The sequence below is a fragment of the Oncorhynchus clarkii genome, chromosome 22, assembly GCF_045791955.1.
Source record: "Oncorhynchus clarkii lewisi isolate Uvic-CL-2024 chromosome 22, UVic_Ocla_1.0, whole genome shotgun sequence".
Lineage (NCBI taxonomy): Eukaryota > Metazoa > Chordata > Actinopteri > Salmoniformes > Salmonidae > Oncorhynchus > Oncorhynchus clarkii.
In genome coordinates this window covers 46,733,952-46,878,130 of record NC_092168.1, presented here as the reverse complement: position 1 = coordinate 46,878,130, position 144,179 = coordinate 46,733,952, and the positions used below count along the sequence as shown (strand labels likewise).

At 45.0% G+C, this 144,179-nt stretch overlaps 3 protein-coding genes across 7 annotated transcripts; 1 reads left to right on the top strand and 2 right to left on the bottom strand.

Moving 5' to 3' along the window:
* Positions 1–70,422: 70,422 nt before the first annotated feature.
* LOC139380979 (nucleoporin NUP35-like) lies at positions 70,423–83,157 on the bottom strand. Of its 4 annotated transcripts, none has more exons than XM_071124190.1 (9): positions 83,046–83,157; positions 79,096–79,251; positions 78,685–78,812; positions 77,896–77,953; positions 77,653–77,794; positions 77,304–77,373; positions 77,021–77,149; positions 76,707–76,862; positions 70,423–71,360 (listed from the first exon to the last, which is right to left on the bottom strand). In XM_071124190.1, exons 2-9 carry the CDS (start codon positions 79,238–79,240, stop codon positions 71,283–71,285), a joined length of 906 nt encoding a protein of 301 aa, XP_070980291.1. In that variant the 5' UTR covers positions 79,241–79,251; positions 83,046–83,157; the 3' UTR covers positions 70,423–71,282. The 4 variants fall into 4 exon arrangements, with proteins under 4 accessions (XP_070980291.1, XP_070980290.1, XP_070980289.1 ...); XM_071124189.1 differs by having other exon boundaries at positions 83,055–83,140; XM_071124188.1 differs by lacking the exon at positions 83,046–83,157 and adding an exon at positions 81,967–82,166.
* Positions 82,138–130,003, top strand: LOC139380978 (integrator complex subunit 6). Of its 2 annotated transcripts, XM_071124185.1 has the most exons (18): positions 82,138–83,770; positions 83,915–83,992; positions 84,784–84,933; positions 90,060–90,149; positions 100,387–100,570; positions 104,549–104,674; positions 108,115–108,257; positions 108,354–108,506; positions 109,444–109,576; positions 112,867–112,961; positions 119,118–119,228; positions 119,347–119,562; positions 123,018–123,141; positions 123,276–123,418; positions 123,668–123,869; positions 124,026–124,391; positions 125,925–126,018; positions 128,201–130,003. In XM_071124185.1, exons 1-18 carry the CDS (start codon positions 83,660–83,662, stop codon positions 128,292–128,294), a joined length of 2,613 nt encoding a protein of 870 aa, XP_070980286.1. In that variant the 5' UTR covers positions 82,138–83,659; the 3' UTR covers positions 128,295–130,003. The 2 variants fall into 2 exon arrangements, with proteins under 2 accessions (XP_070980286.1, XP_070980287.1); XM_071124186.1 differs by lacking the exons at positions 82,138–83,770; positions 83,915–83,992; positions 84,784–84,933 and adding an exon at positions 88,680–88,820.
* A 3,184-nt stretch (positions 130,004–133,187) lies between these two features.
* LOC139380693 (serpin peptidase inhibitor, clade E (nexin, plasminogen activator inhibitor type 1), member 3) lies at positions 133,188–140,403 on the bottom strand. Its single transcript, XM_071123628.1, has 6 exons — positions 140,136–140,403; positions 136,458–136,925; positions 135,923–136,121; positions 134,265–134,365; positions 133,842–134,012; positions 133,188–133,306 (listed from the first exon to the last, which is right to left on the bottom strand). Exons 1-6 carry the CDS (start codon positions 140,401–140,403, stop codon positions 133,254–133,256), a joined length of 1,260 nt encoding a protein of 419 aa, XP_070979729.1. The 3' UTR covers positions 133,188–133,253.
* Positions 140,404–144,179: the final 3,776 nt, after the last annotated feature.

Genomic DNA, 144,179 nt, shown 5'->3' with positions numbered 1-144,179 from the left:
AGACTTATGTGGAATTTGCTAGAGACAAGGGAAATCTGTTTGATAAATGGCATGCTGCTAGTAAGGTAACTGATTTCAACTCTCTCCGGGAGTTAATCTTGTTGGAAGAGTTTAAAAATTGCTTACCCGAACGCATTGTAGTTTACCTAAACGAACAGAAAGTATCCTCCCTGGCAGAAGCGTCTGTGTTGGCAGACGAGTTTGTGTTGACGCACAAGAGTCTGTTTTCGGCTCAAACTGAGAGTAGAGCCACTGAGTTTCCTACCTTTAGCCCTAGTCGACCAGCAGTAGTATATCAAGCACGCCAGAATGAGCGTCCCTGTTTCTATTGTCATAAAGTAGGACATATGATTAATGATTGCTTCCTGCTTAAACGCAAACAAGGGATGCCTCTTCGTGCCAAGCCACCAACAGGTGTTGGTCTAATTCGTATGGTTGTGAGGTCTGCAACAAAACAGGTGCCTCAGGGTAACTGCCGTCTGAAAGTCTCAGTCCCCGACCGCAGTTATGAACCATTCATTTTCGAGGGGTTTGTGTCCCTAACGAATGACGAAGCGTCTCAGCGTCCGGTTAAAATCCTTAGAGATACTGGTGCGGCGCAGTCATTTATATTGTCTGATGTGTTGCCCTTATCTGACGATACATACTGTGGTTCCAGTGTGTTAGTGCAGGGTATTGAAATGTTTTTTGTGCCGTTGCACTTTGTGAAAGTACACTCTAAGTTAATCAGTGGAATATTCAGAGTGGGGGTACGTCCTATGTTGCCAGTGAAAGGTGTGACCTTTATAATGGGTAACGATATTGCCGGAGGAAAGGTAGTACCCGTATTGGAAGTATTGGATAAAAGTGACCACTCTCTCTCGAATGAGTTGGCACAGAGTTATCCACATGTGTTCCCCGCTTGTGCTGTCACTCGTGCTCAGGCACTACAAGAGGGTGACGTGATAGATTTGTCGAACACTGTTCTGTTCAAAGAGGATGATCAAGAGGATGGATTGTGTGATACCTCTGAGAAGCTGATCACCTCTGACAAACAGCCCAGGAAAGAATTAAAGAACGTTGAACTTATTGCTGATCCAATACAGTTACCAGTCACTCGTGAGCAGCTGATTGCTAACCAAAAGGTTGACAACAAACTTGCTAAATGTTTTACTAGTGTTGTCTCATTGGAAGATGTGAAGATGAAGAACGTAGCTTACTTCATTGATGGTAATCTCCTCATGCGTAAATGGAAATCCCATGTTGACGCGGGTGGAGATCGGAATGCTGTTTACCAAATAGTGATTCCTACAGCCTTTCGACAAAATGTGTTATCCCTTGCTCATGATCACCAGTGGTCTGGTCATTTAGGAATTACAAAGACGTATGATCGGATCCTTCAACATTTCTTTTGGCCGGGTTTAAAACAAGATGTGGCTCAGTTCTGTCGGACATGCCACACATGTCAGATAACAGGAAAACCAAATCAGGTTATTCCTCCCGCTCCTCTTTGTCCCATACCTGTCATAGGTGAACCATTTGAGCATGTGGTGGTTGTGTCGGACCGTTACCGAAGACAAAATCGGGTAACCAGTTTTTGTTAACGATAATGTGTATGGCTACAAGATACCCCGAGGCTATTCCTCTGAGAAGGATTACAGCTCCGATAGTGAGTAAAGCCTTAATAAAATTCTTCACGACATTCGGATTACCTAAGGTGGTACAAAGCGATCAAGGTACCAATTTCCTATCCAAGCTCTTCAAGCAGGTGTTGAAATCCTTATCAATTACGCACCGCGTATCAAGCGCCTATCACCCAGAGTCTCAGGGTGCGCTTGAAAGATGGCATCAGACACTGAAGTCTATGCTACGTAAATATTGTTTGGAATCTGAGAAAGATTGGGATGAGGGAGTTCCTCTAGTTTTGTTTGCTGCTCGTGAAACTGTGCAGGAGTCCCTAGGTTTCAGCCCGGCTGAACTAGTGTTTGGTCACACAGTGAGAGGACCAATGAAAGTCCTTAAAGAACAGTTCTTGTCCCAAGAGTTGTGTACCAGAGATGAGAATGTGTTGGACTATGTTAGTCGCTTTCGTGAGCGCCTACACCAAGCTTGTGCTCTTGCAAAGGAAGCTCTGTCTTCCTCACAGAGGAGCATGAAAAGACACTATGATAAAGAGGCTGTTTCTCGTCCACTACAGCCAGGTGACCAGTACTGGTGTTATTACCTGTTCCAGGATCTTCACTGTCAGCTCGTTTCTCTGGTCCTTATTTGATTGAAAAGAAAATAAGTGAAACTGACTATGTGCTTCAAACTCCTGATAGACAACGCCAATCTAGTGTGTGTCACATTAACATGTTGAAAGCATACCACACCCGACCCATCACAGTTAGATAGTTCAAAAACTGAGGAAGGTACTGCAGTCTCCTCTGCTACTACTGCTATCATAGTGGACTGTCATATTGATGATGATGATGATGATGGATTGGAGTTGCGCAATACTCAACAGCAGTGTGTTAGATTGCCCAACTCAGAAATGCTGCTGTCTATCCAATCCGGTCTGGTTCATTTAACGGATGGACAGGCTAATGATATTGTGAGGCTACTACACAGTTTTCCATGTCTCTTTAATGACGTTCCTTTCTCGCACAAATGTGTTGGAACATGACATTAATGTTGGAAATGCTACACCTATCAAGCAACCCCCATATCGTATCAACGCTTCCAAGAGGAAGATAATGAGGGATGAGGTGAAATATTTGTTGGAGAATGACCTGGCTTAGCCAAGTTCAAGCCCTTGGAGTTCTCCTTGCATTCTGGTTCCTAAACCTGATGGTACGTCCAGGTTATGTACGGATTATCGAAAGGTAAATTCTGTCACAATGCCAGATTCGTTCCCGTTACCCAGACTGGACGATTGTATCGACACTATTGGTGCTGCTAAGTATGTAACCAAGTTGGACCTCTTAAAAGGTTACTGGCAGGTTCCGTTAACTTCACGTGCTTCTGAGATTTCTGCCTTTGTGACCCCAGACAACTTCCTTCAGTACTCAGTCATGGCTTTTGGGATGCGAAATACACCAGCCACTTTCCAACGACTGGTTAACTCCGTATTAGCTGGCGTTCCTAATTGTAGTGCATACCTTGATGACCTAGTGATTTATTCGTCTGAGTGGTCAGATCATGTTGACTCACTAAGGGTAGTATGTGAACGGTTGGCAGCTGCTTCTCTAACCCTGAACTTGGCAAAGTGCGAGTTTGGGAAGGCTACTGTTACCTATCTCGGTAAAGAGGTTGGCCATGGACAGGTGCGCCCTGTTGATGCCAAGGTCTTGGCTATAACTGCATTCCCTGCACCTACCGCTAGACGAGAGCTACGCCGCTTTTTAGGGATGGTTGGCTACTACCGTAGCTTCTGTAAAAATTTCTCTGCGGTAGTTGCTCCATTGACTGATTTGCTCAGTCCGGCAAGACCATTTGTGTGGTCCCCTGATTGTAAGAGAGCTTTTGAATCAGCGAAAGCACTCTTATGTAGTACCCCTGTACTTGCTGCTCCGGATTTTGAACAACCGTTCAAGCTTGAGGTAGATGCTAGTGCCAGAGGTGCTGGTGCTGTTCTACTGCAGCAGGACAAGAGTGGAGTAGATCATCCTGTTTGTTATTTTTCCCGTAAATTTAATAAATGTCAAACAAATTATGCGACAATAGAACAAGAAGCTCTTGCTTTGTTGTTGGCTCTGCAATACTTTGAAGTATACATTGGTTCCAGTGCCTTACCAGTGATTGTGTATACTGACCATAACCCCTTAGTTTTTCTCCACCGAATGTACAACCAGAACCAGCGCCTTATGCGTTGGGCGCTGATTGTTCAAAATTATAATTTGGAGATCCGCCACAAAAAGGGTTCAGATAACGTGTTGGCAGATGCTTTGTCTCGTGTGTAATAATTTTTGTATGTTTTGGCAAGGTTGACTTAGTTATTATTGTGAGTATTAATTGTAATACTGTGATCGCAATCCCCCCTGGGGTTGCTCTTTTAAGGGTGGGAGTGTTACGGATACAGTTATCCTGTGTGTATCCTGTGTGTGTGTGTGTGTGTTTCTTTTCTCTCCTTCTCCCCTCACAGGTGAAAATCATCACTCCCCAATCAGTCAACAATCAACCCATCAATCAGAAGACACACCTCCTCCTGTTTCCTACCCTATCACAGTTCCTTCCCCATGGTTTAAAAACCCCATCATTTGTTTGCTCTAGAGCTCAATCTCTTTGTAAATCCCATGTTGGTAGGTATCTGTTCTTTGTAGATTTCAGGAGCTCAATCTCTTTGTAAATGCCATGTTGGTAGATTGCTGTTCTTCATAGATTTCAGGAGCTCAATCTCTTTGTAAATGCCATGTTTGTAGATCTCTGTTCTTCGCTCGCTCTCTGTGTATTAATTAACCTCTCTTTTGTTTGAGCATCTCCATAGCACTTTGTCATCACCTGTGAGTATTGTTTTGGTTATGGTGTTTGTTTGTTGCTGGTGGGAAAAGGGGAAAACAAGACAAGTCGCCCATGGGCATACACTACCCGTAGGTAAACTTTGTTAAACACACTAGTTAGAACTGGGCGGACCACGCACTGTATTTTTGGTTAGTTAGCTGTTGTTAAAGTAGGCTAGTCTAGCTTAGGGGTGTTTTTGCATATTTGTTTCTTTCCTTGGGTCCAGCTCAGCCCCTTTTCCTGCTCCCCCCATTACCGTGTGTTTATAAATAAACCCTGAGTTTGACGGTATTATTTCAGTTGTCGTGGTTATTTCATTCACTTTTACTTTGTCACTATTATAATTTACATGAGTTATGTTACGGGTCTCATTACCATCCCCCCTAGACTGTCGGGCCAAAAGGGATTCGTAACATGGTCTGTCATAATATAATAGAGACAGTAAATCTAGCTGATCTGTCATAATAGAGACAGTAAATCTAGCTGGTCTGTCATAATCTAGCTGGTCTGTATGCCAGCAGCATACCACCCTGCATACATATGCTGGCTTGCTTCTGAAGCTAAGCAGGGTTGGTCCTGGTCAGTTCCTGGATGGGAGACGAGATGCTGCTGGAAGTGGTGTTGGAGGGCCAGTAGGAGGCACTCTTTCCTCTGTTCTAAAACAATATCCCAATGCCCCAGGGCAGTGATTGGGGACACTGCCCTGAGTAGGGTGCAGTCTTTCGGATGGGACCTTAAACAGGTGTCCTGACTCTCTGAGGTCATTAAAGATACCATGGCACTTATCGTAAGAGTAGGGGTTTCAACCCCTGTGTCCTGGCTAAATTCCCAATCTGGCTCTCAAAACATCACGGTCACCTAATAATCCCCAGTTTACAATTGGCTCATTCATCCCCCTCCTCTCCCCTGTAACTATTCCCCAGGTCGTTGCTGTAAATGAGAACGTGCTCTCAGTCAACTTACCTGGTGAAATAACAGATAAATAAATAAAATAATATAATATAGACAGTAGATCTAACTGGTCTGTCATAATATAATAGAGACAGTAGATCTAGCTGGTCTGTCGTAATATAATAGAGACAGTAGATCTAGCTGGTCTGTCGTAATATAATAGAGACAGTAGATCTAGCTGGTCTGTCATAATACAATAGAGACATTAGATCTAGCTGGTCTGTCGTAATATAATAGAGACAGTAGATCTAGCTGGTCTGTCGTAATATAATGGAGACAGTAGATCTAGCTGGTCTGTCGTAATATAATACAGTAGATCTAGCTGGTCTGTCATAATATAATAGAGACAGTAGATCTAGCTGGTCTGTCGTAATATAATGGAGACAGTAGATCTAGCTGGTCTGTCGTAATATAATGGAGACAGTAGATCTAGCTGGTCTGTCGTAATATAATGGAGACAGTAGATCTAGCTGGTCTGTCGTAATATAATGGAGACAGTAGATCTAGCTGGTCTGTCATAATATAATAGAGACAGTAGATCTAGCTGGTCTGTCATAATATAATAGAGACAGTAGATCTAGCTGGTCTGTCATAATATAATAGAGACAGTAGATCTAGCTGGTCTGTCGTAATATAATAGAGACAGTAGATCTAGCTGGTCTGTCATAATATAATTGAGACAGTAGATCTAGCTGGTCTGTCATAATATAATAGAGACAGTAGATCTAGCTGGTCTGTCGTAATATAATAGAGACATTAGATCTAGCTGGTCTGTCATAATATAATTGAGACATTAGATCTAGCTGGTCTGTCGTAATATAATAGAGACAGTAGATCTAGCTGGTCTGTCATAATATAATAGAGACATTAGATCTAGCTGGTCTGTCATAATATAATGGAGACAGTAGATCTAGCTGGTCTGTCGTAATATAATAGAGACATTAGATCTAGCTGGTCTGTCGTAATATAATAGAGACAGATCTAGCTGGTCTGTCGTAATATAATACAGTAGATCTAGCTGGTCTGTCATAATATAATAGAGACAGTAGATCTAGCTGGTCTGTCGTAATATAATGGAGACAGTAGATCTAGCTGGTCTGTCGTAATATAATAGAGACATTAGATCTAGCTGGTCTGTCGTAATATAATGGAGACAGTAGATCTAGCTGGTCTGTCGTAATATAATAGAGACATTAGATCTAGCTGGTCTGTCATAATATAATAGAGACATTAGATCTAGCTGGTCTGTCGTAATATAATAGAGACATTAGATCTAGCTGGTCTGTCATAATATAATGGAGACAGTAGATCTAGCTGGTCTGTCGTAATATAATAGAGACATTAGATCTAGCTGGTCTGTCGTAATATAATAGAGACATTAGATCTAGCTGGTCTGTCATAATATAATGGAGACAGTAGATCTAGCTGGTCTGTCATAATATAATAGAGACATTAGATCTAGCTGGTCTGTCATAATATAATAGAGACATTAGATCTAGCTGGTCTGTCATAATATAATAGAGACATTAGATCTAGCTGGTCTGTCATAATATAATGGAGACAGTAGATCTAGCTGGTCTGTCATAATATAATAGAGACATTAGATCTAGCTGGTCTGTCATAATATAATAGAGACATTAGATCTAGCTGGTCTGTCATAATATAATAGAGACATTAGATCTAGCTGGTCTGTCATAATATAATGGAGACAGTAGATCTAGCTGGTCTGTCATAACATAACAGAGACATTAGATCTAGCTGGTCTGTCATAACATAACAGAGACAGTAGATCTAGCTGGTCTGTCGTAATATAATAGAGACAATAGATCTAGCTGGTCTGTCATAATATAATAGAGATAGTAGATCTAGCTGGTCTGTCGTAATATAATATAGACAGTAGATCTAGCTGGTCTGTCATAATATAATAGAGACATTAGATCTAGCTGGTCTGTCATAATATAATAGAGACATTAGATCTAGCTGGTCTATCATAATGTCATAGTGACAGTAGATCTAGCTGGTCTGTCATAATATAATAGAGACAGTAGATCTAGCTGGTCTGTCATAATATAATAGAGACAGTAGATCTAGCTGGTCTGTCGTAATATAATAGAGACAGTAGATCTAGCTGGTCTGTCATAATATAATGGAGACAGTAGATCTAGCTGGTCTGTCGTAATATAATAGAGACAGTAGATCTAGCTGGTCTGTCGTAATATAATAGAGACAGTAGATCTAGCTGGTCTGTCATAATATAATGGAGACAGTAGATCTAGCTGGTCTGTCATAATATAATACAGTAGATCTAGCTGGTCTATCGTAATATAATGGAGACAGTAGATCTAGCTGGTCTGTCGTAATATAATAGAGACAGTAGATCTAGCTGGTCTGTCGTAATATAATAGAGACAGTAGATCTAGCTGGTCTGTCATAATATAATGGAGACAGTAGATCTAGCTGGTCTGTCATAACATAACAGAGACATTAGATCTAGCTGGTCTGTCATAACATAACAGAGACAGTAGATCTAGCTGGTCTGTCGTAATATAATAGAGACAATAGATCTAGCTGGTCTGTCATAATATAATAGAGATAGTAGATCTAGCTGGTCTGTCGTAATATAATATAGACAGTAGATCTAGCTGGTCTGTCATAATATAATAGAGACATTAGATCTAGCTGGTCTGTCATAATATAATAGAGACATTAGATCTAGCTGGTCTATCATAATGTCATAGTGACAGTAGATCTAGCTGGTCTGTCATAATATAATAGAGACAGTAGATCTAGCTGGTCTGTCATAATATAATAGAGACAGTAGATCTAGCTGGTCTGTCGTAATATAATAGAGACAGTAGATCTAGCTGGTCTGTCATAATATAATGGAGACAGTAGATCTAGCTGGTCTGTCGTAATATAATAGAGACAGTAGATCTAGCTGGTCTGTCGTAATATAATAGAGACAGTAGATCTAGCTGGTCTGTCATAATATAATGGAGACAGTAGATCTAGCTGGTCTGTCATAATATAATACAGTAGATCTAGCTGGTCTATCGTAATATAATGGAGACAGTAGATCTAGCTGGTCTGTCGTAATATAATAGAGACAGTAGATCTAGCTGGTCTGTCGTAATATAATAGAGACAGTAGATCTAGCTGGTCTGTCGTAATATAATGGAGACAGTAGATCTAGCTGGTCTGTCATAACATAACAGAGACATTAGATCTAGCTGGTCTGTCATAACATAACAGAGACAGTAGATCTAGCTGGTCTGTCGTAATATAATAGAGACAATAGATCTAGCTGGTCTGTCATAATATAATAGAGATAGTAGATCTAGCTGGTCTGTCGTAATATAATATAGACAGTAGATCTAGCTGGTCTGTCATAATATAATAGAGACATTAGATCTAGCTGGTCTGTCATAATATAATAGAGACATTAGATCTAGCTGGTCTATCATAATGTCATAGTGACAGTAGATCTAGCTGGTCTGTCATAATATAATAGAGACAGTAGATCTAGCTGGTCTGTCATAATATAATAGAGACAGTAGATCTAGCTGGTCTGTCGTAATATAATAGAGACAGTAGATCTAGCTGGTCTGTCATAATATAATGGAGACAGTAGATCTAGCTGGTCTGTCGTAATATAATAGAGACAGTAGATCTAGCTGGTCTGTCGTAATATAATAGAGACAGTAGATCTAGCTGGTCTGTCATAATATAATGGAGACAGTAGATCTAGCTGGTCTGTCATAATATAATACAGTAGATCTAGCTGGTCTATCGTAATATAATGGAGACAGTAGATCTAGCTGGTCTGTCGTAATATAATAGAGACAGTAGATCTAGCTGGTCTGTCGTAATATAATAGAGACAGTAGATCTAGCTGGTCTGTCGTAATATAATGGAGACAGTAGATCTAGCTGGTCTGTCATAACATAACAGAGACAGTAGATCTAGCTGGTCTGTCGTAATATAATATAATACAGTAGATCTAGCTGGTCTGTCGTAATATAATATAATACAGTAGATCTAGCTGGTCTGTCATAATATAATAGAGACAGTAGATCTAGCTGGTCTGTCGTAATATAATAGAGACAGTAGATCTAGCTGGTCTGTCATAATATAATAGAGACAGTAGATCTAGCTGGTCTGTCGTAATATAATAGAGACATTAGATCTAGCTGGTCTGTCATAATATAATAGAGACAGTAGATCTAGCTGGTCTGTCATAACATAACAGAGACAGTAGATCTAGCTGGTCTGTCGTAATATAATAGAGACAATAGATCTAGCTGGTCTGTCATAATATAATAGAGATAGTAGATCTAGCTGGTCTGTCGTAATATAATATAGACAGTAGATCTAGCTGGTCTGTCATAATATAATAGAGACATTAGATCTAGCTGGTCTGTCATAATATAATAGAGACATTAGATCTAGCTGGTCTATCATAATGTCATAGTGACAGTAGATCTAGCTGGTCTGTCATAATATAATAGAGACAGTAGATCTAGCTGGTCTGTCATAATATAATAGAGACAGTAGATCTAGCTGGTCTGTCGTAATATAATAGAGACAGTAGATCTAGCTGGTCTGTCATAATATAATGGAGACAGTAGATCTAGCTGGTCTGTCGTAATATAATAGAGACAGTAGATCTAGCTGGTCTGTCGTAATATAATAGAGACAGTAGATCTAGCTGGTCTGTCATAATATAATGGAGACAGTAGATCTAGCTGGTCTGTCATAATATAATACAGTAGATCTAGCTGGTCTATCGTAATATAATGGAGACAGTAGATCTAGCTGGTCTGTCGTAATATAATAGAGACAGTAGATCTAGCTGGTCTGTCGTAATATAATAGAGACAGTAGATCTAGCTGGTCTGTCGTAATATAATGGAGACAGTAGATCTAGCTGGTCTGTCATAACATAACAGAGACAGTAGATCTAGCTGGTCTGTCGTAATATAATATAATACAGTAGATCTAGCTGGTCTGTCGTAATATAATATAATACAGTAGATCTAGCTGGTCTGTCATAATATAATAGAGACAGTAGATCTAGCTGGTCTGTCGTAATATAATAGAGACAGTAGATCTAGCTGGTCTGTCATAATATAATAGAGACAGTAGATCTAGCTGGTCTGTCGTAATATAATAGAGACATTAGATCTAGCTGGTCTGTCATAATATAATAGAGACAGTAGATCTAGCTGGTCTGTCATAATATAATAGAGACAGTAGATCTAGCTGGTCTGTCATAATATAATAGAGACAGTAGATCTAGCTGGTCTGTCGTAATATAATAGAGACATTAGATCTAGCTGGTCTGTCATAATATAATAGAGACATTAGATCTAGCTGGTCTGTCATAATATAATAGAGACAGTAGATCTAGCTGGTCTGTCATAATATAATAGAGACAGTAGATCTAGCTGGTCATTCACATGGGCCCTTTTCATTTCTCAATTGCTGCGGTTTGTTTTCTTTTTATGTGTACCATTGATTTTGTTGATATACACTGAGAGTACAAAACATTAACAACAACTTGTAATATTGATTTGTCCTCAGAACAGCCTCAATTCGCCGGGTCATGGATTCTACAAGGTGTTGAAAGCGTTCCACGGGGGATGCTGGTCCATGATAACTTCTATGCTTTCCACAGTTGTGTCAAGTTGGCTGGGATGTCCTTTGGGTGGTGGACCATTTTCGATACACACAGGGAAACGGTTGAACGTTCAAAACCCAGCAGCGTTGCTTTTCTTGACACACTCAAGCTGGTGCGGCCTGGCAGCTACTACCATTCACCTTTCAAATGCACTTACATTTTTCTATCTTGGCTTTTCACCCTGTGAATGGCACACACACATACACAATCCATGTCTCAACTGTCTCAAGACTTAAAAATCCTTCTTTAATGAACCCCGTCTCCTCCCCTTCATCTACACTGATTGAAGTGGATTTAACAGGTTACATCAATAAGCGATCTGTCATGTCAAGAACAGGTGTTCATAATGTTTTGTACACTCAATGTATGTATTATTGTTGCTCAAACTTATTGTTCATTTATGTCATACTTCATTAGCATTGCCTTGGCAACAGTGAAACCACCCATTCATTCCTAAAAAGCATTTACTGAGAATGAGAGAGATAGAGAGGGGGGGGGGGGAGACTGGAGGAAAGCTGATGAGACCAATACACAACAACAAATCCTCTAGGGTTTCAGGTCTGATGTGTTCCTGTTCCACCATTCTGATTCCATCTGTTGAAATATGAAGAGTAACTCTCTGGGTATTTGTCCCGAATGGCAACGTATTACAGTGCATTACTTGTGAACAGGGAACATTGGGATCTGATCAAATGTATGGGTCCTGGTCTAAAGAAGTGCACTATGTAGGGGATAGGGTTCCATAGGGCTCTGGTCAAAAGTAGTGCACTATGTAGGGAATAGGGTTCCATAGGGCTCTGGTCAAAAGTAGTGCACTATGTAGGGAATAGGGTGCCATTTGGGACATGGTAGGGATGTGTTTATTTATCTTTATGCAGCTATCCTATCCTACTCTATCCTACGCTCTGACCACACTATCCTATCCCATACTATCCTATTCTATTCCATTATATCCTATTATATCCTATCCTACTCTATCGTATCCTATCCTATTACATCCTATCCTACGCTATCATATCCTATCCTATTACATCCTATCCTACTCTATCATATCCTATCCTATTACATCCTATCCTATTCGATCATATTCTATTATATCATGTCCTATCGTATCCAATTACATCCTATCCTATCCTACTATATACTATCCTATTCCATCCCATCCTATTCTATTATATCCAATCCTATCTTATTCTATCCCATCCTATACTATCCTATTACATCCTATCCTATTATATCCTATCCTATTCTATTATATCCTATCTTATTCTATCCTGTCCTATCCTACCCTACTATATCATATCCTATCCTATCCTATACAATACTATCCTATCCTATCCTAGTATGTCCTAACCTATTCAATACCATTCTATCCTATACTGTCCTATCCTATCCCATACTACACTATCCTATCCTATTACATACGATCCTACTATATCAAATCCTATTATATTCGATCCTATCCTAAACTATCCTCTTCCATCCTCTACTATCCTATCCTACTCTATCACTATCCTATCCTATTGCATCCTATCCTATTATATCCTATCCTATTATATCCTATCCTGTCCTATTACATGCTATTCTATCCTATCTATTCTATCCCATCCTATACTATCCTATCCTATTATATCCTGTCCTATTATATCCTTTCCTAGCATATCCTATAATATATTATCCCATCCTATACTATCCTATCCTATTATAACATATCCTATCATACTCTATCCTATTCTATCCTATTATACCCTATTCTATTCAACCCCATTCTATCCTATCCTACTACATCCTATTCAAGCCTATCCTATTCAATCTTATCCTAATATATCCTATCCTATTCTATCCTATACTATCATATCCTACTGTATCCTATTCAATCCTATCCTATTATATCCTATCCTATTATATCATATAATATCCCACTATATCCTATCCTATTCTTTACTATACTATAGTATCCTATGCTATTCTATCTTATCCTATACTATAGTATCCTATCCTACTCTATCCTATCCTATTATATCCTATTCTATTCAATCCCATTCAAATCAGATCAATTTATATAGCCCTTCTTACATCAGCTGATATCTCAAAGTGCTGTACAGAAACCCAGCCTAAAACCCCAAACAGCAAGCAATGCAGGTGTAGAAGCACGGTGGCTAGGATAAACTCCCTAGAAAGGTGAAAACCTAGGAAGAAACCTAGAGAGGAACCAGGCTATGAGGGGTGGCCAGTCCTCTTCTGGCTGTGCCGGGTGGAGATTATAACAGAACATGGCCAAGATGTTTACATTTTCATAAATGACCAGCATGGTCAAATAATAATAATCACAGTAGTTGTCGAGGGTGCAACAGGTCAGCACATCCGGAGTAAATGTCAGTTGGCTTTTCATAGCCGATCATTAAGAGTATCTCTACCGCTCCTGCTGTCTCTAGAGAGTTGAAAATAAGCAGGTCTGGGACAGGTAGCAAGTCCGGTGAACAGGTCAGGATTCCATAGCCGCAGGCAGAACAGTTGAAACTGAAGCAGCAGCACGGCCAGGTGGACTGGGGACAGCAAGGAGTCATCATGTCAGGTAGTCCTGGGGCATGGTCCTAGGGCTCAGGTCCTCCGAGAGAGAGAAAGAAAGAGAGAAAGAGAGAATTAGAGAAAGCACACTTAAATTCACACAGGACACCGAATAGGACAGGAGAAGTACTCCAGATATAACAAACTGACCCTAGCCCCCGACACAAACTACTGCAGCATAAATACTGGAGGCTGAGACAGGAGGGGTCAGGAGACACTGTGGCCCCATCCGAGGACACCCCCGGACAGGGCCAAACAGGAAGGATATAACCCCACCCACTTTGCCAAAGCACAGCCCCCACACCACTAGAGGGATATCTTCAACCACCAACTTACCATCCTGAGACAAGGCTGAGTATAGCCCACAAAGATCTCCGCCATGGCACAACCCAAGGGGGTTCCCATTCCATTCTATCCTATCCTATACTGTCCTATCCTATTCTACTATATACTATCCTATTCTACTCTATCCTATCCTACTCTATCCTATTCTATCCTATCCTATCCTATCCTATTCTACTCTATCCTATCCTACCCTACTCTATCCTATCCCATTCTGTCATATCCTATCCTATCCTATTCTATTCTATTCTACTCTACTCTATCCTATCCTATCCTATCATATCCTATTCTATTCTATGCAGCCTATCCTTCTGATGACAGACTGCTTGACGCTGAGCAAACAATCAATCAATCAATCAAATGTATTTACAAAGCCCTTCTTACATCAGCTGATGTCTCAAAGTGCTGTACAGAAACCCAGCCTAAAACCACAAACAGCAAGCAGTGCAGGTGTAGAAGCACGGTGGCTAGGAAAAACTCCCTAGAAAGGCCACAACCTAGGAAGAAACCTAGAGAGGATCCAGGCTATGAGGGGTGGCCAGTCCTCAATGCTGGCTCAATGCTGTTATATTTATAATCAGGGGGCTTAACACTGACTCAATGCTGTTAGATTTATAACCGGGGGGGGGGGGGGGCTTATCAATGGCTCAATGCTGTTCAATTTATAACCGGAGGCTTATCAATGGCTCAATGCTGCACTGACTCAATGCTGTTCGATTTATAACAGGAGCCTCAACGCTGGCTCAAGGCCATGGGGTGCTGAGCAGCCAAGGAAGGGTACAGAAGATGGAAGAGATGAGTCCACCAGCCAAGGTGCAATGTTCAATCAAACAGGACAGCTGCTGCCCCTGTAGCTGGTAATTATTCAGTAATAGACTTAGAATATATTACTAAATGGTATACAGATTAACAGGCTTGAAAAGTTTTTAACTATGTGGTTCTATTGAAATATTGTCTTTGATTCTTATGTTTTTATTTTTTGCATTCGGTGGTGTATTTAAGTACCAGAGCATAAAATAAATATATAATGTCCTCAAAGTTTACACCGTAGCCCATTGAATAATATCATTTGATACGGATGATGGTATGTGTACCTATGCTTACACATATGGACTATGAAATCTCCCGTGTTCAACCTTCTACTGCAGAGGACTATGAAATCTCCCGTGTTCAACCTTCTACTGCAGAGGACTATGAAATCTCTCGTGTTCAACCTTCTACTGCAGAGGACTATGAAATCTCCCGTGTTCAACCTTCTACTGCAGAGGACTATGAAATCTCCCGTGTTCAACCTTCTACTGCAGAGGACTATGAAATCTCCCGTGTTCAACCTTCTACTGCAGAGGACTATGAAATCTCTCGTGTTCAACCTTCTACTGCAGAGGACTATGAAATCTCCCGTGTTCAACCTTCTACTGCAGAGGACTATGAAATCTCCCGTGTTCAACCTTCTACTGCAGAGGACTATGAAATCTCCCGTGTTCAACCTTCTACTGCAGAGGACTATGAAATCTCCCGTGTTCAACCTTCTACTGCAGAGGACTATGAAATCTCCCGTGTTCAACCTTCTACTGCAGAGGACTATGAAATCTCCCGTGTTCAACCTTCTACTGCAGAGGACTATGAAATCTCCCGTGTTCAACCTTCTACTGCAGAGGACTATGAAATCTCCCGTGTTCAACCTTCTACTGCAGAGGACTATGAAATCTCCAGTGTTCAACCAGAGTGTTTCTTGGTCGTCTTAAAACAAATCTACTTTGAAACAAAAGTATACACCTCACACACAAGGTTATGGGCTTAGATAACAGAAGACACTTGTACTATGTTAGATATGGAGTTGAAATGTATTACATTTTGAGTTTGCGTCCCAATTTTACTCTTTATATTAATCACAGAAGACTGAAATGTAGCAAAACTGTTTGACATAGAAAAAAAACAACATATTAATTATTAAATTATTAGTAACATACCAACCATGAGTTCAACGATGGCGCTTTTGGTCACTGGCTAGAGGAAAAGGGCTACTGACAACACCTTTAATAACAGCTTCTACCCCCAAGCCATAAGACTGCTGAACAGCTAATCAAATAGCCACCCAGACCATTTGCATTGTTCCCCTCCTCTTTTCCACATTGACTCTGTACCGGTAATCCCTGTATATAGCCTCCATATTGAATCTGTACCGGTACCCCCTGTATATAGTCTCCACATTGACTCTGTACCGGTACCCCCTGTATATAGCCTCCACATTGACTCAATACCGGTACCCCCTGTATATAGCCTCCACATTGAATCTGTACTGGTACCCCCTGTATATAGTCTCCACATTGACTCTGTACCGGTACCCCCTGTATATAGCCTCCACATTGACTCAATACCGGTACCCCCTGTATATAGCCTCCACATTGAATCTGTACTGGTACCCCCTGTATATAGCCTCCACATTGACTCTGTACCCCCTGTATATAGCCTCCACATTGACTCTGTACCGGTACTCCCTGTATATAGCCTCCACATTGACTCTGTACCCCCTGTATATAGCCTCCACATTGACTCTGTACTGGTACCCCCTGTATATAGCCTCCACATTGACTCAGTACCGGTACCCCCTGTATATAGCCTCCACATTGAATCTGTACTGATACCCCCTGTATATAGTCTCCACATTGACTCTGTACCGGTACTCCCTGTATATAGCCTCCACATTGACTCAATACCGGTATCCCCTGTATATAGCCTCCACATTGAATCTGTACTGGTACCCCCTGTATATAGTCTCCACATTGACTCTGTACCGGTACCCCCTGTATATAGCCTCCACATTGACTCAATACCGGTACCCCCTGTATATAGCCTCCACATTGAATCTGTACTGGTACCCCCTGTATATAGCCTCCACATTGACTCTGTACCGGTAATCCCTGTATATAGCCTCCACATTGACTCAGTACCGGTACCCCCTGTATATAGCCTCCACATTGACTCAGTACCGGTACCCCCTGTATATAGCCTCCACATTGACTCAGTACTGGTACTCCCTGTATATAGCCTCCACATTGACTCAGTACCGGTACCCCCTGTATATAGCCTCCACATTGACTCAATACTGGTACCCCCTGTATATAGCCTCCACATTGACTCTGTACCGGTACACCCTGTATATAGCCTCCACATTGACTCTGTACCCCCTGTATATAGCCTCCACATTGACTCTGTACTGGTACCCCCTGTATATAGCCTCCACATTGACTCAGTACCGGTACACCCTGTATATAGCCTCCACATTGACTCTGTACCCCCTGTATATAGCCTCCACATTGACTCTGTACCAGTACTCCCTGTATATAGCCTCCACATTGACTCAGTACTGGTACTCCCTGTATATAGCCTCCACATTGACTCAGTACCGGTACCCCCTGTATATAAGCTCAACATTGACTCTGTACCGTAATACCCTGTATATAGCCTCCACATTGACTCAGTACCGGTACTCCCTGTATATAGCCTCCACATTGACTCAGTACCGGTACCCCCTGTATATAGCCTCCACATTGACTCAGTACCGGTACCCCCTGTATATAGCCTCCACATTGACTCTGTATCGGTACCCCCTGTATATAGTCTCCACATAGACTCTGTACCGGTACCCCCTGTATATAGCCTCCACATTGACTCAGTACCGGTACCCCCTGTATATAGCCTCCACATTGACTCTGTACCGGTACCCCCTGTATATAGCCTCCACATTGACTCAGTACCGGTACCCCCTGTATATAGCCTCCACATTGACTCAGTACCGGTACCCCCTGTATATAGCCTCCACACTGACTCAGTACCGGTACCCCTGTATATAGCCTCCACATTGACTCTGTATCGGTACTCCCTGTATATAGCCTCCACACTGACTCTGTACCGGTACCCCCTGTATATAGCCTCCACATTGACTCTGTACCGGTACCCCCTGTATATAGCCTCCACATTGACTCTGTACCGGTACCCCCTGTATATAGCCTCCACACTGACTCTGTACCAGTACCCCCTGTATATAGCCTCCACACTGACTCTGTACCGGTACCCCCTGTATATAGCCTCCACATTGACTCTGTACCGGTACCCCCTGTATATAGCCTCCACATTGACTCAGTACCAGTACCCCCTGTATATAGCCTCCACATTGACTCTGTACCGGTACCCCCTGTATATAGCCTCCACATTGACTCTGTACCGGTACCCCCTGTATATAGCCTCCACATTGACTCTGTACCGGTACCCCCTGTATATAGCCTCCACATTGACTCAGTACCGGTACCCCCTGTATGTAGCCTCCACATTGACTTAGTACCTGTACCCCCTGTATATAGCCTCCACATTGACTCTGTACCATAATACCCTGTATATAGCCTCCACATTGACTCTGTACCAGTACCCCCTGTATATAGCCTCCACATTGACTCTGTACCGGTACCCCCTGTATATAGCCTCCACATTGACTCTGTACCGGTACCCCCTGTATATAGCCTCCACATTGACTCTGTACCGGTACCCCCTGTATATAGCCTCAACATTGACTCTGTACCGTAATACCCTGTATATAGCCTCCACATTGACTCTGTACCGTAATACCCTGTATATAGCCTCCACATTGACTCTGTACCGTAATACCCTGTATATAGCCTCCACATTGACTCTGTACCGGTACCACCTGTATATAGCCTCCACATTGACTCTGTACCGGTACTCCCTGTATAGAGCCTCCACATTGACTCAGTACCGGTACTCCCTGTATATAGCCTCCACATTGACTCAGTACCGGTACTCCCTGTATAGAGCCTCCACATTGACTCAGTACCGGTACCCCCTGTATATAGCCTCCACATTGACTCTGTACCGTAATACCCTGTATATAGCCTCCACATTGAATCTGTACTGGTACCCCCTGTATATAGCCTCCACATTGACTCTGTACCGGTACCCCCTGTACATAGTCTCCACATTGACTCTGTACCGGTACCCCCTGTATATAGCCTCCACATTGACTCTGTACCGGTACCCCCTGTATATAGCCTCCACATTGACTCTGTACCGGTACCCCCTGTATATAGCCTCCACATTGACTCTGTACCGTAATACCCTGTATATAGCCTCCACATTGACTCTGTACCGTAATACCCTATGTATAGCCTCCACATTGACTCTGTACCGTAATACCCTGTATATAGCCTCCACATTGACTCTGTACCGGTACCCCCTGTATATAGCCTCCACATTGACTCTGTACCGGTACTCCCTGTATAGAGCCTCCACATTGACTCAGTACCGGTACTCCCTGTATATAGCCTCCACATTGACTCAGTACCGGTACCCCCTGTATATAGCCTCCACATTGACTCTGTACCGTAATACCCTGTATATAGCCTCCACATTGAATCTGTACTGGTACCCCCTGTATATAGCCTCCACATTGACTCTGTACCGGTACCCCCTGTACATAGTCTCCACATTGACTCTGTACCGGTACCCCCTGTATATAGCCTCCACATTGACTCTGTACCGGTACCCCCTGTATATAGCCTCCACATTGACTCTGTACCGGTACCCCCTGTATATAGCCTCCACATTGACTCTGTACCGTAATACCCTGTATATAGCCTCCACATTGACTCTGTACCGTAATACCCTATGTATAGCCTCCACATTGACTCTGTACCGTAATACCCTGTATATAGCCTCCACATTGACTCTGTACCGGTACCCCCTGTATATAGCCTCCACATTGACTCTGTACCGGTACTCCCTGTATAGAGCCTCCACATTGACTCAGTACCGGTACTCCCTGTATATAGCCTCCACATTGACTCAGTACCGGTACCCCCTGTATATAGCCTCCACATTGACTCTGTACCGTAATACCCTGTATATAGCCTCCACATTGAATCTGTACTGGTACCCCCTGTATATAGCCTCCACATTGACTCTGTACCGGTACCCCCTGTACATAGTCTCCACATTGACTCTGTACCGGTACCCCCTGTATATAGCCTCCACATTGACTCTGTACCGTAATACCCTGTATATAGCCTCCACATTGACTCTGTACTGGTACCCCCTGTATATAGCCTCCACATTGACTCAGTACCGGTACCCCCTGTATATAGCCTCCACATTGAATCTGTACTGATACCCCCTGTATATAGTCTCCACATTGACTCAGTACCGGTACTCCCTGTATATAGCCTCCACATTGACTCAATACCGGTATCCCCTGTATATAGCCTCCACATTGAATCTGTACTGGTACCCCCTGTATATAGTCTCCACATTGACTCTGTACCGGTACCCCCTGTATATAGCCTCCACATTGACTCAATACCGGTACCCCCTGTATATAGCCTCCACATTGAATCTGTACTGGTACCCCCTGTATATAGCCTCCACATTGACTCTGTACCGGTAATCCCTGTATATAGCCTCCACATTGACTCTGTACCGGTAATCCCTGTATATAGCCTCCACATTGACTCAGTACTGGTACCCCCTGTATATAGTCTCCACATTGACTCTGTACCGGTACCCCCTGTATATAGCCTCCACATTGACTCAATACCGGTACCCCCTGTATATAGCCTCCACATTGAATCTGTACTGGTACCCCCTGTATATAGCCTCCACATTGACTCTGTACCGGTAATCCCTGTATATAGCCTCCACATTGACTCTGTACCGGTAATCCCTGTATATAGCCTCCACATTGACTCAGTACCGGTACCCCCTGTATATAGCCTCCACATTGACTCAGTACCGGTACCCCCTGTATATAGCCTCCACATTGACTCAGTACTGGTACTCCCTGTATATAGCCTCCACATTGACTCTGTACTGGTACCCCCTGTATATAGCCTCCACATTGACTCAGTACCGGTACCCCCTGTATATAGCCTCCACATTGACTCTGTACCCCCTGTATATAGCCTCCACATTGACTCTGTACCAGTACTCCCTGTATATAGCCTCCACATTGACTCAGTACTGGTACTCCCTGTGTATAGCCTCCACATTGACTCAGTACCGGTACCCCCTGTATATAGCCTCCACATTGACTCAGTACCGGTACCCCCTGTATATAAGCTCAACATTGACTCTGTACCGTAATACCCTGTATATAGCCTCCACATTGACTCAGTACCGGTACTCCCTGTATATAGCCTCCACATTGACTCAGTACCGGTACCCCCTGTATATAGCCTCCACATTGACTCAGTACCGGTACCCCCTGTATATAGCCTCCACATTGACTCTGTATCGGTACCCCCTGTATATAGTCTCCACATAGACTCTGTACCGGTACCCCCTGTATATAGCCTCCACATTGACTCACTACCGGTACCCCCTGTATATAGCCTCCACATTGACTCTGTACCGGTACCCCCTGTATATAGCCTCCACATTGACTCTGTACCGTAATACCCTGTATATAGCCTCCACATTGAATCTGTACTGGTACCCCCTGTATATAGCCTCCACATTGACTCTGTACCGGTACCCCCTGTACATAGCCTCCACATTGACTCAGTACCGGTACCCCCTGTATATTGCCTCCACATTGACTCAGTACCGGTACCTCCTGTATATAGCCTCCACATTGACTCAGTACCGGTACCCTCTGTATATAGCCTCCACATTGACTCAGTACCGGTACCCCCTGTATATAGCCTCCACATTGACTCTGTATCGGTACTGTATATAGCCTCCACACTGACTCTGTACCGGTACCCCCTGTATATAGCCTCCACATTGACTCAGTACCGGTACCCCCTGTATATAGCCTCCACACTGACTCAGTACCGGTACCCCCTGTATATAGCCTCCACATTGACTCAGTACCGGTACCCCCTGTATATAGCCTCCACATTGACTCAGTACCGGTACCCCCTGTATATAGCCTCCACATTGACTCAGTACCAGTACTCCCTGTATATAGCCTCCACATTGACTCAGTACCGGTACCCCCTGTATATAGCCTCCACATTGACTCTGTATCGGTACTCCCTGTATATAGCCTCCACACTGACTCTGTACCGGTACTCCCTGTATATAGCCTCCACACTGACTCTGTACCGGTACCCCCTGTATATAGCCTCCACATTGACTCTGTACCGGTACCCCCTGTATATAGCCTCCACATTGACTCAGTACCGGTACCCCCTGTATATAGCCTCCACATTGACTCAGTACCGGTACCCCCTGTATATAGCCTCCACACTGACTCAGTACCGGTACCCCTGTATATAGCCTCCACATTGACTCTGTATCGGTACTCCCTGTATATAGCCTCCACACTGACTCTGTACCGGTACCCCCTGTATATAGCCTCCACATTGACTCTGTACCGGTACCCCCTGTATATAGCCTCCACATTGACTCTGTACCGGTACCCCCTGTATATAGCCTCCACACTGACTCTGTACCAGTACCCCCTGTATATAGCCTCCACACTGACTCTGTACCGGTACCCCCTGTATATAGCCTCCACATTGACTCTGTACCGGTACCCCCTGTATGTAGCCTCCACATTGACTTAGTACCTGTACCCCCTGTATATAGCCTCCACATTGACTCTGTACCATAATACCCTGTATATAGCCTCCACATTGACTCTGTACCAATACCCCCTGTATATAGCCTCCACATTGACTCTGTACCGGTACCCCCTGTATATAGCCTCCACATTGACTCTGTACCGGTACCCCCTGTATATAGCCTCCACATTGACTCTGTACCGGTACCCCCTGTATATAGCCTCAACATTGACTCTGTACCGTAATACCCTGTATATAGCCTCCACATTGACTCTGTACCGTAATACCCTGTATATAGCCTCCACATTGACTCTGTACCGTAATACCCTGTATATAGCCTCCACATTGACTCTGTACCGGTACCCCCTGTATATAGCCTCCACATTGACTCTGTACCGGTACTCCCTGTATAGAGCCTCCACATTGACTCAGTACCGGTACTCCCTGTATATAGCCTCCACATTGACTCAGTACCGGTACCCCCTGTATATAGCCTCCACATTGACTCTGTACCGTAATACCCTGTATATAGCCTCCACATTGAATCTGTACTGGTACCCCCTGTATATAGCCTCCACATTGACTCTGTACCGGTACCCCCTGTACATAGTCTCCACATTGACTCTGTACCGGTACCCCCTGTATATAGCCTCCACATTGACTCTGTACCGTAATACCCTGTATATAGCCTCCACATTGAATCTGTACCAGTACCCCCTGTATATAGCCTCCACATTGACTCTGTACCGGTACCCCTGTATATAGCCTCCACATTGACTCTGTACCGGTACTCCCTGTATATAGCCTCCACATTGACTCAGTACCGGTACCCCCTGTATATAGCCTCCACATTGACTCTGTACCGTAATACCCTGTATATAGCCTCCACATTGAATCTGTACTGGTACCCCCTGTATATAGCCTCCACATTGACTCTGTACCGGTACCCCCTGTACATAGTCTCCACATTGACTCTGTACCGGTACCCCCTGTACATAGTCTCCACATTGACTCTGTACCGGTACCCCCTGTATATAGCCTCCACTTTGACTCTGTACCGGTACCCCCTGTATATAGCCTCCACATTGACTCTGTACCGGTACCCCCTGTATATAGCCTCCACATTGACTCTGTACCGTAATACCCTGTATATAGCCTCCACATTGAATCTGTACCAGTACCCCCTGTATATAGCCTCCACATTGACTCTGTACCGGTACCCCTGTATATAGCCTCCACATTGACTCTGTACCGGTACTCCCTGTATATAGCCTCCACATTGACTCAGTACCGGTACCCCCTGTATATAGCCTCCACATTGACTCTGTACCGTAATACCCTGTATATAGCCTCCACATTGAATCTGTACTGGTACCCCCTGTATATAGCCTCCACATTGACTCTGTACCGGTACCCCCTGTACATAGTCTCCACATTGACTCTGTACCGGTACCCCCTGTACATAGTCTCCACATTGACTCTGTACCGGTACCCCCTGTATATAGCCTCCACTTTGACTCTGTACCGGTACCCCCTGTATATAGCCTCCACATTGACTCTGTACCGGTACCCCCTGTATATAGCCTCCACATTGACTCTGTACCGTAATACCCTGTATATAGCCTCCACATTGACTCTGTACCGTAATACCCTATGTATAGCCTCCACATTGACTCTGTACCGTAATACCCTGTATATAGCCTCCACATTGACTCTGTACCGGTACCCCCTGTATATAGCCTCCACATGGACTCTGTACCGGTACTCCCTGTATAGAGCCTCCACATTGACTCAGTACCGGTACTCCCTGTATATAGCCTCCACATTGACTCAATACCGGTACCCCCTGTATATAGCCTCCACATTGACTCTGTACCGTAATACCCTGTATATAGCCTCCACATTGAATCTGTACTGGTACCCCCTGTATATAGCCTCCACATTGACTCAGTACCGGTACCCCCTGTACATAGTCTCCACATTGACTCTGTACCGTAATACCCTGTATATAGCCTCCACATTGACTCTGTACTGGTACCCCCTGTATATAGCCTCCACATTGACTCAGTACCGGTACCCCCTGTATATAGCCTCCACATTGAATCTGTACTGATACCCCCTGTATATAGTCTCCACATTGACTCTGTACCGGTACTCCCTGTATATAGCCTCCACATTGACTCAATACCGGTATCCCCTGTATATAGCCTCCACATTGAATCTGTACTGGTACCCCCTGTATATAGTCTCCACATTGACTCTGTACCGGTACCCCCTGTATATAGCCTCCACATTGACTCAATACCGGTACCCCCTGTATATAGCCTCCACATTGAATCTGTACTGGTACCCCCTGTATATAGCCTCCACATTGACTCTGTACCGGTAATCCCTGTATATAGCCTCCACATTGACTCTGTACCGGTAATCCCTGTATATAGCCTCCACATTGACTCAGTACCGGTACCCCCTGTATATAGCCTCCACATTGACTCAGTACTGGTACCCCCTGTATATAGTCTCCACATTGACTCTGTACCGGTACCCCCTGTATATAGCCTCCACATTGACTCAATACCGGTACCCCCTGTATATAGCCTCCACATTGAATCTGTACTGGTACCCCCTGTATATAGCCTCCACATTGACTCTGTACCGGTAATCCCTGTATATAGCCTCCACATTGACTCTGTACCGGTAATCCCTGTATATAGCCTCCACATTGACTCAGTACCGGTACCCCCTGTATATAGCCTCCACATTGACTCAGTACCGGTACCCCCTGTATATAGCCTCCACATTGACTCAGTACTGGTACTCCCTGTATATAGCCTCCACATTGACTCTGTACTGGTACCCCCTGTATATAGCCTCCACATTGACTCAGTACCGGTACCCCCTGTATATAGCCTCCACATTGACTCTGTACCCCCTGTATATAGCCTCCACATTGACTCTGTACCAGTACTCCCTGTATATAGCCTCCACATTGACTCAGTACTGGTACTCCCTGTATATAGCCTCCACATTGACTCAGTACCGGTACCCCCTGTATATAGCCTCCACATTGACTCAGTACCGGTACCCCCTGTATATAAGCTCAACATTGACTCTGTACCGTAATACCCTGTATATAGCCTCCACATTGACTCAGTACCGGTACTCCCTGTATATAGCCTCCACATTGACTCAGTACCGGTACCCCCTGTATATAGCCTCCACATTGACTCAGTACCGGTACCCCCTGTATATAGCCTCCACATTGACTCTGTATCGGTACCCCCTGTATATAGTCTCCACATAGACTCTGTACCGGTACCCCCTGTATATAGCCTCCACATTGACTCACTACCGGTACCCCCTGTATATAGCCTCCACATTGACTCTGTACCGGTACCCCCTGTATATAGCCTCCACATTGACTCTGTACCGTAATACCCTGTATATAGCCTCCACATTGAATCTGTACTGGTACCCCCTGTATATAGCCTCCACATTGACTCTGTACCGGTACCCCCTGTACATAGCCTCCACATTGACTCAGTACCGGTACCCCCTGTATATTGCCTCCACATTGACTCAGTACCGGTACCTCCTGTATATAGCCTCCACATTGACTCAGTACCGGTACCCTCTGTATATAGCCTCCACATTGACTCAGTACCGGTACCCCCTGTATATAGCCTCCACATTGACTCTGTATCGGTACTGTATATAGCCTCCACACTGACTCTGTACCGGTACCCCCTGTATATAGCCTCCACATTGACTCAGTACCGGTACCCCCTGTATATAGCCTCCACACTGACTCAGTACCGGTACCCCCTGTATATAGCCTCCACATTGACTCAGTACCGGTACCCCCTGTATATAGCCTCCACATTGACTCAGTACCGGTACCCCCTGTATATAGCCTCCACATTGACTCAGTACCGGTACTCCCTGTATATAGCCTCCACATTGACTCAGTACCGGTACCCCCTGTATATAGCCTCCACATTGACTCTGTATCGGTACTCCCTGTATATAGCCTCCACACTGACTCTGTACCGGTACTCCCTGTATATAGCCTCCACACTGACTCTGTACCGGTACCCCCTGTATATAGCCTCCACATTGACTCTGTACCGGTACCCCCTGTATATAGCCTCCACATTGACTCAGTACCGGTACACCCTGTATATAGCCTCCACATTGACTCTGTACCGGTACCCCCTGTATATAGCCTCCACATTGACTCTGTACCGGTACCCCCTGTATATAGCCTCCACATTGACTCTGTACCGGTACCCCCTGTATATAGCCTCCACATTGACTCTGTACCGTAATACCCTGTATATAGCCTCCACATTGAATCTGTACTGGTACCCCCTGTATATAGCCTCCACATTGACTCTGTACCGGTACCCCCTGTACATAGTCTCCACATTGACTCTGTACCGGTACCCCCTGTATATAGCCTCCACATTGACTCTGTACCGTAATACCCTGTATATAGCCTCCACATTGAATCTGTACTGGTACCCCCTGTATATAGCCTCCACATTGACTCTGTACCGGTACCCCTGTATATAGCCTCCACATTGACTCAGTACCGGTACCCCCTGTATATAGCCTCCACATTGACTCAGTACCGGTACCTCCTGTATATAGCCTCCACATTGACTCAGTACCGGTACTCCCTGTATATAGCCTCCACATTGACTCAGTACCGGTACCCCCTGTATATAGCCTCCACACTGACTCAGTACCGGTACCTCCTGTATATAGCCTCCACATTGACTCAGTACCGGAACCTCCTGTATATAGCCTCCACATTGACTCAGTACCGGTACCTCCTGTATCTTGCCTCCACATTGACTCAGTACCGGTACTCCCTGTATATAGCCTCCACATTGACTCTGTACCGGTACCCCCTGTATATAGCCTCCACATTGACTCTGTACCGGTACCCCCTGTATATAGCCTCCACATTGACTCTGTACCGGTACCCCCTGTATATAGCCTCCACATTGACTCAGTACCGGTACCCCCTGTATATAGCCTCCACATTGACTCAGTACCGGTACCCCCTGTATATAGCCTCCACACTGACTCAGTACCGGTACCCCTGTATATAGCCTCCACATTGACTCTGTATCGGTACTCCCTGTATATAGCCTCCACACTGACTCTGTACCGGTACCCCCTGTATATAGCCTCCACATTGACTCTGTACCGGTACCCCCTGTATATAGCCTCCACATTGACTCTGTACCGGTACCCCCTGTATATAGCCTCCACACTGACTCTGTACCAGTACCCCCTGTATATAGCCTCCACACTGACTCTGTACCGGTACCCCCTGTATATAGCCTCCACATTGACTCTGTACCGGTACCCCCTGTATGTAGCCTCCACATTGACTTAGTACCTGTACCCCCTGTATATAGCCTCCACATTGACTCTGTACCATAATACCCTGTATATAGCCTCCACATTGACTCTGTACCAATACCCCCTGTATATAGCCTCCACATTGACTCTGTACCGGTACCCCCTGTATATAGCCTCCACATTGACTCTGTACCGGTACCCCCTGTATATAGCCTCCACATTGACTCTGTACCGGTACCCCCTGTATATAGCCTCAACATTGACTCTGTACCGTAATACCCTGTATATAGCCTCCACATTGACTCTGTACCGTAATACCCTGTATATAGCCTCCACATTGACTCTGTACCGTAATACCCTGTATATAGCCTCCACATTGACTCTGTACCGGTACCCCCTGTATATAGCCTCCACATTGACTCTGTACCGGTACTCCCTGTATAGAGCCTCCACATTGACTCAGTACCGGTACTCCCTGTATATAGCCTCCACATTGACTCAGTACCGGTACCCCCTGTATATAGCCTCCACATTGACTCTGTACCGTAATACCCTGTATATAGCCTCCACATTGAATCTGTACTGGTACCCCCTGTATATAGCCTCCACATTGACTCTGTACCGGTACCCCCTGTACATAGTCTCCACATTGACTCTGTACCGGTACCCCCTGTATATAGCCTCCACATTGACTCTGTACCGTAATACCCTGTATATAGCCTCCACATTGAATCTGTACCAGTACCCCCTGTATATAGCCTCCACATTGACTCTGTACCGGTACCCCCTGTATATAGCCTCCACATTGACTCTGTACCGGTACTCCCTGTATATAGCCTCCACATTGACTCAGTACCGGTACCCCCTGTATATAGCCTCCACATTGACTCTGTACCGTAATACCCTGTATATAGCCTCCACATTGAATCTGTACTGGTACCCCCTGTATATAGCCTCCACATTGACTCTGTACCGGTACCCCCTGTACATAGTCTCCACATTGACTCTGTACCGGTACCCCCTGTATATAGCCTCCACTTTGACTCTGTACCGGTACCCCCTGTATATAGCCTCCACATTGACTCTGTACCGGTACCCCCTGTATATAGCCTCCACATTGACTCTGTACCGTAATACCCTGTATATAGCCTCCACATTGACTCTGTACCGTAATACCCTATGTATAGCCTCCACATTGACTCTGTACCGTAATACCCTGTATATAGCCTCCACATTGACTCTGTACCGGTACCCCCTGTATATAGCCTCCACATTGACTCTGTACCGGTACTCCCTGTATAGAGCCTCCACATTGACTCAGTACCGGTACTCCCTGTATATAGCCTCCACATTGACTCAGTACCGGTACCCCCTGTATATAGCCTCCACATTGACTCTGTACCGTAATACCCTGTATATAGCCTCCACATTGAATCTGTACTGGTACCCCCTGTATATAGCCTCCACATTGACTCAGTACCGGTACCCCCTGTACATAGTCTCCACATTGACTCTGTACCGTAATACCCTGTATATAGCCTCCACATTGACTCTGTACTGGTACCCCCTGTATATAGCCTCCACATTGACTCAGTACCGGTACCCCCTGTATATAGCCTCCACATTGAATCTGTACTGATACCCCCTGTATATAGTCTCCACATTGACTCTGTACCGCTACTCCCTGTATATAGCCTCCACATTGACTCAATACCGGTATCCCCTGTATATAGCCTCCACATTGAATCTGTACTGGTACCCCCTGTATATAGTCTCCACATTGACTCTGTACCGGTACCCCTGTATATAGCCTCCACATTGACTCAATACCGGTACCCCCTGTATATAGCCTCCACATTGAATCTGTACTGGTACCCCCTGTATATAGCCTCCACATTGACTCTGTACCGGTAATCCCTGTATATAGCCTCCACATTGACTCTGTACCGGTAATCCCTGTATATAGCCTCCACATTGACTCAGTACCGGTACCCCCTGTATATAGCCTCCACATTGACTCAGTACTGGTACCCCCTTTATATAGTCTCCACATTGACTCTGTACCGGTACCCCCTGTATATAGCCTCCACATTGACTCAATACCGGTACCCCCTGTATATAGCCTCCACATTGAATCTGTACTGGTACCCCCTGTATATAGCCTCCACATTGACTCTGTACCGGTAATCCCTGTATATAGCCTCCACATTGACTCTGTACCGGTAATCCCTGTATATAGCCTCCACATTGACTCAGTACCGGTACCCCCTGTATATAGCCTCCACATTGACTCAGTACCGGTACCCCCTGTATATAGCCTCCACATTGACTCAGTACTGGTACTCCCTGTATATAGCCTCCACATTGACTCTGTACTGGTACCCCCTGTATATAGCCTCCACATTGACTCAGTACCGGTACCCCCTGTATATAGCCTCCACATTGACTCTGTACCCCCTGTATATAGCCTCCACATTGACTCTGTACCAGTACTCCCTGTATATAGCCTCCACATTGACTCAGTACTGGTACTCCCTGTATATAGCCTCCACATTGACTCAGTACCGGTACCCCCTGTATATAGCCTCCACATTGACTCAGTACCGGTACCCCCTGTATATAAGCTCAACATTGACTCTGTACCGTAATACCCTGTATATAGCCTCCACATTGACTCAGTACCGGTACTCCCTGTATATAGCCTCCACATTGACTCAGTACCGGTACCCCCTGTATATAGCCTCCACATTGACTCAGTACCGGTACCCCCTGTATATAGCCTCCACATTGACTCTGTATCGGTACCCCCTGTATATAGTCTCCACATAGACTCTGTACCGGTACCCCCTGTATATAGCCTCCACATTGACTTACTACCGGTACCCCCTGTATATAGCCTCCACATTGACTCTGTACCGGTACCCCCTGTATATAGCCTCCACATTGACTCTGTACCGTAATACCCTGTATATAGCCTCCACATTGAATCTGTACTGGTACCCCCTGTATATAGCCTCCACATTGACTCTGTACCGGTACCCCCTGTACATAGCCTCCACATTGACTCAGTACCGGTACCCCCTGTATATTGCCTCCACATTGACTCAGTACCGGTACCTCCTGTATATAGCCTCCACATTGACTCAGTACCGGTACCCTCTGTATATAGCCTCCACATTGACTCAGTACCGGTACCCCCTGTATATAGCCTCCACATTGACTCTGTATCGGTACTGTATATAGCCTCCACACTGACTCTGTACCGGTACCCCCTGTATATAGCCTCCACATTGACTCAGTACCGGTACCCCCTGTATATAGCCTCCACACTGACTCAGTACCGGTACCCCCTGTATATAGCCTCCACATTGACTCAGTACCGGTACCCCCTGTATATAGCCTCCACATTGACTCAGTACCGGTACCCCCTGTATATAGCCTCCACATTGACTCAGTACCGGTACTCCCTGTATATAGCCTCCACATTGACTCAGTACCGGTACCCCCTGTATATAGCCTCCACATTGACTCTGTATCGGTACTCCCTGTATATAGCCTCCACACTGACTCTGTACCGGTACTCCCTGTATATAGCCTCCACACTGACTCTGTACCGGTACCCCCTGTATATAGCCTCCACATTGACTCTGTACCGGTACCCCCTGTATATAGCCTCCACATTGACTCAGTACCGGTACCCCCTGTATATAGCCTCCACATTGACTCTGTACCGGTACCCCCTGTATATAGCCTCCACATTGACTCTGTACCGGTACCCCCTGTATATAGCCTCCACATTGACTCTGTACCGGTACCCCCTGTATATAGCCTCCACATTGACTCTGTACCGTAATACCCTGTATATAGCCTCCACATTGAATCTGTACTGGTACCCCCTGTATATAGCCTCCACATTGACTCTGTACCGGTACCCCCTGTACATAGTCTCCACATTGACTCTGTACCGGTACCCCCTGTATATAGCCTCCACATTGACTCTGCACCGTAATACCCTGTATATAGCCTCCACATTGACTCTGTACCGGTACCCCCTGTATATAGCCTCCACATTGACTCTGTACCGGTACCCCCTGTATATAGCCTCCACATTGACTCAGTACCGGTACCCCCTGTATATAGCCTCCACACTGACTCTGTTCCAGTACCCCCTGTATATAGCCTCCACACTGACTCTGTACCGGTACTCCCTGTATATAGCCTCCACATTGACTCTGTACCGTAATACCCTGTATATAGCCTCCACATTGACTCTGTACCGTAATACCCTGTATATAGCCTCCACATTGACTCTGTACCGTAATACCCTGTATATAGCCTCCACATTGACTCTGTACCGGTACCCCCCTGTATATAGCCTCCACATTGACTCTGTACCGGTACCCCCCTGTATATAGCCTCCACATTGACTCTGTACCGGTACTCCCTGTATATAGCCTCCACATTGACTCAGTACCGGTACTCCCTGTATATAGCCTCCACATTGACTCTGTACCGTAATACCCTGTATATAGCCTCCATATTGACTCTGTACCGTAATACCCTGTATATAGCCTCCACATAGACTCTGTACCGTAATACCCTGTATATAGCCTCCACATTGACTCTGTACCGTAATACCCTGTATATAGCCTCCACATTGACTCTGTACCGTAATACCCTGTATATAGCCTCCACATTGACTCTGTATCGGTACTGTATATAGCCTCCACACTGACTCTGTACCGGTACCCCCTGTATATAGCCTCCACATTGACTCAGTACCGGTACCCCCTGTATATAGCCTCCACACTGACTCAGTACCGGTACCCCCTGTATATAGCCTCCACATTGACTCAGTACCGGTACCCCCTGTATATAGCCTCCACATTGACTCAGTACCGGTACCCCCTGTATATAGCCTCCACATTGACTCAGTACCGGTACTCCCTGTATATAGCCTCCACATTGACTCAGTACCGGTACCCCCTGTATATAGCCTCCACATTGACTCTGTATCGGTACTCCCTGTATATAGCCTCCACACTGACTCTGTACCGGTACCCCCTGTATATAGCCTCCACATTGACTCTGTACCGGTACCCCCTGTATATAGCCTCCACATTGACTCTGTACCGGTACCCCCTGTATATAGCCTCCACACTGACTCTGTACCGGTACCCCCTGTATATAGCCTCCACATTGACTCTGTACCGGTACCCCCTGTATATAGCCTCCACATTGACTCAGTACCGGTACCCCCTGTATATAGCCTCCACATTGACTCTGTACCGGTACCCCCTGTATATAGCCTCCACATTGACTCTGTACCGGTACCCCCTGTACGTAGCCTCCACATTCACTCTGTACCGGTACCCCCTGTATATAGCCTCCACATTGACTCTGTACCATAATACCCTGTATATAGCCTCCACATTGAATCTGTACTGGTACCCCCTGTATATAGCCTCCACATTGACTCTGTACCGGTACCCCCTGTACATAGTCTCCACATTGACTCTGTACCGGTACCCCCTGTATATAGCCTCCACATTGACTCTGTACCGTAATACCCTGTATATAGCCTCCACATTGAATCTGTACTGGTACCCCCTGTATATAGCCTCCACATTGACTCTGTACCGGTACCCCCTGTATATGGCCTCCACATTGACTCAGTACCGGTACCCCCTGTATATAGCCTCCACATTGACTCAGTACCGGTACCTCCTGTATATAGCCTCCACATTGACTCAGTACCGGTACCCCCTGTATATAGCCTCCACATTGACTCAGTACCGGTACCCCCTGTATATAGCCTCCACACTGACTCAGTACCGGTACCTCCTGTATATAGCCTCCACATTGACTCAGTACCGGAACCTCCTGTATATAGCCTCCACATTGACTCAGTACCGGTACCTCCTGAATATTGCCTCCACATTGACTCAGTACCGGTACTCCCTGTATATAGCCTCCACATTGACTCTGTACCGGTACCCCCTGTATGTAGCCTCCACATTCACTCTGTACCGGTACCCCCTGTATATAGCCTCCACATTGACTCTGTACCATAATACCCTGTATATAGCCTCCACATTGAATCTGTACTGGTACCCCCTGTATATAGCCTCCACATTGACTCTGTACCGGTACCCCCTGTACATAGTCTCCACATTGACTCTGTACCGGTACCCCCTGTATATAGCCTCCACATTGACTCTGTACCGTAATACCCTGTATATAGCCTCCACATTGAATCTGTACTGGTACCCCCTGTATATAGCCTCCACATTGACTCTGTACCGGTACCCCCTGTATATAGCCTCCACATTGACTCAGTACCGGTACCCCCTGTATATAGCCTCCACATTGACTCAGTACCGGTACCTCCTGTATATAGCCTCCACATTGACTCAGTACCGGTACCCCCTGTATATAGCCTCCACATTGACTCAGTACCGGTACCCCCTGTATATAGCCTCCACACTGACTCAGTACCGGTACCTCCTGTATATAGCCTCCACATTGACTCAGTACCGGAACCTCCTGTATATAGCCTCCACATTGACTCAGTACCGGTACCTCCTGAATATTGCCTCCACATTGACTCAGTACCGGTACTCCCTGTATATAGCCTCCACATTGACTCTGTACCGGTACCCCCTGTGTATAGCCTCCACATTGACTCTGTACCGGTACCCCCTGTATATAGCCTCCACATTGACTCAGTACCGGTACCCCCTGTATATAGCCTCCACACTGACTCTGTACCAGTACCCCCTGTATATAGCCTCCACACTGACTCTGTACCGGTACTCCCTGTATATAGCCTCCACATTGACTCTGTACCGTAATACCCTGTATATAGCCTCCACATTGACTCTGTACCGGTACCCCCCTGTATATAGCCTCCACATTGACTCTGTACCGGTACTCCCTGTATATAGCCTCCACATTGACTCAGTACCGGTACTCCCTGTATATAGCCTCCACATTGACTCTGTACCGTAATACCCTGTATATAGCCTCCACATTGACTCTGTACCGTAATACCCTGTATATAGCCTCCACATTGACTCTGTACCGTAATACCCTGTATATAGCCTCCACATTGACTCTGTACCGTAATACCCTGTATATAGCCTCCACATTGACTCTGTACCGTAATACCCTGTATATAGCCTCCACATTGACTCTGTACCGTAATACCATGTATATAGCCTCCACATTGACTCTGTACCGGTACCCCCTGTATATAGCCTCCACATTGACTCTGTACCGTAATACCCTGTATATAGGCTCCACATTGACTCTGTACCGTAATACCTGTATACATCCTCGCTACTGTCGTTTTACTGCTGCTCTTTAATTATTTGTTATTTGTTATTTTTTACTTAACACTTATTTTTCCTAAAACTGCATTGTTGGTAAATGGCTTGTTGGTAAGCATTTCACTTTATGGTCTACACCTGTTGTATTCGGTGCATGTGACAAATACAATTTGATTTGATTAGATTAGATGGTCCAAAATCCCACACGAGCAAAACATTTTAGCAGCCCCCCCCCCCCCGTATTAGAGTTCATTTCTGACGGCAGTTTATCTGAGTGAGAGTGACTAACAAAATCAATGGGTGCCCCTGACAGTAATTCAACCATGATTACTACAACTTCAGATAGCTGGCAATTAGACTAATTTACCAGATTTAATAATCTAATTTTGTTTTTACTGACATGGCTAATGGAGTGACTTCTAGTGACTGACATAACAAGATATAAAACTGCTGATTCATATCCAAATGTAAAAAAATTCACCTTGGTGTATCTACTATTCAAACCCCGATTGAGTTCCTAAAACTCAGTTGCCCATCCATTCCCTATATAGTTGGCCAAATGAGGGTACCACTTAGTGCATAGGGTGACATTTCAGACTGTCCATTAGGCATGTTGGGTGTTGAACTTTATACCATGTAGGTGTTTCGAAGCAACTATTTTCAACTTCCTAAAAGACAAATTCAAGGAAGAACGGAGTTGGGGCAGTCAACAAACAAAATAAGTATTGAATTACTTGTCAAGATGAGCAGGTTACAGGTGACTGACGATTCGATGTCAAGCTTACGTGTTCTCCAGACATTTTTATATTGTGTAACCTGCTCACACTGACAATTCATTTTGCACAACGCATTACCGTTGGGCAAACTACCTGCCCTCCATGACACCTACAGCACCCGATGTCACAGGAAGGCCAAAAAGATCATCAAGGACAACAACCACCCGAGCCACTGCCTGTTCACCCCGCTATCAGCCAGAAGGCGAGGTCAGTACAGGTGCATCAACGCTGGGACCAAGAGAATGAAAAACAGCTTCTATCTCAAGGCCAGACTGCTAAACAGCCATCACTAACATTGAGAGGCTGCTGCCTACATTGAGACCCCACCACTGGCCCCTTTAATAAATGGATAACTAGTCACTTTAAACAATGTCACTTTAAATAATGCCACTTAATAATGTTTACATATATTACATTACTCATCTCATATGTATACACTGTATTTTATACCATCTATTGCACCTTGCCTATGCCGCACGGCCATCGCTCCTCCATATATTTAAATGTACATATTCTTATTCACCCCTTTAGATTTGTGTGTATTAGGTAGTTGTTGGGAAATTGTTAGATTACTCGTTAGATATTACTGCACTGTCGGAACTAGAAGCACAAGCATTTCGCAACATCTGCTAACTATGTGCTGCTCTTTAATTACTTGTTATTTTCTCTTATTCTTATCGGTATTTTTTGAAACTGCACTGTTGGTTAAGGGCTCATAATTAAGCATTTCACTGTAAGGTCTACTACACCTGTTGTATTCAGCATTTCACTGTAAGGTCTACTACACCTGTTGTATTCGGCATTTCACTGTAAGGTCTACTACACCTGTTGTATTCAACATTTCAATGTAAGGTCTACACACCTGTTGTATTCAGCATTTCACTGTAAGGTCTACCTACACCTGTTGTATTCAGCATTTCACTGTAAGGTCTACTACACCTGTTGTATTCAGCATTTCACTGTGAGGTCTACCTACACCTGTTGTATTCAGCATTTCACTGTAAGGTCTACTACACCTGTTGTATTCAGCATTTCACTGTGAGGTCTACTACACCTGTTGTATTCAGCATTTCACTGTAAGGTCTACTACACCTGTTATATTCAGCATTTCACTATGAGGTCTACTACACCTGTTGTAGTCAGCATTTCACTGTAAGGTCTACTACACCTGTTGTATTCAGCATTTCACTGTGAGGTCTACTACACCTGTTGTATTCAGCATTTCACTGTAAGGTCTACTACACCTGTTGTATTCAGCATTTCACTGTGAGGTCTACTACACCTGTTGTATTCAGCATTTCACTGTAAGGTCTACTACACCTGTTGTATTCAGCATTTCACTGTGAGGTCTACTACACCTGTTGTATTCAGCATTTCACTGTGAGGTCTACAACACCTGTTGTATTCAGCATTTCACTGTGAGGTCTACTACACCTGTTGTATTCAGCATTTCACTGTGAGGTCTACTACACCTGTTGTATTCAGCATTTCACTGTGAGGTCTACTACACCTGTTGTATTCAGCGCATGTGACTAATACACTTTGATTTGATTTGAAAACTGAACAAAAATAAATAATCTCAGGTTTTTTGTTGTTGAGTGCTTCAAGGAGTGTAGTAAATCCTATGAATTATCTGACATTTTAGTAGTTTATGTCTTAGGTTGTAGGAGCAGGTTTGAAAATGTTTCACAAATTTGTGACCAATGGTTCTCCTCAATTTATTCTTGTTTCCCATTTTTTCCTTGTAGTTTCTGAACCATCAGGTTTCAACCCTTGATGTAACACAGCAATCGGCTTCTGTGGCGGAGAAGCTTCTTTCAGTATTTATTTTGTTGTATGCTAGATGCCTTAGGCTCATCCAGATTCTGTTGAAGCAATTGAATAATATTTCTGAGTTGTAAGAATGTAAGTATTATGCCTTGGATAATCCCAACATTTTTTCTTGTAATTGATTGAATGAGGAGGCTCCTACTAATAAACCTATACACCTCCTCTTTATCTATCAATATCCTGGCCTCCTCCTACTAATTAACCTAGAAACCTCCTCTTTATCTATCAATATACTGGCCTCCTCCTGCTAATAAACCCACAAACCTCCTCTTTATCTATCAATATACTGGCCTCCTCCTACTAACAAACCCAGAAACCTCCTCTTTATCTATCAATATACTGGCCTCCTCCTACTAACAAACCCAGAAACCTCCTCTTTATCTATCAATATACTGGCCTCCTCCTACTAACAAACCCAGAAACCTCCTCTTTATCTATCAATATACTGGCCTCCTCCTACTAACAAACCCAGAAACCTCCTCTTTATCTATCAATATACTGGCCTCCTTCTACTAACAAACCCAGAAACCTCCTCTTTATCTATCAATATACTGGCCTCCTCCTGCTTTTCGAAAATTCATGATGCCACTTTGGAACCCAGACTTCAGAAGCCTTCTGGACCTAGATTTGACACTTGCCGCTGCGGTAGCAGAAATAACAGTCTATGACTAGTGTGGCCAGATGAGTTCAGATGTTTTGTGGCCCCCACCCCATCAAAAGTTGCCCATCCCTGATATAGGGGATAGGTTGTCATTTCAGAAGCAGAGGAGACCTAGGATATGGTGAGTAAACCAGAGGCTGTGTTCAGAGACCTAAGATCAGATGGAGACCTAAAATCAGATGGAGACCTAAGATCAGATGGGTAAACCAGAGGCTGTGTTCAGAGACCTAAGATCAGGTGGGTAAACGAGAGGCTGTGTTCAGAGACCTAAGATCAGGTGGGTAAACCAGAGGCTGTGTTCAGAGACCTAGGATCAGGTGGAGACCTAAGATCAGATGGGTAAACCAGAGGCTGTGTTCAGAGACCTAAGATCAGATGGAGACCCAAGATCAGATGGGTAAACCAGCGGCTGTGTTCAGAGACAGGTGATTAAACCAAAGGAAAGTCAGATCTCTCCTGATAGATTTCCTTTATCTAACTTCTGTACAACATGTATTGAGCTCCAAACTTCAATGTACTGTAATGGGCAGAGGCATTTGTCAAAAGATGGGAGATGGGAGCACTGAAGAGAAGAGTTGAGGAGAGTTCCGGCTTGTGATTTATGTTGGGTCATAGATAAAACATTTTGTCTTTCCCTGTCTGTGTCCCAAACGACACTCTATTCCCTACGTAGTGCATAGGGCCCTGGTCAAAAGTAGTGCACTATGTAGGGAATAAGGTGCCATTATCTCTAGCTCTATCTGATCACCTAAATGATAAGTGGCTCCTGGGAACTTGTTATGGTGGACCCCCCCCCCCTCCATCCTATAGTGAGTCGGCCTGCCAGGAGACTATCTACAGCCAATCAGTCAGATGTTCAGCCATCCCTGGTTCGTCCTGCCTCGTCTCGGTAACAGGCTCCCCAGCCCACACATTCTCCCTGGCCAAGTCCCAAATAGCACCTTATTCCTGTTGAAGTGCACTACTTTTGACTACAGCCCATAGTCACAAGTAGTGCACTACAATGGGAATAGGGTACCATTTGGGATGCATTAGCTCCCTCCACACGGACTGCCTGTTATATCCCCAGCTTTATAAACTGATACATCCAATTGATTAGCAGCAAGAAGAGGACGAAAGAGAGATGAAGAGAGAGAGGGGTGAGAGAGATAAGTAGAGGGGGATAGAGAGAGAGAGCTGGGGGAGTGAGAGTGCACAGGGAGAGAGAGAGAGAGTGGGGGAGAGAGAGAGAAGGAGGGGGGAGAGAGAGAGAAGGAGGGGGGAGAGAGAGAGCTGAGAGAGAGAGAGAGAGAGAGAGAGAGAGAGAGAGAGAGAGAGAGAGAGAGAGAGAGAGACAGGCAGAGAGAGAGACACAGAGAGAGAGAGAGAGAGAGAGAGAGAGAGAGAGAGATAGATAGAATAGGTAGTCCTCTGGGCTCTGCTCCAAGTTCACAGGGCGATCGACTGAGTGCTATAACTTTATAAGGCTCCAATAACAGAAAGACTCTCAGCAAGCCAGACTAAAATATAACACTTCCTTATTTTGGATTTAGTCAGGGAGAGTGTTTACCTGTTATTACACTTCCACATACTTTAGCTGTTTGTGTTTTCGGAGAGTTTTTATGATCTGTAAAGAGAGCTTTTAAATATACAGGAAATGGACTTCGGGCTGTATCCAGATTATTTTCTGAACACGGCTGAATTTTTTTTTTTTAAAGACTGTAGCTGTATTGATTAACTGTGTTGCTATGTAACTCTATATTTCCCCTGTTTTCTTGGCCAGTTTGCATATAATTCACTGATTGGTCGTTTCTCTCTCCCTGATTTCAGCAAGCTCACACTACTGTATCTATGGGCTGTGTGTGTCCCAAATTACACCATGTTGCAGGTCTCTTGGTCTGAAGTGGTGCAGTATGGGAAAAGGGTGCCATTAGAGACTCAGACAGTGTTATGTGGATCTAGCTTCTACACCTGCATTGCATGCTGTTTGGGATTTTAGGCTGGGTTTCTGTACAGCACTTTGAGATATCAGCTGATGTACGAAGGGCTATATAAATACATTTGATTTGATTTGATTTAGCTGCCCTGACTAAATCTACAGTTCCCACGTCTTGCTCTATACCGTGTCCATGAAGGAGTCGGGGATGGAGAAGAGAGAGAGGGCCTGTTCCCTATTTAGTGCAGTACTTTAGACCAGACTGCTATGGGGAGGGGACAAAAAGGGCCTATTCCCTATTTAGTGCACTACTTTAGACCAGACTCCTATGGGGAGGGGACAAAAAGGGCCTATTCCATATTTAGTGCACTACTTTAGACCAGACTCCTATGGGGAGGGGACAAAAAGGGCCTGTTCCCTATATAGTGCACTACTTTAGGCCAGACTCCTATGGGGAGGGGACAAAAAGGGCCTATTCCCTATTTAGTGCACTACTTTAGACCAGACTCCTATGGGGAGGGGACAAAAAGGGCCTGTTCCCTATTTAGTGCACTACTTTAGACCAGACTCCTATGGGGAGGGGACAAAAAGGGCCTGTTCCCTATTTAGTGCACTACTTTAGACCAGACTCCTATGGGGAGGGGACAAAAAGGGCCTGTTCCCTATTTAGTGCACTACTTTAGACCAGACTCCTATGGGGAGGGGACAAAAAGGGCCTGTTCCCTATTTAGTGCACTACTTTTGACCAGGAACCACTGGGAGTAGGGTGCCATGTGGGACTCACCAGAAACTCCTGGAGCAGCAGGGGGTGTGAATACACCAGCTCTTAGGGGGCCACCGCGGGGAGGGGCACCGAATCCACCGAGCCTCCCAGACCCATTTCTCACACCACATAAACAAAAAATAAACAGCAAAGAGAGCCCCAGGGTGGCCCACGACCCTCGCCGCCCCGGGCCCTACACGGGCGCTGGTCAACCATTTAGATATTTTCTGACCTAAGATATAGAGGTTAAAACAAAATGTTTGTCGCTAAGAATCAATGGTTCTGGTTGATGGTGGGGCGGACGACGAGATGCAACAAGAACTGCGCCAATGAGCATTGTGTGTAGCATCACGCCCAACTTAGAAGGGGTGCCGTCGAACTAGAGCCTTGTGGGGTGTGGGGTAGGAACACAGTCCGAGCCGGCGGGTGTGGGGTAGGAACACAGTCCGAGCCGGCGGGTGTGGGGTAGGAACACAGTCCGAGCCGGCGGGTGTGGGATAGGAACACAGTCCGAGCCGGCGGGTGTGGGGTAGGAACACAGTCCGAGCCGGCGGGTGTGGGGTAGGAACACAGTCCGAGCCGGCGGGTGTAGGGTAGCAACACAGTCCGAGCCGCAGTTATATAAGGGCTGTGGCTATTATAGGGTCACACAAAAGCTCCGATATGCCGAGAAGCTAGAAAACAGTTTGGGTATGTTCACAGCCTGGCCCAAAGACCTCCACCTCCCCCAGAACAGACAGGTCCACATATATACGAGGGGAAGCCATCGGAGAGGCCACACAAAATGAGCCGATCGCCGTCTGGCTCCTTGGAAGCAAATAACAAGCAACTCAGTGTTGATCAGTTCATCCTGCAGGACGGGCGCACCTACAGGACGCAGGAGGCCCACACACGAGACTCTAAGTGGCCTGTGAAGCTCTGGGAGATGAAACATTAGCCGAAAAGGGCGTTAACATCGCGGCATTGTTGCCAGAGAACGCAATGGCTGGAAGCCTACACCAGCCTCTCTCCTAGGTGACATCCAGAAATCTTGTGTGGAGCGGTGGATCACTTTGGAACACTATGGACTATCACGTCAAAGACGTGATCAGCATTGACATGAAAGCATGTTACCAGGCCATATTCTGAGGACAAGGTGAGGTTCGACCCTATTACGAGAGATTTGGGCACGCCACCCACCGATTGACCAGGGTGGCTATCAATGGGCTTCTGCCCAAAGATGACAATACATTGCTTTTTTTCCGAGGTCATCGAGTGGGAGTTTAAACTAGGAGTCCACTCCGTGATCCCCCCCGCTTGGTTTAGGAAGCACTTTGAGGAGCAAGGATGGGTCCCAAAAACTCTCCTAGCTTTCCTCCCAACCTTTCTGGAAGTCAGAGAAGCCCTCATCAGCTTTGACAGCCAAACGTAAGTCTGGATTCCCGAGGACCGTGACCAGGGTTGCAGCGTCATAGGCAAGTTCACTCAAGGATCAAAGGCCGATGGGAAGCGACTAACGAGAAGGCTTGTTACAGACCAAGGCGGTAGCTTGCCTCGCGGCGGACCGCAAGCTCGAAAAAACTGGTGCACTGGTCGGTGTCCCACAACAGTGCCCAAGAGGCCACATCCTCACATACTGTGAAGGTTCCCAGCTCCAGTACACTCACCTGAGGGCCAGCATGTTAGCCTACACCCACATCAATCTCGTCACATTGTTGCAGCATTTCCATCCCGACGAGGCTATGAGGGTGGCCAAAGCATTCAGGCCGAGACTTTGATCCTCAGATGCGATGACGATCTCATTGTTGTATCCTTCCACCTGGCCAATGTGCAGCACTTGGGGCCAAAGATTATTTTTATAGCCAAAAACCTCCATTTGGTTGGCGCGTTTTGTTTAGTAATCCACAGGCTCATGCAGGTCACGACAGGCAGATGAAAATTCCAAATAGTATCCGTAAAGCTCGTAGAAACATGTCAAACGTTTTTATAATCAATCCTCTGGTTGTTTTTACAATAAATAATAGATCATATTTCAACCGGATGGTAGCCTTTTCAATAGGAGAGAGAGAGAAAAGGTCTTGTGCCAGGCGCTTGCACAAATCTGGGGACACCTAGCTATCCACTGACTCGATGTGATCATTCTCACTCATTTTTCAGAATAAAAGCCTGAAACTATGTCTAAGGACTGTTCACACCATGTGGAAGCCATAGGGAAAGGAATCTGGCTGATATCCCTTTAAATGGAGGATTGCAATGGAAAAGAGAGGTTTCAGAATAACAGCACTTCCTGGTTGGATTTTCCTCAGGTTTTCGCCTGCAATATCAGTTCTGTTATACTCACAGACAATATTTTGACAGTTTTGGAAACTTTAGAGTGTTTTCTATCCTAGTCTGCCGATTATATGCATGTTCTAGCTTCTTTTTGGGCCTGAAGAATAGGCAGTTTACTTTGGGAACGTTTTTTATCCAAACGTCAAAATATTGCCCCCTTGCTTCAAGAGGTTAATCTTCACATAACTGAAAAACCTGCTCCAAAGATAGGAGGCGGGCATTCTCCTTTCAATGAGCAACGTCAATGGTCTGATAACGCTTACCGTCGCGGCTGGCCAGGAAGTCAAGCTTTTCGGACGGGCTGCCCACCCTACCTAGGTTAGACAATGGTGTAGAGGGGTAATGGCTCAATGAAGGGGCTTATACTGGTGACCGCCACAACAACTATAGGCACAAAAACACTTACTGTGTGTCTCGATCAGATAAACACCACCACAAATATCGCAGACTGGGCTCCTTCTACTAACCTTGTTGTGGTTGGGCTTGGAGGCCCTTAATTTTGTGGTTGGGCTTGGAGGCCCTTAATTTTGTGGTTGGGCTTAGAGGCCCTTAATTTTGTGGTTGGGCTTGGAGGCCCGAAAACGACATGGTTCAAATCAAGCATCCTGAGTTCCAGTGCTTCCGGAAATGGTGCGGTAGATGAACTAAAGATTAACATCAGAGAGAGAGACGTCATCAGAGCGCGCAACAGGACACTGTACTGTCTACACTCGGTTTGTTGTTTACATTAAAACTTTTTTCATCATATCGATTTTAATCCGAACTAAAGTTTTGTTACTAAGGATTCCACAACGCGGTTAGCCTTTACGGTTTGTGTTGCTTTTTTTTGCTGGGATTCCGCGAGTGCTGGCTGGTTGTACTACAGACACCTGTTGTCGTCGTGGGAAAGACTCATTGTTATCTTTTCGAAAAAACAACTGGTTGCAGTATAGAGCCAATCTGGATACCAAGCAGATCCTGAGGGAAATCGACGAGTACCAACAGCTGTACCTTAAGGAAAAACAACATACTCCTTCGTGGAAAGATCCGACCACCTCACAAAATAACTTTAACCCGACAAAAAAAAGAAAAAACTGATTAATCTACAGACACGGATGATTTACTTACCATTGAGGTAGAGGCTAGTGCTCTGGCTGGAATCCATGCAACATGGAACAGTTGTGTGAGGAGGTAGCAGGGCTGAGGGGGAGTTCGGAGTTCAGCCAGAGTGTAATTCTCAAGCTCCAAAGAGAAAACAAGACACTCACAGCCAAGGTAAAAATACACAATTCCAACATGGATTGTCTACTCAGGGAAAACAGGGTGATGAAGGAGACGCTACTAGACATACAAAGTCGTAGCATGCGTGAAAATCTATTTTTTTCATGCATCCAATAATCCAGAGGGCGCGATCAGAGAAATCATGCAATCCGAATTGAAACTTCCCCTAGAGACTGTAAACAAGGTGGCTTTCCACCGAGTAAACAGACTTGGAGACCAAGGGTCCCCGACCGATCATCGCAAAATTTGAACACTACCAACAAAAGGAGCTGATCAAAAGCAGGGGAAGGGAGCTTAAAGGGACCGAATTCAGTCTCAATTACCAATTTCCAAGGGAGATAAACGAACGTCGTTAGAGACTGTATCCGGTACAAAGACAACAAAGGAAGGATGCTAGGCATGTCTTAATCATTGTGGACAAACTCTTTATAGATGGACAGCTATTCCGAGGCAGCTCCATAACACCGTGGCTGTACTAAATTCTACAGGGACTTCAGGATACAGGAAAAAAAGAATATATCTGAACATTATGAAGTAGAAATTAACACACACATGCTCGCTTACACATACGAACTTATACATACACACACACACACACACACACCTGATCTCGCTCTGTTCTCTCACTCTCTCTTTCTCTCTTTTCTCTTCTATTCTCTCCCTATTGTCGAGAACTGTTTTATAATTGAATGTGTTTATTGTTTGTCTATCTTTTTAACGTATTTGTCTACAAGTTTCTATATGTTTACATCAAGGGGAAGATATCAGAATAGGGGCATTGGGGAATAATAACTTATTGTACGGAATACATTTATACTGTAGTGAAGCCGTCATGTTTTACACTCAAACATGCAAATTGGCAAACATGAAAATTATAGTCTTACTCTTATACAGACATCATACACGCTCTCATTATATCATATCCAATATCATACACATCAACCTACTCAGATTTGTTACACACATAATTTGCCTCAATTTTCTAACATCTGTGGCATTGGCTCACAGGCAAACAGGCAAGGGAATAAAACAAATATTGCCAGAACCTACACCTTGAATTCTAAATATCAGACATTTGAAAGCTCTAGTTTTGACCGTCATAATACCTCTGATGGCAGTAACTTTACAAGCACTAATTATGGTCAATTTAGACTGAGAATAGTATCTAGTTATGGCAAGGGGTGAAATAAGTATAGCTAGTTATAATTGTAACAGTTTGGCAGATTATAAAAAAGAAAATCAGTCTTTACATGGCTAAAAGAAAAGGAATATAACATTTACTGTTTACAGGAAACTCACTCTACATCCTTAGATGAAGTTGTTTACAGGAAACTCACTCTACATCCTTAGATGAAGTTGTTTACAGGAAACTCACTCTACATCCTTAGATGAAGTTGTTTACAGGAAACTCACTCTACATCCTTAGATGAAGTTGCGTGGAAAAAGGATTGGGGTGGTGAAATAATTTTCTGTCATGGACAAAGGAACTCAAAGGGTGTGATGATATTAATTATCAAAACTTTTGATCTGAACGTGCAAATAATCAGGAATGATTCGCAAGGAAGGTGGATCCTTTTGAATATGAAAGTGGATGAAAGAAGGACTTGACTCATTAATCTATATGGTCCAAATCCGGATGATCCACACATCTTCGAAAACATTTATACCAATTTATTGAATTTACAGGCAACAAATGATCTAATCATTATGGTAAGAGACTATAATACAGTGTTAAGTACCTCAATGGACCGTAAGGTAATCACTCTACAAACTATCATCACCGTGCTCTTAAGGAAATCACAAATATTATGGACACATTAGAAATAGTGGATATTTGGAGACTAAAAAACCCTGACCTAGTGAGATATACTTGGAGGAGACTTAATCAGGCAAGTCGTCTTGACTACTTTCTTGTCTCTTTCATCAAAGGTTAAAAAAGTTTCAATAGGAGACAGAATGTGATCGGATCATCATCTAATTGGCATTCACATAACTCTTATAGATTTTCCACAAGGACGGGGATATTGGAATTTTAATTAAAGTTTACTGGAGGACAACTTATTTTTAACTATTAAAAAATATTTTTAACTGAATTTTTCCAGTATAGTATAGGATCCGCAAATCCCCTTATTGTTTGGGATAGCTTTAAATGTACCTTTAGGGGTCATTCAATTCAATATTCATCAATAATTAAAAAGCAGTTTCTGGCTAAAGAGACAAGACTTAAAAGTGAAATCCATGAACTAATAGTACAGGTAGATGGCAATAAAAACGATACTACAGAGATACAAAATAAGTTAGAGGAAAAACACAAAGAACTTGAGGAACTTATTCAAGAACGAACCAATGTAATCTACTACAAAAATAAAGCAAACTGGATGGAATATGGAGAAAAATGCACAAAATTCTTCCTGAATCTCCAATTACATTTTAAAAGATGAAGCTAATTATTTTAGTTACGGTAAGGAAATTCTTTCCAAATAATATAAAAAATGGAAAATTAACCAAATGTACAGAAAGATCAGTGCGAAGGCCAAATTACAGAGGAAGAATTTTTTGAGGCTATTAAATCCTTTCCGTCTGGAAAAACCCCAGGGCTTGATGGCATACCGGTAGAGGTATATCTAGTATTTTTTGATATACTAAAAGCTCCATTGTTAGATTGTTTTAACTACTCCTATAGAAATGGTAGTCTGTTAGGTACTCAGCAGGAAGGTCTGATTTCTCTATTATTAAAACAAGACCCAGATGGCAAATATAAAGACCCGGTCTATCTCAAAAACTGGAGGCCCCTTACACTTCAATGTTGTGTACTAGCAAAATGCATAGCACTCAGAATTAAAAGGGTTTTACGAGGTATTGTTCATCCTGATCAGACAAGTTTTTTACATGGACGATACATTGGAGATAATATAAGACAACTATTAGAAATAATAGAACATCATGAAACATAAAAGAAGCCTGGAATGGTATTTATAGCGGATTTTGAAAAGGTATTTGATTCAATTTCAGTAATTCTCTTATAAAATGGGTAAAAATAATGTATAGCAACCCCAGGTGTAAAATAGTAAATAACGGCTACCTCTCAGAGAGTTTTGAATTGAGTTTTGAAAAAGAGTTAAACAAGGGTGTCCTCTGTCACCATATCTATTTGTTATGGCCATCGAAATGCTAGCTATTAAAATCAGTTCCAATAACAACATTAGAGGACTAGAAATCCAAGGCTTAAAAACAAAGGTGTCCATGTATGCCGATGACTCAAGTTTTATATTAAGTCCGCAAGCTAGATCCCTGCAATGTCTCATTAAAGAACTAGATAACTTTTCTGTATTCTCTGGACTAAAACCTAATTATGATAAGTGTACAATATTACGTATTGGATCCTTAAAAAATACAACTTTTACATTACCTTGCAGCTTACCGATAAAATGGGCTGATGGTGAAGTAGACATATTCGGTATTCATATCACAAAATATATAAATAAGCTCTCCACAATGAATTTAGATAGAAAACTTGTACAAATAGACAAGATCCTGCAACCATGGAGAGGTAAATACCTGTCTATTTATAGAAAAATTGTCCTGATTAACTCCTTAGTCATATCTCAGTTTACTCACTTACTTATGGCGCTGCCTACTTCTGATGATTTGTTTTTCAAATCATATGAGCAAAAAATATTTTGCTTTATCTGGGACACTAAACCAGACAAAATAAAATGAGCCTATCTATAAAATGAATATGAATTGGGTTGGTATGTGGAATTGGAAGTGAAGTTGCTGTGTGAGAGAGAGAATGATGGTCAAAAGATAAAAGGAAAAAAGTCCAAATAAAACAGTAGATGGAGGAGTCAAATCAAATCAAACTTTATTACCATATGCTCCGAATACAACAAGTGCAGACTTTACCGTGAAATGCTCACTTACAAGCACTTAACCAACAGTGCAGTTCAAGAAGAAAAAACTGTTTAACAAGTAGGCTAAAATAAAAACTTAATAACAAAAAGTAACACAATAAGAATAACAATAACGAGGCTATATACAGGGGGCACTGGTACTGAGTCAGTGTGCAGGGGTACAGGCTGGTTGAGGTAATCTGTACATGTAGGTGGGGGTGAAGTGACTATGCATAGGTAACAAGCAAACAGCGAGTGGCATCAGTGTACAAGAGGAGGGGGGGGGGGGGGGGGGGGGGGGTCAATGTAAATTGTCCGGTTACGATTTTTATGAATTGTTCAGCAGTGTACTGGCTTGGGGGTAGGCTGTTGAGGAGCCTTTTGGTCCTAGACTTAACAGAGAAAACAGTCTAGAACTTTGGTGACCGGAGTCTCTTTTCTGGGCTTTCCTCTGACAATGCCTATTATACAGGTCCTGGATGGCAGGAAGCTTGGCCCCAGTGATGTACTGGGCCATTCACATTAACCTCTGTAGCGCCTTACGGTCAGATGCCGAGCAGTTGCCATACCAGGCGGTGATGCAACCGGTCAGGATGCTCTCGATGGTGCAGCTGTAGAATCTGTTGAGGATCTGGTGGCCCATGCCAAATCTTTTCAGTCTCCTGGGGGGGGAAAGTTTTTGTCATGGCCTCTTCATGACTGTCTTGGTGTGTTTGGACCATGATAGTTGGTTGGTGATGTGGACACCAAGGAACATGAAACTCCCGACCCGCTCCATTACAGCCCTGACGATGTTAATGAGGGCCTGTTCGGCCCGCCTTTTCTTGCTGTCCACGATCAGCTCCGTTGTCTTGCTCACATTGAGGGAGAGGACGTTGGCCTGGCACCACACTGCCAGGTCTCTGATCTCCTCCCTATAGGCCGTCTCATCATTGTCGCTGATCAGGCCTTCCACTGTTGTGTCGTCAGCAAACTTAATGATGGTGTTGGAGTCATGTTTGGCCACACAGTCGTGGGTGAACAGGGAATACAGGAGGGGCCGAATTACACACCCCAGAGGGGCCCCAGCGTTAAGGATCAGCATGGCAGATGTGCTGTTGCCTACTCTTACCATCTGGGGGTGGTCCATCAGGAAGTCCAGGATCCAGGTGCAGAAGGAGGTTTTTAGTCCCAGGGTTCTTAGCCTGGTGATGAGCTTCGTTGAACACTGAGCTGTAGTCAATGAACAGAATTCTCACATAGGTGTTCCTTTTGTCCAGGTGAGAAAGGGCAGTATGGAGTGCAATTGAGATTGCATCATTTGTGGATCTGTTGGGGTGGTATGTGAATTGGAGTGGGCCTAGGGTGTCCGGGAGGATGCTGTTCATGAGAGCCATGACCAGTCTTTCAAAGCACTTCATGGCTACCGACGTAAGTGCCATGGGGAGGTAATCATTTACCTTCGCTTCTTTGGGCACAGGGACTATGGTGGTCTGCTTGAAACATGAAGGTATTACATACTCGGTCAGGGAGAGGTTGAAAATGTCAGTGAAGACACTTGACAGTTCCACGCATGCTTTGAGTACATGTCCTGGTAATTTGTCTGGCCCAGCGGCTTTGTGAATGTTGACCTGTTTAAAGGTTTTGTTCACATCGGCTACAGAGAGCGTTATCACACAGTCATCCAGAACAGCTGGTGCTCTCGTGCATGCTTCAGTGCTGCTTGCTTCAAAGCGAGCATAAAAGGCATTTAGCTTGTCTGGTAGGCTCGCGTCACTGGGCAGCTGGCGTCTGGGTTTCCTTTGTAGTCCATAATAGTTTTCAAGCCCTGCCACATCCGACGAGCGTCAAAGCCGGTGTAGTAGGATTCAATCTTAATCCTGTATTGACGCTTTTCCTGTTTGTTGGTTCGTCTGAGGGCATAGCGGGATTTCTTATAAGCATCCGGATTAGTCTTCCGCTCCTTGAAAGCGGCAGCCCTAGCCTTTAGCTCAATGCGGATGTTGCCTGTAATCCATTGCTTCTGGTTGGGATATGTACATACAGTCACTGTGGGGACGATGTCACCGATGCACTTATTGATGAAGCCGATGACTGAGGTAGTGTACTCCTGAATGCCATTGGATGAATCCCAGAACATATTCCAGTCTGTGCTAGCAAAACAGTACTGTAATGTAGCATCCGCGTCATCTGACCAGTTCCATATTGAGCAAGTCACTGGTACTTCCTGCTTTAGTTTTTGCTTGTAAGCAGGAATCAGGAGGATAGAATTCTGGTCAGATTTGCCAAATGGAGGGCAGCAGAGAGCTTTGTACGCATCTCTGTGTGTGGAGTAAAGGTGGTTTAAGATTTTTTTTTTCCTGGTTGCACAAATGTTGTGAAACTGATTTATGTTTGCCTGCATTAAAGTCCCTGGCCACTAGGAGCGCCGCTTCTGGGTGAGCATTTTCCTCTTTGCTTATGGCCTCATAGAGTTGGTTGAGAGCGGTCTCGGTACCAGCTTCGCTTTGTGGTGGTAAATAGACAGCTACGAATAATACAGATGAGAACTCTCTTGGTAGATAGTTTGGTCAACAGCTTATCATAAGGTACTCTACCTCAGGCGAGCAATACCTCAAGACTTCTTTAATATTAGACATCGCGCACCAGCTGTTATTGACAAAAAGACACACTCCCCCACCCCTCGTCTTACCAGAGGTAGCGTCTCTGTTCTACCGGTGCATAGAACATCCTGCCAGCTCTATATTGTCCGTTTCTTCGTTCAGCCACGTCTCGGTGAAACATAAGATGTTACAGTTTTCAATGTCCCGTTGGTAGGATAATCTTAATAGTAGGTCATAAATGTTATTATCTAACGATTGCACGTTAGCAAGGAGAATGGAAGACATTTGGGAGTTTACTCGCTCGCCTCGGGCTTCTCAGAAGGATCCCCGATCTGCGTCCCCTTTTCCGGCGTCTTTTCTTCACGCAAAAGGCGTGGATCTAGGCCTGTTCCAGTGAAAACAGGATATCCTTCTCGTCGGACTCGTTAAATGAAAATGTTTCTTCCAGTCCGCGGTGAGTAATCACTTTTCTGAAGTCCAGAAGTTATTTTCGGTCATAAGAGACGGTAGCAGCAACATTATGTACACAATAAATAAATGAATAAGTTACACAAAATGCTAAATAAATATGCAAAATTGCACAATTGGTTAAGAGAATGTAAAACGTCAGCCATGTTCTTCGGCACCATCTATACTTTACTGAGGGTAACTGAAGGGTGGGACTGGATGGCCTTCAAAGATATATGGGAGGGGTTGAGGGGAGCTGAAGGTTGGGACTGGATGGTGTTCAGAGATATATGGGAGGGGTTGAGGGTAGCTGAAGGACTGGATGGTCTTCAGAGATAGATGGGAGGGGTTGAGGGGAGCTGAAGGTTGGGACTGGATGGTGGTCAGAGATAGATGGGAGGTGTTGAGGGGAGCTGAAGGATGGGACTGGATGGTGTTCAGAGATAGATGGGAGGGGTTGAGGGGAGCTGAAGGATGGGACTGGATGGTGTTCAGAGATAGATGGGAGGGGTTGAATGGAGCTGAAGGATGGGACTGGATGGTGTTCAGCGATAGATGGGAGGTGTTGAGGGGAGCTGAAGGTTGGGACTGGATGGTGTTCAGAGATAGATGGGAGGGGTTGAGGGGAGCTGAAGGATGGGACTGGATGGTGTTCAGAGATAGATGGGAGGGGTTGAATGGAGCTGAAGGATGGGACTGGATGGTGTTCAGCGATAGATGGGAGGTGTTGAGGGGAGCTGAAGGATGGGACTGGATGGTGTTCAGAGATAGATGGGAGGGGTTGAGGGGAGCTGAAGGATGGGACTGGATGGTGTTCAGAGATAGATGGGAGGGGTTGAATGGAGCTGAAGGATGGGACTGGATGGTGTTCAGCGATAGATGGGAGGTGTTGAAACAAACTAATAAAGACACTAATGTAACATATAATGTGTCCGTGATATTTATAAGCTGGAAGGAGAAGCGTATGTGTTGTTGTCCAATATTTTATTCCAATTAGAGGAGGGGTGGTAGTGTAAAATAATAAGGAATGTAGAAAATAGTAAAATTAAGAAAAACCCTTGAATGAGTAGGTGTGTCCAAACTTTTGACTGGTGCTGTACATAAATATATATATATGGGGGATTGGAAATGATGCAGACAATTACATGGATAGAAGCCACAAATAACAATTCTACAATTATAAAAAGACCACAGGAGAGGGAGATGAAAGGAGGGAGGGACGGAGGGAGGGAGGGAGGGAGGGAGGGAGGGAGGGAGGGAGGGAGAGGAGGCTAGACAGAGAAAGGCAGAGAGAGATAGACTATGATGATTTTATTAAGTGTGTTTGCGTGTGTGTGTGTGTGTGTGTGTGTGTGTGTGTGTGTGTGTGTGTGTCAATGTGACCTATGACTCACTGGCACTGCTAATTTCACAATTGACAAAGTGAAAATGACTCATGCACAGTTTTTTATGACATCAAAAGATTATACAGTATCTGAAAGTGACATTTTTCAATTACTATTAGTCATGCCCAGGGTTAAATTCAAATAAAATGTTATTTGTCACGCTTCGTAAAACAACAGGTGTAGACTAACAGGGAAATGCTTACTTACGGGCCCTTCACAACAATGCAGAGAGAGAGACATTTATTCAAAAATCAAAACACGAGGAAAAAATACACAATGAGTAATGAAAACTTGGCTACAGTGCCTTGCGAAAGTATTTGGCCCCCTTGAACTTTGCGACCTTTTGCCACATTTCAGGCTTCAAACATAAAGATATAAAACTGTATTTTTTTGTGAAGAATCAACAACAAGTGGGACACAATCATGAAGTGGAACGACATTTATTGGATATTTCAAACTTTTTTAACAAATCAAAAACTGAAAAATTGGGCGTGCAAAATTATTCAGCCCCTTTACTTTCAGTGCAGCAAACTCTCTCCAGAAGTTCAGTGAGGATCTCTGAATGATCCAATGTTGACCTAAATGACTAATGATGATAAATACAATCCACCTGTGTGTAATCAAGTCTCCGTATAAATGCACCTGCACTGTGATAGTCTCAGAGGTCCGTTAAAAGCGCAGAGAGCATCATGAAGAACAAGGAACACACCAGGCAGGTCCGAGATACTGTTGTGAAGAAGTTTAAAGCCGAATTTGGATACAAAAATATTTCCCAAGCTTTAAACATCCCAAGGAGCACTGTGCAAGCGATAATATTGAAATGGAAGGAGTATCAGACCACTGCAAATCTACCAAGACCTGGCCGTCCCTCTAAACTTTCAGCTCATACAAGGAGAAGACTGATCAGAGATGCAGCCAAGAGGCCCATGATCACTCTGGATGAACTGCAGAGATCTACAGCTGAGGTGGGAGACTCTGTCCATAGGACAACAATCAGTCGTATATTGCACAAATCTGGCCTTTATGGAAGAGTGGCAAGAAGAAAGCCATTTCTTAAAGATATCCATAAAAAGTGTCGTTTAAAGTTTGCCACAAGCCACCTGGGAGACACATCAAACATGTGGAAGAAGGTGCTCTGGTCAGATGAAGCCAAAATTGAACTTTTTGGCAACAATTCAAAACGTTATGTTTGGCGTAAAAGCAACACAGCTGAACACACCATCCCCACTGTCAAACATGGTGGTGGCAGCATCATGGTTTGGGCCTGCTTTTCTTCAGCAGGGACAGGGAAGATGGTTAACATTGATGGGAAGATGGATGGAGCCAAATACAGGACCATTCTGGAAGAAAACCTGATGGAGTCTGCAAAAGACCTGAGACTGGGACGGAGATTTGTCTTCCAACAAGACAATGATCCAAATCTACAATCTATTGATCTACAATGGAATGGTTCAAAAATAAACATATCCAGGTGTTAGAATGGCCAAGTCAAAGTCCAGACCTGAATCCAATCGAGAATCTGTGGAAAGAACTGAAAACTGCTGTTCACAAATGCTCTCCATCCAACCTCACTGAGCTCGAGCTGTTTTGCAAGGAGGAATGGAAAAAAATGTCAGTCTCTCGATGTGCAAAACTGATAGAGACATACCCCAAGCGACTTACAGCTGTAATCGCAGCAAAAGGTGGCGCTACAAAGTATTAACTTAAGGGGGCTGAATAATTTTGCACGCCCAATTTTTCAGTTTTTGATTTGTTAAAAAAGTTTGAAATATCCAATAAATGTCGTTCCACTTCATGATTGTGTCCCACTTGTTGTTGATTCTTCACAAAAAAATACAGTTTTATATCTTTATGTTTGAAGCCTGAAATGTGGCAAAAGGTCGCAAAGTTCAAGGGGGCCGAATACTTTCGCAAGGCACTGTATATACACGGGATACCAGGTCGTAAGGGTAGGCAAAAACACATCTGCTGATCCTCAACACTTAGGCCATTCAGAGGTGTGTGCTTAGTTACCCACGACTGCGTGGCCAAGAACGACTACAACACCATCATTACGTTTTCTGACGACACAACGGAGGTATATGTCTGATCACCGACAACGATGAGACAGCCCATAGAGAGGAGGTCAGAGACCTGGTAGTGTGGTGCCAGGACAACAACCTCTCCATCAACGTGATCAAGACAAAGGAGAGGAAAAGGAGGACCGAACACGCCCCCATTCTCATTGATGGGGCTGTAGTGGAGCGGGTCGAGAGTTTCAAGTTCAAGCAACCAACTATCATGATCCACAAATCAAATCAAATTTCAAATCAAATCAAATGTATTTATATAGCCCTTCGTACTTCAGCTGATATCTCAAAGTGCTGTACAGAAACCCAGCCTAAAACCCCAAACAGCAAGCAATGCAGGTGTAGAAGCATGTGGCTAGGAAAAACTCCCTAGAAAGGCCAAAACCTAGGAAGAAACCTAGAGAGGAACCAGGCTATGTGGGGTGGCCAGTCCTCTTCTGGCTGTGCCGGGTGGAGATTATAACAGAACATGGCCAAGATGTTCAAATGTTCATAAATGACCAGCATGTTCCAATAATACTAATCACAGGCAGAACAGTTGAAACTGGAGCAGCAGCACGGCCAGGTGGACTGGGGACAGCAAGGAGTCATCATGTCAGGTAGTCCTGAGGCATGGTCCTAGGGCTCAGGTCCTCCCGAGAGAGAGAAAGAAAGAGAGAATTAGAGAGAGCATACTTAAATTCACACAGGACACCGGATAAGACAGGAGAAGTACTCCAGATATAACAAACTGACCCTAGCCCCCCGACACATAAACTACTGCAGCATAAATACTGGAGGCGGAGACAGGAGGGGTCAGGAGACACTGACCACACACACCAAGAAAGTCGTGAAGACAATGCCTTTTCCTCCTCAGGGGGCATGGGCCCCCAGATCCTCAAAAAGTTATACAGCTACACCATCGAGAGCATCCTGACCGTTTGCATCACCGCCTGGTATGGCAACTGCTCGGCATCCAACCGCAAGGCTCTGCAGAGGGTAGTGCATACTGTCCAGTACATCACTAAGGCCAAGCTTCCTGCATCCAGGACCTCTATACTAGGCGGTGTCAGAGGAAAGCCCAAAAAATTGTCAAAGACTCCAGTCACCCAAGTCCTAGACTGTTCTCTCTGCTAGCGCACGGCAAGCGATACCGGAGCACCAAGTCTAGGTCCAAAATTATCTTTAACAGCTTCTACCCACAAGCCATAAGACATAAGACATAAGACCCCCCCCCCCCCCCCCATAAGACTGCTGAACAATTCATCCAAATGGCCACCGCACTATTTGCACTGACCCCTCCCCTTTGTTTTTACACTGCGGCTACTCGCTGTTTATTATCTATGCATAGTCACTTTACCCCTACCCACAAGTAAAAATTACCTCGACTAACCTGTACCCCCGCACATTGACTCGGTACCGGTACCCTCTGTATATAGCCTTTTTATTTTTTTATTTAGTTTATTTAGTAAATATATTCTTAGCTCTTTCTTGAACTGCATTGTTGGTTAAGGGCTTGTAATTAAGCATTTCGCTGTAAGGTCTAACTACACCTGTTGTATTTGGTGCATGTGACAAATAACATGTCAATTGATTTGATAAGAGGGTCTGCTAAATGACTCAGATGTAAACAGTATTGTAATGTTGTATCATTAGATATAATCAAATAACAATCTGTTTTAATAATATAATAATATACAAATCAACCCAGTGAACAACAACCAACCAACTCAACAAACCAATTTGACCTCCAGTCACAAACAGTAACATCTGGCATCCTGCTTTTTTGTATTCTTTAAATGTTTGGTAAAACATTTAAAGGGGACATTTTCTGGACCATCTACACAGCATGAGGGTCTGGGAGGATATCTGACATTGGCTCGTTTCCCAACAGAAAACCAATCAATTTGGTAAGCTTCAGGAAATTGCCCCATGGATTACTGATAGTCAATAAGGCAATGTGAGAGGATGGGCATGGGTCGAGTATGTCTGAGTGGGAGAGAAGGCTAATCGACAGAAGAATAACTCTGGGTCATGTTCATTAGGGCACAATGTAGCAAAATGTTTCAAAAAAACGTAAAAGGAAAATAAACATTTTCAGATTAACATTAAATTCAGACACTACCTCCCTGTTTCTGAGCCTTTTCTTTCATTTTTATACTGAACAGGACCCAGGATTCTCACTGACAGTCAGACTGACATCTCCTCACTGTCTTTCATAGCTGTCTATTTACAACCACAAGCAAATGCTGGCACTAAGACCACACTCAACGATCTGTATAGGGCCATATGCCAACAAGAAAATGCTCACCCAGAGGCAGCTCTCCTAGTGGCCGGGGATTTTAATGCAGGAAAACTTCAATCTGTTTTGACCTCATTTCTACCAGCATGTCACATGTGCAACTAGATGGGGAAAAAACTCTAGATCACATTTACTCCACACACAGAGACACATTCAAAGCTCTCCCTCGTCCTCCATTTGGCAAATCTGACCATAACTCTATCCTCCTCATTCCTGATTAAAAGCAAAAACTCAAACAGGAAGTACCAGTGACACGCTCAATACTGAAGTGGTCCGATGAAGAGGATGCTAAACAACAGGATTGTTTAGCTAGCACAGACTAGAATATATTACAGGGATTCATCGATAACATTAAGGAGTTTACCACATCAATCACCGGCTTCATTAATTAGTGCATCGACGACAGTGACTGTACATACATATCTCAACTAGAAGCCATGGATTGTAGGCAACATCCGCACTGTGCTAAAGGCTAGAGCTGCCGCTTTCAAGGAGCGGGACACTAACCAGGAAGTGAATGAACAATCAAACAGGCAAAGCGCCAATACAGGACTAAGACCGAATCCTACTAAACCGTCTCTGACACTCGTTGGATTACAGAAGAGCTAAATGCCTTCTACGCTCGCTTCGAGTCTAGCAACACTGAACCATGCATGAGAATGCCAGCTGTTCCAGACAACTATGAGGTCACGCTCTCCATAGCCGATGTGAGTAAGACCTTTAAACAGGTTAACAGACGGATTACCAGGACGCCAAGATAACCTGTCTAAATGACTTTTGCCCCGTAGCACTCACATCAAAGCCATGAAGTGCTTTGAAAGGCTGGCCATGACTCATATCAACACCATCATCCCAGACACCCTGGACCTTCTCCAATTCACATACCGCCCCAACAGATCTCAATTGGACACCACACTGCCCTTTCCCACCTGGACAAGAGGAAACACCTATGTGAGAATGCTGTTCATAGACTACAGCTCAGCGTTCAACACCATAGTGCCCTCCAACCTCATCACCAAGATACGGACTGGGACTAAACACCTTCTTCTGCAACTGGATCCTGGACTTCCTGACGGGCCACCCTCAGGTGGTGAGGGTAGGCAACAACACATCTGCCACGATGATCCTCAACAAAGGGGCCTCTCAGGGGTGTGTGCTTAGTCCCCTTCTTGTACTCCTGTTCACCCACGACTCCAACACCATCATTAAGTTTGCAGACGGCACAACGGTGTAATGCCTGATCACCGACAATGATGAAACAGCCTATAGGGAGGAGCTCAGAGACCTGGCAGTGCGGTATCAGGACAACAACCTCTCCCTCAACATCAGCAAGACAAAGGAGCTGAACGTGGACAACAGGAAACAGAGGACCGAGCACGACCTCATTCACATCGACGGGGCTGTAGTAGAGTGGGTCGAGAGCTTCAGGTTCCTCTGTTACTGTGTGTGTCACTGTGTGTGTCACTGTGTGTGTCACTGTGTGTGTCACTGTGTGTGTCACTATGTGTGTCACTGTGTGTGTGTCACTGTGTGTGTCACTGTGTGTGTTACTGTGTGTGTCACTATGTGTGTCACTGTGTGTGTGTCACTATGTGTGTCACTATGTGTGTCACTGTGTGTGTCACTGTGTGTGTCACTATGTGTGTGTCACTGTGTGTGTCACTGTGTGTGTTACTGTGTGTGTCACTGTGTGTGTCACTGTGTGTGTGTCACTATGTGCGTTAAAGTGTGTGTCACTGTGTGTGTGTCACTATGTGTGTCACTGTGTGTGTCACTATGTGTGTGTCACTGTGTGTGTCACTGTGTGTGTGTCACTGTGTGTGTGTCACTATTTGTGTCACTGGATGTGTCACTATGTGTGTCACTGTGTGTGTGTCACTGTGTGTGTCACAATGTGTGTCACTGTGTGTGTTACTGTGTGTGTGTCACTATGTGTGTCACTGTGTGTGTGTCACTATGTGTGTCACTGTGTGTGTGTCACTGTGTGTGTGTCACTATGTGTGTGTCACTATGTGTGTGTGCGTGTGCGTGCGTGTGTGTGTGTCTGGTTACTTGAACCCTCCTGCTTTGTAGGCTTAGGCCTCCTACATATCTCTCTCTCTCCTTTAACAGAGTCCATCCCCATCACTCAAAGAGCAGTGAGGTGCTGAGAGAGGAGCAGGGGTCCATGGAGCTGTGAAAAACACATTCTCACCTCTGATACGTCGCCATCCTCCCTCACTCCCTCTCTCTTTCTCTCAATTCTCCCTCCCTCGAGTCTAGTAACTCCATCGGCTTTTCCCTCAACATACATACCACACACTCCCTTCCTCTCTCTCGCTCCCTCTCTCTTGCAGGTCAACGATAGCCAGCCGCTATCGTTGAAAGAGATGGTAACAATTAGCTAGTACACTAACTCTACCTCCTAAGCTTCAGCTAGTATACTAACTCTACCTCCTAACCTTCAGCTAGTACACTAACTCTACCTCCTAAGCTTCAGCTAGTATACTAACTCTACCTCCTAAGCTTCAGCTAGTATACTAACTCTACCTCCTAACCTTCAGCTAGTATACTAACTCTACCTCCTAACCTTCAGCTAGTATACTAACTCTACCTCCTAACCTTCAGCTAGTATACTAACTCTACCTCCTAACCTTCAGCTAGTATACTAGCTCTACTGCTCTACCTCATCACCTTCAGCTAGTATACGAACTCTACCTCCTAACCTTCAGCTAGTATACTAACTCTACCTCCTAACCTTCAGCTAGTAAACTAGCTCTACTGCTCTACCTCCTAACCTTCAGCTAGTATACTAACTCTACCACCTAATCTTCAGTTAGTATACTAACTCTACCTCCTAACCTTCAGCTAGTATACTAACTCTACCTCCTAACCTTCAGCTAGTATACTAACTCTACCTCCTAACCTTCAGTTAGTATACTAGCTCTACTGCTCTACCTCCTAACCTTCAGCTGGTATACTAACTCTACCTCCTAACCTTTAGCTAGTATACTAACTCTACCTCTTAACCTTCAGCTAGTATACTAACTCTACCTCCTAACCTTCAGCTAGTATACTAACTCTACCTCCTAACCTTCAGCTAGTATACTAGCTCTACTGCTCTACCTCCTAACCTTCAGCTAGTATACTAGCTCTACCTCCTATCCTCCAGCTAGTATACTAGCTCTACTGCTCTACCTCCTAACCTTCAGCTAGTATACTAACTCTACCACCTAACCTTCAGTTAGTATACTAACTCTACCTCCTAACCTTCAGCTAGTATACTAACTCTACTTCCTAACCTTCAGCTAGTATACTAACTCTACCTCCTAACCTTCAGCTAGTATACTATCTCTACCTCCTATCCTTCAGCTAGTATACTAGCTCTACTGCTCTACCTCCTAACCTTCAGCAGGTATACAAACTCTAACACCTAACCTTCAGTTAGTATACTAACTCTACTGCTCTACCTCCTATCCTTCAGCTAGTATACTAGCTCTACTGCTCTACCTCCTAACCTTCAGCTAGTATACTAACTCTACCACCTAACCTTCAGTTAGTATACTAACTCTACCTCCTAACCTTCAGCTAGTATGCTAACTCTACCTCCTAACCTTCAGCTAGTATACTAACTCTACCTCCTAACCTTCAGCTAGTATACTAACTCTACCTCCTAACCTTCAGCTAGTATACTAACTCTACCTCCTAACCTTCAGCTAGTATACTAACTCTGCCCTTACTACTGCTCTACTCCGTTAATTTATTCATGAGAAATGACGGTTCTCTCCAATAGTATATGATCCTCACGACACGGCAGGCCAACACACAATATGAGTGCAGAATGAATTAAGCTAGGAAACCACAGCCCCATAGTTGTATTGATCTTTCACACAGGCCTGTGGTCTTTTTAGGGAATTGATGAGAATCATTTCAAGAGAGAAGTTTGACGATTATGATCGGGAGGTATTAGCATTGATCGTCTCTCTCCGGAACCTTCCATTGTGTGCTAAATAAAGGATCATTTAATTTAATAGTAGGAACGGTACAGTGGCCCTCTCTCTCTCTCTCTCTCTGAGACAGAGAGAGACTGTCGTTCTCTCTCTCTCTCTCTCTCTCTCTCATTCTCTATTACAATGTCGTTCTCTATCTCTCTCCCTCTATCTATCTCTCTCTCACATGTTCTCTCTAACGCTGTCGTTCTCTATCTCTCTCTCTTTCTCTCTCTCTTGTTCACTGCAACACTCTGTTGTTCTCTATCTCTCTCCCTCTATCTATCTCTCTCTCACATGTTCGCTCTAACACTATCGTTCTCTATCTCTCTCTCTCTCATTCTCTCTAACAATCTGTCTCTCTCCCTCTCTCGTTCTCTCTCTTTCTCTCTCGCAGACTTTAATTCACTTTTACTCATTACAGAGTTCATGCTGCTAAGGCATTTCCTCAGAGAGCTATGTTGTTGACGACAGTGTGTGTCTGTGTATGCGTCCTTGTGTGCGTCTGCGTGTGTGATTCTGTATGTCTGTGTGTGTGTGTCTGTTTGTGTGTGTGTGTGTGTCTGTGTGTGTGTGTGTGTCTGTGTGTGTGTGTGTGTCTGTGTGTGTGTGTGCATTTGTAGTTATATTTATTATGGGGTCCAGGTAAATGAAGGCAGTTTATACCATTTTAAAAACATTACAATTCATTCATAATAGATTTCACAACACACTGTGTGCCCTCAGACCCCTACTCCACCACTACCACATATCTACAGTACTAAATCCATGTGTACGTGTGTGTATAGTGCGTATGTTATCGTGTGTGTGTGTGTGATGGCGCCAGAGGGTAGGGCCGTCTTAGCGGGTGTTAACCAACCATGATATCTTGTTTATCTATTCGAGTTGTTCGTAACTTGTTTTGTACATAATGTTGCTGCTACCGTCTCTTATGACCGAAAAGAGCTTCAGACATCAGAACTGCGATTACTCACCTCAGATTAGACGGACGGACGGACGGACAGACGGGGGGATATACTACTACAGACACCTGACCAGGCCCAGATCCCCATCATTCGCTGGAGAAGGAAACTGAGATTTCGCGGAGAAAGATCAGGGTGTCTTGTGAGGATCAGGCGACAAATGGTTAATCTGCCTTTGTCTTCCCTCCTGCTTGCTAACATTCAATCGCTGGAAAGTAAATGGGACGTACTGAAAGCACGTATATCCTACCAATGGGACATTAAAGACTGTAATATCTTGTGTTACACCGAGGAGTGGCTGAACGACGACATTAAGAACATACAGCTGGCGGGTTATACACACTATCGACAGGATATAACAGCAGCCACGGGGCAGGGGCCTATGCATTTATGTAAACAACAGCTGGTGCACAATATCTAAGGAAGTCTCAAGGTTTTGCTCGCCTGAGGTAAAGTATCTCATGATAATCTATAGACCACACTATCTACCTAGAGAGTTTTCATCTGTATTTTCATAGCTGTCTACATACCACCACAGACCGATGCTGGCACTAAAACCACACTCAATAAGCTGTTTACCGTCTACCGCCATAAGCAAACAGTAAAAACGCTCATCCAGAAGCAGTGCTCCTAGTGGCCGGGAACTTTAATGCAGGGAAACTTAAATCAGTTTTACCTCATTTCTATCAGCGTGTTAAATGTGCAACCAGAGGGAGAAAAATTATAGACCACCTGTACTCCATACACAAAGATCAAATCAAATGTATTTATAATGTATTTATATAACCCTTCTTACATCAGCTGATGTCTCAAAGTGCTGTACAGAAACCCAGCCTAAAACCCCAAACAGCAAGCAATGCAGGTGTAGAAGCACGGTGGCTAGGAACAACTTCCTAGAAAGGCTAGAACCTAAGAAGAAACCTAGAGAGGAACTAGGCTATGAGGGGTGGCCAGTCCTCTTCTGGCTGTGCCAGGTGGAGACTATAACAGAACATGGCCAAGATGTTCAAATGTTCATAGATGACCAGTATGGTCAAATAATAATAATCACAGTAGCTGTCGAGGGTGCAAGATGCGTACAACGCTCTCCCTAGCCCTCCATTTGGCAAACTTGACCAAAATTCTATCCTCCTGATTCCTGCTTACAGCCAAAAATTAAAGCAGGAAGCACCAGTGACTCAGTCAATAAAAAAAGTGGTCAGATGAAGCAGATGCTAAACTACAGGACTGTTGTGCCATCACAGACTGGAATATGTTTTGGGATTATTCCGATGGCTTTGAGGAGTACATCACATCAGTAATATCAATAAGTGCATCGATGATGTCACCCCCACAGTAACTGTACGTACATATAGGCAACATTGACACTGAGCTAAAGGCTGCAGCTTTCAAGGAGCGGGATTCTAACTGTGGGCAAATCGTTTAGACAGACAGCAAAATCCATAAATTCCATAAGGTGTATTGTTATCTGTATTTTAAATCTGATTCTACTGCTGCATCAGTTACCTGATGTGGAATAGAGTTCCATGTAGTCATGGCTCTATGTAGTACTGTGTGCCTCCAACAGTCTGTTCTGGACATGGGGACTGTGAAGAGACCTCTGGTGGCATGTCTTGTGGGGTTTGTATGGGTGTTTGAACTGTGTGCCAGTAGTTTAGACAGACAGCTCGGTGCATTCAACATTTCAACACCTCTCATAAATACAAGTAGTGATGAAGTCAATCTCTCCTCCACTTTGAGCCAGGAGAGATTGACATACATATGACTAATATTAGCTCTCTGTGTACATCTAAAGGCCAGTCGTGCTGCCCTGTTCTGAGACAATTGCAATTTTCCTGAGTCCCTTTTTGTGGCACCTGATCACACGACTGAACAGTAGTCCAGGTGTGACAAAACTAGGGCCTGTAGGACCTGCCTTGTTGATAGTGTTGTTAAGAAGGTAGAAACTAGGGCCTGTAGGACCTGCCTTGTTGATAGTGCTGTTAAGAAGGTAGAAACTAGGACCTGTAGGACCTGCCTTGTTGATAGTGCTGTTAAGAAGGTAGAAACTAGGACCTGTAGGACCTGCCTTGTTGATAGTGCTGTTAAGAAGGTAGAAACTAGGACCTGTAGAACCTGCCATGTTGATAGTGCTGTTAAGAAGGTAGAAACTAGGGCCTGTAGGACCTGCCTTGTTGATAGTGCTGTTAAAAAGGTAGAAACTAGGGCCTGTAGGACCTGCCTTGTTGATAGGGTTGTTAAGAAGGTAGAAACTAGGGCCTGTAGGTCCTGCCTTGTTGATAGTGTTGTTAAGAAGGTAGAGCAGCGCTTTATTATAGACAGACTTCTCCCCATCTTATCTACTGTTGTATCAATATGTTTTGACCATGACAGTTTACAATCCAGGGTTACTCAAAACAGTTTAGTCATCTCAACTGGCTCAATTTCCACATGATTTATTATAAGATTTAGTTGAGATTTAGGGTTTAGTGAATTATTTATGCCAAATACAATGCTTTTAGTTTTAGAAATATTTAGGGCTAACTTATTCCTTGCCACCCACTCTGAAACAAACTGCAGCTCTTTGTTAAGTGTTGCAGTCATTTCAGTCGCTGTAGTAGCTGACATGTATAGTGTTGAGTCATCCGCATACATAGACACTCTGGCTTTACTCAAAGCCAGTGGCATGTCGTTAGTAAAATTGAAAAAAAGTGAGGTGCATAGACAGCTGCCCTGGGGAATTCCTGATTCTACCTGGATTATGTAGGAGAGGCTTCCATTAAAGAACACCCTCTGTGTTCTGTTAGACAGGTAACTCTTTAACCACAGTACAGCAGGGGGTGTAAAGCCATGAAACACACGTTTTTCCAGCAGCAGACTATGATCAATAATGTCAAAAGCCGCACTGAAGTCTAACAAAACAGCCCCCACAACCGTTTTATCATGAATGTCCTTCCATATAAGGGTGCTAAAAGTCTGTTGTAAATTTGTTTACTCTAAAATAGTATTGTACCTGGTCAAACACATTTTTTTTCTAAAAGTTTACCAAGGGTTGGTAACGGGCTGATTGGTCGTCTATTTGAGCCAGTAAAGGGGGCTTTACTATTCTTAGGTAGAGGAATTACTTTTGCTTCCCTCCAAGCCTGGGGACACTCACTTTTTAGTAGGCTTAAATAGAAGATATGGCAAATAGGAGTGGTAATATCGTCCACTATTATCCTCAGTAATTTTCCATCCACGTTGTCAGACCCCGGTGGCTTGTCACTGTTGATAGACAACAATAATTTGTTCACCTCTTCCACACTCACTTTACGGAATTAAAAATTACAAAGCTTGTCTTTCATAATTTGGTCAGATATACTTGGATGTGTAGTGCCAGCGTTTGTTGCTGCAATGACCTCTTCTACACTATATTAGGCCCAGCCTTTGCAACTTTGGTTTTCCTAGATATGGCTACGATATTGTGATCACTACATCCGGTTGATCTGGATACTGCTTTAGAGCACATTTCTGCAGCATTAGTAAAGATGTGATCAATACATGTTGATGTTTTCATTCCTGTTCTGTTTGTAACTACCCTGGTAGGTTGACTGATAACCTGAACCAGGTTGCAGGCACTGGTTACAGTTTGAAGCTATTTATTTAGTGGGCAGCTCGATGAAAGCCAGTCAATATTTAAATCACCCAGAAAATATACCTCTCTGTTGATATCACATACATTATCAAGCATTTCACATGTATTATCCAGATACTGACTGTTAGCACTTGGTCTATAGCAGCTTCTCACCAGAATGGGCTTTAGGTGAGGCAGATGAACCTGTAGCCATATTACTTCAACAGTATTTAACATGAGATCGTCTCTAATCTTTACAGGAAAGTGCTTCTGAATATAAACAGCAACACCTCCACCTTTGAAGTGTAAATCTACTTCATGATTAGAGCGTATAATAGCTGTAGGATCAGCAGAGCCATTCAGGGCAGTTAGAGGGGACATACATTAGGTTTCTTACATTGTGTCTTCCAACTCCCCTGGTGTGATGTACATTTGCTGAAGCATTGTGACAACTCTGCGTCACAGCGGTAGGGATTAGCTTAGCTGTGTTTGGGTCATTGATACGTTATTGTCTCAACGTAGCCTTATAGTGCTGTGAAAGGATCTAGGATCCCACATGATTTGGGTGGATCCCATCCTCCTTTTTAAACCTGTTTTTGTTTCCAAAAGGTATCGAAATTGTCAATAAATGTTACACTCACAGAGCTAGAATAACAAAAGTTACAACCATTGAGCTGCAATAATCACGTAGCCAGTTGTGAAGAGAAAGAATCCTGCTAAAGTAGAGAGATTCAGAGAGGTCACAGGGTCAGATATGATGGGTCTTTAGTTAGTGTCTGGCAGAGTCAATCAGCTCTTTAAAAATCCAGTTTCAACTGTTCAGAGTTGCCCTTCATAATGTCATTTAAAACCTCACATGGACTACAATGGAAATTGATTCTATGTCCTGACGTAGTCCATTCGGGAGCAGCTTAGTAATGTCATTTACTCAAGCTACGGGATAGGACATAGTTTTTGCACCAAGAACGGTCACTTTTCTTACCACGAAAAGCTGGCCAAAATCACGGCTGGTGAGAAGGATGAGGAAATCTGCTACCACGCTCCACAGGATTTGGTTTGATTTCCCTTTATGGATGGGCGAGAGAGCAGGTTAACTTGAGCCTGTTGCATCTGTGTGTGTGTGACTTCATCCTCTTCTGATTTCTACCATCCTGAGATAATCAAATCTATATTTCTTGTCATCCTTTCTGAATTGATGCATTTCCAGATGCCATTATGTCCGTAAAGTAATACCCAGCGTAATAACCTCCTGCCCCAATACTAGAATAAACTTCCTTTAATTTCATTGCGATCACTCTCATATAAGATTAGTCCAGACCTAACATTGCCTTGCATCCTGACTGTTTTGTATTAGTTCTCATATATTTCCTCTACAGGGGCCCCAAAGCACACTTACTGTCAATTAGGTCCCGTAGGAAGGAGATGGATGGCAGACACTGTTGTCTTGGTGTCCCTGTCGGGTCACAACACTAAAATGACATCCTCGTTTGCCATCTTTTGGTACATGGTCTTTGGTACATGTTTTCAACCACCGGTTCCCATTCTGAAATTTTGTCAGATTTTATTTTTCTTGTTTGTTGTTGTTGTTGTAAAGGAACACATTGTAGGTTACGTCAGTGTAGAAAACAAATATCTTGCCTGCCTCGTCTTTGTATAAAGTCGTACATTTTCTCTCTTGGTTCCCTGGTGCTCGTCTGATTTGTTTGGTTTTCCCCTTTTCTTGTTTGTGTAAAAGAAATGTGTTTTCAAGAACATCTCGCAAACAAAGTCAATTGAAATGCAGTAGTCTGGTACCGTAGTCTTGTTGATGGGCTAGGTAATACATTTTCCCTTGGAAATGTGTTAAGACATCGAGGAGTTTAAAATAACTCACATTGGGCAGTGGGTTGCCTATTCCGTAAGATATATTATTAATCATTTAAGACCGAGTTGTGTGAAAGTTAAACATTCTAGACTTGAGCACTTAAAAAAATATATATAAAAAAACACATCAGGAAAACCTTATCTGTGGTCACCCATAGGACAGCATGTCCAAGCAAAACAAGACTGAAAATAAATCTGGTATGCAATATGGATGGATATGAATGTATTAATTCTAAAATCACAGAAGGCTTGGAGCCTAGCTTCTACTTCTTCAATCCAATATATCCTTACATTGAGGGTGAACTTAAATTTAAATGAGTAGGCTAAATACAATGTAGGCTAAATACAGTGTAGGCTAAATTTAAATGAAGAGGGCTAAATACAATGTAGGCTAAATACAGTGTAGGCAAAATTTAAATGAGGAGGGCTAAATAGTGTAGGCTAAATACAGTGTAGGCAAAATTTAAATGAGTAGGCTAAATTTAAAGAGTAGGCTAAATTTAAATGAGTAGGCTAAATAGTGTAGGCTAAATTTAAAGAGTATGCTAAATAGTGTAGGCTCAATTTAAAGAGTAGGCTAAATAGTGTAGGCTAAATTTAAATGAGTAGGCTAATGACAGTGTAGGCTCAATTTAAAGAGTAGGCTAAATATAGGCCATATCCACATCAGGTAGAAATTGACTTGTTGATATTAAAGCTGTAGGTGCAGAGGTCATTCTTTCGCTCCAGCCACAGACCCCATGCTCCGTAATGGAAATATCTCCATCTAGTGAGCACTTGTAGATGACATCACAGTAATCTACGGTCCGACAGCACCATCTAGTCGCGGCCTAGAAGCATTTTAGTCAGGGTTTTGTTGGTTGACCTTGACATTTGCATACAGGAAGAATGTCAGAGATCCTGTGTGTCAGCCAGTAGAATACATTCAGTCCCAGTTGAAGTCAAGCAGAGACGACCAGATCACAGCGACAGTAACCACGACATCTTACACACTTATTATATTCTTTGTAGATCCTGCGACATAATTCTTTGAACTTTCACCTATTTTACACTGTGCTTTTTATTCTATTGTACCTCGAGTCGTCACGCGTGATGAAAAACACACAAAAAAGGTCACCAATGCAATACATGCTTATTACAAAGTCTGCACGCTTCATGGAAAATATTAGTGGCTAGTTTCCCTTGAATCATGAGTCAGGTGGTATGACATCTAGCCTACCATCAGCCCCAGGAGGGCAGGGTAGAATACAAGGCAGCTGATCAGGATGAATTCTCTCTACGACATCCATCCCTTCAAGGTACTGTACCTTGCACCCCTAAAACAACTCACCAGGACAGGGACCTGACACTCTGAATCAGTCTCCAGAGAGGGGGTGGGGGGGTGGGGGGGTGGAGGGAGGGAGAGGGTGGAGAGGAGAGAGAGTGGAGGGTGGAGAGGAGAGAGAGTGGAGGGTGGAGAGGAGAGAGAGGGAGGGCACAAAAAAAAAGAAAGTAGGATGAATCAGTCTCAGAGGTAGAAAAGCAGGGATGTAGGGTGAGCCAGTGCCTCCAGAGAGCAACAGATCAGTGTCACCTTCAACACCCGCGTCAGTTCCAACACATCTCAGATTGAAAACAGAAAAACACAACACGCCTCCGGACTCACCTGCATGACCTTCAAACACAGACTTTAGAACCAAAACAAGTGGAAGCTTTACACGCATATCATGCCTTCACCCCCAAATGGTACCCTACTCCCAACGAAGTGCACTACTTTTGACCAGAGCCCTATAGATCCTGGTCAAAATTAGTGCACGAAAACAGGGAATACTGTACCATTTGGGACTCAGGAACTACGCTGTAAAAAAGAAGGTGGTGGGTGTTGTAATAACTTCAGTTGCTGTGAATTTGTAGTTCAGATGAAGTCTAAGGAACCTAGTGGGTTGGAAGGAAATGAGCAATAGCCACCAGCTGGTGTCTACAATATGAAGCAATCTTTTCTTTAAAATGGTCCGACTGGAATACGAACTAGAACATGACATGAGCGTTTACAGACCGACACGCAAACCTGGGAGAACAGTCAGAAGGTAAACAAAACAAAGTCAGAAGTCTTCAAGGTAAAACTAAAATGACAAAGTAAAAACAGTCATCATTCAGGACTATGAAAACTCTGGCTGGATGGGGAAGGGAGGAGGGAGAAAGAGAGGAGGGAGGAAGAGAAGAGGGGAAGGAAGATGGAGGAAGAGAGGGAAGGAAGAGAGGGAAGGAAGATGGAGGAAGAGAGGGAAGGAAGAGAGGGAAGGAAGAGAGGGAAGGAAGATGGAGGAAGAGAGGGAAGGAAGAGAGGGAAGGAAGAGAGGGAAGGAAGAGAGGGAAGGAAGATGGAGGAAGAGAGGGAAGGAAGAGAGGGAAGGAAGAGAGGGAAGGAAGAGAGGGAAGGAAGATGGAGGAAAGGAAGAGAGGGAAGGAAGATGGAGGAAGAGAGGGAAGGAAGATGGAGGAAGAGAGGGAAGGAAGATGGAGGAAGAGAGGGAAGGAAGATGGAGGAAGAGAGGGAAGGAAGAGAGGGAAGGAAGAGAGGGAAGGAAGATGGAGGAAGAGATGATCAAATGGATGCACCATTTATTTAAAAACAGTAAGTGTCAGCTGAGATACAGTAGAAAAAGTCAACAGCTCATTGTAAATAGCTAGACAAAATAAAACAAGACTTAAAAAATAATTATTATAAGTTTGAAAGCATTCAAAAAAAAAAAAAAAAAAAAAAAATCGTAATAAAAATGCTGAAAAGTATGAGCCTTTCATAATTAACATTCTCTAGCGAACCACTCAGCAGAACCACACAAAAAGAGAACCAGACAATCTCGCACCATTTCAATATCATGGTGTAAGCCGCTGACGTACAACCTTGATCTCTAATAGGCAAAGCATCTCTTTACTTCAGACACTGTACAGTAAAATATCCCCCAAATGGAACCCTATAAACATAAAAATAAAATAAAAAGTACACTAATTTTGACCAGACCACACTATGGGCCCTTGTCAAAAGTAGTGCACTGCATAGGGAATAGGGTGCCATTTGGTACAAACATCAGTATTCATTATGCGTGATTAATTTCATATCAAATCAGACCAATAAAAAAATATTTACTTTGTTTAGGTCTGTGTTGTTGGTCAATTTAGCAACGTGACTTTGGCACAAAAATAAAAACACAACATACGGTTGATTTTAAAATCCCGTCCACCACATAAAGTGCATAGAAGTCACAGGGTTAAGTATATCAGTTACACACTAACTGTATCCCAAATAGCACCCTAATCCCTAGGGCCCTGGTAAAACATAATGCAGTACGTAGCGAATAGAGTGCTATTAGGGATACAGCCAACCGACTCCGTAATGACGTGACAGAAGGTCATTCCCGTCTTGAGTTCTAAATAGGAAGTGTTCAGCCATTGGAGGAGACCATCTCACCAGCCAAACATGTACTCCATCGCTTTGGAAACCAAACTGTCATCTTTCCTTGGAGTCTGTCTGTCAGCTACCACCTGAAATCAAAACACGTAACATGGTCGGTGAATTCCAAAAACAGTCCCGATCCCTAAGAAACACAAAGCGTCACTTCATACCACATTATTAAGACCGAAATGTATTGTTAAATTTTAATTATTAACACCGAAATGTATTGTTACATTTTAATTATTAACACCGAAATGTATTTTTAAATTTGAATTATTAACACCGAAATGTATTGTTAAATTTTAATTAACACCGAAATGTATTTTTAAATTTTAATTATTAACACCGAAATGTATTGTTAAATTTTAATTATTAACACCGAAATGTATTGTTACATTTTAATTATTAACACCGAAATGTATTGTTACATTTTAATTATTAACACCGAAATGTATTGTTACATTTTAATTATTAACACCGAAATGTATTGTTACATTTTAATTATTAACACCGAAATGTATTGTTACATTTTAATTATTAACACCGAAATGTATTGTTAAATTTTAAAAAGGTAAATCGATCCATGCAGTCACATACTTACTTCACCACGTTACAAACTACACGATTGAAAACAATGTATGACTATTGTACTGATTGAAGTTTCTATACATTTGTATCCTGAGCTGTCCCTTCGCTGCACTCTAGTGGACATAGTGCTGGCTGTAGTCCTCTACAGTGCATCTACCGTAGTCCTCTACGGTCTATACTACATGCCCATAAGTATGTGGACACCTGCTCGACGAACATCACATTCCCAAATCATGGGCATTAATATGGAGTTGCTGCTATAACAGCCTCCACTCTTCTGGGAAGGCTTTCCACTAGATGTTGGAACATTGCTGCTATAACAGCCTCCACTCTTCTGGGAAGGCTTTCCACTAGATGTTGGAACATTGCTGCTATAACAGCCTCCACTCTTCCGGGAAGGCTTTCCACTAGATGTTGGAACATTGCTGCTATAACAGCCTCCACTCTTCCGGGAAGGCTTTCCACTAGATGTTGGAACATTGCTGCTATAACAGCCTCTACTCTTCTGGGAAGGCTTTCTACTAGATGTTGGAACATTGCTGCTATAACAGCCTCCACTCTTCCGGGAAGGCTTTCCACTAGATGTTGGAACATTGTTGCTATAACAGCCTCTGCGAGTGACCAATTGAAGCTCAACATAGCTCAACATTAACACGTGTCCTCTTTCCCAGGGGCAAGTAAAAATAAGTTGGACAAGAACAGATTTAAGTTGTCAGAATGGACAAATAAAAAATATAAAAAAAATTGGCAATCAAACAATTGGCTCCGATCAAAGCCTCTGGAAACGATTGAAAGACTAAACTGCTAGAAGTAAAGATTGTAAACGGTCATGGTCAAAACATATTGATGCAGTAGTTGCTAAGATGGGGAGAAGTCTGTCTATAATAAAGCACTGCTCTGTCTTCTTAACAGCACTATCGACAAGGCAGGTCCTACAGGCCCTAGTTTTGTCACACCTGGACTACTGTTCAGTCGTGTAGTCAGGTGACACTAAGAGGGACTGAGGAAAATTGCAATTGTCTCAGAACAGGGCAGCACGACTGGGCCTTGGATGTACACAGAGAGCTAACATTAATAATATGCATGTCAATCTCTCCTGGCTCCAAGTGGAGGTGAGATTGACTTCATCACTACTTGTATTTATGAGAGATGTTGAATGCACAGAGCTGTCCGTCTAAACTACTGGCACACAGTTCAAACACCCATGCATACCCCATAAGACATGCCACCAGAGGTCTCTTCACAGTCCCCAAGTCCAGAACAGACTGTTGGAGGCACACAGTCCTACATAGAGCCACAACTACACGGAACTCTATCCCACATCAGGTAACTGATGCAAGCAGTAAAATTAGATTTAAAATACAGATAACAATACACCTTATGGAACAGCGGGGACTGTAACATACGCAACACTTGGATTTTGTGTTATAGATGTGTGGTAGTAGAGTAGAGGCCCGAGGGCACACAGTGTGTTGTGAAATCTGTTATGAATGTATTTGTACATGTTTTTGACAGAACCCAGGAAGAGTCTGCTGCTGCCAGGGATCCATAGCAAACACAAAATGTGCACATTTGTTGACATTCATTGCTAGTTAGTGAGTTATTTGCCCAGTTATAGCTCACTTTTGGACAGCAATGAAAATCCTGGAACAGTAATGGTGTGCATCACCCGTGTGTGTGTCAGTGGGCCGACAGACATTACGCAGCAGGTAAAATAATGATTTACAGAGGAAACAGATAACCAATTCAAAACAGTGTAGTTTGGCTGGTTATCAGCATGTATTAAAAGATACGTTTTATTTATTTAACTAGTTCAACTATTAGCACGTATTAAATGGCACTCATGTCCTAATATACTTTATTCATTTAACCTTTATTTAACAAGGCAAGTCAGTTAAGGGGAACAGTGGGTTAACTGCCTTGTTCGGCAACATTTAGTTTTTTGTACCTTGTCAGCCAAGGGACACATTCCAGCAACCTTTTGGTTACTGGCCCAACACTCTAACCCCTAGGCTACCCTGCCGGCCCTACACTCTAACCCCTAGGCTACCCTGCCGCCCCTACACTCTAACCCCTAGGCTACCCTGCCGCCCCTACACTCTAACCCCTAGGCTACCCTGCCGCCCCTACACTCTAACCCCTAGGCTACCCTGCCGCCCCTACACTCTAACCCCTAGGCTACCCTGCCGCCCCTACACTCTAACCCCTAGGCTACCTGCCGCCCCTACACTCTAACCCCTAGGCTACCCTGCCGCCCCTACACTCTAACCCCTAGGCTACCCTGCCGCCCCTACACTCTAACCCCTAGGCTACCTGCCGCACCACTTTCCACCGGCACTTGTGTATAACAGCAAATGGCGGGCACGCAGTTGATAAGCGAGCACAGTTGAAACCCAATGCCGCATACTCCGGTTGTAAAATAGTCTGAAGAACTCGAATCTGGCTAGGATTCTTCTCTATTCAATACTGACAATGTAATTCTGCCAGTTCAAATAGATTCTTAGAATAGCCTAATTGACAAGTAACTCCTATGCTGTCAAGATCTCCCCTGAAAACGGAATATTTTAACCTTACAAATAGATCAACATCTTAGGTCGCTACCTCACCCACCTTAGCAATTTGATTAAAAAGGTTCAATTGAACGAGGGAATTATTTTATAAAAATGACAGAAGCATTTGGTTGTAATTGTAGTGTTGCAGGGTGGATAACCATCCTCCAGGAGAGGCACTGGGTGAGCGGGGAGGCCAACCATCCTCCAGGAGAGCTACTGGGTGAGCGGGGAGGCCAACCATCCTCCAGGAGAGATACTGGGTGAGCGGGGAGGCCAACCATCCTCCAGGAGAGATACTGGGTGAGCGGGGAGGCCAACCATCCTCCAGGAGAGATACTGGGTGAGCGGGGAGGCCAACCATCCTCCAGGAGAGATACTGGGTGAGCGGGGAGGCCAACCATCCTCCAGGAGAGATACTGGGTGAGCGGGAGGCCAACCATCCTCCAGGAGAGATACTGGGTGAGCAGGGAGGCCAACCATCCTCCAGGAGAGATACTGGGTGAGCGGGGAGGCCAACCATCCTCCAGGAGAGATACTGGGTGAGCAGGCTTTTATTCCAGCCCTGCTCTCACAACCCACATTGTAAAAAAAAGCAACTTCTCAACAGGACCTTGATAAGCGGACTCCGGTGTGTTTAAGCAGGGTTGGACCAAAAGCCTGCACACCCAGTAACTCTCCAGGTGGAGGGTTGACGGGCCACAAGTGTTTTGCACAGCAGCCTATCAGTGCAGTGTTTTACTTTGTGGGGTGTTAAGTGCCTTGCTCAAGGCTACAACGGCAGGAGATGGTGTCTAATACATGGGATCAGAGACCAGCAGCCTTCTTGTGTCAATACCAGTGATATATAAAAAATAAAATAGAAATTGAACCTTTATTTAACTAGGCAAGTCAATTAAGAATGTGTTCTTATTTACAATGACAGCCTACCCCGGACGACGCTGGGCCAATTGTGAGCCGCCCTACGGGACTCTCAATCACGGCCAGATGTGAAACAGCCTGGATTAATTAAGGTAATTTTGGTTAAATTGTTCCTTGCAACATGGAAAAATTGAGTCGATTGTTGTTCTGACAAGTAAGAAATAAGGTATCGCGCTGGCTTCCAACCCCTACTGAATTGGCTGACAATAGCTGCTGATATGTAGCACTACCTAGTTTGCAAGGCTGGAACCACATGAGGGCAAGGCTAGCACTACCTAGCTTGTGAGGCTAGCACCACGAGGGCAAGGCTAGCACTACCTAGCTTGTGAGGCTAGCACCACGAGGGCAAGGCTAGCACTACCTAGCACCACATGAGGGCAAGGCTAGCACTACCTAGCTTGTGAGGCTAGCACCACATGAGGGCAAGGCTAGCACTACTTAGCTTGTGAGGCTAGCACCACATGAGGGCAAGGCTAGCACTACTTAGCTTGTGAGGCTAGCACCACATGAGGGTAAGGCTAGCACTACCTAGCTTGTGAGGCTAGCACCACATGAGGGCAAGGCTAGCACTACCTAGCTTGTGAGGCTAGCACCACATGAGGGCAAGGCTAGCACTACTTAGCTTGTGAGGCTAGCACCACATGAGGGTAAGGCTAGCACTACCTAGCTTGTGTGGCTAGCACCACATGAGGGCAAGGCTAGCACTACTTAGCTTGTGAGGCTAGAACCACATGAGGGCAATGCTAGCACTACCTACCATTCCAGTGTTTAATTGCTATATTGTAATTACTTTGCCACCATGGCCTATTTATTGCCTTACCTCTCTGATCCTACCTCATTTGCACATGCTGTGTATAGATTTTCCTACTGTATAATAATATTGACTGTATGTTTGTTTATTCCATGTGTAACTCTGTTGTTGTTGTTGAATTGCTTTGCTTTATCTTGGCCAGGTCGCAGTTGCAAATGAGAACGTGTTCTCAAATAGCCTCCCTGGTTAAATAAAGGTGATATAAATACATGCACCACACGAGGGTGAGGCTGGCACCACACGAGGGTGAGGCTGGCACCACACAAGGGTGAGGCTGGCACCACACGAGGGTGAGGCTGGCACCACACGAGGGTGAGGCTGGCACCACACGAGGGTGAGGCTGGCACCACACGAGGGTGAGGCTGGCGTGGTTAGGTCAGTGACGCTTGCATAGTGTATATTACCAGTAAAGCAATGCTGCCAAAACGGTTCCTTTGACAATAAAAAAAAAAAAAACATTAATTATATGAAGAGTGCCGTGGTCCTCGTCTTTTTTTTAAATGTGCCAAACAAACTTCTATTGGTTTGGCAATTAAGTATTGAATGGTTAAACTCCCTGATCCTACCTGGTAGTCACTGCTGCAGGCTTTATAGGCTGCACTGAGGGGCCTCATAGAGGAGCGAGGTGTAGTGACATGGTGGCTGGGGGTTCCATTTCTGACTGGAGGAGTAAACACTGAGCCAGAGGAGGTAGAGCCTCGGTCTGAGCTCTCCATCACATTCTGAGAGAGAGAGACCCGAGACAAAAAAATATTATTATTTTTTTTTTTTAAACATTTTTAAATGTTGACTTTTCAGTTGAATTATTCTTACAGGGTAAATTCCAATTATCACTAAATTAAAGTTTTCCTAATTTAAAAATGTACCCAGAGTGATTTACCTTATCGATGCATGGTTTAACACCAATCATTATCGCCTCGCCAAAAATCTTCCCGTCTTTACTAAGAGCTTTTCTTGCTTGTAGTTTTGACTGATATTGAAAGTGCATCCAGTTACCAGTGTTGGACATCTAGTAGAACAAGAGAACAGAACGGTGTGACAGGACAGAACACATGCGCGAGCACAGACACAAATATAAGCGCACACCAAAAAAAAAATACACTACACACGCACTCACTCACTCACTTGAACATTATTTTCAAAAGGATGCAAAATATTGTTACCACGTGTTTCGTTATGTTTCCATACTGGGCGAACTGCAGAAGAATATAAGACGCGGAGGCCGGAGGGAACCTGTTTTAACGAAATGCTTTAGTCATTCAGGAAGCTGTTTATTTTTCACCTCCATAATCCCATAATGCTGCATTGTGGACCACAGATCAAAACACATTTGGTGCATCTGTTTAAGGTCTCGCTTAAAAGTGAACGGAGATGATTCGATTGGTCCTACAGTGAAAACTCTGTCCACCAGGTAAACCAGGTGATCTATAAAAGAATGTACCCAATCATTTCAACGGTTAAAAGTTAGATATTAGGGGGGGGGGGGGGGGGGGTGCAATACCAGGAACATACCCAAATACAGTGATCCAAGTATCATCTAGATGGTCTTCAGAAGACAGTGCGTCTCCCTGAGTGAAGAAAGGGTCTACTTGGGCTGGAGACATTGTTGACTTGGCCTGCTGACCGGTACTAGCAGGACTAAATAGACTGGACGCTGTCAGAGAAAATTAGGACATACCTGAGAAATCCCTCTCCTAGCAAAACAAAAAAATTGGTACAAATAAGTTAGAATGTTTTTTATTCATTCTCGCTCACCTGTTCCCGGTGTGACAGCCATATAACCAGACAGTGGGGTTTGCATCATTGAGAAGGGCTAAGAGAAGATGACATGTAATAATTTTAGATGTTGTCTTAACGTAGATACACAACTCAAAATCAAAAGTTGCTAATATAGCAGGTGTAGAATCACTAGCGTTTGGTTAGAACACGTGCCTGGCTAAAGCAACAGACCCCAGAGTGACTGAAGAGTCTGGGGGCTCTGATGTGATCTGCATGATGCATCCATAACGAAAGGAGCTGTGCTTTTACATTGTTGTTTGTGCTGTCGCTCAAAACACCAACAAACACAACACCTGTGCACCAAACCCTTGCTTTTCAAATCCAAACAGCGAGAGATCTTAATCGCTTCAAAGCCAAAAGCAGCGTTACCCGGCCAGTGGGTCCACAGCATTCCTGCTCACTGGCCAAACCTGTGGTCAGCCAGGCTATTAGAACACTGTCTGTGAGTGTAAAGTGTCCAGGCTATTAGAACACTGCTCTGTGAGTGTAAAGTGTCCAGGCCAGTGACCAGGCTATTAGAACACTGCTCTGTGAGTGTAAAGTGTCCAGGCTATTAGAACACTGCTCTGTGAGTGTAAAGTGTCCAGGCCAGTGACCACGCTATTAGAACACTGCTCTGTGAGTGTAAAGTGTCCAGGCTATTAGAACACTGTCTGTGAATGTAAAGTGTCCAGACCAGTGTCCAGGCTATTAGAACACTGTCTGTGAATGTAAAGTGTTGTTACACATAAGGAGAGGGATGGAACCTACTCTGTTAAAACGTACCTGTTTATGTGCACCCATAGGGGACATCCCGATGGCAGGACTGGAGAGATCATCATAGATACTCCTGACTGGAGGGGCCCCACTCTTGTCTTTAGGTGTAGGAACTACAGGTTGTGGGGGAGAGCCACCTAACAGAGCGAGGGTTAGAGAAACAGTCAGGGATCAATCGGAAATAGCGCAGGGAGGACCGACTGCCTTTGTCAGAACACAACACAAAGTGAAAGTAACAGGACCGACAGTAACAAATAAGGTGTTTTAAAACAAGTTAGGCCGATCAAGCTGGAGGAGTTAGCTAGCCTAATTTGTCTATGAATGGGATGTTAGATAATGACATATGACAGATTGGAAAGTCAGCTAGCTAGCTATTTGTTTTAACTAGTAAATGACCCCCGAAAGCAAACTCTCCCTCACCTGCTTGAAATGGTGACCTCATTTCCATGACCCCAAATGACCGAGGCTGGGGTGTGACAGGTGCTGGCAGATCCCCCATCAAAAACCCGGGAAGGAACTGGGCACCCAGGCCGGGTTTAGGCGATGTTGGGGAACCCAGAGTCATTGGTTCTGTGCCTAGGGGGGGGGGGGGGACACATGGCAGGTAACATTAGTTAGCAAAGCTATTACGTTAACTACACTCAATTACAATATAAAATGCAACAATTGAGTTAGAGTTCATATAAGGAAAACAGTCCATTTTAAATTCATTAGGCCCTAAATCTATGGATTCCATATGACTGGGAATACAGATATGCATCTGTTGGTCAGATACCTAAAAAAAAAATGTTTTTTTAAAAAGTAGGGGCGTGGATCAGAAAACCAGTCAGTATCCGGTGAGACCATCATTTTCCTCATGCAGCGTGACATCTTTGTGTGGCCGATGTGAAACGCCTAGCTAGTTAGCGGTGGTGCGCGCTAATAGTGTTTCAGTCGGTGACGTCACTCGCTCCGAGACCTAAAAGTAGTTGTTCCCCTTTGCTCTGCAAGGGCCGCGGCTTCTGTGGAGCGATGGGTAACGATGCTTCGTCAGTGACTGGTTGATGTGTGCAGAGGGTGCCTGGTTTGAGCCCAGGTTGGGGTGAGGACAGGGACGGAGTTGATCCGGCTGTTGATTGTAGCCTGTGGAATGTTGTCCCCGCTCCTCTTCAATGGCGGTGCGAAGTTATCAGTGGGAACTGGAACAGGCTGTCATACACCTCTATCCAGAGAAGACCAAATGTGGATAATGGGTGAAATGTCTGGCACATTATGGTGCCCCCCCCGAAAAGCAATGCAACAAAGTGCATAAATTAAAGGTGAAACAGTGTTTTTCATTCATGCACTCTGATTTTCAAGCCTCTGTTTTGGATTAATGACGGTGTGCGGCTCTCCATCGGTCAGTATTCTGATTTTGACTCCTACGCATCTGGAACAGGTGCAGCAATTCTTCAGTTGCGCAAACCCAATTTCATCAGTTGTCTGGTCTCAGACGATCCCGCAGGTGAAGAGGTGGCTTATGGTAGAACAATTCATATTAAATTATCTGGCAACAGCTCTGGTGGACATTCCTGCAGTCATTATGCCAATTGCACACTCCCTCAAAACTTGAGACATCTGTGGCATTGTGTTGTAAAAAAAAAAAAAAAAAAACACATTTTAGAGTGGTTTTATTGTCCCCAGCACAAGATGCACGTGCTGTTTAAATCAGCTTCTTGATATGCCACAATTTTTGGGATCTATTATTTCAGCTCATGAAACATATTGCATTTAGATTTTTGTTCAGTATAGTTGTTAGCACAATGGTACCTAGCTTTGGATCTTTGTTATTAGCTAACTAAAGTTAGTCTATTGCCTCTTCCACATTGTTAGCCAATTAACTTACCTAAGTTAGTTGGCTAGTAACTAGGTAACTAACATTAGCTATAATATTTATTTAATCAGGCAAGTTGTTTAAGAACAAATTATTATTTACAATAACGGCCTACACGGGCCAAACTCAGACGACGTTGGGCCAATTATGCGCCGCCCTATGGGACTCCCGATCACGGTCGGTTGTGATACAGCCTGGAATCGAACCAGGGTCTGTAGTTACGCCTCTAGCACTGAGATGCAGTGCCTTAGACCGCTGCACAACTCGGGAGCCCCTATACACATTCCAACGTATTGCCATAACTAGCTAATGCTACTTACCAGTCACCATGCATAGTTTGATAACTACAGTAACTAGCTACTATAGTTTGTTGGTTGGCAAGCCAACTGTGGCCACCAGGGATTTATTTTGTTGACGTTCTCTGAATGTTACTTTAGTAGCTTGTAAGAACCTCAAAACGTAGTTAAAAAAATAAACACGGGTTAATTTAGTTTTATAGTCTAGTTTCCTAGCAAGCCACTAACATTACATAAAACTGTCTAAAGAAGCCAACTCATGTGACAATGTGTTGGCTTAGCTAGCTAACGTTAGCTAGTTTATTTGCTAGCTAGCACTAGCAGTATTGTCTCTTGTTTAGTTACCTAGCTAGACAAGAGAAAAAAAGGGTTAAGCTACCCACCTTGGAAATCCATCCTAAGGGACCACCGATTGTACCAAACCTTGGAACCAAATTATATAATAACAATAATATATATTTAAAATATATATTATATATATAGAATAACAAATTCACGCGAATGAAGCAACAAAACGGATATGTATCTTTAAACACACCACCGGACAAGCACCTTAAATTTTCAAATTCTGTCGGAAATCTCGCGTTATTTCGGCACCGGTATTCACGCAGCTAGCACGCTGGGCTTGCGTAATGGTTCTGTGTTCAGGCAAATGTGATGATGGAATGTTTCATTGAAGCCAGTGAAAACAACATTTATGTATTAGCTAGAAGCTAGACATTATTGGGAAAATAACTGTTAAGTTATATCTCACTGAAAAGAGGAAAAACGTAGTGCGCATCTAAATCAACACGGAGAAGAAAAGAAAAAAATAATGGCGAGGCTGTCGGAAGTTGCAAAATTATTGCGGAAGTTATCATAAATAAGCAAGTTTGTTGTGATTTACCACACACGTTCACGACATTGAATGATATATACTGTAAATGCAAAATGTATAGAAATGAGCACACACTGAGGAAATTACCAGTTATGTGATATTCAGCATTCTTACGTGTGTACAAGCAGTTCTGCAGAACATGCTGAATTTATTGGCTTGAATACAACATTTCTGCATCAATTAGGCTACATCCGCTGCAGTTCATTGCATAACACCCAACACACAATACAGCGTTAGCAAATTATGATAATCAAACAAATGTATACCTTTATGTGAAGGAGGGGATCACCTATACTGTAGGACTATACCGTTTTCATCGAACGCAGGCTTTTGTCTCTCTGTTACGCTATTGAGCATTGCCATAGTATGGTTTGGCATGTAAATGATTACAATCAGGAAGTTTGATAGTAACTCCATACAGTTTAAATAGGCCAGTCTTCTCTGGCTCTCTCCCCTGACTCGAGTGACTGCCGTCAGCTGACTACTTGACTGGCATGCCGGTATACTCTTAACCCAAGTTGGGACATCTTTAAAAGGAGTCTGATACTGTAATATTTATAGGCAGGTCTACATGAATAGCAGTACATATGCCATAAACAGCATAAATGTGCACTGTGCTGTGCCTTGGATCCATCAGTCCCTCTGGCAAAAAAAATATTATCTTTGGTCTGCTTTGTATGTTGAAGTAGTCATAATTCTGACAATTACAAATAAGGTAAATCATGTGATTCATGTCTAGTGAACGAGAATAACTGCAGGCCTTATTGTGACTCAAACAAACCATAAAGTAGGGCTACGGCTTTAATCGAGGAATTCGTTGCTTGATGCGCTTCAGGCCTACATTATAGGCGTATATTTGTTTATATCTGTGTTTTGTCGGTTGCTGTGTAGCCTTCCTTATAATCGAGAGAGAATAACCGTGACTATAGCTAATACTATTGAGAACAACACGCAGATTACTTGTATTGATTCGTTCTGAATCAGACAGTTATCAATGCTGCCAGATGCCATCATGAACATGCCTTTTCTTTTGTGTGTACTGTAGGCCTAGTGTAGTGTGGGCCTATACACTGCAGTGCATAATACTCCAAATAAAGCCTATGTTCAGTGTTCTCTAGTCGAAATGTTTTTTGAAAAGTATACAAATTGAGAACTAACGCAAATGCACATGGTAGAAATAAAATGATTCGATAATGCGAGGATATTTTTCTTCGTCTCTCGGCCGTCGGGCGTAGAACTCGACATTGTGCTCTTTGGATAAATACATCCTCCACCCCCTTTTGCTTCAAAAAACCAACGCTACAACCAAAGTTAAAATCTTAGAATAAAAAAGACGGTGCCAAACCTCAATTACATTTATTTTGAGTACCGTAATATATATATGTTGTAATATGCTTCTCAGTGAGATCCGCATGCGCTTCCCGACTTGCTTTTTCTTTGCATTCCTTTCTTGTCACGCATGCGCAGACGGCTCTTATTGCCATTACCTTATTTGGATATGGTAATTTTCAACTTCAAACAGCCTATCAGTGACCGAATGCGTTATCACGTGACGCTCAAAGATCGCTTGGGAGGCGGTGTCAAGTGTGGAGCTGACTTTAAAAGCAGTGGGCAAGACACAGAGCTCTCAGTGTAGGGAGAAACAGGGATGAGATGTAATAGGAAACTTGGTTTCTATGAAATTTAGTAATATTTACAAGAAAATAATAATAATAACATAAAGAATCATCAAAAATCCCTCTTTAAGTTAATAGCCTGCCCATAGGATTTTTAGATTTAGTTCAGGTTATTGAAGGGCATTTACACTCACTATTCTGACACTTTTGTAAAGATGTGTGAGGCAGTTAGTTAGCAAGCTAGCTAGCTAAGGCGGCAGGAGGAGAACAAAAGATTTTTTTTTTCAGTTTTGACCGGTTGCACTGACACCAAGTCCATGCAGAACGTGTCATCACCAACACAATGCCCGTGTTACTTTTTCTGATAGACACGTCCGCGTCAATGAACCAGCGCACCCATCTGGGCACTACCTATCTGGACATTGCAAAAGGCGCTGTTGAGACTTTCATGAAGGTACTGTAACAACGAGACAACAGCCCTGGAAGACCCCCACGCGGGATCGCCGTTTTGACCATCTTTGTGTTAAAGTTACTAACTAACCCTGACAACAAATAATCATCGCTCGATAACCGTTTTTTTCGTTTATTCTTTCCACAGCTTAGAGGCAGAGATCCGGCGAGCCGAGGGGACCGGTATATGTTGATAAATTTTGAGGACGTTCCCCTCGGAATCAAGGTAGAGTTTTTATTTTCGGTCATGTCCTACTTTACATTACGCAAACTATACAGATTTATTTTTTTGGTCTTCTCACATTTCGATCACCATATCAATTGTGTGAGAAAAAAATCTTCAGACGGAGCGTTCATAACCCCCTCTTTTTAAAACATGGCCGACATTTTGTTTCAATGTGAGCACGGAGCAGCATCAGAGAGGGTAAGAGGCGAAGCGAGAGGTTTCACTCTCACCGAAATCTGTCCAAAATAAACCCAATGCGTTTCTATGGGGTTTATTTTGGACTTCAACTTGTCACCTACCGTTTCCCGCATTTTTGGGACAACAACTTTGATTTGTGAGGGGACAGACACGACCATCTCGTCTTTTATATAGATCTCTGGCAGCATGGAACTCTGGGTGATTTTCTTTTTTTTTTAGGCTATAGGACTAGATAGTGGGGAGGGTGGTGTCAGGGTTGTTAATTTATACCACTTTTGAACAACTGTCACAACTTTACAACGTTATTTAGTTTACACACTTTATTTTTTTTCTCTATGGATTTTTTTTTTTGTGGTTCAGTTGATACAGTAGCATAGAATAAAGCAGTCTATTTGTTAACAATATTTCCTAAGGCAAGTAAAGAAAAAAAAAGTAAATTTACATTGTTTATCAAGTTATTTACACTGTAAAAAGTTTAATTAATTCACCTGATCTTAGAAATCATCAATGTTGTCAGACAAAATATTAATAAGACCCACTTTGTTCTGTGTATGTTGTTGACGACTTGTATACCTCTTACCCTATTTCAAAAGGCTGGATGGAAAGAGAGCCATGCCACATTCATGACAGAGCTGAGGAACCTTCAAGCAGCAGGACTCACAACTATTGGCCAGTCTTTGAGGACCGCTTTTGATTTGCTCAATCTCAATAGATTAGTGTCTGGGATAGACAACTATGGACAGGTATGTTGTACTCTGAGATAGAGGAGAGAATTGGTCAACTTTTTTTTTCGCCCCATCTCCCCCCCCCCCCCCCCCCTCTAGGGTCCCCCATCTTTTGTCCCTACCCTGCCAATCTCACAGTCTTACAAGCATCATACTCCTGCACATTGTCCCCACACACTCCTTGAGGGTCAAGTGATGACATGAACCAACAGTGTGGTAGGAGTTCCAACAACTTATTTAATATATATATTTTTTTTAGCTAGTATTAATGTACTGGTTTTGACCTTCTTTTTTTTTTTTAAGACATTTTTGACGTGACTGCTGGTTTTCTCCTGTAAGGCATTTCATCCAGAGCAACCCTTCACAATGAACTTCCTTTATCTCTCCTATTTGTATAGAAGAGAAATGGATAGGCAATAGTTTAACATTAGTATGTCACTTAGAACTGGGTTCTCTCTAAACTGAAACATGAAGGGGGAGGAGAGAGAGAATCTAGAGCGCTCAAATTTTACCCTATGAGGTCCGGACTAATGCTGGTTTTCTGCTCTACCTGATGATTAATTACACCCACATGGTATCCCAGGTTTAAATCAGTCCCTGATTTAGAATGGGAGAGAGAAAAAGCAGTGGGACTTGCTTTGAAGTCCAGATTTTAATTTGAGGGATCTACAGTCCATCAATACATCAGGTGCCGTATACAGACAAAGACGTAGTTATATCCTGGCCTTAGACTAGTATCAGTGATGAACAGTGCTCAGGAGATCTAGCCTGATCTAGCCTCTAAGGATTGGTTTCTGCTATGTTAGCCACTCGTCTTTTTGTTCCTCCCTCTGATAAACCTTGTTAGTGATGGAGATGGGAATATCCACCCACTGGCTGGGACTCTATTGGTTTCCTCCTCTGATTTCCTCTGGCTGTCTACCTGCTATATGCATAGTAAACAGTGGTCAAGTCTCTGCTTTCACGTTCATTCCAATGTAGGGCTATTTTGACTATTGCATCATACTGTATCTATGGGAACAAGTGGGTACTTTAAAAAAAATAAAAAGAATCTCCCTATTATTACAATACTATAGTGTACACAGGGTCAGTATCATTATTTGCTAGTTAAGAGATAATGGTATTGAGGTAAGTTGTCAGCAGGCTGATTGAATGTATAAATGTTTAACCAGCGTCTGCTGAGACGGGAAAGATGTCCGCCCATACCGTCAAGGGTAATGCATACTTACTACATACATAATGCATGTAGATCTGTCTGTCTGTCTCTCTGTCTGTCTCTCTGTCTCTCTGTGTGTGTTCAAAGGCCTCTGTCACCCCAGCAGAAAGGCACATGTAGGTACAGCATGCACACACAATCATCCACACACATCGTGCACATACAAACACATGAGTACAATCTTATTTTGGTGATCCAGTCTTTCCTCTTGGTCAGTTGAGGTAGGATTCCATTTGAGAATGCGTCACAGCCACACCTCAGGTCTCGTCTGGCCACGCCCTGCTTCGTCTCCGTCCTCTCACCATGCCTTTTGTTAGTATCCTCAGACGTTGGGTCTCATTCGCATCTCCTTTCCCTCATAGTAGAGCTGGACTGGGGAAAGCACTTCCCCCGGCAGGGATCCACCCCCCATTGCGTTCACCTATCCTGTCAATTCAAATGAGTGTAAATGAGGTAGAGGAGAGGATGTCCGTTCTAGACTATCGAGATGCATCCCCTTGTATCTGGTCTGAGCACATGGGCTGCTATAACAAAGACCTCAATGTTGTTGTTTTTTTTGTTTTTTTTGCATGGAGGAAGAACACTATGACAGGACCCCCCTTTTCCCCAGGATCCAACCCTTTTTCCTGGAGAGCTACCCAGTAGTTTTTTGTTGTTGTTGCTCCAATCCCAATTGTAACTTATGCTGTGTTCATAACCATTTGGGAAGGTGTTATTTAACACATACAACTGGGGGAATTAAAATAAACATTGTAATTACTAGTGGATAACTCCTCTTATCATCCCTGAGCTCCTACTTCTCCCACACGCCGCCGACCTAAGAGCAAATTCTTATTTACAATGACGTCCTACCACGGCCAATGTCACCTAAGGAAATGACCTGCGTAACAGTATTTTCCGCAGTTGAATGTAACAACAATGTTATTCCTCAAAAAAAAAAAAAAAAAAACTCATGATAGTTGTACTTTTAGTTTCTTGTTGACGCAACTTGTTGGCCAATAGTCAACTGTTATTTCTCAACCAGTTCAACGCATCCAACTGGTAGTCACGCCTTCACAACTAGTAATTGCTACCTTCCCACAAACAGAATTACCTGACACAGCTTATCTACCAGCAAAGGTTTGGAATCGGGTGTGCTATTTTTTGTAAATATTTTTTTAATTTAACTAGGTAAATCAGTTAAGAACAAATTCTTATTTACAATGGCGGCCTAGGAACAGTGGGTTAACTGGTCTAGGAACAGTGGGTTAACTGGTCTAGGAACAGTGGGTTAACTGGTCTAGGAACAGTGGGTTAACTGGTCTAGGAACAGTGGGTTAACTGGTCTAGGAACAGTGGGTTAACTGGTCTAGGAACAGTGGGTTAACTGGTCTAGGAACAGTGGGTTAACTGGTCTAGGAACAGTGGGTTAACTGCCTTGTTCAGGGGCAGAACGACAGATGTTTACCTTGTCAGCTCGGGGATTCGATCCAGCAACCTTTCAGCAACTGGCCCAGGCTCTACCTGCTATCTGTAGGTTTGGTGCAAAAACCTACAGGACAGTAGCTCTCCAGGAACAGGTTTGGTGCAAAAACCTACAGGACAGTAGCTCTCCAGGAACAGGTTTGGTGCAAAAACCTACAGGACAGTAGCTCTCCAGGAACAGGTTTGGAGCAAAAACCTACAGGACAGTAGCTCTCCGGGAACAGGGTTGGAGCAAAAACCTACAGGACAGTAGCTCTCCAGGAACAGGTTTGGAGCAAAAACCTACAGGACAGTAGCTCTCCAGGAACAGGTTTGGAGCAAAAACCTACAGGACAGTAGCTCTCCAGGAACAGGTTTGGAGCAAAAACCTACAGGACAGTAGCTCTCCGGGAACAGGTTTGGAGCAAAAACCTACAGGACAGTAGCTCTCCAGGAACAGGTTTGGAGCAAAAAACCTACAGGACAGTAGCTCTCCGGGAGCAGGGTTGGAGAGCCCTGCTGCAGGGAGAATAACATATCTGCTAGTTTACCTACACATCTACAGCTTGAAGTGTTTTATTTAAATTTTTTTAAGCCAGTGAGGTTTTTAATGTAATGTGTCATAGTGCCCTATAATAGAGCCGGGTGAAATGCCAGTTAGTCACTAGTAGTTAACGATGTATCCTAAATGGTGCCCTATGCACTATAAAGTGCCCTACCTTTTGACCAGAGCCCATAGGGCTGATTTGACTGACTGGTTTGATGGACCGCACAACATGGCAACCCGGCTAATAGAGATCTAATTACCCGTCCGTCTGAATTTGAACAGACCTGGCAACGTGCCACAGACTCACTCCCGGCCTACTGATCCTAGACCAACAGATCCACGGGATACACTATACCACCCACACCTGACTCTTGTCAGGCCAGTGGATCAGATCAGTCACACTGATGTGGCAAAGCCGATAACCGTTTCTATGTTGTGTGAAGCAATAATGAAACTTAGCGACTCTCAAATGAGGATCTGAGTAAATATGTAGCTTCGTTCTGTTTCGTGTTTTCTAATGTTTACAATCGATATAAGCCGACGTCGTCCTTCCCCCTCCGCGCGGGGGTTTTCTCTGGCTAGGAGTTCATTTTGAGAAACATTAGCATGCTAAGTGGGTGTTGAATAGGATATCATTAGTACCGTTCTGAAAGGGAACTCCAGGTTGTCATGGATACCATAGCCGGTCTGTAAATGGTGGTACGTTTCCTTTGACTCCCGTTTTTATGGAACTCGCAATTTATTACTCGGCACAAAACAACAACAAAAACACACTCTGGTGTCACGATGGGCATTTGGAAGGGAAAAAGATCTGTGTCCATTTTGATTAGGAACAGTCACCGGTGGGGAAATTACTGTAAACCTCAAGAGGAGAGGTAAATTCCTGGACATATGTAGCTCCTTTTGAGAGAGGGAGAGAGAGAGAGTGTATCAGGATAACAGCGAGTTGTTGTTGTTATGGCTTGGTAGAGACCATCTTGACCATAGTGCATCATAGCCATGCCCTCATGAAGTCTGCTATGTTGGCCACGTTGTCCTCAGGCTAGTGTTTACCTTAGTGTACACTAAGAGGAGGATAGAACTACTGTGATGTCATACCCCCCCCCCCCCCCACTGGTCTCTGGAGCCAGAAGGATTATACAGGACCTATGCTGAAGGCCTATGCAGTTTGCTATGAGGAAGAAGAGGGTTTTTCTAAGTGCATCAACTTAATGTGGAAGGTAGAGTGGGTTTACATATAATGTGTAGGTTTGACTGGAGAGTATAGACACACACACACACACACACACACACAGATGAGTCTTTGTTTTTGTCAAGTGTTGGTGCTGTCTCCGCTGCACTGTCCCTACAGACTGTCTATTCATACTGTTAATGTTTCTCCTCTCCTCCCCTGACGCTCATTAACCCCCACCCACCCCTATCAAACCATCCACTGTTAGATGTTGTTGTCGCTCTCTGTTTTCTTCGTTCTCTCCCTTGACCCTCCTAACGCACATCTCCTGTAGGTTCACTATAATGATGGACTGTCTGTGTCTTGACCCTCCTAACACACATCTCCTGTAGGTTCACTATAATGATGGACTGTCTGTGTCTTGACCCTCCTAACACACATCTCCTGTAGGGTGCAGCCATGCTCTATGTACTCCTGTTGTTACTGCTCCAGACCTCAAGTACCCTTCCTCGCCGCTCCGGAAGCTCACTACAACTTTACATTTTGGCTCAGCTCCTCTTTCTTTCACATGTCCTTTTGAGTTGGATGTATTTATTTATTTGTGCACCTTTTTAACCTCTTTCTTTTTACTCTCTCTCTTCTCCTCTCTTCTCCTCTCTTCTCCTCTCTTCTCCTCTCTTCTCCTCTCTTCTCCTCTCTTCTCCTCTCTTCTCCTCTCTTCTCCTCTCTTCTCCTCTCTTCTCTCCTCCTCCTCTCTCTCTTCACAGGGCAGGAATCCCTTTTTCCTGGAGCCGTCCATCATAGTGGCCATCACCGACGGCAACAAGCTGACCAGCAGTGGCGGAGTCCAGGATGAGGTCAGTCATCATGGTTTCCGTGGATACCGGGGTCACAGCCAATCAGGAGTACTTCCTGTTGGTCAGCTGAACAGACGACTCTCTGTCTCTGTTTGTATGTGAAGAGCCACCGCAAGGCGTTATAATTTTTACAGCGGATGCTGCAGAAGTGAACTCTTTTATAAACGACTCGATTGTCCGCCCGCACACACACACACACGCTGGCTGGTGTGCACACACACACACACACACACACACACACGGCTGGCTGGTTAAACCTGTCTGAGAACAGCTTATACTATATCTTTGTCTATATATTTTTTTTATCTGAGCTGCAGGACATTGAACAAGTCACAGGAGGCTTCTGTTGCCTTCCTAGTTGACAGAATTAAAAACGGGCCTGATCCATAAGCCTTTGAAGATGCATTTAGTAATACATCTAGAATTTTTTTAAATTTAAATTCCTTTTTTAGTTTAACCAGTTAATAATTTAATTATCCAGAATACAACTAAGCCTCGTGTGTTTCCTTTTAAATTAGACCCGAACAGCATTTGTTGAATAGGAATAGCCTTTATTAGAGATTCTTCACAGCCCCTTATTCTGGCCAATCATCTCCAACTTGTAAGCAGCACATCAAATTTCTCCATCGATTGGAGGAGCATTGGGCTACTAAAGATTGGCACCAATATGTGATGCCTGACTGTAGCCTATTAATAGGTAACCAGTAGCATTTTGTCCATTATGAAAAGAACACTGAATGTGACTGACCTGCACAGAAAGGAGAGTGTTGATTGGCCAGTAGGCTAGGTGGGAATATTCAGAATCGTTATAACCAATCAATCTGAATACTGAGAGCCTCCATCGACGCCTGATAGGCCATGCAGCAGGGCAATTTGTCTTGCTGACTACACTGGCAACGTGAGTGTTGATTTTTGTCCATCCACACCAGACGATCATGACACACAGGTTGAAATATCCCAACCAACTATATTGATTTTGGGGCAGGTTGAAACACACATTAAAGATTCATGGTCATTTAGCCAGCTAGCTGTTGCTAGCTAGTTTGTCCTGGGAGTTGAACGTTGGGTTGTTAGTGTACCTGACATGCATATACGGTAGTCCTCTTTTCAGCTGGTTCCTTAAATCTTTTCTCCAACTATTAATCCACAGATAAAACAGGAAACCTAGTTAGTTTTTATGTTCGTTATCTTCAATTAATCTCTCCTCATCATCAATAAGGAGGGACTTGGGTTTGTATCTTCCTCGTATCCAATAAGGAGGGACTTGGGTTTGTATCTTCCTGGTATCCAATAAGGAGGGACTTGGGTTTGTATCTTCCTGGTATCCAATAAGGAGGGACTTGGGTTTGTATCTTCCTGGTATCCAATAAGGAGGGACTTGGGTTTGTATCTTCCTGGTATCCAATAAGGAGGGACTTGGGTTTGTATCTTCCTGGTATCCAATAAGGAGGGACTTGGGTTTGTATCTTCCTGGTATCCAATAAGGAGGGACTTGGGTTTGTATCTTCCTGGTATCCAATAAGGAGGGACTTGGGTTTGTATCTTCCTGGTATCCAATAAGGAGGGACTTGGGTTTGTATCTTCCTGGTATCCAATAAGGAGGGACTTGGGTTTGTATCTTCCTGGTATCCAATAAGGAGGGACTTGGGTTTGTATCTTCCTGGTATCCAATAAGGAGGGACTTGTGTTTGTATCTTCCTGGTATCCAATAAGGAGGGGACATGCCGGAGCATCTCAAATAGATGCAATTTATATTTTAGTGCTGGGATACCCAGATGCTCGTTCATTTATTTTGCGGTGGCCCGGTGAGGTTTGCATAAAGCCCATTTTTATGTTTGATCTGCCAATGCAGTCCGGAGGCTCTGTATGGAGGAGGCGACCATGTGCATCACCCAATATTTGTAACAATTCTGAGGGTTCTGTATTGCTTCGCGTTGACATTATTGGTTGACGGGGGGGGGCGATACATCCTGTATTAACGCACTCACTTCCTTGACAACTTCCTTCATAACAGCTCTGCTCAGCTAGAACTAGAAGTATAAATGCCCTGAATTCCGCAGAGGCTTTAAATGTGGCCAATGCAGGAGCCAGATTGACTATAAATCTGCTTTACCGCACATAGTCTACGCAACGTATCCATCATGCTTTGTTTGCCTAACGAACTCCCTACATACTTTTTAAGTGTATGTGGACACCTGCTCGTCAAACATCTCATTCCAAAATCATTAATGTGGTTGGTCCCCCCCCACACTTTCTGCTATAACAGCCTCTACTCTTCTTTCCACTAGATGTTGGAACATTGCTGCTATAACAGCCTCCACTCTTCTGGGAAGGCTTTCCACTAGATGTTGGAACATTGCTGCAGGGGACTTGCTTCCATTCAGCCATGAGCGTTAGTGAGGTCGGGCACTGATGTTGTTACTTCATCCCTACCTATATGTTCATACACTACACGACCAACAGTTTGTGGACACTTGCTCGTCGAACATCTCATTCCAAAATCATGAGCATTAATATGGAGTTGGTCCCCCCCTTTGCTGCTATAACCTACTCCACTCTTCTGGGAAGACTTTTCACTAGATGTTGGAACATTGCTGCAGGGGACTTGCTTCCATTCAGCCATGAGCGTTAGTGAGGTTGGGTACTGCTGTTGGACGATAAGGCCTGGCTTGCAGTCGGTGTTCCAATTCATCCTAATGGTTCTCGATGGGTTTGAGGTGCAGGCCAGTCAAGTTTTTCCGTATCGATCTCCACAAACCATATCTGTATGGACCTCGCTTTGTGCACGGGGGAATTGTCATGCTAAAACAGGGCATGGCCTTTTCCAAACTGTTGCCACAAAGTTGGAAGCACAGAATCGTCTAGAATGCTGTAGCGTTAAGATTTCCCTAGCCTGAAACATGAAAAACAGCCCCAGACCATTATTCCTCCTCCACCAAACTTTACAGTTGGCACTATGCATTGGGGCAGGTAGCGTTCTCCTGGCATCCGCCAAAACCAGATTAGTCCGTCGGACTGCCAGATGGTGAAGTGTGATTCATCCCTCCAGAGGACGTGTTTCCACTGCTCCAGAGTCCAATCACGGTGAGCTTTACGCCACTCCAGCTGAGGCTTGGCATTGCGCGTGGGGATCTTAGGCTCGACCATGGAAACATATTTCATGACGCTCCCGACAAACAGTTGGAACTCTGGAGTGAACGAGGACAGATGGCTTTTACACGCTAGGCGCTGCAGTACTCTGCGTTCTCGTTCTGCGTGTGGCCTACCACTTCGCGGCTGAGCCGTTGTTTGCCAAAAAACTAGGTTATTCCATTTTAATCCGTCTATTGTTACTTTGTCTCTAAATTTCTATACAATGAATTACTTAAAGTATTTTCTTTTTAGCGACGTCTGCCTTTTACCAGATCTGAACAGTATAACGGATCAAATTTATAATCAAATTACAGGGCATTCAGAAAGTATTGTTATGTTTTTAATGGTTTCAATTAAAAAAAAAAAAATTGTCACTGGTCTACACCATAATGTCAGTGCAATTAAGACAACAAAAAAATATATATATTTTTTAAGTCAAGTATTCAACCCCTTTTGTTATGGCTTAAATAAGTTCAGGTGTAAACATGTGCTTAACAAGTCACATAATAAGTTGCATGGGCTCGCTCTGTGTGCAATAATACTGTTTTAACTTGATTTTTTGAAGGACTACCTCATCTCTGTGCCCCACATATCCAATTATCAATTAAGGTCCCTCGGTCGAACAGTGAATTTCAAACACAGCTCCAACCACAAAGACCAGGGAGGTTTTCCTAAGGCTCGCAAAGACGGGCACCTATTGGTAGATTGAGTGGGGGTTGACACTGAATATCCCTTTGAGCATGGTGAAGTTATTAATTTGGATGGTTTATCAATACACCCCGTCACTACAAAGAAACAGGCGTCCTTCCTAACTCAGTTGCTGGAGAGGAAGGAAACTGCTCCGGGACTTCACCGTGAGGCCGATGGTGACTTTGAAACTGTTACGGATTTTAATGGGTGTGACAGGAGAAGACTGAGGATGGATCAGTTTCTCCACAAAACTAATCTAAATGACATATTGAAAAGAAGGAAGTCGGTAGAGAATACAAATATTCCAAAACATGCATCCTGTTTGCAACAAGTCCCTAAAGTAATACTGCAAAAAATGTGGCAAAGCAATTACCATGTTGTGTTTAGGACAAAAAAGTTATGTTTGGGACAAATCCAATAAAACACATTACTAAGTACCGCTCTCCACATCTTCAAGCATAGTGGTGGCTGCAACATGTTATGGGTATGCTTGTAATCATTAAGGACTGGGGAGTTTTTCAGGATTAAAAAAATAAATACGTAATGGAGCTAAGAACATGCAAAATCCTAGCGGGAAACCTGGTTCAATTTGCTTTCCACCAGACGCTGGGAGATGAATTCACCTTTCTGCCGGACAATAACCTAAAACACAATGCGAAATCTACATGAGTTCCTTACCAAGAATACTGAATGTTCCTGACTGGCTGAGTTACATTTTCAAGCAGATAAGACAAAAACTGTATCGCAAGACTTAAATGGTTATCTAGCAATGATCAACAACCAAATTGATAGCTTGAATATTTTTTTAAACAATCACGCGCAAACATTGTACAATCCAGATACAGACTCTTCACTTTAATCGCTGAGGGGTGTGAATACTTATGTAAATTCAACATTTCTTAAAACGTTTTCACTTTTCCATTATGGGATATTGTGTGTAGATGCTGAGAAAATAAATAAATGTTATCAATTTTGAATTCAGGCTATAACACAATGTGTAATAAGATGAGGGGTATGAATACTTTCTGAAGGCACTGTATCAATATGTCCTTATGAATGCATTTATTTTAGGCAACAACAACAAACTGTCAAATTTAATTTATATTAATTTAATGAAAAGCAGAAAATATACATTGTTTCACATTTCTTTAATAACTCATTAACATGAACACGCAATAGAGCCCCACAGTGGACATAATACCCATAAAACCTAGCTGTCAAACACTGAAATGGTTCCAATAATTGTTTTCCCCCTACATTTTTCCCATAGTGGATTTTATAACCACTTCAAGGTGTCTTTCAAGGTGTCTTTCATGTTGTCTTTCCCTGGCGTGACGTTGTTGGTAACCATCTAAATCTTTCTCGGACAAGGTGACTTTTATCAATATATTTGGCTCTATTTACGCTGATTGTAAAATGCTAATTAGCATGCAAGACTACGAATCCCTGCGAGGTCTTGTCTGGCTGACATGATGTTTTAGCTAGCTACTAGCGACCTTGATTCAAAGTGAAAGATTATATTAAACATTTTTCATTTGCTGTTCTATATTTTTAACTAATATTTGTCTTGTACATAATTCTATCCTAGTAGCAGTCTGATATGAGTCTGAAACTGTGTGCCATGAATACTAGGGTAGTTTTTAGTAAAGAAGCTGTATACAATGGGGGGGGGGGGGATTTGATCCCCTGCTGATATTGTACGTTTGCCCACTGACAAAGAAATGATCAGTCTATAATTTTAATGGTAGGTTTATTTGAACAGTGAGAGACGATAACAAAAAAAGAATCCGGAAAAAAACGCATGTCAAAAATGTTATGAATTGATTTGCATTTTAATGAGGGAAATAAGTATTTGACCCCTCTGCAAAACATGACTTAGTACTTGGTGGCAAAACCCTTGTCTGACCTCTGATTGCCAACGTTTCTTGTAGTTGGCCACCAGGTTTGCACACATCTCAGGAGGCATTTTGTCCCACTCTTTGCAGATCTTCTCCAAGTCATTAAGGTTCCGAGGCTGACGTTTGGCAACTCGAACCTTCAGCTCCCTCCACAGATTTTCTATGGGATTAAGGTCTGGAGACTGGCTAGGCCACTCCAGGACCTTAATGTGCTTCTTCTTGAGCCACTCCTTTGTTGCCTTGGCCGTGTGTTTTGGGTCATTGTCATACTGGAATACCCATCCACAACCCATTTTCAATGCCCTGGCTGAGGGAAGGAGGTTCTCACCCAAGATTTGACGGTACATGGCCCCGTCCATCGTCCCTTTGATGCGGTGAAGTTGTCCTGTCCCCTTAGCAGAAAAACACCCCCAAAGCATAATGTTTCCACCTCCATTTTTGACGGTGGGGATGGTGTTCTTGGGGTCATAGGCAGCATTCCTCCTCCTCCAAACACATTGAGTTGATGCCAAAGAGCTCCATTTTGGTCTCATCTGACCACAACACTTTCACCCAGTTGTCCTCTGAATCATTCAGATGTTCATTGGCAAACTTCAGACGGGCATGTATATGTGCTTTCTTGAGCAGGGAGACCTTGCGGGCGCTGCAGGATTTCAGTCCTTCACGGCGTAGTGTGTTACCAATTGTTTTCTTGGTGACTATGGTCCCAGCTGCCTTGAGATCATTGACAAGATCCTCCCGTGTAGTTCTGGGCTGATTCCTCACCGTTCTCATGATTATTGCAACTCCACGAGGTGAGATCTTGCATGGAGCCCCAGGCCGAGGGAGATTGACAGTTCTTTTGTGTTTCTTCCATTTGCGAATAATCGCACCAACTGTTACCTTCTCACCAAGCTGCTTGGCGATGGTCTTGTAGCCCATTCCAGCCGTGTGTAGGTCTACAATCTTGTCCCTGACATCCTTGGAGAGCTCTTTGTTCTTGGCCATGGTGGAGAGTTTGGAATCTGATTGATTGCTTCTGTGGACAGGTGTCTTTTATACAGGTAACAAACTGAGATTAGCAGCACTCCCTTTAAGAGTGTGCTTCTAATCTCAGCTCGTTACCTGTATAAAAGACACTTGGGAACCAGAAATCTTTCTGATTGAGAGGGGGTCAAATACTTATTTCCCTCAAAATGCAAAACAATTTCTAACATTTTTGACCAGTGTTTTAATGGATTTTTTTGTTATTCTGTCTCTCACTGTTCAAATAAACCTACCATTAAAATTATAGACTGAACATTTCTTTATCAGTGGGCAAACGTACAAAATCAGCAGGGGATCAAATACTTTTTCCCCTCACTGTAGCTAGCTAGATGATATTACTACCAGACCTGTATTATACCAGCTCTCCTTCTCCTTCAGCTGGTGGATGTCTTTATTTAATCTCTTATTTCTGCCCACTTCATGAGCGAGGTGAAATCTCATTCAGAAAGCACTGCTGTATTAGTTCTGAATTGCTTTAACGAACTTGACATGTTCTGTTGCAGATTGTGCCAGACTAACTCGTTGCAGAATGTATCCATAAGCATGAGTGAATAAGCATATTAATTTGACGAATGCACCTAGTAACCCATCAAACGCCTGAACCCCCCAACAATGACATTTGTTTTAAAGAAATGTAAATAGTAAACAATGCACACATAATGTATAAACATCTGACTTGAAGTAAAGATTCTGAAAAAATGATTTAATCAACGCCATAAGCCTGGGATATCAAAGAGCATCAAATTAAATATGATTACTATCCGAGAGTGCACAGATTCTTCTGCTTGTCCATTTGTAGGAATTAGACCAGCACAAATAACACAATGTAAAACCAAGTTCACGTCGGCACTAAGAAACTGAAATACCCGATTTTCTAATTGGTTGAACGGGACACCTGTATAACGACAACCAGTTAGCGAGTCGGACATTTCAGAGTTCCGACTAGCATGTGAACTTGGCATGATTTACAAATTGGATTTATAAGTTACATTTTAAAATACTAGGTCAACTCCCGGAGAATGAGACACTTAACAGACTTAAAACAAGGATACCATGTCTATACACAGCTATGTCAACACCCTATATCGACACGGGTCCATGTAGTCGTGTCTAACCCCAGCCATGTTGTGAGAAGCACATGTACCACTACATCTGAACCCCAGAATAAGCAGCAGCAGGAGGAGGACAGACACCCTTACACAGGTGGAAATAGGTTTAAAATGAAGGATCGGTACACCACAACCCTTTTTAAACGTATTACTGAGCCTAGATGTTATCACGTCAGGAGAAGAACAAGTGAAGGAAGCAGCCTAGGGAAAATGGAGGTAGGCTGGGTTTATAGAGATAAGAGGGAGAGTTATGAAGTTGAGACCACGGGGGCAATAAAAGGCAGTGTGGAATAAGGGGGCGCTAGACTCTGCTACAGGGATGGTTGGCCGTGGAATAGACGCACAATGGGTTGCTGGTGTGCTTCTGCGCCCGTTTTAGGTTGTTGTCGGGGTGTTCATCTGTTGCAGTTTTCAAATCGTGGTCATCGTGTGTCTGTGAATCACAACCATTTAAAGACGACGAGCGATCACAGTGTTGAGCCATACTCAATACAATGTCAGCATTTTGTTGCCAGGGTGGTGGTTTCCACTCTCTACTGTTTGTGAAAGGCTGAAGAAATCTCACCCCAGCCTGTTGGTCCATTTTGAGTGTGTGTGGTCACTTAGGCCAGCATATCAACCAGTATGGGGACCATTTTAGACTGTGTGGTCACTTAGGTCTGCACATCAATCAGTACTGGGGCCATTGGAGACTGTGGTCACTTAGGTCTGCACATCAACCAGTACTGGGACCATTGGAGACTGTGTGATCACTTAGGCCAGCACATCCATCAACCCGTACTGGGACCATTTTAGACTGTGTGGTCACTTAGGCCAGCACATCCATCAACCAGTACTGGGACCATTTTAGACTGTGTGGTCACTTAAGCCAGCACATCCATCAACCAGTACTGGGACCATTTTAGACAAAAACACAGCCCTTTATGCAGCGTTGCGCCCTCGGTAACGCCGGCAGCGTCGCGCCCTCGGTGACACGCGTTGTTGCGCGACATAAAGTAGTGCGACATGCTGACGACACTTGCCACGTACATGTTGATTTTTTTTTTCAATTTATAAAAAATTTCTTCCATACACACGCGATCATGACATTACAGGATAAGATATTAAAAGTAACTATTAACTTGCGGGGCATGTTAAACACACAAACATTCATGGCCATTTCTCTAGCTTGCTATTGCTAGCTAATTTGACCTGGGAGATGAACATTGGGTTATTTATTTTACCTCAACTTTTTTTATGCTGAATTTTCATAGAATTTGGACCCAGATTCATACTTGGATTGTTGTTGTTTTCTACTCTGACTATAAACACCTGCAAAAGCTGGATATCTAGCGATCCGTTCTGATGCATTCTAACAGTCTAATAAATACATTTCATATATTGCTATTGCAAAAAAAAATAATAATAATTGGGTTGTGTTAATGAAGGTTTTAGGTAGGCCTACCATTTTTTTTTTAAGAAGATGAACCAAAAAAAAAGTTTTGTATTAGTCTGTTACAGTAGGTTATATGTAGAGACGGGGAAAAACACGAAACGCACCACAATTCAAATCTTAAGACACCAAAGAAATGAATTATTCCGTTAAGGCAGGTCTGTGTTTCAGAAACCTTTTTTTTTTAGAACCTGCTCTTTCCGAAATCAGAACGTCTTACCTGCACGACGGACCATTTTGGAAAAAGTAGTTTGTTGTTGTTGTTGTTGTTGTTGGTAAGTTCCGTTCCATGCAGTCTCGTCACAAAGCAGTTGATAATATTGTCACCCGTCTGACTATTGTCAATTGAATCTTGTCTTTAGGATGCATCTGTTTTTATTATAGGCCTGGGTGTGAAATTAGTTTTGATATACTGTCGTTTAGGTGTAGTTTCTATGGCAGCTAACTGGTGAAGGAAGGGGGTGGGGGGTGTGACACGTCCTCCTAGAACTGGTTATAACACAAACTCTGTTTGCGATATCGAAATTCTAACAACGACAGCGTGTTGTATAGACTTATTTAGGAAAAGTCAAGGATGGGTGAACATGACTTTGAAAATGGTAATTAAAATGTTAAATTCTTATGACTTCAAATTATGTTCTCTGAGTTAGTTAGTTATATATATGAATAATCTCCCCTCGTTCATCTGTCAAATACCCACGTGGGGTTGTATGCTCCTTAAAACTGAGTAGATGGGGAAAGGTGTGTCAAGTAGAACCAAGTTCTATTTTAGAGCTTGGCTTTGCTGACGTGAGTCAGCGCTGTGAGTAAAATCATTTTAAAAACATGTACAGGTATGTGTAAAATGTATTTGTCATTCCAAGTGTCCGGTGAGGTTTGCATGCTATAAACGTCTCTCGCTCTCGGTGCTCTTCTTGTGTAATTCAAATGGTTTCTCCCTCCTCCTCCAGCTCCACCTTCCCCTGACCACTCCTCTGCCGGGCAGTGAGCTGACCAAGGAGCCGTTCCGCTGGGACCAGCGTTTGTTCTCCCTGGTGCTGAGGATCCCTGGACACGCCACTGTAGAGCCTGAACCACTGGGAGGGGTCCCCCCCGACGACTCGGCCATCACCCCCATGTGCGAGGTCACCGGAGGTGAGGCGCTGTTTGTGTGTGCGCGTAGTATGTAACTGCCGGCAGTGTCTATGTAAGGCCATATGACAGTAGTGTATGTCAAATCAAAGTTTATTTGTCACATGCACACGATACAGCGGGTGTAAACGGCACATTGAAATGCTTACTTGCAAGCTCTTTCCTCAATAATGCCTTATCAATATACAACCATAAGTAGCTAAGGAGCTGAGCACGTTAGGTGTAGCTTCCTAGAGAGCGCCGGGGCGTAGCTTCCTAGAGAACGCCGGGGCGTAGCTGTCTAGAGAACGCCGGGGCGTGGCTGCCTAGAGAACGCCGGGGCGTAGCTGCCTAGAGAACGCCGGGGCGTAGCTGCCTAGAGAACGCCGGGGCGTAGCTGCCTAGAGAACGTTAGCATGTGTCCAACACAACACACAAGTACAGTATGAGCATAAGCCTCAACCTAAAAGCATAACTAGAATTAAGCCAGCTGCCTTCATTGTCTAGAATGAGCCAGCACCGCCTAACCTGAGCCTACTGTGACCTACAGTGGAGCGGTGATGGGCCAATAGCCAGGGGTGGTGTGGGCATGTGAGTTCTAATCATAGTGCAGCTTGGTGAATAGGACACAGTGAGTGAAAAGTGCTGATGGGAGGTCAAGATTATGAAGTCGGGCTTTCTGCTCGATGCCACATGGGTCAGATGGGCAATGGCTTCATCTGCTGCTACTGGGACTACCACTGGGACTCTACATACTGCTACCACTGGGACTCTACATACTACTACCACTGGGACTCTACATACTGCTACCACTGGGACTCTACATACTGTTACTACTGGGACTCTACATACTGCTACCACTGGGACTCTACATAATGCTGCTACTACTGGGACTCTACATACTGCTACTACTGGGACTCTACATAATGCTGCTACTACTGCTACTACTGGGACTCTACATACTGCTACTACTACTGCTACTACTGGGACTCTACATACTGCTGCTACTACTGGGACTCTACATACTGCTACTACTGGGACTCTACATAATGCTGCTACTACTGCTACTACTGGGACTCTACATACTGCTACTACTACTGCTACTACTGGGACTTTACATACTGCTGCTACTACTGGGACTCTGCATACGGCTACCACTGGGACTCTACATGCTGCTACCACGGACTCTACATGCTGCTACTACTCGGACTCTACATGCTGCTACTACTGGGACTCTACATACTGCTACCACTGGGACTCTACATGCTGCTTCTACTGGGACTCTACATGCTGCTTCTACTGGGACTCTACATACTACTGCTACTACTGGGACTCTACATACTGCTGCTACTACTGGGACTACATGCTGCTACCACTGGGACTCTACATACTGCTGCTACTGGGACTCTACATACTGCTACTACTGGGACTCTACATAATGCTGCTACTACTGCTACTACTGGGACTCTACCTACTACTACTACTGCTGCTACTACTGGGACTCTACATACTACTACTACTACTACTACTGCTACTACTGGGACTCTACATACTGCTACTACTGGGACTCTACATAATGCTGCTACTACTGCTACTACTGGGACTCTACATACTACTACTACTACTGCTGCTACTACTGGGACTCTACATACTACTACTACTACTGCTGCTACCACTGGGACTCTACATGCTGCTACCACGGACTCTACATGCTGCTACTACTGCGACTCTGCATACTACTACTACTACTGCTGCTACCACTGGGACTCTACATGCTGCTACCACGGACTCTACATGCTGCTACTACTGGGACTCTACATACTGATACCACTGGGACTCTACATGCTGCTTCTACTGGGACTCTACATACTACTGCTACTACTGGGACTCTACATACTGCTGCTACTACTGTTACTACATGCTGCTACCACTGGGACTCTACATGCTACTGCTGCTACTGGGACTCTACATGCTGCTACCACTGGGACTCTACATGCTGCTGCTACTGGGACTCTACATACTGCTGCTACTGGGACTCTACATACTACTACTACTGCTGCTACCACTGGGACTCTACATTCTGCTACCACGGACTCTACATGCTGCTACTACTGGGACTCTGCATACTACTACTACTACTGCTGCTACCACTGGGACTCTACATGCTGCTACCACGGACTCTACATGCTGCTACTACTCGGACTCTACATGCTGCTACTACTGGGACTCTACATACTGATACCACTGGGACTCTACATGCTGCTTCTACTGGGACTCTACATACTACTGCTACTACTGGGACTCTACATACTGCTGCTACTACTGTTACTACATGCTGCTACCACTGGGACTCTACATGCTACTGCTGCTACTGGGACTCTACATGCTGCTACCACTGGGACTCTACATGCTGCTGCTACTGGGACTCTACATACTGCTGCTACTGGGACTCTACATACTGCTACCACTGGGACTCTACATGCTGCTACTACTGGGACTCTACATGCTGCTACTACTGGGACTCTACATGCTGCTACTACTGGGACTCTACATACTGCTGCTACTGGGACTCTACATACTGCTACTACTGGGACTCTACATACTGCTACTACTGGGACTCTACATACTGCTACCACTGGGACTCTATATACTGCTACCACTGGGACTCTACATACTGCTTCTACTGCTGCTACTGGGACTCTACATATTGCTACATACTGCTGCTACTGGGACTCTACATACTGCTGCTACTGGGACTCTACATACTGCTGCTACTGGGACTCTACATACTGCTACCACTGCTTCTACTGGGACTCTACGTACTGCTACTACTGCTGCTACTGGGACTCTACATACTGCTACTTCTGCTACCACTGGGACTCTACATACTACTACTACTAATGGGACTCTACATGCTACTACCACTGGCACTCTACATACTGCTACTACTGGGACTCTACATACTGCTTCCACTGGGACTCTACATGCTACTACTGCTACCACTAGGACTCTACATACTACTACTACTACTAATGGGACTCTACATGCTACTACCACTGGCACTCTACATACTGCTGCTACTGGGACTCTACATACTGCTACTACTACTGGGACGCTACATGCTACTACTGCTACCACTGGGACTCTACATACTACTACTACTACTACTAATGGGACTCTACATGCTACTACCACTGGGATTCTACATACTGCTACCACTGGGATTCTACATACTGCTACTACTACTGGGACTCTACATACTACTAATACTACTGGGACTCTACATGCTACTACTACTAATGGGACTCTACATGCTACTACCACTGGGACTCTACATACTGCTACCACTGGGACTCTACATACTGCTACCACTGGGACTCTATATACTGCTACTACTGGGACTTTACATACTGCTACCACTGGGACTCTACATACTGCTGCCACTGAGACTTTACATACTGCTGCTACCACTACTACTGGGACTCTACATACTGCTACCACTGGGACTCTACATACTGCTACCACTGGGACTCTACATACTGCTACCACTGGGATTTTACATACTGCTGCCACTGGGACTTTACATACTGCTACCACTGGGACTTTACATACTGCTACCACTGGGACTTTACATACTGCTACCACTGGGACTTTACATACTGCTACCACTGGGACTTTACATTCTGCTACCACTGGGACTTTACATACTGCTACCACTGGGACTCTATATACTGCTACTACTGGGACTTTACATACTGCTACCACTGGGACTTTACATACTGCTACCACTGGGACTCTATATACTGCTACTACTGGGACTCTATATACTGCTGCCACTGGGACTTTACATACTGCTGCTACCACTACTACTGGGACTACATGCTACCCATTACTGCTGATTAGAGACTACACAAAATGGCTCTGGCTATTGAGGGTGTGTGTTTGTGTGTCTTGGTGAACAGTGGGTGAGTGTGGTCTAATGTCAGAGTGTGTGTCTCCTAGGTCGCTCCTACAGTGTGTTCTCCCAGCGCATGTTGAATCAGTGTCTGGAGTCTCTACTGCAGAAGATCCAGAGTGGAGTGGTCATCAACTTTGAGAAGACGGGCCCGGACCCCCCTCCTGGAGAGGGTGAGAGGCTGTCCTTTAATGTTCCCCTAGCCTCTACTGCCTCCCTACACACGGTCCCCTGGCCTCTACTGCCTCTCTACACACGGCCCCCTGGCCTCTACTGCCTCCCTACACACGGTCCCCTGGCCTCTACTGCCTCCCTACACAAGGTCCCCTGGCCTCTACTGACTCCCTACACACGGCCCCCTGGCCTCTACTGCCTCCCTACACACGGTCCCATGGCCTCTACTGCCTCCCTACACGCAGTCCCCTGGCCTCTACTGCCTCCCTACACACGGTCCCCTGGCCTCTCCTGCCTCCCTACACACGGTCCCCTGGCCTCTCCTGCCTCCCTACACACGGTCCCCTGGCCTCTCCTGCCTCCCTACACACGGCCCCCTGGCCTCTACCCCCTCCCTACACACGGCCCCCTGGCCTCTACCCCCTCCCTACACACGGCCCCCTGGCCTGTACTGCCTCCCTACACACGGCGCCCTGGCCTCTACTGCCTCCCTACACACGGCGCCCTGGCCTCTACTGCCTCCCTACACACGGCGCCCTGGCCTCTACTGCCTCCCTACACACGGTCCCCTGGCCTCTACTGCCTCCCTACACACGGTCCCCTGGCCTCTACTGCCTCCCTACACACAGTCCCCTAACCTCTACTGCCTCCCTACACACAGTCCCCTGGCCTCTACTGCCTCCCTACACACGGTCCTCTGGCCTCTACTGCCTCCCTACACACGGTCCCCTGGCCTCTACTGACTCCCTAAACACGGTGCCAGGGCCTCTACTGCTTCCCAACACACGGCCCCCTAGCCTCTACTGCCTCCCAACACACGCCCCCCCCCCCTACACACGGCCCCCTGGCCTCTACTGCCTCCCTATACACGGTCACCTGGCCTCTACTGTCTCCCTACACACGGTCCCCTAGCCTCTACTGTCTCTCTACACACAGTCCCCTATCATCTACTGTCTCCCTACACACGGTCCCCTGGCCTCTACTGCCTCCCTACACACGGTCCCCTGGCCTCTACTGCCTTCCTACACACAGTCCCCTGGCCTCTACTGCCTCCCTACACACAGTCCCCTATCATCTACTGCCTCCCTACACACGGTCCCCTAGCCTCTATACGGTCCCCTAGCCTCTATACGGTCCCCTAGCCTCTATACGGCCCCCTATCATCTACTGCCTCTCTACACACGGTCCCCTGGCCTCTACTGCGTCCCTACACACGGTCCCCTGGCCTCTACTGCCTCCCAACACACGGTCCCCTAGCCTCTACTGTCTCTCTACACACAGTCCACTATCATCTACTGTCTCCCTACACACGGTCCCCTGGCCTCTACTGTCTCCCTACACACGGTCCCCTAGCCTCTACTGCCTCCCTACACACAGTCCCCTAGCCTCTACTGCCTCCCTACACACAGTCCCCTAGCCTCTACTGCCTCCCTACACACAGTCCCCTGGCCTCTACTGCCTCCCTACACACAGTCCCCTGGCCTCTACTGCATCCCTACACACAGTCCCCTATCATCTACTGCCTCCCTACACACGGTCCCCTAGCCTCTATACGGTCCCCTAGCCTCTATACGGCCCCCTATCATCTACTGCCTCTCTGCACACGGTCCCCTGGCCTCTACTGCGTCCCTACACACGGTCCCCTGGCCTCTACTGCCTCCCAACACACGGTCCCCTATCCTCTACTGCCTCTCTACACACGGTCCCCTATCCTCTACTGCCTCCCTACACATGGGCCCCTATCCTCTACCCCCTCCCTACACACGGCCCCCTGGCCTCTACCCCCTCCCTACACACGGCCCCCTGGCCTCTACTGCCTCCCTACACACGGCGCCCTGGCCTCTACTGCCTCCCTACACACGGCGCCCTGGCCTCTACTGCCTCCCTACACACGGTCCCCTGGCCTCTACTGCCTCCCTACACACGGTCCCCTGGCCTCTACTGCCTCCCTACACACAGTCCCCTAACCTCTACTGCCTCCCTACACACAGTCCCCTGGCCTCTACTGCCTCCCTACACACGGTCCCCTGGCCTCTACTGACTCCCTACACACGGTCCCATGGCCTCTACTGCCTCCCTAAACACGGTCCCAGGGCCTCTACTGCTTCCCAACACACGGCCCCCTAGCCTCTACTGCCTCCCAACACACGCCCCCCCCCTACACACGGCCCCCTGGCCTCTACTGCCTCCCTATACACGGTCCCCTGGCCTCTACTGTCTCCCTACACACGGTCCCCTAGCCTCTACTGTCTCTCTACACACAGTCCCCTATCATCTACTGTCTCCCTACACACGGTCCCCTGGCCTCTACTGTCTCCCTACACACGGTCCCCTAGCCTCTACTGTCTCCCTACACACAGTCCCCTAGCCTCTACTGCCTCCCTACACGCAGTCCCCTAGCCTCTACTGCCTTCCTACACACAGTCCCTTGGCCTCTACTGCCTCCCTACACACAGTCCCCTATCATCTACTGCCTCCCTACACACGGTCCCCTAGCCTCTATACGGTCCCCTAGCCTCTATACGGTCCCCTAGCCTCTATACGGCCCCCTATCATCTACTGCCTCTCTACACACGGTCCCCTGGCCTCTACTGCGTCCCTACACACGGTCCCCTGGCCTCTACTGCCTCCCAACACACGGTCCCCTAGCCTCTACTGTCTCTCTACACACAGTCCCCTATCATCTACTGTCTCCCTACACACGGTCCCCTGGCCTCTACTGTCTCCCTACACACGGTCCCCTAGCCTCTACTGTCTCCCTACACACGGTCCCCTAGCCTCTACTGCCTCCCTACACACAGTCCCCTAGCCTCTACTGCCTCCCTACACACAGTCCCCTAGCCTCTACTGCCTCCCTACACACAGTCCCCTGGCCTCTACTGCCTCCCTACACACAGTCCCCTATCATCTACTGCCTCCCTACACACGGTCCCCTAGCCTCTATACGGTCCCCTAGCCTCTATACGGTCCCCTAGCCTCTATACGGCCCCCTATCATCTACTGTCTCTCTGCACACGGTCCCCTGGCCTCTACTGCGTCCCTACACACGGTCCCCTGGCCTCTACTGCCTCCCTACACACAGACCCCTATTCTCTATACGGTCCCCTAGCCTCTACCGCCTCCCTGTGGCGGGCCTGGTGCAGTGCACGCTGACACGGTCACCAGGTGTGCTGTGTTTCCTCAGACACATGGGTGCGGCCGGCTTCCGGGTTAAGCGAGCAGTGTGTCAGGAAGCAGTCGGCGGTTCTCGACCGTCGCCTCTCCCGAGTCCGAGCGGGAGTTGCAGCGATCAGACCAGACTATAACTATATATATATTTTTTGTAAATGTCTTGCGGGCTGGATTGAAGTGCCCGGTGGGCCGGATGTGCCCCCCCCCCCCCCCCACCCCCCTTCCTCTAGCCCCTCCCTCTATTTCACACTTTATTTTGTCTGTCCAGATGAGACCCTGAAGCCCGGCCCCCAGTCGTGGCACTGCTGCCACAAGCTGATCTACGTACGACCCAACCCCAAGACCGGTGTGCCCATCGGACACTGGCCCATTCCTGAAGGCTTCTGGCCCGACACGAACTCCCCCACCCTGGTAAGAGAGTGTCTCTGTCTGACACGCGTGGCTCGTGTCTGTGCATGCTGGTGTGTTTTTCTCTGATGTTCCTGTTCCCCCCCCTCTCTCTCCCAGCCCCCTCGCTCGGCCCACCCCCACGTGCGTTTCTCCTGTCTGGACTCAGAGCCCATGGTGATTGACAAGGTTCCCTTTGACAAGTACGAGCTGGAGGCTTCACCTCTCACACAGTACATCCTGGAGAGGAAGTCCCCTCATACCTGCTGGCAGGTACGCAACATGATACACTACACACCCGGTACTACACCCAGTACTACACTACACACCCCGTACTACACACAGTACATCCTGGAGAGGAAGTCCCCTCATACCTGCTGGCAGGTACGCAACATGATACACTACACACAGGACTACACACAGGACTACACTACACACCCAGTACTACACCCGGTACTACACCCAGTACTACACACAATACTACACTATACACCCGGTACTACACCTAGGACTACACACAGTACTACACTACACACCCGGTACTACACCCAGGACTACACACAGTACTACAGTACTACACACAGTGCTACACTACACACCCGGTAATACACACAGGACTACACACAGGACTACACTACACACCCAGTACTACACCCAGGACTACACACAGTACTACACTACACACCCGGTACTACACCCAGGACTACACACAGTACTACACTACACACCCAGTACTACACACAGTACTACACTACACACCCAGTACTACACCTGGTACTACACCCAATACTACACACCCGGTACTACACACAATACTACACACAGTACTACACTACACACCCAGTACTACACTACACACCCAGTACTACACTAAACACCCATTACTATACACAGTACTACACTACACACACACAGTACTACGCACAGTACTACACGCACAGTACTACGCACAGTACTACACTACACACACATTACTACGCACAGTACTACACACACAGTACTACACACAGTACTACACTACACACACAGTACTACACACAGTACTACACTACACACACACAGTACTACACACAGTACTACACTACACACCCAGTACTACACAACACACAGTAATACACACGACACGCCATACACAACACCAATACAACACAAGGTGGGCTTGTTTGTTTGTGCTCTCACTCAGTTCCCCTCTCCCTCCCTCATCCTCTAGGTGTTTGTAAGTAACAGTGCCAAGTACAGTGACCTGGGCCAGCCCTTTGGCTACCTGAAGGCCAGCACGGCTCTCAACTGTGTCAACCTCTTCGTCATGCCCTACAACTACCCTGTTGTACTGCCTCTACTGGGTAAGCCCTGGGCCCTGCCCTAATACGCTAACTACCCTGTTGTACTGCCTCTACAGGGTAAGCCCTGGGCCCTGTCCTAATACGCTAACTACCCTGTTGTACTGCCTCTACAGGGTAAGCCCTGGGCCCTGTCCTAATACGCTAACTACCCTGTTGTACTGCCTCTACTGGGTAAGCCCTGGGCCTCATCCTAATGCTCTAACTACCCTGTTGTACTGCCTCTACTGGGTAAGCCCTGGGCCTCATCCTAATGCTCTAACTACCCTGTTGTACTGCCTCTACTGGGTAAGCCCTGGGCCTCATCCTAATACGCTAACTACCCTGTTGTACTGCCTCTACTGGGTAAGCCCTGGGCCTCGTCCTAATGCTCTAACTACCCTGTTGTACTGCCTCTACTGGGTAAGCCCTGGGCCCTGTCCTAATACGCTAACTACCCTGTCGTACTGCCTCTACTGGGTAAGCCCTGGGCCCTGTCCTAATGCTCTAACTACCCTGTTGTACTGCCTCTACTGGGTAAGCCCTGGGCCCTGTCCTAATACGCTAACTACCCTGTTGTACTGCCTCTACTGGGTAAGCCCTGGGCCCTGTCCTAATACGCTAACTACCCTGTTGTACTGCCTCTACTGGGTAAGCCCTGGGCCCTGTCCTAATACGCTAACTACCCTGTTGTACTGCCTCTACTGGGTAAGCCCTGGGCCCTGTCCTAATACGCTAACTACCCTGTTGTACTGCCTCTACTGGGTAAGCCCTGGGCCCTGTCCTAATACGCTAACTACCCTGTTGTACTGCCTCTACTGGGTAAGCCCTGGGCCTCGTCCTAATGCTCAAACTATGCGGTTCTGCTGCCTCTGATCTACTTGGTATGACCCATCCAAATTCTTTAGAGAACAGTTCTCCCAATGCTCTTCCCGGAGAGATGCTGTCCTGTAGGTTTTTCACTCCAACCCTAATCTACAGCGCCTGATTCTAATACATACAGTGCCTTGCGAAAGTATTCGGCCCCCTTGAACTTTGCGACCTTTTGCCACATTTCAGGCTTCAAACATAAAGATATAAAACTGTATTTTTTTGTGAAGAATCAACAACAAGTGGGACACAATCATGAAGTGGAACGACATTTATTGGATATTTCAAACTTTTTTAACAAATCAAAAACTGAAAAATTTGGCGTGCAAAATTATTCAGCCCCCTTAAATTAATACTTTGTAGCGCCACCTTTTGCTGCGATTACAGCTGTAAGTCGCTTGGGGTATGTCTCTATCAGTTTTGCACATCGAGAGACTGACATTTTTTCCCATTCCTCCTTGCAAAACAGCTCGAGCTCAGTGAGGTTGGATGGAGAGCATTTGTGAACAGCAGTTTTCAGTTCTTTCCACAGATTCTCAATTGGATTCAGGTCTGGACTTTGACTTGGCCATTCTAACACCTGGATATGTTTATTTTTGAACCATTCCATTGTAGATTTTGCTTTATGTTTTGGGTCATTGTCTTGTTGGAAGACAAATCTCCGTCCCAGTCTCAGGTCTTTTGCAGACTCCATCAGGTTTTCTTCCAGAATGGTCCTGTATTTGGCTCCATCCATCTTCCCATCAATTTTAACCATCTTCCCTGTCCCTGCTGAAGAAAAGCAGGCCCAAACCATGATGCTGCCACCACCATGTTTGACAGTGGGGATGGTGTGTTCAGCTGTGTTGTATCTCCAAGAACAGGGTTGGAGTGAAAACCTACAGGAAGGTGTATCTCCAAGAACAGGGTTGGAGTGAAAACCTACAGGGGGGGTATATCTCCAAGAACAGGGTTGGAGTGAAAACCTACAGGGGGGGTATATCTCCAAGAACAGGGTTGGAGTGAAAACCTACAGGAAGGTGTATCTCCAAGAACAGGGTTGGAGTGAAAACCTACAGGGGGGGTATATCTCCAAGAACAGGGTTGGAGTGAAAACCTACAGGGGGGGTATATCTCCAAGAACAGGGTTGGAGTGAAAACCTACAGGGGGGGTATATCTCCAAGAACAGGGTTGGAGTGAAAACCTACAGGGGGGGTATATCTCCAAGAACAGGGTTGGAGTGAAAACCTACAGGAAGGTGTATCTCCAAGAACAGGGTTGGAGAGCCCAGGCCCCAGTTTCCCATTAGCGATGGATCTTAGGCTTACGACGGTTTAAACAATGCATCGTTCCTTCAACAGCCGAAGATGGTAACGTGCATTTTCCCAAAACGTAACGCACAGAGTGCGGTCGCTAAGTGCATCGTCGAGGCGTGTGTCGATACTGAAAAGGATTGAAAGGAAGGCAGCGTTGCTCGTTGGATCCACTTCCCCGTTCAAATCTGACCTTAATTAACATCAGTCCACAATACAGACGACGGATCAGCTCCTAGAGAGAGATTGTCACCTATGGTTGAAAATCTTGAGGCTGCTTGTTCTAATGCTCTATAATAATGCATTGACCCATGATTTGGCACATCATTACGCATGTTTTTACACATTAAATATATTGAGGCAAACATTTCTGACAGTAGCCTAACAATTGGCAAAATAAAACTAAATTTAAATGAACATGAAATTGATTTCATTGCGATTTTAAATATATAGTTCTATGTAGGCTATACTTGTTTGTAACAATATGCCAAAAAACTTTAACTTTTGTATTTTTATTGAACTTCGTTCTGAATTTATCGATGGTCACAGAGAGACCGATAAACATCTTTAGTCCGTTTTAGAAGATCTCATTCATATAAAGTGACGCGGAAGGGCAAAAAAACAAACATCTAACAACACTGTTCTCTGAGTGGTCTGAGGCGATCTGTAAATAACAAGTGTTTTTCAAGTGCAACTTTATTAACAATAGTTTTGGGTAACAGCTCAGAGATTTAACAACACTACTTCGAAGGTTCACACAATGAACTGCCCTTGTGTCTAGAAAAGGCAACCCTGTCCTCATGAGCCCTAATGTAGTGCACCACGTTGCCCCACCAAGCCAGCAGAGGGCAGTAGTGGTTATGATACAATAGACTTTATTGTCCATTTTTACATGGAAATTCATTTTGTGAAGACAGCATACACACACTTTTATTTATATTTACTTATTTATTTATTTCACCTTTTATTTAACCAGGTAGGCCAGTTGAGAACACGTTCTCATTTACAACTGCAACCTGGCCAAGATAAAGCAAAGCAAATACTCTGTAATACATTCTATATGGAAAACATCTGGTAACATGATAATTAATGTCTCTGGCCATAGTGGTCACACTCTACCTCTCCTAAAGCCTGCTCTGTATGTGTTGCAGATGACTTGATCCGGGTGCACAAGTTCAAGCCCACCATTAAATGGCGTCAGTCATTTGAGAACTACCTGAAGACCATGCCTCTTTATTACATTGGGGTAAGTCAACGGCTGAATGTCAAACCAGCCCCTCGGCACTCCCAGTTACGTGATCACGTTCAACCTACGCCATAGGCACAAGTCTCCCAAAGCTAAAGGGAGTGAAAATGATAGATGGTGTAGGGGCTAATTCAGAGGTTCCCAAAAAAAGGTCACGAGAGAATTTCGAAAATCCAGAGAAAAATATAAATATTAACATACATACACTACCGTTCAAACGTTTGGGGTCACTTAGAAATGTACTTGTTTTTGAAAGAAAAGCAAAAAAAAAATGTCTATTAAAAGAACATAAAATTGATCAGAAATGATCCAAGATGGCGTAGCAGTGAAGACGTGTTTTGTCCGTCCTCTCGTGTACTTTTGTATTTTCCATATTTCAATCTCTTTTCGATTTTTTATTTGATTATACCTTCTGGTAACCTGCCTCACCCAATGTGATTCGCTATTATTTTTCACTTTAGAACACATTCAAGAACCTCCAGAAGCCAACCAGCTAACTAGCTACAAGCAATTTAGTCATTGTTAGCCACTGCTAGCGGCTTTTACCTTCTACACAGATACCAGCCCTGTTCTTAGCCTGGATATTACTCGCCAATCTACCAGTATCGGACTGTCTCTCCACAACAACGCCGGATTCCTGCCGTAATCCCTGGGGCCACTACTTCTAATCTTCACAGCTAGCTAGCTAACTCACAGTTTACAGCTAGCTAGATCACAGCTAGCTTTCACTCACCGTGGCACCCAGTACCGAAGCTATCCCTGAGGCCCTCCTCCCGGCCTACTCAGCTGTTCACCCGAACCCCACTCAATACTCCACCGAATCCTTGCTGTAAACTCTGGACCTTGGCACCGGATCACCGCAGTGGCTAACGCCACTGCCACGAAGCTAGCACCAGTTAGCCGTGAGCCAGGCACATCTCCCGGCTATTAAACAAAATTCTTCAATACCTCTTTCGCCATCTGGCTTGGATTCTCTGTCGACACGGCGCCCCGCCGCACCACCACGTCTGATCTGCCGACGAATACTCCATCCGCTGTGCCTTCAACCGGCCTCCGTCTGAGCAGACCCCCCCCCCCTCCTACCACCCCCGGGCTACTAACTTTAAACGCCGTGTCGCCCGCCTGCTAGCGTAGTGGCGGCTTCCCTGTTCCATCTACTGCTGCCCCCTGGACACTATGATCACTTGGCTACATAGCTGATGCCTGCTGGACTGTCCATTAATCACGGTACTCCATTCTGTTTATGTTTTATCTGTCGGCCCCAGCCGCAAACTCAGGCTCTGTGTGTAGTTAATCCGACCCTCTCTGCCTAGTCATCGCCATTTTACCTGCTGTTGTTGTGTTAGCTGACTAGCTACTGTTGTCTCACCTGTTGTTTTAGCTAGCTCTCCCAATCAACACCTGCGATTAACTTATGCCTTGCTGTATTTCTCTCTCAAATATCAATATGCCTTGTATACTGTTGTTCAGGTTAGTTATCATTGTCTTAGTTTACAATGGAGCCCCTAGTTCCACTCCTCACACCTCTGATACCTCCTTTGTCCCACCTCCCACACATGCTGTGACCTCACCCATTATAACCAGCATGTCCAGAGATACAACCTCTCTTATCATCACCCAGTGCCTGGGCTTACCTCCGCTATACCCCTGTCTGCACAATTATGCCCTGAATATATTCTACCACGCCCATAAATCTGCTCCTTTTATTCCTCGTCCCCAACGCTCTAGGCGACCAGTTTTGATAGCCTTTAGCCTCATCCTACTCCTCCTCTGTTCCTCGGGTGATGTGGAGGTAAACCCAGGCCCTGCATGTACCCAGGCACCCTCATTTGTTGACTGCTGGGATCGAAAAATCCTTGGTTTCATGCATGTTAACATCAGAAGCCTCCTCCCTAAGTTTGTTTTACTCACTGTGTGCTTTAGCACACTCTGCCAACCCTGATGTCCTTGCCATGTCTGAATCCTGGCTTAGGAAGGCCACCAAAAATTCTGAGATTTCCATACCCAACTATAACACTTTCCATCAAGATATAACTGCCAAAGGGGGAGGAGTTGCAATCTACTGCAGAGAGAGCCTGCAAAGTGCTGTCATACATTCCAGGTCTATACCCAAACAGTTCGAACTTCTAATTTTAAAAATGAATCTCTCCAGAAATAAGTCTCTCACTGTTGCCGCCTGCTACCGACCCCCCTCAGCTCCCAGCTGTGCCCTGGACACCATGTGTGAATTGATCACCCCCCATCTAGCTTCAGAGTTTGTTCTGTTAGGTGACCTAAACTGGGATATGCTTAACACCCCGGCAGTCCTACAATCTAAGCAAGATGCCCTCAATCTCACACAAATCATCAAGGTACCCACCAGGTACAACCCTAAATCCGTAAACATGGGCACCCTAATAGACATTAGCCTGACCAACTTGCCTTCCAAATACACCTCTGCTGTCTTCAATCAGGATCTGAGCGATCACTGCCTCATTGCCTGTATCCGCTACGGGTCCGCGGTCAAACGACCACCCCTCATCACTGTCAAACGCTCCCTAAAATACTTCTGCGAGCAGGCCTTTCTAATCGACCTGGCCCGGGTATCCTGGAAGGACATTGACCTCATCCCGTCAGTTGAGGATGCCTGGTCATTCTTTAAAAGTAACTTCCTCACCATCTTAGACACGCATGCTCCGTTCCAAAAATGCAGAACTAAGAACAGATATAGCCCTTGGTTCACTCCAGACCTGACTGCCCTCGACCAGCACAAAAACATCCTGTGGCGGACTGCAATAGCATTGTATAGTCCCCGCGATATGCAACTGTTCAGGGAAGTCAGGAACCAATACACGCAGTCAGTTAGGAAAGCAAAGGCTAGCTTTTTCAAGCAGAAATTTGCATCCTGTAGCTCTAACTCCAAAAAGTTCTGGGACTGTAAAGTCCATGGAGAACAAGAGCACCTCCTCCCAGCTGCCCACTGCACTGAGGCTAGGTAACACAGTCACCACCGATAAATCTGTGATAATCGAAAACTTCAACAAGCATTTTTCAACGGCTGGCCTTGCCTTCCTCCTGGCTACTCCAACCTCGGCCAGCAGCTCCACCCCCCCCCCCCCACCCCCCCCCCCTCTGCAGCTACTCGCCCAAGCCTCCCCAGCTTCTCCTTTTACCCAAATCCAGATAGCAGATGTTCTGAAAGAGCTGCAAAACCTGGACCCATACAAATCAGCTGGGCTTGACAATCTGGACCCTCTATTTCTGAAACTGTCCGCCGCCATCGGCCTGTTCAACCTCTCCTCCGTATTATCTGAGATCCCCAAGGATTGGAAAGCTACCGCGGTCATCCCCCTCTTCAAAGGGGGAGACACCCTGGACCCAAACTGTTACAGACCTATATCCATCCTGCCCTGCCTCTCTAAGGTCTTTGAAAGCCAAGTCAACAAACAGATCACCTACCATCTCAAATTCCACCATACCTTCTCCGCTGTGCAATCCGGTTTCCGAGCCGGTCACGGGTGCACCTCATCCACGCTCAAGGTACTAAACGATGTCATAACCGCCATCGATAAAAGACAGTACTGTGCAGCCGTCTTCATCGACCTGGCCAAGGCTTTCGACTCTGTCAATCACCATATTCTTATCGGCAGACTCCGTAGCCTCGGCTTTTCTAATGACTGCCTTGCCTGGTTCACCAACTACTTTGCAGATAGAGTTCAGTGTGTCAAATCGGAGGGCATGTTGTCCGGTCCTCTGGCAGTCTCTATGGAGGTACCACAGGGTTCAATTCTCGGGCCGACTCTTTTCTCTGTATATATCAATGATTTTGCTCTTGCTGCGGGCGATTCCCCGATCCACCTCTATGCAGACGACACCATTCTGTATACTTCTGCCCCTTCCTTGGACACTGTGCTATCTAACCTCCAAACGATCTTCAATGCCATACAACACTCCTTCCGTGGCCTCCAACTGCTCTTAAACGCTACTAAAACCAAATGCATGCTTTTCAACTGTTTGCTGCCTGCACCCGCACGCCCGACTAGCATCACCACCCTGTATGGTTCCGACCTAGAATATTTGGACATCTATAAGTACCTAGGTGTCTGGCTAGACTGTAAACTCTCCTTCCAGACTCATCAAACATCTCCAATCTAAAATCAAATCTAGAGTCGGCTTTCTATTTCGCAACAAAGCCTCCTTCACTCACGCCGCCAAACTTACCCTAGTAAAACTGACTATCCTACCGATCCTCGACTTCGGCGATGTCATCTACAAAATAGCTTCCAATACTCTACTCAGCAAACTGGATGCAGTTTATCACAGTACCACCCACCACTGCGACCTGTATGCTCTAGTCGGCTGGCCCTCGCTACATGTTCGTCGCCAGACCCACTGGCTCCAGGTCATCTACAAGTCTATGCTAGGTAAAGCTCCGCCTTATCTCAGTTCACTGGTCACGATGGCAACACCCACCCGTAGTAAGCGCTCCAGCAGGTGTATCTCACTGATCATCCCTAAAGCCAAAACCTCATTTGGCCGCCTTTCCTTCCAGTTCTCTGCTGCCTGTGACTGGAACGAATTGCAAAAATCTCTGAAGTTGGAGACTTTTATCTCCCTCACCAACTTCAAACATCTGCTATCTGAGCAGCTAACCGATCGCTGCAGCTGTACATAGTCCATCGGTAAATAGCCCACCCAATTCACCTACCTCATCCCCATACTGTTTTTATTTATTTACTTTTCTGCTCTTTTGCACACCAGTATCTCTACCTGCACATGTTCATCTGATCATTTATCACTCCAGTGTTAATCTGCTAAATTGTAATTATTCACACCTATGGCCTATTTATTGCCTACCTCCGCCTGTATATAGATTATTTTTCTTCTGCTATGTTATTGACTTGTTTATTGTTTACTCCATGTGTAACTCTGTTGTTGTCTGTTCACACTGCTATGCTTTATCTTGGTCAGGTCGCAGTTGCAAATGAGAACTTGTTCTCAACTAGCCTACCTGGTTAAATAAAGGTTACATTTAAAAAATACAGTATAGTTGTTGTAAATTACTAATGTAGCTGGAATTGGCAGATTTTTTTTGTAATAAAAAAAAAATGGAGTCTATCTACATAGGCGTACAGAAGCACATTATCAGCAACCATCACTCCTGTGTTCCAATGGCACGTTGTGTTAGCTTATCCAAGTTTAGCATTTTAAAAGGCTAGTTGACCATTAGAAAACCCTTTTGCAATTATGTTAGCAGAGCTTAAAACTGTGGTTCTGATTAAAGAAGCAATCAAACTGGCCTTCTTTAGACTAGTTGAGTAACTGGAGCGTTAGCATTTGTGAGTTCGATTACTGCCTCAAAATGGCCAGAAACAAAGACCAATGCTGATGTTCCAGATACTCAACTAGTCTAAGGCCAGTTTTATTGCTTCTTTAATCAGAACTACAGTTTTCAGCTGTGCTAACATAATTGCAAACATTAACAATTACAACATTAACAATGTCTACACTGTGTTTTCTGATCAATTTGATGTTTTAATGGACATAAATATGCTTTTTCAAAAACAAGGACATTTCTAAGTGACCCCAAACTTAAACGGTTATGTTATCCACCGCTAGGCGCTAACGTGGCTGCCGCGGTGGAGTTATATCCACCGCTAGGCGCTAACGTGGCTGCCGCGGTGGAGTTATATCCACCGCTAGGGGCTAACGTGGCTGCCGCGGAGGAGTTATATCCACCGCTAGGCGCTAACGTGGCTGCCGCGGTGGAGTTATATCCACCGCTAGGCGCTAACGTGGCTGCCGCGGTGGAGTTATATCCACTGCTAGGGGCTAACGTGGCTGCCGCGGAGGAGTTATATCCTCCGCTAAGGGCTAACGTGGCTGCCGCGGAGGAGTTATATCCACTGCTAGGGGCTAACATGGCTGCCGCGGAGGAGTTATAACCACCGCTAGGGGCTAACGTGGCTGCCGCGGAGGAGTTATATCCTCCGCTAAGGGCTAACGTGGCTGCCGCGGAGGAGTTATATCCTCCGCTAAGGGCTAACGTGGCTGCCGCGGAGGAGTTATAACCACCGCTAGGGGCTAACGTGGCTGCCGCGGTGGAATTAGGTGACATCGTTATGTATTTTGGTTGTAATGTGTAGTCTTGATGATGCCTTCTCTACTCTTCTGCAGTCCCTCCGGAAGGCGCTAAGGATCATGGGAGCTCCTAACCTCCTGGCCGACAACATGGAGTATGGTCTGAGTTACAGTGTGGTGTCCTACCTCAAGAAGCTCAGCCAGCAGGTAGTGTGTCTGTGCGTCTCTGTCCCGTCTGTCTGTCCGTGTGTGTGTTGGTGAGTGCAAACTGTCTTGGTTTCCATTCACTCTTCCTTCCATAACCATCCATTCATCTTCTCCCCAGACCAAGATAGAGTACGAGCGGCTGATAGCATCTGTAGCTAAGAAGGTGGTAGCGGAGGGTGGCATCAAGGTGCGTGACCGCGGTGGGGACATCTCTCTGGCCCAGCGCAGAGACTTCACTCAGCTTCTGGCCAGCATCACAGGAGAGACGGCCGCCCTGCCCCTGGAGCTAAACTCTAAAGAGTTCTCTGGCTTTCAGCTGGCTCCTCTCAACAAGGTCAGCAGCACCGAACGGCCCTTAGCTGTGATGCTTGAGGATGAAGACGTCATGTTATCTCTAGAGATGCTCACGTAGAGATACTCACGTAGAGATACTGTGTAGATCAGCCATGATTCTCTGTATGGTATAAAGTATACATTTCTATAACATATTTGTACGTGTGTAATCATGTTGCGCTGTACACCGGTACCACGGTAGTACGACAGCACCAAATCATTACGATACCAACATTTTAGAACACCGTAGTACCCTTTCATATGATACTACCCCCCCTGACTTACTGTTGTACCCTTTCATATGATACTACCCCCTGACTTACTGTAGTACCGTTTCATATGATACTACCCCTCCCCCCCCTGACTTACTGTAGTACCCTTTCATATGATACTACCCCCCCCCCCCCGACTTACCATAGTACCCTTTCATATGATACTCCCCCCCCCCCCTGACTTACTGTAGTACCGTTTCATATGATACTACCCCCCCCCCCCCTGACTTACTGTAGTACCCTTTCATATGATACTACCCCCTGACTTACTGTAGTACCGTTTCATATGATACTACCCCCTGACTTACTGTAGTACCCTTTCATATGATACTCCCCCCCCCCCCCTGACTTACTGTAGTACCCTTTCATAATACTACCCCCCCTGACTTACTGTAGTACCGTTTCATATGATACTACCCCCCCCCCCCCCCCCCCCTCCTGACTTACTGTAGTACCGTTTCATATGATACTACCCCCCCTGACTTACTGTAGTACCGTTTCATATGATACTACCCCCTGACTTACTGTAGTACCCTTTCATATGATACTCCCCCCCCCCCCCCCCCCCTGACTTACTGTAGTACCCTTTCATAATACTACCCCCCCCTGACTTACTGTAGTACCGTTTCATATGATACTACCCCCCCCCCCCCCCCTCCTGACTTACTGTAGTACCGTTTCATATGATACTACCCCCCCTGACTTACTGTAGTACCGTTTCATATGATACTACCCCCCGACTTACTGTAGTACCGTTTCATATATTACTACCCCCCCTGACTTACTGTAGTACCCTTTCATATGATATTACCCCCCCTGACTTACTGTAGTACCGTTTCATATGATACTACCCCCCGACTTACTGTAGTACCGTTTCATATGATACTACCCCCCCTGACTTACTGTAGTACCCTTTCATATGATACTACCCCCCCTGACTTACTGTAGTACCGTTTCATATGATACTACCCCCCCCCCCCCCTGACTTACTGTAGTACCCTTTCATATGATACTACCCCCCCCTGACTTACTGTAGTACCCTTTCATATGATACTACCCCCCCTGACTTACTGTAGTACCCTTTCATATGATACTACCCCCCCCTGACTTACTGTAGTACCCTTTCATATGATACTACCCCTCCCCCCCGACTTACTGTAGTACCGTTTCATATGATACTACCCCCCCCCTGACTTACTGTAGTGCCGTTTCATATGATACTACCCCCCCCCCCCCCCTGACTTACTGTAGTACCGTTTCATATGATACTAACCCCCCCCTGACTTACTGTAGTACCCTTTCATATGATACTACCCCCCCCTGACTTACTGTAGTACCGTTTCATATGATACTACCCCCCCTGACTTACTGTAGTACCCTTTCATATGATACTACCCCCCCCCCCCCTGACTTACTGTAGTACCCTTTCATATGATACTCCCCCCCCCCCCCCCTGACTTACTGTAGTGCCGTTTCATATGATACTCCCCCTGACTTACTGTAGTACCCTTTCATATGATACTACCCCCCCCCCCGACTTACTGTAGTACCCTTTCATATGATACTACCCCCCCCTCCTGACTTACTGTAGTACCGTTTCATATGATATTACCCCCTGACTTACTGTAGTACCCTTTCATATGATACTACCCCTCCCCCCCTGACTTACTGTAGTACCCTTTCATATGATATTACCCCCCCCCCCCCCCGACTTACTGTAGTACCGTTTCATATGATACTACCCCTCCCCCTGACCTACTGTAGTACCCTTTCATATGATACTACCCCCTGACTTACTGTAGTACCCTTTCATATGATACTACCCCCTGACTTACTGTAGTACCGTTTCATATGATACTACCCCCCCTGACTTACTGTAGTACTGTTTCATATGATACTCCCCCTGACTTACTGTAGTACCGTTTCATATGATACTACCCCCCCCCTGACTTACTGTAGTACCCTTTCATATGATACTCCCCCTGACTTACTGTAGTACCGTTTCATATGATACTACCCCCTGACTTACTGTAGTACCCTTTCATATGATACTACCCCCCCCCCCCCGACTTACTGTAGTACCCTTTCATATGATACTACCCCTCCCCCCCTCCTCCTGACTTACTGTAGTACCGTTTCATATGATACTACCCCCTGACTTACTGTAGTACCCTTTCATATGATACTACCCCCCCCCCCTGACTTACTGTAGTACCGTTTCATATGATACTACCCCCCCTGACTTACTGTAGTACCCTTTAATATGATACTACCCCCTGACTTACTGTAGTACCCTTTCATATGATACTACCCCTCCCCCCTCCTCCTGACTTACTGTAGTACCGTTTCATATGATACTACCCCTCCCCCCCTCCTCCTGACTTACTGTAGTACCGTTTCATATGATACTACCCCCCGACTTACTGTAGTACCCTTTCATATGATACTACCCCCCCTGACTTACTGTAGTACCGTTTCATATGATACTACCCCCCCCCCCCTGACTTACTGTAGTACCGTTTCATATGATACTACCCCTCCCCCCCTGACTTACTGTAGTACCGTTTCATATGATACTACCCCCCCCCCTGACTTACTGTAGTACCCTTTCATATGATACTACCCCCCCCCCTGACTTACTGTAGTACCCTTTCATATGATACTACCCCTCCCCCCCCGACTTACTGTAGTACCCTTTCATATGATACTACCCCCCCTGACTTACTGTAGTACCGTTTCATATGATACTACCCCCCCTGACTTACTGTAGTACCCTTTCATATGATACTACCCCCCCCCCCTGACTTACTGTAGTACCCTTTCATATGATACTACCCCCCCTGACTTACTGTAGTACCGTTTCATATGATACTACCCCTCCCCCCCCTGACTTACTGTAGTACCGTTTCAGATGATACTACCCCCCCCCCCTCCTGACTTACTGTAGTACCCTTTCATATGATACTACCCCCCCCCCCTGACTTACTGTAGTACCGTTTCATATGATACTACCCCCCCTGACTTACTGTAGTACTGTTTCATATGATACTCCCCCTGACTTACTGTAGTACCGTTTCATATGATACAACCTCCCCTGACTTACTGAAGTACCGTTTCATATGATTCTCCCCCATCGTGTTGCTTTTCTGACACTACTAGCTCTTCCTCGCTGTTCCCTGTGTAGAGTCTGAAACCTCAGGGTTTCCGGAACGCCTACGACATTCCCAGAATGCACCTCCTGGATCAGCTGAGCCGCATGAGGAGGAACCTACTCAGCACCACCTGTCTGCTCCGAGGACAGGACACAGGTGTGTGTGTGTGTGACTCAGTTCCAGAATTAACTGTAATTTGCGTTGAATTATTCTCGCTGCCAGTTTTGTTAAGGACGAGACGAAGACTGAAATTTGAGCCCAAGTCTTCCTGTGTCCTCTTGTCTGTCCAGACCAGCTGCACAGTGTGCCCATCGCCCAGATGGGGAACTACCAGGACTTCCTCAAAGCCCTTCCCCAACCCCTCAGAGACGCAGACCCTGAACAGCCCAAACGCCTGCACACCTTCGGAAATCCTTTCAAACTGGACAAGAAGGTAGGACTATGGCTGTGTACAGAAATCACTCTCACTACCATTCCCTTCCACTTAGGAGTATCTGAAATCAGCTGGTCAAAACCTCACAAACTCTTTATTTGTTTTTTGAAAACATCTCTAACTGATTGCTATTATGAGTCAAACACATTTTTCTGGACAAATGTCAGTTGTTTGCTTTAACATTTATAACAGTGAAGTTGCAATAGTACGTTTTGTTTATCCTGTCTTTTTCTGTTGCTGTTTCTGTAGGGGATGATGATTGACGAGGCCGATGAGTTTGTGACGGGTCCCCAGAACAAGGGCAAGCGTCCGGGGAGTGACTCCAACATGCACGGGGTCGGGGGTGGGGGTCCTAAGAGACGACGGTGCATGTCCCCTCTACTGCGCCCCGGCAGAGCCTATTCGCCCCCCGTCAGCCCTGCAGCCAGCCCCTTCAGACCCCCCCTCGCCGGTGAGACACTCACTCACACAAGCTCTGTGCCATTGTTGTCAGTGCACCTGTGTGTTAAAACACAAATATTTGAAGTGCTGAGTCTGTAAAAGAAAGTGACAGTATTTTAGTTCCGTACATGTTAGTTATGAACGATCCCCCCCCCCCCTCTCACAGAGTGCGACCAGAATGAGTCAGACTCAGAGGCTGTTTTTGGGAACCTCTACAACCCAGAGACGTGTGAGACCGGGACAACGGTCCAACCAGGAGAGATCCTCTCTGGACCCCTTCTAGACGGCCCCGGCACAGGGAACCGCATGGAGGCTGATGGGGACACTGAGGAGGAGAACGGACTTCCCAGGGAGGTGGAGCTCTCAGAGGGCAGTGAGGATGGAGGAGAGACTGGGGGTGTGGTGGAGGAGCAGCGCCCGGCCCGGTACCCCTCCCCCGGGGAGCTGAAGAAGGTGATGAACAGCGAGAGTCTGGAGGTCAACACCGAACTACGAGCCCTCATCACCAAGGAGATACGGAAACCCGGGAGACGTACGTAACCAGGGGCCGCCACGCCCACACTCTGCCACGGCAACCAGAGAAAGTTGCCTCACTTTTCCCCAACGACTTAATTTAGATGTAATTGTTATTTTATGGTGAAGCTGTTGGTCCAGATGTTTCCAAAGACTGGCTGTGTAATCTGGGGCCTGGATGTCTGGAGACTGGCTGTGTAATCTGGGGCCTGGATGTCTGGGGCCTGTATGTCTGGAGACTGGCTGTGTATTCTGGGGCCTGTATGTCTGGAGACTGGCTGTGTAATCTGGGGCCTGGATGTCTGGAGACTGGCTGTGTAATCTGTGGCCTGTATGTCTGGAGACTGGCTGTGTAATCTGTGGCCTGTATGTCTGGAGACTGGCTGTGTAATCTGTGGCCTGTATGTCTGGAGACTGGCTGTGTAATCTGTGGCCTGGATGTCTGGAGACTGGCTGTGTAATCTGGGGCCTGTATGTCTGGGGACTGGCTGTGTATTCTGGGGCCTGTATGTCTGGAGACTGGCTGTGTAATCTGTGGCCTGTATGTCTGGGGACTGGCTGTGTAATCTGGGGCCTGGATGTCTGGAGACTGGCTGTGTAATCTGGGGCCTGGATGTCTGGAGACTGGCTGTGTAATCTGGGGCCTGTGTGTCTGGAGACTGGCTGTGTAATCTGGGGCCTGTGTGTCTGGAGACTGGCTGTGTAATCTGGGGCCTGTGTGTCTGGAGACTGGCTGTGTAATCTGTGGCCTGAGTGTCTGGAGACTGGTTGTGTAATCTGGGGCCTGGATGTCTGGAGACTGGTTGTGTAATCTGGGGCCTGGATGTCTGGAGACTGGCTGTGTAATCTGGGGCCTGGATGTCTGGGGCAGTACCCTGCTCCTCCAGTACCCCAACTGTACACATGTTTATTGTAACCCTGGACAAGCACATCTGATTCAATTTGTCAACTAATCATCAAGCCCTCAATGAGCTGAATGAGATGTTTGTTCAGGGCTACAACGAAACATTGTACTGTTGAGGGGACTGGAGGAACTTGGTTGGTTTTGGGACTGGAGGATCAGGGTTGGTTTGGGGACTGGAGGACCAGGGTTGGTTTGGGGACTGGAGGACCAGGGTTGGTTTGGGGACTGGAGGACCAGGGTTGGTTTGGGGACTGGAGGACCAGGGTTGGTTTGGGGACTGGAGGACCAGGGTTGGTGAGGGGACTGGAGGACCAGGGTTGGTGAGGGGACTGGAGGACCAGGGTTGGAAAACACTGGTCTTGAGGGCTGTCTGATAGTCATTAATCTGTGGTCTGTATGTCTATAGACTGGCTGTGTGATGGTAGTCATTAATCTGTGGTCTGTATGTCTGTAGACTGGCTGTGTGATGGTAGTCATTCACTTCACTGACTCCGTGTCCAATCATTACCCCTTAGACCTTGTCTCATAGCCTACTGTTGATGTCTGGTCTGAAATCCCTGAATGGAAAGTTCTCTAGTTTCATCAGCAGCTCTCACTGTGCTTGACTCTTCCCTTCTCTCTCTCTCTCTCTTTTTGTTGTTGTTATAGACTATGAAAAAATCTTCTACTTCCTGAAGCAGATCCAAGGAAGCTTTGACACACGGTTGATATTTCTCCAGAACATTATAAAAGAAGCTGCAAGGTGAGGAACACAAGCTTCTAAACAGACCTGAGTCAAACTGGAACACGATCAGCTTGGAACTCTTTTTATTTCTGTTTTTAACCCGTTAGTGTCTAAGGTGGGGGTGGTCTACTAAACTATATGGAATTGTTTTAAGAAGGTCCTACCAATGATCATTTAGCTATTTGATTTTACATTTTTAAGACCCCTTGAAGTATCATATATATATACTGCTCAAAAAAATAAAGGGAACACTTAAACAACACAATGTAACTCCAAGTCAATCACACTTCTGTGAAATCAAACTGTCCACTTAGGAAGCAACACTGATCGACAATACATTTCACATGCTGTTGTGCAAATGGAATAGACAACAGGTGGAAATTATAGGCAATTAGCAAGACACCCCCAATAAAGGAGTGGTTCTGCAGGTGGGGACCACAGACCACTTCTCAGTTCCTATGCTTCCTGGCTAATGTTTTGGTCACTTTTGAATGCTGGCGGTGCCTTCACTCTAGTGGTAGCATGAGACAGAGTCTACAACCCACACAAGTGGCTCGGGTAGTGCAGCTCATCCAGGATGGCACATCAATGCGAGCTGTGGCAAGACGGTTTGCTGTGTCTGTCAGCGTAGTGTCCAGAGCATGGAGGCGCTACCAGGAGACAGGCCAGTACATCAGGAGACGTGGAGGAGGCCGTAGGAGGGCAACAACCCAGCAGCAGGACCGCTACCTCCGCCTTTGTGCAAGGAGAAGCAGGATGAGCACTGCCAGAGCCCTGCAAAGACCCGAATCCAATTGAGCACATCTGGGACATCATGTCTCGCTCCATCCTGTTGCACCACAGACTGTCCAGGAGTTGGCGGATGCTTTAGTCCAGGTCTGGGAGGAGATCCCTCAGGAGACCATCCGCCACCTCATCAGGAGCATGCCCAGGCGTTGTAGGGAGGTCATACAGGCACGTGGAGGCCACACACACTACTGAGCCTCATTTTGACTTGTTTTAAGGACATTACATCAAAGTTGGATCAGCCTGTAGTGTGGTTTTCCACTTTAATTTTGAGTGTGACTCCAAATCCAGACCTCCATGGGTTGATAAATTTGATTTCCATTGATAATTTTTGTGTGATTTTGTTGTCAGCACATTCAACTATGTAAAGAAAAAAGTATTTAATAAGAATATTTCAATCATTCAGATCTAGGATGTGTTATTTTAGTGTTCCCTTTATTTTTTTGAGCAGTGTGTGTGTGTGTGTGTGTGCATATATATATATATATATATATATATATATATATATATATATATATATATATATATATATATATATATATATATATATATATATATATATATATATATATATATATATATATATATATATATATATATATATATATATATATATATATATATATATAGCAAAAAAAATATTTAAAATCATTTTTGGCCTTACTACTATTAGCCCATACAAACACATTGAATAACAGATTCACTACATGGAACAACAGATGGTCCCAAAACAATCTAAAGGAAGTTTGTTCTGAACGGTCTGTCCTGTATCTGAGAGATCCATAAGAAAGATCAGGAATGATGTTCAACTAGACTCTCCGTCCTGTATATCTGTCTTCTATTTCTCTACCGGCGACCATGTTCTGTTCTACTTCTCTACCAGCGACCATGTTCTGTTCTACTTCTCTACCAGCGACCCTGTTCTGTTCTACTTCTCTACCAGCGACCATGTTCTGTTCTACTTCTCTACCAGCGACCATGTTCTGTTCTACTTCTCTCCCAGCGACCATGTTCTGTTCTACTTCTCTACCAGCGACCATGTTCTGTTCTACTTCTCTACCAGCGACCATGTTCTGTTCTACTTCTCTCCCAGCGACCATGTTCTGTTCTACTTCTCTACCAGCGACCATGTTCTATTTTACCGTGTTCTGTACCAGCGACCATGTTCTATTTTACCATATTCTGTACTGTACCAGCGACCATGTTCTATTTTACCGTATTCTGTTCTGTACCAGCGACCATGTTCTATTTTACCGTATTCTGTACCAGCGACCATGTTCTATTTTACCGTATTCTGTTCTGTATCAGTGACCATGTTCTATTTTACCGTATTCTGTTCTGTACCAGGGACCATGTTCTATTTTACCGTATTCTGTTCTGTATCAGTGACCATGTTCTATTCTCTTCTATTCAGGTTCAAGAAGCGGGTGCTGATAGAACAGCTGGAGAACTTTCTAGAAGAGATCCATAACAGAGCCAACAATATGAACCACCTAGATGGGTTCTAATGGACAACTCTTCACTCCCCGGACCCTCTGACCTAACCCCTCCTCCCCACCCTCAGCCCTCAACCTGCAGCCCTTACCCAGGCTGAAATATTCCTATAGAGAAGGGGCATATAAGGTGTATGAACTAACCCAAGCAATGAAATGAGTGCTGTTGGCCTGTCTGTCTCTGTCAGTGTATACTGTGTGACGCGTGTCTCATCAGTGATGGTATGGTGAACTGATATTGCTAAGGGAGGGGGTTCAAATTAGATTGTAAAAAGTTTCCAACAACCTCAGGGCCAAAAGAGAAACACTGATGTTTTAGGTTTCAAATGAATCTTTAGGTGGCTTCATGTTTTTTTTTTTCCATTTTCTCTTTCTAGTCATCGCCCTCTCTCTTTCTAGTCATCGCCCTCTCTCTTTCTAGTCATCTCCCTCTCTTTCTAGTCATCGCCCTCTCTCTTTCTAGTCATCTCCCTCTCTCTTTCTAGTCATCGCCCTCTCTTTCTAGTCATCTCCCTCTCTCTTTCTAGTCATCTCCCTCTCTTTCTAGTCATCTCCCTCTCTTTCTAGTCATCTCCCTCTCTCTTTCTAGTCATCTCCCTCTCTCTTTCTAGTCATCTTCCTCTCTCTTTCTAGTCATCTCCCTCTCTCTTTCTAGTCATCTCCCTCTCTCTTTCTAGTCATCGCCCTCTCTCTTTCTAGCCCTCTCTCTTTCTAGTCCTCTCTCTTTCTAGTCCTCTCTCTTTCTAGTCCTCTCTCTTTCTAGTCCTCTCTCACTCTAGTCATCGCCCTCTCTTACTCTAGTCATCGCCCTCTCTCTTTCTGTGGTATTTTTGTTGTGGGTTTGTCCCCGTTTGGTTATTCACTTAATCCTGATAGGCACTCCACTCCACCAATAGAAACACTCCTTTTACTCTATTCACCAACAGAAAGGGTTGGCCACTCCCCTCCCTCATGACTTCCTAATCTTGCCATGAAAAGGTTAATCTAAAATAGGCTGCACCTACACAACCTAAACTGAAGCCCACATTTCACTCTCATGGAACTCCATATTTGTAGGCAAGAGGAACGTCATGAGTCAGTCATCTTAGCAGTTCTGGATTTTAGCTAGAAGGATAAACCAAACCAAACTCCAACAATAATAATTATAATAACGTACCATCTGAATGCTGTTATCAAAGTGCCACAGACAAGAACCCTCTGTGATGGGTAGTAGACGAGCCTCAGGAAATAGACAATAATTGAATGGTTAGCAATAGCATCCGCGCCACTAGCAATTACCCCGTACAACCACTTCGTTACCCTTTACTGCAATCCTAAACTAAATCTCTTTGCAGTGTAACAGTTCTGTGTCGTTTGGACATTCAATTGTGTAGAATTGAGGCCCTTAGATGTCTGGCTGGCAGTTTACACCACAACATTTGCAATCCTCCCTGTCCTATTCCCCTTTTATCTCTCCCCATCTCCTTTCCAATACCCCCCCCCCCCCCCCCCCCCATCCTATACAGGGACCAAATAGTTGCCAAACTTGTCTTTGTTTATAAAGAGGACGCTACCAAAAGAGAGTATTTTGAATACGCTGTATAGATGTAAATACCTTTAGAGAATTATTTAAAGAGAATGTTCAGAGGAAGGCCTTTTTTTTTTTTTTTGTATTTCCATGAATAAAGTTTCTATTTTAACCTGTGACTTGGCCATGTAAATAAAGTCAAAACACACAATCAGCATAATTGTTTTTATGTCACTTCACTTTCAAGAAAAGTTTGAGACTTTTTTGATATTAGTGTCATAATGTCATGGCTTTAGAAGCTTCTGTGATAGGCTAATTGACATCATTTGAGTTAATTGGAGGCGCACCTGTGGATGTATTTCAAGGTCGACCTTCATTCTCAGTGCTTCCTTGCTTGACATCATGGGAAAATCAAAAGAAATCAACCAACACCTCAGGAAAAAAATTGTAGACCTCCACAAGTCTGGTTCATCCTTCATCCAAACACCTGAAGGTACCACGTTCATCTGTACAAACAATAGTACACAAGTATAAACACCATGGGACCACGCAGCTGTCATACCACTCAGGAAAAGGAGACGCATTCTGTCTCCTAGGAACAACAGCAATGGACCTTGTGAAGATGCCGGCGGAAACAGGTACAAAAGTATCTATATCCACAGTAAAACGAGTCCTATATCCACATAACCTGAAAGGCCGCTCAACAAGCAAGAAGCCACTGCTCCAAAACCAGTGTAAAAAAGCCAGCCTACGGTTCACAACTGCACATGAGGACAGGTCCTGGACTTTCTGACGGGCCGTCCCCAGGTGGTGAGGATAGGAAGCATCTCCACCCCGCTGATCCTCAACACTGGGGATGCGTTCTCAGCCCTCTCCTGTACTCCCTGTTCACCCATGACTGCGTGGCCATGCACGCCTCCAACTCAATCAAGTTTGCAGACGACACTACAGTGGTAGGCTTGATTACCAACAACAATGAGACGTCCTACAATAGTAGTGGGCTTGATTCCCAAACAATGACGGCCTACAGGGAGGAGGTGAGGGCACTCGGAGTGTGGTGTCAGGAAAATAATCTCACACTCAACGTCAACAAAACTAAGGAGATGATCGTGGACTTCAGGAAAAAGCAGAGGGAGCACCCCCCTATCCACATCGATGGGGCAGTAGTGGAGAAGGTGGAAAGTACACATCACGGACAAACTGAAATGGTCCACCCACATAGACAGCGCAGTGAAGAAGACGCAACAGCGCCTCTTCAACCTCAGGAGGCTGAAGAAATTAGGCTAGTCACCAAAGATACGATCTTTTACTGATGCACAATCGAGAGCATCCTGTCGGGCTGTATCACCACCTGGTACGGCAACTGCTCCGCCCACAACCGTAAGGCTCTCCAGAGGGTAGTGAGGTCTGCACAACGCATCACCGGGGGCAAAACTACCTGCCCTCCAGGACACCTACACCACCCGATGTCACAGGAAGGCCATAAAGATCATCAAGGACATCAACCACCCGAGCCACTGCCTGTTCACCCCGCTATCATCCAGAAGGCGAGGTCAGTACAGATGCATCAAAGCTGGGACCGAAAAACAGCTTCAATCTCAAGGCCATCAGACTGTTAAACAGCCATCACTAACATTGAGTGGTTGCTGCCAACATACTGACTCAAATCTCTAGCCACTTTAATAATAAAAAATTGGATGTAATAAATGTATCACTAGTCACTTTAAACAATGCCACTTCATATAATGTTTACATAACCTATATTACTCATCTCATATGTATATACTGTACTCTATACCATCTACTCTATCTTGCCTATGCTGTTCAGCCATCACACATTCATATATTTTTATGTACATATTCTTATTCATTCCTTTACACTTGTGTGTATAAGGTAGTTGTTGTGAAATTGTTAGATTACTTGTTAGATATTACTGCACGGTCGGAACTAGAAGCATTTCGCTACACTCGCATTAACATCTGTATGTGACCAATTTGATTCGATTTGAAGATCGTACTTTTTGGAGAAATGTCCTCTGGTCTGAGGAAACAAAAATAGAACTGTATGACCATCGTTATGTTTGGAGGAAAAAGGGGGAGGCTTGCAAGCCGAAGAACACCATCCCAACCGTGAAGCACGGAGGTGGCAAGCATCATGTTGTGGGGGTGCGTTGCTGCAGGAGGGACTGGTGCACTTCACAAAATAGATGGCATCATGAGGGGGGGAAATTATGTGGATATACTGAAGCAACATCTCAGGACATCAGTCAGGAAGCTTGGTCGCAAATGCGTCTTCCAAATGGACAATGCTCCCAGGCATACTTCTAAAGTTGTGGAAAAAATGGCTTAAGGACAACAAATTCAAGGTGTTGGAGTGGCCATCACAAAGCCCTGACCTCAATCCTATCGAACATTTGTGGGCAGAACTGAAAAAGCGTGTGTGAGCAAGGAGGCCTACAAACCTGACTCAGTTACACCAGCTCTGTCAGGAGGATTGGGCCAAAATTCACCCAACTTATTGTGGGAAGCTTGTGGAAGGCTACTCGAAACGTTTGACCCAAGTTAAACAATTTAAAGGCAATGCTACCAAATACTAATTGAGTGATTGTAAACTTCTGACCCAATGGGAATGTGATGAAAGAAATAAAAGCTGAAATAAATCATTCTCTACTATTATTCTGACAATTCACATTCTTAAGATAAAGTGGTGGTGCTAACAGACCTAAGACAGGGAACTTTTACAGGGATTAAATGTCAGGAATTGTGAAAACTGAGTTTAAATGTATTTGGCTAAGGTTTATGTAAACTTCCGACTTCAACTGCATGACGATCAACTGTATTAACAGAAATATTTTTCCACAAGTCAACTATGAGAAATTAGTGTTATTAATTTTGTGGATGTGAGAGTTTCTGAATCCTCTCCGTGACCATGGATCAACCAGGAAATAGCCAGTAGTCCTACGCTACAGAAGTAAATGACCAAGACACTTTGGGTGCAAAACACATATTTATTTACATTTTATTTACAGATATGTACAACAAATATTGTCCCTCTTCCTGATGTCTGGAAACCTCTGGTCCCCAATAAATATGGGTAGTGTGTTGGGGTTGAATATGAGCGGGGGTAGGGTATGTTGGTGGGGGTCCTAAGGTGGAGGTTAGGGGGTTCTAGGGTGGAGGTCCTAGGTTGGATGTAAGAGGGTCCTAGGGTGGAGATAAGGGGGTTCTAGGGTAGAGGTAAGGGGGTCCTAGGGTGGAGGTAAGGGGGTTCTAGGGTAGAGGTAAGGGGGTTCTAGGGTAGAGGTAAGGGGGTTCTAGGGTAGAGGTAAGGGGGTCCTAGGGTGGAGGTAAGGGAGTCCTAGGGTGGAGGTAAGGGGGTTCTAGAGTGGAGGTAAGGGGTCCTAGGGTGGAGGTAAGGGGTTTCTAGCGTGGAGGTAAGGGGGTTCTAGGGTGGAGGTAAGGGGGTTCTAGGGTGCCTGATCAGCTGGATTCACCACACGCCCCATAAATAGAACAGATCCTGGAGAGAGGGAGAGATGGAGAGATTAATAGAAGGCCAAACTAACAAGGCAATGCTGTAACGGCAGTACAACACTCCGACTAAGGCTGCGTTTACACAGGCAACCCGAATCTGATCTGCTCCTGATCTGATTGATCAAAAATACTATCGGTGGCAAAAGATCAGAATTGGGCTGCCTGTGTAAACGCAGCTATAGCATGCTTCTTTTACTGTGTTGAATATTAGTGGATGGTTTGAGTCCTGAATACTGATTGGCTGAAAGCCGTGGTATATCAGACCGTATACCACAGGTATGACAAAAAAAGACATTTTACTGCTCTAATTACGTTGGTAACCAGTTTATAATAGCAATAAGGCACCTCAGGGGTTTGTGGTATATGGCCAATATACCACGGCTAATGGCTGTATCCACATACAGCCATCTTACATAAGAACAGCCCTTAGCCGTGGTATATTGGCCATATACCACACCCCCCTCGGGCCTTATTGCATATGTAAGCCATCTGTTAATTATTTTGTATGGTAGGCCTCCTACCTGTGCTGACTTGTCGCAGGAGGAAGAAGAAAGGTCTGTCTGCTTTGAAGACGGGAGCTCGGGATCGTTTGAGTAGCACCATAGATGTTACTGCCGCTGCTTTGGTCCCGTCCTCTGTTACCTCTATCCTGGCCTCATGAAAGGCATCTGACACATACAGGCCCTCCTCTGCTGTGGAGAGATAACAAACACAATGCTGTAAGTACTGGACAATCATCTGCAGGGTACTGAGGATGACATGGAGTCTCATACAGGCTTTTATAGCTCAACTCAGAAAGTAAACCAAATTCCACATTTTGACAATGTTCCTCGTTGAAAAGCAAATTTCAGTTTACGTCTTGAATTGACACAAATTGAAATGGAATTTGACCCCAATCCTAATCTCACATTAAACCAGGAAAAGGCAGTTTAAGTGTTCTGTACCTGAGAGTCCAGTGAAGTCTGCTGCCATTGGATTGAAGGCGTCACTGACCCCCATTGACGGCAGAATCAACCTCAGGTTGAACCTGTTCTGCATTTTAAACCTGTTAAATGACAGTGCATTACACTACCGTTTTCCTGTTTCGCCACACTAGATCAGTCATCATGGAGGTTAGGACATGGTAAATGCTATGGTATACTCGGGATGACGATGACACCCATTCATACCCCACATGACATGCCACCAGAGGTCTCTTCACAGTCCCCAAGTCCAGAACAGACTATGGGAGGCACACAGTACTACATAGAGCCATGACTACATGGAACTCTATTCCACAGTACTACATAGAGCCATGACTACATGGAACTCTATTCCACAGTACTACATAGAGACATGACTACATGGAACTCTATTCCACAGTACTACATAGAGCCATGACTACATGGAACTCTATTCCACAGTACTACATAGAGACATGACTACATGGAACTCTATTCCACAGTACTACATAGAGCCATGACTACATGGAACTCTATTCCACAGTACTACATAGATCCATGACTACATGGAACTCTATTCCACAGTACTACATAGAGCCATGACTACATGGAACTCTATTCCACAGTACTACATAGAGCCATGACTACATGGAACTCTATTCCACAGTACTACATAGAGCCATGACTACAAGGAACTCTATTCCACAGTACTACGTAGAGCCATGACTACATGGAACTCTATTCCACAGTACTACATATATCCATGACTACATGGAACTCTATTCCACAGTACTACATAGAGCCATGACTACATGGAACTCTATTCCACAGTACTACATAGAGCCATGACTACATGGAACTCTATTCCACAGTACTACATAGAGCCATGACTACATGGAACTCTATTCCACAGTACTACGTAGAGCCATGACTACATGGAACTCTATTCCACAGTACTACATAGATCCATGACTACATGGAACTCTATTCCACAGTACTACATAGAGCCATGACTACATGGAACTCTATTCCACAGTACTACATAGAGCCATGACTACATGGAACCCTATTCTACATCAAGTAACTGATGCAAGCTGTAAAATTAGATTTTAAAAAACAGATTTAAAAAACACCTTATGGAACAGCGGGGACTGTGAAGCAACACAAACATTGGCACAGACACACAAACACGATAACATACTCACTATACATACACATGGATTTAGTACTGTAGACATGTGGTAATGGTGGAGTAGGGGTCTGAGGGCACACAGTGTGTTGTGAAATCTGTGAATGTATTGTAATGTTTTTAAAATGGTTAATTTTGTTTGAACCCAGGAAGAGTAACTGATGCTTTGGCAGCAGCTAATGGGTATCCATAATAAATACAAAATACCCTAAACTATAATCCTTACCTAACCCTAAACCGTTTTAAATGTCACCTTCAATGACGTGAAGTTGGGCTGTCCCAGGTATCCCTCTTAGCAAACGTCCGTTAGGATACAGGGAACGGAAGCCACTTTGGGTATCCCTCTTAGCAAACGTCCGTTAGGATACAGGGAACGGAAGCCACTTTGGGCTAGGAAATGTTTTACATCAGTGATACTAACCTGGTATAAGAAATGTTTTCAAATGAAATCATATTGATGTGTGTAGGCTACCTGGGGAGAAAGACATCCATCTTGGTTCTACGGAGGCCAGTGTCCCAGGTGGCCACAGCGCTGGGAGTTAGCTGGGATTCCAGAGAGGACAGTGGCGTCTTCCTGTCGCTGGGCAGAGCTACCAGCAGACCGAGGGAGCGGCCCAGGTACGGCAGCTCCAGAACTGTGTAGCGCTGATCAGACAAGGTGCGGAACTGACCTACACATAGAAGGGAAACAAAGAGAGGGACCCGCTTAAATAAGGACACAGGATAATCAATCATATGGATTTTAGAAGCCCTTTTTGACATTAGCAGTTGTCAGGGTTTTACAGATACCCAGCCTAGAACCCCCAAAGACCAAGCGATGCAGAAACACTAAACACTTGTACTTTACAATTGTACAATGTCAAATGATCTAGATTATTGTAGTACGAACCAAAACTCCAACTCTACCATTAAGCTAAATGCGGTGTGGTGCCTGATGGATTGACTGTAAGCCACAGCCAAAGGGAGAGACAGAGAGAAAGATATTGCCGTTGTCTCTTCTCACTTACCAAAGTTGACCTCTGTGGCCTGGTGCATCATGGGCACCTTGATGGTGCTGCCGTCCGACAGGGTGAAGGGAAGGTTCTGGGTGTCTGTGAAGAGGAACTGTTTCTGCCACACGCCCCGGAAGTTTACAGTGTTGACCAGGGCCATCTGCAGCCGCTGGCCCCACAACGAGGTCTCTTCCTGGGCCTCGCCAGACCCAAACAGCTCCCCGCTGCCACCGGACTGGAGCGGCTCACCGGTGCCGTGGTTACGTCCCCACTGTTGCAGCTGGCTTCGGGTGTGGTTGGGCTGGCTGAAGTTGGCTCGCACCAGACTGCTGTTGCCCAAGGCTGCTGCATGCTGGGTAAAAACAGGAAGTAGCTGGACGCCGCTCTGGACGAATAGAACGCAGGCCTGCCGGAGCCGCACCCCGTGACTGGAGTTACCCACATCCCCCTGCGACCGCAACAGGAAGTCCTGCACCTGCATATCTGGGTAGACCGGAAATGGAATCAGTGGCTTGGTTCCCACTAAATTAGCTTTTTGATTTTCATTTTAGGTTAGGGTTAGGCGTAAGGTTAGCAGTGTAGTTAGGGTTAGGCTTAAGGTTAGCAGTGTGGTTAGGATTAGGTATAAGGTTAGAGTGTGGTTAGAGTTAGCAGTGTGGTTAGGGTTAGGCATAAGGTTAGCAGTGTGGTTAGGGTTAGGTATAAGGTTAGCAGTGTGGATAGGGTTAGCAGTGTGGTTAGGGTTAGGCATAAGGTTAGCAGTGTGGTTAGGGTTAGGCATAAGGTTAGCAGTGTGGTTAGGGTTAGGTATAAGGTTAGCAGTGTGGTTAGGGTTAGCAGTGTGGTTAGGGTTAGGCATAAGGTTAGCAGTGTGGTTAGGGTTAGGCATAAGGTTAGCAGTGTGGTTAAGGTTAGCAGTGTGGTTATGGTTAGCAGTGTGGTTAGGGTTAGGCATAAGGTTAGCAGTGTAGTTAGGGTTAGCAGTGTGCTATGGTTAGAGGTAAAATCAGATTTTAAGAAGATAAATATTCCCCACTAATGGTTAAGGGCAAAGTATTAACTTAAGGGGGCTGAATAATTTTGCACGCCCAATTTTTCAGTTTTTGATTTGTTAAAAAAGTTTGAAATATCCAATAAATGTCGTTCCACTTCATGATTGTGTCCCACTTGTTGTTGATTCTTCACAAAAAAATACAGTTTTATCTCTTTATGTTTGAAGCCTGAAATGTGGCAAAAGGTCGCAAAGTTCAAGGGGGCTGAATACTTTCGCAAGGCACTGTATGTATAAATATAACGTGTGTATGTACTGTATGTACAGTGGGGCAAAAAAGTATTTAGTCAGCCACCAATTGTGCAAGTTCTCCCACTTAAAAAGATGAGGGGCCTGTAATTTTCATCATAGGTACACTTCAACTATGACAGACAAAATGAGGGGGAAAAAATCCAGAAAATCACATTGTAGGATTTTTGGAAGTGGAGGGTCCGTCATGGTCTGGGGCGCTGTGTCACAGCATCATCAGTCTGAGCTTGTTGTCATTGCAGGCAATCTCAACGCTGTGCGTTACAGGGAAGACATCCTTCTCCCTCATGTGGTTCCCTTCCTGCAGGCTCATCCTGACATGACCCTCCAGCATGACAATGCCACCAGCCATTCTTTTTATTTTACCAGGTAAGTTGACTGAGAACACATTCTCATTTACAGCAACAACCTGGGGAATAGTTACAGGGGAGAGGATGGTGATGAGTGAGCCAATTGTAAGCTGGGGATTATTAGGTGACCGTGATGGTATGAGGGACAGATTGGGAATTTAGCCAGGACACCAGGGTTAACACCTCTACTCTTCCGATAAGTGCCATAGGATCTTTAATGACCTCAGAGAGTCAGGACACCTGTTTAAAGTCCCATCCGAAAGACGGCACCCTACACAGGGCAGTGTCCCCAATCACTGCCCTGGAGTATTGGGATATTTTTTTATTTTTTTTTAGACCAGAGGAAAGAGTGCCTCCTACTGGCCTTCCAACACCACTTCCAGCAGCATCTGGTCTCCCAGCCAGGGACTGACCAGGACTCACCCTGCTTAGCTTCGGAAGCAAGCCCGCAGTGGGATGCAGGGTGGTATGCTGCTGGTTCTGTGCATGATTTCCTGCAAGACTGGAATGTCAGCGTTCTGCCATGGCCAGCGAAGAGCCCGGATCTCAATCCCATTGAGCACGTCTGGGACCTGTTGGATCGGAGGGTGAGGGCTAGGGCCATTCCCCCCAGAAATGTCTGGGAACTTGCAGGTGACTTGGTGGAAGAGTGGGGTAACATCTCACAGCAAGAACTGGCAAATCTGGTGCAGTCCATGAGGAGGAGATGCACTGCAGTACTTAATGCAGCTGGTGGCCACATCAGATATTGACTGTTACTTTTGATTTTGAACCCCCCCCTTTGTTCAGGGACACATTATTTAATTTCTGTTAGTCACATGTCTGTGGAACTTGTTCAGTTTATGTCTCAGTTGTTGAATCTTGTCATGTTCATACAAATATTTACACGTTTCGTTTGCTGAAAATAACACAGTTGACAGAAAGAGGACGTTTCTTTTCTTTTGCTGAGTTTATTTGAATCATATTAAAATAAAATGTAAAGCTCGATTGAGTTCTATTTTGCTATCGTCTGTGATTTTTGCCTACAATATTTCATGATGTGTAACAAGATGTGCACAATAACGTGCCAAAGAATAAGCCTCAATATTTGCAGAGGTTACAATCTCTATCTAGGATGCTGATCCGTCGTCTGTATTGTGGACTAATGTTTAAGGTCAGATTTGAACGGAAAAAGCTAATCAGAGCAGCGCTGCCTTCATGTCCATCCTGTCAGTAACGTATCGACACATTCTCTAATGACGGTAAAATCTATGCAGTGTTTTGAGAAAGGCATGTGACATCGAGCCCAGGTCCATACCACAGCCAGCCTTAGAGTCGAAACCTTTTCTTCACTTTGGCACCTTTCACCTTTTTTTTAATCAATCAAGTATGCTGATAAATCAATAAAATATCCTCCTTCTCTCTCTACCTGAAGTACGCCCTTCTCTACATTACCTTTTAAACTTCACTGGTTTAGTGACTCCTGTGTAACACCGTGACCTTTCCACCCCAGTGTCTCGGTATTACCCTCTGAATAATCTGATTACAAAGCAGAGGCAGGTATTAAGTCTCCAGACTCTACCAGCCGACAGGACCCCCATGCCAATTGTCCCACAGGACCCCGTACCAGCTGTGCAGCCCGGCACCAGTTTAAGGGAATGGTATTCTCAGGTGACTGATTTAAACAAACCGTAAAGGAGAGCAAAATAAACCCACACTGGTAAAGATGCTAGTTAAAGATGCTAGTTAAAGATGCTAGTTAAAGATGCTAGTTAAAGATGCTAGTTAAAGATGCTAGTTAAAGATGCTAGTTAAAGATGCTAGTTAAAGATGCTAGTTAAAGATGCTAGTTAAAGATGCTAGTTAAAGATGCTAGTTAAAGATGCTAGTTAAAGATGCTAGTTAAAGATGCTAGTTAAAGATGCTAGTTAAAGATGCTAGTTAAAGATGCTAGTTAAAGATGCTAGTTAAAGATGCTAGTTAAAGATGCTAGTTAAAGTGCTCAGCCACCGCCCTTTCACCTTTTAGCCCATGGGGCTCTGCTTGGTGGGCGGGATTTCTTACCGTTGATGTCATACCCCAGTGCGGCCACCAGTTGCGCCAGCGTGTTGCCGCGGGCGCCCAGCTGCAGAAGACCCAAGGACAGCGAGACGCTCGCCGGCGACACTATCAAGTTGGAGTTGTTCTCTGTCTCGGTGAGCGTTTGGTAAAGGTTGACGGCGAACTCTGTGTGCAGCTCTCCCATGGTGTCTTGAAGGCTGAAGGCGTCACACTGACCCCTCTCCACCAACCAGAAGTAGACGAACAGCGAGGTCATCGACAGGCGACACATGACCTTGGAAGTGAATGGTCAAAGGACAAATGTAGATGTTGATGGCAGATGGGGTCCACAGAGATGGGGTCCACAGAGATGGGGTTCACAGAGATGGGGTCCACAGAGATGGGATCCAGAGAGATGGGGTCCACAGAGATGGGATCCAGAGAGATGGGGTCCACAGAGATGGGATCCAGAGAGATGGGGTCCACAGCGATGGGGTCCACAGCGATGGGGTCCAGAGAGATGGGGTCCACAGAGATGGGGTCCACAGCGATGGGGTCCACAGCGATGGGGTCCACAGAGATGGGGTCCAGAGAGATGGGGTCCAGAGAGATGGGGTCCACAGAGATGGGGTCCAGAGAGATGGGGTCAACAGAGATGGGGTCCACAGAGATGGGGTCCGCAGCGATGGGGTCCACAGAGATGGGGTCCACAGAGATGGGGTCCACAGAGATGGGGTCCAGAGAGATGGGGTCCACAGAGATGGAGTCACTGCAAAGACAAGGAGGGTAGGTCATGTTATAACGTCTTTATAGGCATATTTTTCCTTTTCCGTGTCACTACATATATTGATTTTATTTGGCTGTTAGAAAAATATATAGACATGTGCAAAACTTGACAGAGTCAATGACTTGTGATCCCTGATGATATCAAGTGTTGCCTTAGATACATTCATGAATAGTTCTTGGTGGGATAACTTTTCATTGTAACACCATACTTAGTTAACGTATGGAAATCCAGAGAGGACGTATGAATAAAAAAAAATGCTTCCCTTGTTATGTTGAGATCACAACGAGATCACGAGATAAACTGTATAAATAGGAGTGGATGTATTGATGTTAGATTGACTGTTTGACTGAGGCGGAAGAGCCCATGATGGATCGGAGCCCACGGTGGATCGGAGCCCCACGGTGGACCGGCGCCCCACGGTGGATCGGCGCCCCACGGTGGATCTGCCTATACCTTTTTATTGATTGCTACACTAAGGGATGGTACATTTAGTGCGGACATCATGCTTTAATTTGTGTTTGGAAATCATTATCAGTTTATAAGTTAGAACGTTAGCAAGCTAAATATCCCTTACCTTGAGCTGTAGAGCTAACTATGGGGCATATAAGCCATGAACAATACCTGACAGGCCCTGTCCCCAAGACCACAGCGAGCCAGCTAGCTAGTTAGCTAGGTAGTCTTGTTAGCTAGATAACTAGCTAGCTAGCTTGTTATCTACACTGGTTGTTAGCTTGCACAACTGATATGTGTGTAATTGTAAGGAACACTTCGTGTTTTATCGATAATATTTACAATTACAAAGTGAGTGAGCTCTATTTTTGACAGGCTGATCAGATTCAATAGCAGACTCAAAGGCTGATAAGTCAGGATTCTGCCTTGTAGGCTGTTTCATAGGTAAAGCTCCTTGCAGGCTGATTAGCATTGATGGGTTCGGATTTCTAAACTTTAAATATTATTAATCATTAGTTGTCATAGAGATATGAGGGGTGCCATAGTCTAGGGTCTACACCAGAAGTTAATGGTTATCTGTAGGAGGAATGCATATGGTGGAGGCAATTAAGCTTGGAATGTACTGAGTGAAGGAGAGACGACCACATCTTGGCTGATAAGGGTGGGGAGTTGTGGATTAGTGAGGAAGGGGGCTGAGGTCAGGTCAGATCACGTTAAGGGAGAACGAACAGTTTATTGCCTGCGTCACTTCATTTCCTGCCTGGCAACAGAGATTATTTAGAGACAAGGAGGAGATTCAACCCCGAATTTGAGTATATATGCCACCGCTGGTGGTACCAGGTCTGTATCCCACCTCGACAACAGCCAGTGAAATTGCAGGGCGCCAAATTCAAAACAACAGAAATCTCACAATTAAAATTCCTCAAACATACAAGTATTATACACCATTTTAAAATATAAACCTCTTTTTAAATCCAACCACAGTGTCCGATTTCAAAAAGGGCTTTACGGAGAAAGCACACCATGCGATTATGTTAGGTCAGCGCCTAGTCACAGAAAACTATACAGCCATTTTCCAGCAAAGGAGAGAGCTCACAAAAGTCAGAAATAGCGATTAAATTCATCACTAACTTGTGATGATCTTCATCAGATGGCACTCGCAGGACTTCATGTTACACAATAAATGTGTGTTTTGTTCGATAAAGTTAATCTTTATGTCCAAAAACTTCAGTTGAAATTGGCACGTTATGTACAGTAGTCATTGTCTCAATCAAACATCCGGTGAAAATGCAGAGAGCCACATCAAATTACAGAAATACTTATCATAAACATTGATGAAAGATACAAGTGTTTAACATACATACAGGGAGTACAGGTACTGAGTCAATGTGGAGGCTATATACAGGGAGTACAGATACTGAGTCAATGTGGAGGCTATACACAGGGGAACCGGCACAGAGTCAATGTGGAGGCTATATACATGGGGTACCGGTACTGAGTCAATGTGGAGGCTATATACATGGGGGTGCCGGTACTGAGTCAATGTGGAGGCTATATACAGGGGGTACCGGTACTGAGTCAATGTGGAGGCTATATACAGGGGGGTGCCGGTACTGAGTCAATGTGGAGGCTATATAGAGGGGGGTGCCGGTACTGAGTCAATGTGCGGGGGCACCGGTTAGTGGAGGTAATTTAGGTAACATGTACATGTAGGTAGAGTTAAAGTGGCTATGCGTAGATAATAAACAGAGAGTAGCAGCAGCGTAAAAGAGAGGTCTGGGAAGCCCTTTGATTAGCTGTTTAGGAATCTTATGGCTTGGGGGTAGAAGCTGTTAAGAAGCCTTTTGGACCTAGACTTGCCATGCGGTAGCAGAAAGAACAGTCTATGACTAAGTTGGCTGGAGTCTTTGACAATAATCTGGGCCTTCCTCTGATACAGCCTGGTATAGAGGTCCTGGATGGCAGGAAGCTTGGCCCCAGTGATGTACTGGGCCGTATGGACATACGGTCGGAGGGCGAGCAGTCAATGGATACTTGCGGTCAGATGCCGTGCAGTTGCCGTACCAGGCAGTGATGCAACCAGTCAGGATCCTCTTGATGGTACAGCTGTAGAACCTTTTGAGGATCTGAGGGCCCATGCCAAATCTTTTCAGTCTCCTGATGGGGAATATGCTTTGTCGTACCCTCTTCACGACTGTCTTGGTGTGTTTGGACCATGATAGTTTGTTGGTGATGTGGACACCAAGGAACTTGAAGCTCTCAACCTGCTCCACTACGTGCTCCGTCCACCTTTTCCTGTAGTTAACAATCATCTCCTTTGTCTTGATCATTTTGAGGGAGAGGTTGTTGTCCTGGCACCACACGGCCAGGTCTCTGACCTCCTCCCTATAGGCTGTCTCATCGTTGTCAGTGAACAACACTGTTGTGTTTGATAACTTGAATCCACAAACACCAGAGACTAGCATAGCGTAGAGTAGCATAGTAAATGTGAATCTGTGACACTAAAATTATATAGCATGATATGTTATGTTTGGTATGGTTACATAAGACAGAAGGTTACTTAAAGGGATAGTTTGGGATGCTAACAGTTACTGTAGACTGCCAGTCATTGTGCTATCGCTAGTTAGCAATTACGCTAACATTAGTTAGCAACTTCCTTCAAACTACATGCAGAGACATAAAAATTGTGTTCATGATTTCATCTGACTCTGGGGAAGTAGTAGTAGTAGGCTTCATTGACAAAATCTTGAAGTTTCCCTTTAAGGCAAAAACAAAAGAAGGGTGCTTGGCCCTGGTGGATTGGTAGGCTTATAACACTGACAGCTTCAGCA

Coding starts and splice junctions, on each gene's coding strand:
- LOC139380979 (XM_071124187.1), bottom strand. Junction 77,795..77,895: donor GGCTGTCACACCGGGAACAG/GTGAGCGAGAAT, acceptor TTTCTCTGACAG/CGTCCAGTCTATTTAGTCCT. Junction 71,361..76,706: donor CCTGCAGCAGTGACTACCAG/GTAGGATCAGGG, acceptor TTTTGATTTCAG/GTGGTAGCTGACAGACAGAC.
- LOC139380978 (XM_071124185.1), top strand. CDS start 83,660: ATGCCCGTGTTACTTTTTCTGATAGACACGTCCGCGTCAATGAACCAG. Junction 83,993..84,783: donor ACGTTCCCCTCGGAATCAAG/GTAGAGTTTTTA, acceptor CTATTTCAAAAG/GCTGGATGGAAAGAGAGCCA. Junction 123,142..123,275: donor GCTCCGAGGACAGGACACAG/GTGTGTGTGTGT, acceptor TTGTCTGTCCAG/ACCAGCTGCACAGTGTGCCC.
- LOC139380693 (XM_071123628.1), bottom strand. CDS start 140,403: ATGTGTCGCCTGTCGATGACCTCGCTGTTCGTCTACTTCTGGTTGGTG. Junction 136,926..140,135: donor ACTGGGGTATGACATCAACG/GTAAGAAATCCC, acceptor CGGTCTACCCAG/ATATGCAGGTGCAGGACTTC. Junction 133,307..133,841: donor CCTGCGACAAGTCAGCACAG/GTAGGAGGCCTA, acceptor CCCTCTCTCCAG/GATCTGTTCTATTTATGGGG.